Source organism: Pseudophryne corroboree (assembly GCF_028390025.1).
Source record: "Pseudophryne corroboree isolate aPseCor3 chromosome 3 unlocalized genomic scaffold, aPseCor3.hap2 SUPER_3_unloc_4, whole genome shotgun sequence".
NCBI lineage: Eukaryota > Metazoa > Chordata > Amphibia > Anura > Myobatrachidae > Pseudophryne > Pseudophryne corroboree.
The window spans coordinates 3247456-3391634 of NW_026967530.1; the positions used below are offsets into that span (position 1 = coordinate 3247456).

Consider the following 144179-nt stretch of genomic DNA (forward strand, 5'->3'; position numbering starts at 1 on the left):
TACCAGGACAGGGCGGAGACCGGGCCTAGCACAGCAGTAAGGCACAGTATCACCTCCTTATACTGGGACAGGGAGGAGACTGGGCCTAGTACAGCAGTATCACTTCCCTATACCAGGACAGGGCGGAGACCGGGCCAAACAATGCACAGTATCACCACCCTATACCGGGCCAGGGAGGAGACTGGGCCTAGTACAGCAGTATCACCACCCTATACCAGGACAGGGCGGAGACCGGGCCTAGCACAGCAGTAAGGCACAGTATCACCACCCTATACCGGGCCAGGGAGGAGACTGGGCCTAGTACAGCAGTATCACTTCCCTATACCGGGACAGGGAGGAGACCGGGCCTCGCACAGCAGTAACGCGCAGTATCACCTCCTTATACCAGGACAGGGCGGAGACCGGGCCTAGCAGCAGGGATGAGGCGGGGTTGATGCCCGGGCAGGGCGGGAGGGTGCCGAGACATGGGGGAGGCCCCGGTGTGAGGGCAGGGTGAGGAAGGGGAGTCGGGGTGCAGGTAGGGGGGGTGACGCTTGCCTGGTAGGTGCGGGTGAGGAGACGCCGGAGATCAGGTATGATGCTGCAGCCGCTGCGGGAGGAATGAGAGACTCCGCCCCCGGCCAGCGCGCCCTATATACCCACCCCGCCCTGCGTGCGTCCGGCGCTAGAGCCCCGTGCGTGTGACGTCACCGCGTAGTCCGGGAACAGGGCGTCGCCTCTCCCTCGCTCGGGGCTGAGAGGAATGTGGCGGGAAGGTCCCGTGCCGTGTGACGTCATTCCCTCCACCTCAGGCCGCCGCCCGTTGCTAGGGGTGACCCGCACACCTGCCCTGGTTACTAGTGATACAGGGCGTACACCCGTATACCGCATATATATCACCCCACCCCCCTCATGTGCTATGTATGTATCTGTCTATACCATATACTCTATATATACACGGTGCTGTGCAGAAGTCTTAGGCAGGGGTGGTATAGGTTTAGGGCTGAGGAAGATGGGGGTTTTAGGGCTGAGGAAGATGGGGTTTAGGGCTGAGGAAGATGGGGGGTTAGGGCTGAGGAAGATGGGGGTAAGGTTTAGGGCTGAGGAAGATGGGGGTTAGGTTTAGGGTTGAGGAAGATGGGGGTTAGGTCAGAGGAAGATGGGGGTTAGGGCTGAGGAAGATGGGGGTTAGGGCTGAGGGAGATGAGGGGTTTAGGGCTGAGGAAGATGGGGGGTTAGGTTTAGGGCTGAGGAAGATGGGGGGTTAGGGCTGAGTAAGATGGGGGTTAGGTCTGAGGAAGATGGGGGTTAGGGCTGAGGAAGATGGGGGTAAGGTCTGAGGAAGATGGGGGTTAGGTCTGAGGAAGATAAGGGTTAGGTCTGAGGAAGATGGGGGTTAGGTCTGAGGAAGATAGGGGGTTAGGTTTAGGGCTGAGGAAGATGGGGGGTTAGGGCTGAGGAAGATGGGGGTTAGGTCTGAGGAAGATGGGGTTAGGGCTGAGGAAGATGGGGGTAAGGTCTGAGGAAGATGGGGGTTAGGTCTGAGGAAGATAAGGGTTAGGTCTGAGGAAGATGGGGGTTAGGTCTGAGGAAGATGGGGGTTAGGTCTGAGGAAGATGGGGGTTAGGGCTGAGGGAGATGGGGGGTTTAGGGCTGAGGAAGATGGGGGTTAGGTATGAGGAAGATGGGGGGTTAGGTTTAGGGCTGAGGAAGATGGGGGGTTAGGGCTGAGGAAGATGGGGGTTAGGTCTGAGGAAGATGGGGGTTAGGTCTGAGGAAGATAGGGGTTAGGGCTGAGGGAGATGGGGGTTAGGGCTGAGGGAGATGGGGGTTAGGTTTAGGGCTGAGGAAGATGGGGGGTTAGGGCTGAGGAAGATGGGGGTTAGGTCTGAGGAAGATGGGGGTTAGGGCTGAGGAAGATGGGGGTAAGGTCTGAGGAAGATGGGGGTTAGGTCTGAGGAAGATAAGGGTTAGGTCTGAGGAAGATGGGGGTTAGGGCTGAGGGAGATGAGGGGTTTAGGGCTGAGGAAGATGGGGGGTTTAGGGCTGAGGAAGATGGGGGTTAGGTCTGAGGAAGATGGGGGGTTAGGTTTAGGGCTGAGGAAGATGGGGGGTTAGGGCTGAGGAAGATGGGGGTTAGGTCTGAGGAAGATGGGGGTTAGGGCTGAGGAAGATGGGGGTAAGGTCTGAGGAAGATGGGGGTTAGGTCTGAGGAAGATAAGGGTTAGGTCTGAGGAAGATGGGGGTTAGGGCTGAGGAAGATGGGGGTTAGGTCTGAGGAAGATGGGGGTTAGGTCTGAGGAAGATGGGGGTTAGGGCTGAGGGAGATGGGGGGTTTAGGGCTGAGCAAGATGGGGGGTTAGGTTTAGGGCTGAGGAAGATGGGGGGTTAGGGCTGAGGAAGATGGGGGTTAGGTCTGAGGAAGATGGGGGTTAGGTCTGAGGAAGATAGGGGTTAGGGCTGAGGGAGATGGGGGTTAGGGCTGAGGGAGATGGGGGTTAGGTTTAGGGCTGAGGAAGATGGGGGGTTAGGGCTGAGGAAGATGGGGGTTAGGTCTGAGGAAGATGGGGGTTAGGGCTGAGGAAGATGGGGGTAAGGTCTGAGGAAGATGGGGGGTTAGGTCTGAGGAAGATAAGGGTTAGGTCTGAGGAAGATGGGGGTTAGGGCTGAGGGAGATGAGGGGTTTAGGGCTGAGGAAGATGGGGGGTTTAGGGCTGAGGAAGATGGGGGTTAGGTCTGAGGAAGATGGGGGGTTAGGTTTAGGGCTGAGGAAGATGGGGGTTAGGGCTGAGGAAGATGGGGGTTAGGTCTGAGGAAGATGGGGGTTAGGGCTGAGGAAGATGGGGGTAAGGTCTGAGGAAGATGGGGGTTAGGTCTGAGGAAGATGGGGGTTAGGTCTGAGGAAGATGGGGGTTAGGGCTGAGGAAGATGGGGGTTAGGTCTGAGGAAGATGGGGGTTAGGTCTGAGGAAGATGGGGGTTAGGGCTGAGGGAGATGGGGGGTTTAGGGCTGAGGAAGATGGGGGTTAGGTATGAGGAAGATGGGGGGTTAGGTTTAGGGCTGAGGAAGATGGGGGGTTAGGGCTGAGGAAGATGGGGGTTAGGTCTGAGGAAGATGGGGGTTAGGTCTGAGGAAGATAGGGGTTAGGGCTGAGGGAGATGGGGGTTAGGGCTGAGGGAGATGGGGGTTAGGGCTGAGGAAGATGGGGGTTAGGTCTGAGGAAGATGGGGGTTAGGGCTGAGGAAGATGGGGGTTAGGGCTGAGGGAGATGAGGGGTTTAGGGCTGAGGAAGATGGGGGTTAGGGCTGAGGAAGATGGGGGTTAGGGCTGAGGAAGATGGGGGTTAGGGCTGAGGGAGATGAGGGGTTTAGGTCTGAGGAAGATGGGGGTTAGGTCTGAGGAAGATGGGGGTTAGGGCTGAGGGAGATGGGGGGTTTAGGTCTGAGGAAGATGGGGGTTAGGGCTGAGGAAGATGGGGGTTAGGGCTGAGGAAGATGGGGGGTTAGGGCTGAGGAAGATGGGGGTTAGGTTTAGGGCTGAGGAAGATGGGGGTTAGGGCTGAGGAAGATGGGGGTTAGGTTTATGGCTGAGGAAGATGGGGGTTAGGGCTGAGGAAGATGGGGTTTGGTCTGAGGAAGATGGGGTTAGGGCTGAGGAAGATGGGGGTTAGGTTTAGGGCTGAGGAAGATGAGGGTTAGGGCTGAGGAAGATGGGGGTTAGGTCTGAGGAAGATGGGGGTTAGGGCTGAGGAAGATGGGGGTTAGGGCTGAGGAAGATGGGGGTTTGGTCTGAGGAAGATGGGGGTTAGGGCTGAGGAAGATGGGGGTTAGGTTTAGGGCTGAGGAAGATGAGGGTTAGGTTTAGGGCTGAGGAAGATGGGGGGTTAGGGCTGAGGAAGATGGGGGTTAGGTTTAGGGCTGAGGAAGATGGGGGTTAGGGCTGAGGAAGATGGGGGGTTAGGGCTGAGGAAGATGGGGGTTAGGTCTGAGGAAGATGAGGGTTAGGTCTGAGGAAGATGGGGGTTAGGGCTGAGGAAGATGGGGGGTTAGGTCTGAGGAAGATGGGGGTTAGGTTTAGGGCTGAGGAAGATGAGGGTTAGGGCTGAGGAAGATGGGGGTTAGGTCTGAGGAAGATGGGGGTTAGGGCTGAGGAAGATGGGGGTAAGGTCTGAGGAAGATGGGGGTTAGGTCTGAGGAAGATAAGGGTTAGGTCTGAGGAAGATGGGGGTTAGGGCTGAGGGAGATGAGGGGTTTAGGGCTGAGGAAGATGGGGGGTTTAGGGCTGAGGAAGATGGGGGTTAGGTCTGAGGAAGATGGGGGGTTAGGTTTAGGGCTGAGGAAGATGGGGGGTTAGGGCTGAGGAAGATGGGGGTTAGGTCTGAGGAAGATGGGGGTTAGGGCTGAGGAAGATGGGGGTAAGGTCTGAGGAAGATGGGGGTTAGGTCTGAGGAAGATAAGGGTTAGGTCTGAGGAAGATGGGGGTTAGGTCTGAGGAAGATGGGGGTTAGGGCTGAGGGAGATGGGGGGTTTAGGGCTGAGGAAGATGGGGGTTAGGTATGAGGAAGATGGGGGGTTAGGGCTGAGGAAGATGGGGGTTAGGTCTGAGGAAGATGGGGGTTAGGTCTGAGGAAGATAGGGGTTAGGGCTGAGGGAGATGGGGGTTAGGGCTGAGGGAGATGGGGGTTAGGGCTGAGGAAGATGGGGGTTAGGTCTGAGGAAGATGGGGGTTAGGGCTGAGGAAGATGGGGGTTAGGGCTGAGGGAGATGAGGGGTTTAGGGCTGAGGAAGATGGGGGTTAGGGCTGAGGAAGATGGGGGTTAGGGCTGAGGAAGATGGGGGTTAGGGCTGAGGAAGATGGGGGTTAGGTCTGAGGAAGATGGGGGTAAGGTCTGAGGAAGATGGGGGTTAGGTCTGAGGAAGATAAGGGTTAGGTCTGAGGAAGATGGGGGTTAGGTCTGAGGAAGATGGGGGTTAGGGCTGAGGGAGATGGGGGGTTTAGGGCTGAGGAAGATGGGGGTTAGGTATGAGGAAGATGGGGGGTTAGGGCTGAGGAAGATGGGGGTTAGGTCTGAGGAAGATGGGGGTTAGGTCTGAGGAAGATAGGGGTTAGGGCTGAGGGAGATGGGGGTTAGGGCTGAGGAAGATGGGGGTTAGGGCTGAGGAAGATGGGGGTAAGGTCTGAGGAAGATGGGGGTTAGGTCTGAGGAAGATGGGGGTTAGGTCTGAGGAAGATGGGGGTTAGGGCTGAGGAAGATGGGGGTTAGGTCTGAGGAAGATGGGGGTTAGGTCTGAGGAAGATGGGGGTTAGGGCTGAGGGAGATGGGGGGTTTAGGGCTGAGGAAGATGGGGGTTAGGTATGAGGAAGATGGGGGGTTAGGTTTAGGGCTGAGGAAGATGGGGGGTTAGGGCTGAGGAAGATGGGGGTTAGGTCTGAGGAAGATGGGGGTTAGGTCTGAGGAAGATAGGGGTTAGGGCTGAGGGAGATGGGGGTTAGGGCTGAGGGAGATGGGGGTTAGGGCTGAGGAAGATGGGGGTTAGGTCTGAGGAAGATGGGGGTTAGGGCTGAGGAAGATGGGGGTTAGGGCTGAGGGAGATGAGGGGTTTAGGGCTGAGGAAGATGGGGGTTAGGGCTGAGGAAGATGGGGGTTAGGGCTGAGGAAGATGGGGGTTAGGGCTGAGGGAGATGAGGGGTTTAGGTCTGAGGAAGATGGGGGTTAGGTCTGAGGAAGATGGGGGTTAGGGCTGAGGGAGATGGGGGGTTTAGGTCTGAGGAAGATGGGGGTTAGGTCTGAGGAAGATGGGGGTTAGGGCTGAGGAAGATGGGGGTTAGGTCTGAGGAAGATGGGGGTTAGGTCTGAGGAAGATGGGGGTTAGGGCTGAGGGAGATGGGGGGTTTAGGGCTGAGCAAGATGGGGGGTTAGGTTTAGGGCTGAGGAAGATGGGGGGTTAGGGCTGAGGAAGATGGGGGTTAGGTCTGAGGAAGATGGGGGTTAGGTCTGAGGAAGATAGGGGTTAGGGCTGAGGGAGATGGGGGTTAGGGCTGAGGGAGATGGGGGTTAGGTTTAGGGCTGAGGAAGATGGGGGGTTAGGGCTGAGGAAGATGGGGGTTAGGTCTGAGGAAGATGGGGGTTAGGGCTGAGGAAGATGGGGGTAAGGTCTGAGGAAGATGGGGGGTTAGGTCTGAGGAAGATAAGGGTTAGGTCTGAGGAAGATGGGGGTTAGGGCTGAGGGAGATGAGGGGTTTAGGGCTGAGGAAGATGGGGGGTTTAGGGCTGAGGAAGATGGGGGTTAGGTCTGAGGAAGATGGGGGGTTAGGTTTAGGGCTGAGGAAGATGGGGGTTAGGGCTGAGGAAGATGGGGGTTAGGTCTGAGGAAGATGGGGGTTAGGGCTGAGGAAGATGGGGGTAAGGTCTGAGGAAGATGGGGGTTAGGTCTGAGGAAGATGGGGGTTAGGTCTGAGGAAGATGGGGGTTAGGGCTGAGGAAGATGGGGGTTAGGTCTGAGGAAGATGGGGGTTAGGTCTGAGGAAGATGGGGGTTAGGGCTGAGGGAGATGGGGGGTTTAGGGCTGAGGAAGATGGGGGTTAGGTATGAGGAAGATGGGGGGTTAGGTTTAGGGCTGAGGAAGATGGGGGGTTAGGGCTGAGGAAGATGGGGGTTAGGTCTGAGGAAGATGGGGGTTAGGTCTGAGGAAGATAGGGGTTAGGGCTGAGGGAGATGGGGGTTAGGGCTGAGGGAGATGGGGGTTAGGGCTGAGGAAGATGGGGGTTAGGTCTGAGGAAGATGGGGGTTAGGGCTGAGGAAGATGGGGGTTAGGGCTGAGGGAGATGAGGGGTTTAGGGCTGAGGAAGATGGGGGTTAGGGCTGAGGAAGATGGGGGTTAGGGCTGAGGAAGATGGGGGTTAGGGCTGAGGGAGATGAGGGGTTTAGGTCTGAGGAAGATGGGGGTTAGGTCTGAGGAAGATGGGGGTTAGGGCTGAGGGAGATGGGGGGTTTAGGTCTGAGGAAGATGGGGGTTAGGGCTGAGGAAGATGGGGGTTAGGGCTGAGGAAGATGGGGGGTTAGGGCTGAGGAAGATGGGGGTTAGGTTTAGGGCTGAGGAAGATGGGGGTTAGGGCTGAGGAAGATGGGGGTTAGGTTTATGGCTGAGGAAGATGGGGGTTAGGGCTGAGGAAGATGGGGTTTGGTCTGAGGAAGATGGGGTTAGGGCTGAGGAAGATGGGGGTTAGGTTTAGGGCTGAGGAAGATGAGGGTTAGGGCTGAGGAAGATGGGGGTTAGGTCTGAGGAAGATGGGGGTTAGGGCTGAGGAAGATGGGGGTTAGGGCTGAGGAAGATGGGGGTTTGGTCTGAGGAAGATGGGGGTTAGGGCTGAGGAAGATGGGGGTTAGGTTTAGGGCTGAGGAAGATGAGGGTTAGGTTTAGGGCTGAGGAAGATGGGGGGTTAGGGCTGAGGAAGATGGGGGTTAGGTTTAGGGCTGAGGAAGATGGGGGTTAGGGCTGAGGAAGATGGGGGGTTAGGGCTGAGGAAGATGGGGGTTAGGTCTGAGGAAGATGAGGGTTAGGTCTGAGGAAGATGGGGGTTAGGGCTGAGGAAGATGGGGGGTTAGGTCTGAGGAAGATGGGGGTTAGGTTTAGGGCTGAGGAAGATGAGGGTTAGGGCTGAGGAAGATGGGGGTTAGGTCTGAGGAAGATGGGGGTTAGGGCTGAGGAAGATGGGGGTAAGGTCTGAGGAAGATGGGGGTTAGGTCTGAGGAAGATAAGGGTTAGGTCTGAGGAAGATGGGGGTTAGGGCTGAGGGAGATGAGGGGTTTAGGGCTGAGGAAGATGGGGGGTTTAGGGCTGAGGAAGATGGGGGTTAGGTCTGAGGAAGATGGGGGGTTAGGTTTAGGGCTGAGGAAGATGGGGGGTTAGGGCTGAGGAAGATGGGGGTTAGGTCTGAGGAAGATGGGGGTTAGGGCTGAGGAAGATGGGGGTAAGGTCTGAGGAAGATGGGGGTTAGGTCTGAGGAAGATAAGGGTTAGGTCTGAGGAAGATGGGGGTTAGGTCTGAGGAAGATGGGGGTTAGGGCTGAGGGAGATGGGGGGTTTAGGGCTGAGGAAGATGGGGGTTAGGTATGAGGAAGATGGGGGGTTAGGGCTGAGGAAGATGGGGGTTAGGTCTGAGGAAGATGGGGGTTAGGTCTGAGGAAGATAGGGGTTAGGGCTGAGGGAGATGGGGGTTAGGGCTGAGGGAGATGGGGGTTAGGGCTGAGGAAGATGGGGGTTAGGTCTGAGGAAGATGGGGGTTAGGGCTGAGGAAGATGGGGGTTAGGGCTGAGGGAGATGAGGGGTTTAGGGCTGAGGAAGATGGGGGTTAGGGCTGAGGAAGATGGGGGTTAGGGCTGAGGAAGATGGGGGTTAGGGCTGAGGAAGATGGGGGTTAGGTCTGAGGAAGATGGGGGTTAGGGCTGAGGAAGATGGGGGTAAGGTCTGAGGAAGATGGGGGTTAGGTCTGAGGAAGATAAGGGTTAGGTCTGAGGAAGATGGGGGTTAGGTCTGAGGAAGATGGGGGTTAGGGCTGAGGGAGATGGGGGGTTTAGGGCTGAGGAAGATGGGGGTTAGGTATGAGGAAGATGGGGGGTTAGGGCTGAGGAAGATGGGGGTTAGGTCTGAGGAAGATGGGGGTTAGGTCTGAGGAAGATAGGGGTTAGGGCTGAGGGAGATGGGGGTTAGGGCTGAGGAAGATGGGGGTTAGGGCTGAGGAAGATGGGGGTAAGGTCTGAGGAAGATGGGGGTTAGGTCTGAGGAAGATGGGGGTTAGGTCTGAGGAAGATGGGGGTTAGGGCTGAGGAAGATGGGGGTTAGGTCTGAGGAAGATGGGGGTTAGGTCTGAGGAAGATGGGGGTTAGGGCTGAGGGAGATGGGGGGTTTAGGGCTGAGGAAGATGGGGGTTAGGTATGAGGAAGATGGGGGGTTAGGTTTAGGGCTGAGGAAGATGGGGGGTTAGGGCTGAGGAAGATGGGGGTTAGGTCTGAGGAAGATGGGGGTTAGGTCTGAGGAAGATAGGGGTTAGGGCTGAGGGAGATGGGGGTTAGGGCTGAGGGAGATGGGGGTTAGGGCTGAGGAAGATGGGGGTTAGGTCTGAGGAAGATGGGGGTTAGGGCTGAGGAAGATGGGGGTTAGGGCTGAGGGAGATGAGGGGTTTAGGGCTGAGGAAGATGGGGGTTAGGGCTGAGGAAGATGGGGGTTAGGGCTGAGGAAGATGGGGGTTAGGGCTGAGGGAGATGAGGGGTTTAGGTCTGAGGAAGATGGGGGTTAGGTCTGAGGAAGATGGGGGTTAGGGCTGAGGGAGATGGGGGGTTTAGGTCTGAGGAAGATGGGGGTTAGGGCTGAGGAAGATGGGGGTTAGGGCTGAGGAAGATGGGGGGTTAGGGCTGAGGAAGATGGGGGTTAGGTTTAGGGCTGAGGAAGATGGGGGTTAGGGCTGAGGAAGATGGGGGTTAGGTTTATGGCTGAGGAAGATGGGGGTTAGGGCTGAGGAAGATGGGGGTTTGGTCTGAGGAAGATGGGGGTTAGGGCTGAGGAAGATGGGGGTTAGGTTTAGGGCTGAGGAAGATGAGGGTTAGGGCTGAGGAAGATGGGGGTTAGGTCTGAGGAAGATGGGGGTTAGGGCTGAGGAAGATGGGGGTTAGGGCTGAGGAAGATGGGGGTTTGGTCTGAGGAAGATGGGGGTTAGGGCTGAGGAAGATGGGGGTTAGGTTTAGGGCTGAGGAAGATGAGGGTTAGGTTTAGGGCTGAGGAAGATGGGGGGTTAGGGCTGAGGAAGATGGGGGTTAGGTTTAGGGCTGAGGAAGATGGGGGTTAGGGCTGAGGAAGATGGGGGGTTAGGGCTGAGGAAGATGGGGGTTAGGTCTGAGGAAGATGAGGGTTAGGTCTGAGGAAGATGGGGGTTAGGGCTGAGGAAGATGGGGGGTTAGGTCTGAGGAAGATGGGGGTTAGGTTTAGGGCTGAGGAAGATGAGGGTTAGGGCTGAGGAAGATGGGGGTTAGGTCTGAGGAAGATGGGGGTTAGGGCTGAGGAAGATGGGGGTAAGGTCTGAGGAAGATGGGGGTTAGGTCTGAGGAAGATAAGGGTTAGGTCTGAGGAAGATGGGGGTTAGGGCTGAGGGAGATGAGGGGTTTAGGGCTGAGGAAGATGGGGGGTTTAGGGCTGAGGAAGATGGGGGTTAGGTCTGAGGAAGATGGGGGGTTAGGTTTAGGGCTGAGGAAGATGGGGGGTTAGGGCTGAGGAAGATGGGGGTTAGGTCTGAGGAAGATGGGGGTTAGGGCTGAGGAAGATGGGGGTAAGGTCTGAGGAAGATGGGGGTTAGGTCTGAGGAAGATAAGGGTTAGGTCTGAGGAAGATGGGGGTTAGGTCTGAGGAAGATGGGGGTTAGGGCTGAGGGAGATGGGGGGTTTAGGGCTGAGGAAGATGGGGGTTAGGTATGAGGAAGATGGGGGGTTAGGGCTGAGGAAGATGGGGGTTAGGTCTGAGGAAGATGGGGGTTAGGTCTGAGGAAGATAGGGGTTAGGGCTGAGGGAGATGGGGGTTAGGGCTGAGGGAGATGGGGGTTAGGGCTGAGGAAGATGGGGGTTAGGTCTGAGGAAGATGGGGGTTAGGGCTGAGGAAGATGGGGGTTAGGGCTGAGGGAGATGAGGGGTTTAGGGCTGAGGAAGATGGGGGTTAGGGCTGAGGAAGATGGGGGTTAGGGCTGAGGAAGATGGGGGTTAGGGCTGAGGGAGATGAGGGGTTTAGGTCTGAGGAAGATGGGGGTTAGGTCTGAGGAAGATGGGGGTTAGGGCTGAGGGAGATGGGGGGTTTAGGTCTGAGGAAGATGGGGGTTAGGGCTGAGGAAGATGGGGGTTAGGGCTGAGGAAGATGGGGGGTTAGGGCTGAGGAAGATGGGGGTTAGGTTTAGGGCTGAGGAAGATGGGGGTTAGGGCTGAGGAAGATGGGGGGTTAGGGCTGAGGAAGATGGGGGTTAGGTTTAGGGCTGAGGAAGATGGGGGTTAGGGCTGAGGAAGATGGGGGTTTGGTCTGAGGAAGATGGGGGTTAGGGCTGAGGAAGATGGGGGTTAGGTTTAGGGCTGAGGAAGATGAGGGTTAGGTTTAGGGCTGAGGAAGATGGGGGGTTAGGTTTAGGGCTGAGGAAGATGGGGGTTAGGTTTAGGGCTGAGGAAGATGGGGGTTAGGGCTGAGGAAGATGGGGGGTTAGGGCTGAGGAAGATGGGGGTTAGGTCTGAGGAAGATGGGGGTTAGGTCTGAGGAAGATGGGGGTTAGGGCTGAGGAAGATGGGGGGTTAGGTCTGAGGAAGATGGGGGTTAGGTTTAGGGCTGAGGAAGATGGGGGGTTAGGGCTGAGGAAGATGGGGGGTTAGGGCTGAGGAAGATGGGGGTTAGGTCATACTTGCCTACTTTTGAAAACTAGTTTGAGGGAGATTTTAGCTGGTAGTAGAATGCACCGCGCTGATGAGAGGGCATGCAGTGCTCTGCCCAAAGGGTGTATCTAGCTCCACCTATGGGCGTATCTAGTGCCATTAATGGGAGCGCATTGTGTGCCGTGTTCCCGATTGGCCGTCCTGGTTGTGACAGTTCATGTGGAGATGACAGCAGGCAGCGCTGGCTACTAGTATGTGAGCCGAGATCCACGCTGCTGCTCCCGGTCATCAAATCCCCATCTTTAACTTGCTCCGATCTGCGTGTCCTGCCGGGGGAGAGGCGGCACAGATGGAGGTGTGTGTGTGAGCGCCCTGCAGAGCCTGGTAAGAAAGCGCTGGGTCCTGCTGCCGGGTGAGATCGCAGGTGACCGGGGAAGGGGCAGAACAGATGGAGATATGAGCGCCCTGCATTGCCGGGTAAGCGCTGGGTCCTGCTGCCGGGTGAGATCGCGGGTGGCTGGGGGAGAGGCGGAACAGATGGAGATATGAGCGCCCTGCATTGCCGGGTAAGCGCTGGGTCCTGCTGCCGGGTGAGATCGCGGGTGGCTGGGGGAGAGGCGGAACAGATGGAGATATGAGCGCCCTGCATTGCCGGGTAAGCACTGGGTCCTGCTGCCGGGTGAGATTGCGGGTGGCCGGGGGAGAGGCGGAACAGATGGAGATATGAGCGCCCTGAATTGCCGGGTAAGCGCTGGGTCCTGCTGCCGGGTGAGATCGCGGGTGGCCGGGGGAGAGGCGGAACAGATGGAGGTATGAGCGCCCCACAGTGCCGGGTAAGCACTGGGTCCTGCTGCCGGGTGAGATCGCGGGTGGCCAGGGAAGAGGTGCGCAGATGGGAGGTATAAGTGTCCTGCAGACAGTGGCGGGTAAGAAAGCGGCTTTGGCCGGGGGAGTGTGTGTAAAACTCACAAAAACTAATTTAATCAATAAAAAAAGTAACTTCTCATTTTAGAGACCGGATCCCCTACATAATATTGTCTTATAACAAGTTATACTTAAAAAAAATCCAGTATATTTCCTTTTTTTTCCTGGCCACTTTTCATGGTGTACTGCAGAGAGAGGACATTGTATATACTGTGTATAAGGAGTGGTACTATATGGCATAAAAATAGACTGTATGGTGTGGTAAAACCTGTATATGGGGTATTGCTGTTAGACGTAATGTGAATTAGGGTCATTATTGTGGGCGCAACGTCAAAAAGTGGCACTACTGGAGACATAGGGGGTCATTCTGACCCGATCGCACGATGCACTTCTTCGCAACTGTGCGATTGGGTCGGAACTGCGCATGTACGGCGGCCGCATTGCGCAGGCGCGTCGTTGCCTGGTGATGGCCGTCGCCAGGCAGCAAGGCCACCAGCGAAGAAAGTGGTCACAGCGGTGACTGCAAAAAGATTGATAGGAGGAAGGCGGATCCGGGCGTCAACTCACCGTTTTCGGGGCGTGGAGATCTGAACGCAGGTGTGTCCAGGCGTTTGGAGGGCGGATGTCTGACGTCAATTCCGGGACCTGCATTGCTTAAGTGATCACACAGGGTAAGTAACTTTTACCCTAGTTTAGTTCTGCACGAAACGTTTTAGCATAGCAGGACTGCACAAGCGATCGTAGCCTTGCTATGCTAAAATACACTCCCCCATAAGCGGCGTCAGGTTGATCGCATGAGCTGCAAAAAGTGGCAGCGTGCGATCAACTCGGAATGAGGGCCATAATGTGAATAAGCTACAGTATTGTGTGGCCACATCCCTTCCCTGCAAGACAACACCCCACCCCATGTTTTTTGGGCACTAGCTGTCTTTATTTAACAGATGGGGCGGACGCCAATTTTGGTTTTGGCACAGGGAACCAAAATGTTTTGTTACGGCATGGAAAGGGGTATTTCTTAGCAAGAGGTCCAGAGCCCCACATTTACCTTTCTTTGTAGCAGTACACATTTCAGAGATTATTGCTGCCCATTCTCCTGTGACTGTGTCCTGCTGCTGCTGCTGCCAGGGGATGGGGGCAGACTCACAGAAAGGGGCACCCAGGAATATAGACAGCTGCTGCACTGACCAATAACCAGGGCAGGTGACTTGTGCTGCTGTGCATATGGGGATTCTGCCTACAATACATTTTTTAGAACTAAGTAAAAAGTATAGAAGGTACCGGCAGAATGTAGCAGCGATGGGAGGAGGGAGAGCACCTCTCAGAGAGGGGGCACCACGGAACATGCCATGAGCTCCCCTCCTCAAGCCAGCCCAGCCTGTATTACAAGTGCTAATTTGTGAGCTGCAGCCTCCTATTGGTTACTGACAGCTGTGCAGTGACGGGAGGTGGGGCTTCAGGTGGGCAAGTCCGAACAGCAAGGACTCGAAGTTGGAGGACGTCCTGCAGGAGTTTGACAGCAGCAGCAGCAAAGTATGAGGGGACTCAGGGAGGAGGAGGGAAGTTCACAGCTCTGCTGGGTCCCGACTCCCTGCACTTACTTACCCATGCGTCCACATAAATCAGGTGGTTGCCCATAGCTCTCCTCACTCCAGTGCACACCCGGACCACCACACACACACACCTCTAACCTTCTTTCCTGCCCGGGTGTCTCTGCTCCTCAGGTCACAGCTGGTGTCCATTGCTGCTGTGACCGATCCACTTGAGGCACCCCACTGACAGTCACCCCAGCCACAGCTCTGTCACCCGATGAGCTGCTGCTGCTGGTGTCGGCTCCTGTTGCCCTCCTCTCGCTGTACAGATGCGGGGAGAAGCATGCGGAGCTGGTACAGGCACACAGTGATAGGGCCAGAGGATGCAATGTTCGGGTAAAGCCGCCAGTACCCATAACTCCGCGGTCTTCTGATGTTAGGAAAATGTAAACTGCACATGCCGGGGGCGGGACCTACATGGGCGGCATCATGGTGTGGGTGTCATGAAATTTAAATGAGTGCGGCTGCATGGTTGTGGGTATCGGCGGCTGGCATTTAAATAATTTGACATCCACTTCATGATGTTCCCGTGCAGGCCTCGCCCCCTGGCAATCCGAACTTGCGCATGCGAAGTTTGCATTTTCAACTTGTCGAGTGATAAACCGGGAGGACCAGGAGCTTTTGCGGGGCAGCGGGAGGCTTCTGTAAAAAACGGGAGCCTCCCGCTGAATGCGGGAGGGTAGGCAACCCTGGGTTAGGTGTAGGGCTGAGGAAGATGGGGGGTTAGGTTTAGGGCTGAGGAAGATGGGGTTAGGTTTAGGGCTGAGGAAGATGGGGGTTAGGGCTGAGGAAGATGGGGGGTTAGGTTTAGGGCTGAGGAAGATGGGGTTAGGTTTAGGGCTGAGGAAGATGGGGGGTTAGGTTTAGGGCTGAGGAAGATGGGGGGTTAGGTTTAGGGCTGAGGAAGATGGGGGGTTAGGTTTAGGGCTGAGGAAGATGGGGGTTAGGTTTAGGGCTGAGGAAGATGGGGGGGTTAGGTTTAGGGCTGAGGAAGATGGGGGGTTAGGTTTAGGGCTGAGGAAGATGGGGGGGTTAGGGCTGAGGAAGATGGGGGTTAGGGCTGAGGAAGATGGGTTAGGTTTAGGGCTGAGGAAGATGGGGGGCTAGGGCTGAGGAAGATGGGGGGTTAGGGCTGAGGAAGATGGGGGGTTAGGGCTGAGGAAGATGGGGGTTAGGGCTGAGGAAGATGGGGGTTAGGTTTAGGGCTGAGGAAGATGGGGGGTTAGGTTTAGGGCTGAGGAAGATGGGGGTTAGGGCTGCGGAAGATGGGTGTTAGGTTTAGGGCTGAGGAAGATGGGGTGTTAGGTTTAGGGCCGAGGAAGATGGGTGTTAGGTTTAGGGCTGAGGAAGATGGGGGGTTAGGTTTAGGGCTGAGGAAGATGGGGGTTAGGTTTAGGGCTGAGGGTTAGGTTTAGGGCTGAGGAAGATGGGGGGTTAGGTTTAGGGCTGAGGAAGCTGAGGGTTAGGTTTAGGGCTGAGGAAGCTGAGGGTTAGGTTTACGGCTGAGGAAGCTGAGGGTTAGGTTTAGGGCTGAGGAAGATGGGGGTTAGGGCTGAGGAAGATGGGGGTTAGGTTTAGGGCTGAGGAAGATGGGGGTTAGGGCTGAGGAAGATGGGTGTTAGGTTTAGGGCTGAGGAAGATAGGGTGTTAGGTTTAGGGCCGAGGAAGATGGGTGTTAGGTTTAGGGCTGAGGAAGATGGGGGGTTAGGTTTAGGGCTGAGGAAGATGGGGGTTAGGTTTAGGGCTGAGGGTTAGGTTTCGGGCTGAGGAAGATGGGGGGTTAGGTTTAGGGCTGAGGAAGCTGAGGGTTAGGTTTAGGGCTGAGGAAGCTGAGGGTTAGGTTTAGGGCTGAGGAAGCTGAGGGTTAGGTTTAGGGCTGAGGAAGATGGGGGTTAGGGCTGGGGAAGATGGGGGTTAGGTTAAGGGCTGAGGAAGATGGGGGTTAGGGCTGAGGAAGATGGGTGTTAGGTTTAGGGCTGAGGAAGATGGGGTGTTAGGTTTAGGGCCGAGGAAGATGGGTGTTAGGTTTAGGGCTGAGGAAGATGGGGGGTTAGGTTTAGGGCTGAGGAAGATGGGGGTTAGGTTTAGGGCTGAGGGTTAGGTTTAGGGCTGAGGAAGATGGGGGGTTAGGTTTAGGGCTGAGGAAGCTGAGGGTTAGGTTTAGGGCTGAAGAAGCTGAGGGTTAGGTTTAGGGCTGAGGAAGCTGAGGGTTAGGTTTAGGGCTGAGGAAGATGGGGGGTTAGGTTTAGGGCTGAGGAAGCTGGGGGTTAGGTTTAGGGCTGAGGAAGATGGGGGTTAGGTTTAGGGCTGAGGAAGATGGGGGTTAGGTTTAGGGCTGAGGAAGATGGGGGGTTAGGGCTGAGGAAGATGGGTGTTAGGTTTAGGGCTAAGGAAGATGGGTGTTAGGTTTAGGGCTGAGGAAGATGGGGGTTAGGTTTAGGGCTGAGGAAGATGGGGGTTAGGTTTAGGGCTGAGGAAGATGGGGGTTAGGTTTAGGGCTGAGGAAGATGGGGGTTAGGTTTAGGACTGAGGAAGATGGGGGTTAGGTTTAGGGCTGAGGAAGCTGGGGGTTAGGGTTAGGGCTGAGGAAGATGGGGGGGTTAGGGTTAGGGCTGAGGAAGATGGGGGGTTAGGGCTGAGGAAGATGGGTGTTAGGTTTAGGGCTAAGGAAGATGGGTGTTAGGTTTAGGGCTGAGGAAGATGGGGGTTAGGTTTAGGGCTGAGGAAGATGGGGGTTAGGTTTAGGGCTGAGGAAGATGGGGGTTAGGTTTAGGGCTGAGGAAGATGGGGGGTTAGGGCTGAGGAAGATGGGTGTTAGGTTTAGGGCTGAGGAAGATGAGGGTTAGGTTTAGGGCTGAGGAAGATGGGGGTTAGGTTTAGGGCTGAGGAAGATGAAGGGTTAGGTTTAGGGCTGAGGAAGATGGGGATTAGGTTTAGGGCTGAGGAAGATGGGGGTTAGGTTTAGGGCTGAGGAAGATGGGGGTTAGGTTTAGGGCTGAGGAAGCTGGGGGTTAGGTTTAGGGCTGAGGAAGATGGGGGTTAGGTTTAGGGCTGAGGAAGATGGGGGTTAGGTTTAGGGCTGAGGAAGATGGGGGGGTTAGGTTTAGGGCTGAGGAAGATGGGGGGTTAGGGCTGAGGAAGATGGGTGTTAGGTTTAGGGCTAAGGAAGATGGGTGTTAGGTTTAGGGCTGAGGAAGATGGGGGTTAGGTTTAGGGCTGAGGAAGATGGGGGTTAGGTTTAGGGCTGAGGAAGATGGGGGTTAGGTTTAGGGCTGAGGAAGATGGGGGGTTAGGGCTGAGGAAGATGGGTGTTAGGTTTAGGGCTGAGGAAGATGAGGGTTAGGTTTAGGGCTGAGGAAGATGGGGGGTTAGGTTTAGGGCTGAGGAAGATGAAGGGTTAGGTTTAGGGCTGATGAAGATGGGGGTTAGGTTTAGGGCTGAGGAAGATGGGGGTTAGGTTTAGGGCTGAGGAAGATGGGGGTTAGGTTTAGGGCTGAGGAAGCTGGGGGTTAGGTTTAGGGCTGTGGAAGATGGGGGTTAGGTTTAGGGCTGAGGAACATGGGGGTTTGGTTTAGGGCTGAGGAAGATGGGGGTTAGGTTTAGGGCTGAGGAAGATGGGGGGTTAGGGCTGAGGAAGATGGGTGTTAGGTTTAGGGCTGAGGAAGATGAGGGTTAGGTTTAGGGCTGAGGAAGATGGGGGGTTAGGTTTAGGGCTGATGAAGATGGGGGTTAGGTTTAGGGCTGAGGAAGATGAAGGGTTAGGTTTAGGGCTGAGGAAGATGGGGGGTTAGGTTCAGGCTTCAGACGGGGTTATACTGCAGGGGGAGGTTAGGGTTATGGCTAAAACCAAGTGTGACAGGACGGTCCCGTACGAAAGCACTCGCCGCTTTCGCGTCCCGTCTCCTGCACACAGAATGGAAGGTCAAGTCACACGAGGCCTGACCACATAGGGGATTCCCGCTTACCGTCAGTTACCGCCTGTTACTGACTCCACCCACTGCGTTGTGGGCGGGTTTATGCTGCCACCACCAAACTCCTAACCTGCCGTGGCGTTTGGTACCACGGTTCTGCTCTGTATGTGCCGACGCACTGCCTTACCACACCTGTGTGGTGCTGACGAATCCCCACTAACCACTTGCTAGGCCTCTACCAGTAGCTGGCGGAAGGCGGAACTTGGAGACGTTAGGTGCTTCCCTGGACAGCCGGAGGACGGGGCTATGGATGGCATAACCCTGTAGGTCACAAGATGAAGCAATCTTCTTGAGGCATTGATGTTTATTTGCTCAAATATAGTTCTAAAGAGAACTCTTCCCTATTGCTAGGGGCAACAGCATACAGCAAGATGTTCCAGCAGAATAAGATGGTACAACTACAATACTGGAGGCAGGCAGGTCTCCTTTTTATGTCAATTTTCCACACAGTATCACAGGGGGGTAAGCCCTCCCTGTCTTCTCCAACCAATCAGGTTATTTTACAAAATACCAATAAATCACATTTTACAAGGATATAAGTGCAATAAAACAATATCCTCCTTCCTGTGACACAGACGTTTGGTATCAGATTAACATTCACTATTGATAAATTTATCACATATCTTCAAAATACAAATGATTCTGTCTCATTCACATCTCCAGGCAAACCCAGATCCCCCGTGATTAGCACCTCTCCCTAAGGGACTTACACATCAAAAGGTATTGTCATTCACACCTCTCTGCTTGGACAGGGCCATTAGCATGCCACTTCCTACTGACAGGAGATGATTATTCAGACATCTATAGTAAGTGCATTTTCCCCCTTAAGATACAGCTGACCATATCTTGAATATAAAATAGATACAGTTAAACATGCATTCCTGCAATTGTGCACAGAGCACTATATATGACATGTTAAAACACATCATTAAACAACTTTTAAACAGTCCGCGCCCAGCGCCGTAAGTACGTTTAACAGTGACGCCAAGCGCCCATTGTCCCGATAATGGCGCCGGGCACTAGGGGTTAACCCCTTCAGTGCTGCGGCGGCCATTTTCCACGTGGGCTGGAGCCTCTCCGGCCACACCAAGTTGGAGAAAGGACCTCTGATGTCACCAAGGGAGGAGCCACGTCACTAGGGGGAGGAGCCACGGCTGATCTTGGTAACCGAAATGTACCCTCGTGGGGGCTCACTTCACTCGCCACCAGATTACTAAAGGGAGTAGTTGGTGGCGTGAATAGTAGAAGAACTATCCCACTGGAATATCCCCTCCCTCTGGTGTCGTGGCTCCTCCCTCTGACATCAGAGGTTCTTTCGCCAACTTAGTTCTAGCATCTACCTTAGTGTTAGGTACCCCTCAAGGAGGTTACAGTCAGGCTGTGGGGGAAGAAGGGTTAGCTTTTGCTAGCGGGGAGGGGGACTTAGATTTAGGCACTTTCAGGAGGTGATTAGGGTTAGGCACCAAGGGGGGAGATTAGGGTCAGGCTGTGGGAACAGAGGGGGAGGAGGAAGATCACCCCAAACTCATCAAAGTCGGCATTTCCACGCTCGGGATCCCAGCCACGGTATGATGACTGTCAGGATCCCAAGTCTCGGCATTACATACTCAGTTCTTGCCGGACATGAATGTGGTGTATACACATTGCTGCATCATCTGTAATAATGGTGGTCATTCCGAGTTGTTAGCTCGTTGCCGATTTTCGCAAAGGAGCGATTAAGGCAAAAATGTGCATGGTACGCAGTGCGCATGCGCTAAGTATTTTAGCACAAAACTTAGTAGATTTACTCACGTCCGAACGAAGAATTTCCATAGTTGAAGTGATCGTAGTGTGATTGACAGGAAGTGGGTGTTTCTGGGCGGAAAATGGCCGTTTTCTGGGAGTGTGCGGAAAGAAGCAGGCGTGCCAGGATAAAACGGGGGAGTGGCTGGCCGAACGCAGGGCGTGTTTGTGACGTCAAACCAGGAACCTAACGGGCTGAGCTGATCGCAGTGTAGGAGTAAGTCTCGAGCTACTCAGAAACTGCTAAGAATTTTCTATTCGCAATTCTGCTAATCTTTCATTCGCAATTCTGCTAAGCTAAGATTCACTCCCAGAGGGCGGCGGCCTAGCGTGTGCAATGCTGCTAAAATCTGCTAGCGAGCGAACAACTCGGAATAAGGGCCAATACCCAAATAAGCCCCAGAAGGGCAAAACACAAGGGTTCGGTTCCATTGTTGGCAATGGAGAGGAGATAGTGGAATAAGTGAGGGAAAGAAAAGCACATGAGGGAAGAGGACCCTGCTCATGAGACCTTACACTCTATAGGGGAGAGACAGTGAGTGAGGAGCATAGGGTGTCATTCCGAGTCGATCGCTCGCTAACAGTTTTTAGCAGCCGTGCAAACACATTGTGACCGCCCACTGGGGAGTCTATTTTCGCTTTGCAGAAGTGCGAACGCCTGTGCAGCAGACCGCCTTCAAACACATTTTGTGCAGAACAAGACCAGCCCTGTACTTACCCTTCGTGTGCGTTGATTCTAACGACGGAGGGACGGCTTTTGACGTCACACTCCCGCCCAGCCACACCTGCATTTTTCCAAACACTCCCTGAAAACATTCAGTTGACACCCACAAACGCCCTCTTCCTGTCACTCTCCTTGCAAACGGCCATGCAAATGGATTATTCGCCCAACCCATCGCTGAGCGGCGATCCGCTTTGTACCCGTACGACGTGCCTGCGCATTTTGGTGCATACACATGCGCAGTTTAGACCTTATCACAGGCTGTACGAAAACACAGCCTAGCGGCGCCAGCGCATGCCAGACAGCCGACGGCTGTCGTAGCCCTGCGATCGCCTCTGCCTGATTGACAGGCAGAGGCGGCCGCTGGGCGAGAGGGGGCGGGCCGGCGGTGTTTGGCTGCTGTTTAGGGGGCACGGTCCGGGCAACGTAGGCATGCCCGGACCATTGGGGGGGGCGGGCCGCGACGGTTGCGTGACATCACACTCAGCCGCTGCGACCCGGGCAGTGACGAGTATCTCCCAGCCAGCGTGTAGGAGCTGCGCTGGCTGGGAGCTACTCCTGAAGTACAAAAGCATCGCCGCTGTGCAGGGACTGACATGCGGGGCGGACTAGCCCTGTGCTGGGCGTCCCCCCACATGTCTGTGTGACTGATCGTAGCCCTGCTAGATTTATCACATCTACGATCAGGTCTGAATTAGCCCCATAGAGCGGTGGGTTAGGACAGAGGTTTCCAAACACAGTCCTCAAGGCACCACACCAGTCCATGATTTAGGTATAGCCCTGGCTCAGCACTGGTGGTTAAATCAAATTGACTTAGGTGCTAATTAAGTCACCTGTGGCCAAGCATGGGTACATATAAAACCTGGACTGTTGGGGTGCTTTGAGGACCGCGTTTGGGAACCTCTCGGTTAGGATATTGTGGGCCTAATTCAGACCTGATCGCAGCAGCAAAATCTTTCTCTAATGGGCAAAACCATGTGCACTGCAAGTGGGGCAGATGTAACATGTGCAGAGAGAGTTAGATTTGGGTGGGTTATATTGTTTCTGTGCAGGGTAAATACTGGCTGCTTTTTTTCAGATTTCGGGTTGAACACACCTCACCCAAATCTGACTCTCTCTGCACATGTTACATCTGCCCCCCCTGCAGTGCACATGGTTTTGCCCATTAGAGAAAAAATGTGCTGTGGCGATCATGTCTGGATTAGGCCCTTCGTCGGTGTATGGTCAGACGAAGGGTCAACCCCCTGGTTTTATTTGCCCCTGGTTGGCGAGTTGGAGAGGTCCCATGATATAAAGTACAGCATTAGGCTATGCTCCTTGCTAAGTGTGAAAGTCTGAGCCGCCCTTTGGTGCACGGACTGCCTCGCTGCTCTGCTAGATGTTCTGTCCTGCCTAAGTCATAAGAGTAAGGAGGGTTCAGTCTCCTCCATGCTGCCGCAACGTCGTCTGAGCCACCACATGGGATAGCGGCATTAGGAACCCAGGGAATGCAGATGAGAATTATTAATGGGTCAAAACAGCTGGAAAATGAATGCTGTGTGTCTGCGGATTGGAAGAACCCCGGCCTTTGCTTTTATACTGTACACACTAATCACATAATGTCTTTGTTAACAAAAATTAGCAGTTATTCCTTCAGGGAGTAACAGAAATAGATACTTGGGGCTACTAACGAATAAGCAAGCCACGTAACACTGCCCATGGGAGAAGCAGCTGGTCCTGAGATCTACGTCTGCAGCCCTGAGCGTTTGCCCCTGCGACTTGTTGATCGTCATAGCGAAGCTTACAGGAAACTGCAGGCACTTGAATTGAAAAAGAAAATTGTTGGGGATAAGGGGTGTACATGGTATAAACACGGTCTCACCTGCGCCACATCCCGTTAGAACCACTGCCTCAATTAGGTACCTCAGCAGAGCAGTCACTTTAAGTTGGGTTCCGTTGCATAACTTGGTAAATCAAGAGCACATAGGCCCTCATTCCGAGTTGATCGCTCGCTAGCTGCTTTTAGCAGCATTGCACACGCTAGGCCGCCGCCCTCTGGTAGTGTATCTTGGCTTAGCAGAATAGCGAACGAAAGGTTAGCAGAACTGCTCGTAAAAATTTTTGTGCAGTTTCTGAGCAGCTCCAGACCTACTCCTACCTTGCGATCACTGCAGACAGTTTAGTTCCTGCTTTGACATCAAAACACGCCCTGCGTTTGGCCAGCCACTCCCCCGTTTCTCCAGGCACGCCTGCGTTTTTTTAGCACACTCCCGGAAAACGGTCAGTTACCATCCAGAAACACCCACTTCCTGTCAATCACTCACCGATCAACAGAGCGACAGAAAAGCGTCGCTCGCCCTTGTGTAAAACTGCTTAGTTTAGTGTGAAAGTACTTCGCGCGTGCGTACTGCGGCCCATACGCATGCGCAGAAGTGCCGCTTTTTAAACTAATCGCCGCGCTGCGACCGAAAGCAGCTAGCGATCAACTCGGAATGAGGGTCATAATTATATCGGGCGGGTGTCACCAGTGACGAGTTGGTACCTCCAGGAAACCACCCAGCTCCACATAAAGTATGTGTATGAACCTCCACCTATGTGGTGCAACTAGGGATCACTCCCAAATGTCGTTCCAAAATTCATTCTAATTCCCCGCCAGGACAGAGCAGGTAGACCGCTGCTTCCCCTCGAGGCCATTACACTGCACCTCAATCCAGTCATACTGCCCAAGCATCAGGTGTAAGATGGCGGAGGTGGTGGAGACACGGTCATACACTGAGGTGTGTAGTGTGATCAGATATCACACTGTCCCAGCATCAGGTGTAAGATGGCGGGGGTGGAGGAGACAGGGTCACACACTGAGGTGTGTAGTGTGATCAGATGTCAGTCACACTGTCCCAGCATCAGGTGTAAGATGGCGGGGGTGGAGGAGACAGGGTCACACACTGAGGTGTGTAGTGTGATCAGATGTCAGTCACACTGTCCCAGCATCAGGTGTAAGATGGCGGGGGTGGAGGAGACACGGTCATACACTGAGGTGTGTAGTGTGATCAGATGTCAGTCACACTGTCCCAGCATCAGGTGTAAGATGGCGGGGGTGGAGGAGACAGGGTCACACACTGAGGTGTGTAGTGTGATCAGATGTCACACTGTCCCAGCATCAGGTGTAAGATGGCGGGGGTGGAGGAGACAGGGTCACACACTGAGGTGTGTAGTGTGATCAGATATCAGTCACACTGTCCCAGCATCAGGTGTAAGATGGCGGGGGTGGAGGAGACAGGGTCACACACTGAGGTGTGTAGTGTGATCAGATATCAGTCACAGTGTCCCAGCATCAGGTGTAAGATGGCGGGGGTGGAGGAGACAGGGTCACACACTGAGGTGTGTAGTGTGATCAGATATCAGTCACACTGTCCCAGCATCAGGTGTAAGATGGTGGGGGTGGAGGAGACAGGGTCATACACTGAGGTGTGTAGTGTGATCAGATGTCAGTCACACTGTCCCAGCATCAGGTGTAAGATGGCGGGGGTGGAGGAGACAGGGTCACACACTGAGGTGTGTAGTGTGATCAGATATCAGTCACACTGTCCCAGCATCAGGTGTAAGATGGCGGGGGTGGTGGAGACAGGGTCACACACTGAGGTGTGTAGTGTGATCAGATGTCAGTCACACTGTCCCAGCATCAGGTGTAAGATGGCGGGGGTGGAGGAGACAGGGTCACACACTGAGGTGTGTAGTGTGATCAGATATCAGTCATACTGTCCCAGCATCAGGTGTAAGATGGCGGGGGTGGAGGAGACAGGGTCACACACTGAGGTGTGTAGTGTGATCAGATATCAGTCACACTGTCCCAGCATCAGGTGTAAGATGGCGGGGGTGGTGGAGACAGGGTCACACACTGAGGTGTGTAGTGTGATCAGATATCAGTCACACTGTCCCAGCATCAGGTGTAAGATGGCGGGGGTGGAGGAGACAGGGTCACACACTGAGGTGTGTAGTGTGATCAGATGTCACACTGTCCCAGCATCAGGTGTAAGATGGCGGGGGTGGTGGAGACAGGGTCACACACTGAGGTGTGTAGTGTGATCAGATATCAGTCATACTGTCCCAGCATCAGGTGTAAGATGGCGGGGGTGAGGAGACAGGGTCACACACTGAGGTGTGTAGTGTGATCAGATGTCAGTCATACTGTCCCAGCATCAGGTGTAAGATGGCGGGGGTGGAGGAGACAGGGTCACACACTGAGGTGTGTAGTGTGATCAGATGTCAGTCATACTGTCCCAGCATCAGGTGTAAGATGGCGGGGGTGGAGGAGACAGGGTCACACACTGAGGTGTGTAGTGTGATCAGATGTCAGTCACACTGTCCCAGCATCAGGTGTAAGATGGTGGGGGTGGAGGAGACAGGGTCACACACTGAGGTGTGTAGTGTGATCAGATATCAGTCATACTGTCCCAGCATCAGGTGTAAGATGGCGGGGGTGGAGGAGACAGGTCACACACTGAGGTGTGTAGTGTGATCAGATGTCAGTCATACTGTCCCAGCATCAGGTGTAAGATGGCGGGGGTGGAGGAGACAGGGTCACACACTGAGGTGTGTAGTGTGATCAGATATCAGTCATACTGTCCCAGCATCAGGTGTAAGATGGCGGGGGTGGAGGAGACAGGGTCACACACTGAGGTGTGTAGTGTGATCAGATATCAGTCACACTGTCCCAGCATCAGGTGTAAGATGGCGGGGGTGGAGGAGACAGGGTCACACACTGAGGTGTGTAGTGTGATCAGATGTCAGTCACACTGTCCCAGCATCAGGTGTAAGATGGCGGGGGTGGAGGAGACAGGGTCACACACTGAGGTGTGTAGTGTGATCAGATGTCAGTCACACTGTCCCAGCATCAGCTGTAAGATGGCGGGGGTGGAGGAGACAGGGTCACACACTGACGTGTGTAGTGTGATCAGATGTCAGTCACACTGTCCCAGCATCAGGTGTAAGATGGCGGGGGTGGAGGAGACAGGGTCACACACTGAGGTGTGTAGTGTGATCAGATGTGACACTGTCCCAGCATCAGGTGTAAGATGGCGGGGGTGGAGGAGACAGGGTCACACACTGAGGTGTGTAGTGTGATCAGATGTCAGTCATACTGTCCCAGCATCAGGTGTAAGATGGCGGGGGTGGAGGAGACAGGGTCACACACTGAGGTGTGTAGTGTGATCAGATATCAGTCACACTGTCCCAGCATCAGGTGTAAGATGGTGGGGGTGGAGGAGACAGGGTCATACACTGAGGTGTGTAGTGTGATCAGATGTCAGTCACACTGTCCCAGCATCAGGTGTAAGATGGCGGGGGTGGAGGAGACAGGGTCACACACTGAGGTGTGTAGTGTGATCAGATATCAGTCACACTGTCCCAGCATCAGGTGTAAGATGGCGGGGGTGGTGGAGACAGGGTCACACACTGAGGTGTGTAGTGTGATCAGATGTCAGTCACACTGTCCCAGCATCAGGTGTAAGATGGCGGGGGTGGAGGAGACAGGGTCACACACTGAGGTGTGTAGTGTGATCAGATATCAGTCATACTGTCCCAGCATCAGGTGTAAGATGGCGGGGGTGGAGGAGACAGGGTCACACACTGAGGTGTGTAGTGTGATCAGATATCAGTCACACTGTCCCAGCATCAGGTGTAAGATGGCGGGGGTGGTGGAGACAGGGTCACACACTGAGGTGTGTAGTGTGATCAGATATCAGTCACACTGTCCCAGCATCAGGTGTAAGATGGCGGGGGTGGAGGAGACAGGGTCACACACTGAGGTGTGTAGTGTGATCAGATGTCACACTGTCCCAGCATCAGGTGTAAGATGGCGGGGGTGGTGGAGACAGGGTCACACACTGAGGTGTGTAGTGTGATCAGATATCAGTCATACTGTCCCAGCATCAGGTGTAAGATGGCGGGGGTGAGGAGACAGGGTCACACACTGAGGTGTGTAGTGTGATCAGATGTCAGTCATACTGTCCCAGCATCAGGTGTAAGATGGCGGGGGTGGAGGAGACAGGGTCACACACTGAGGTGTGTAGTGTGATCAGATGTCAGTCATACTGTCCCAGCATCAGGTGTAAGATGGCGGGGGTGGAGGAGACAGGGTCACACACTGAGGTGTGTAGTGTGATCAGATATCACACTGTCCCAGCATCAGGTGTAAGATGGCGGGGGTGGAGGAGACAGGGTCATACACTGAGGTGTGTAGTGTGATCAGATGTCAGTCACACTGTCCCAGCATCAGGTGTAAGATGGCGGGGGTGGAGGAGACAGGGTCACACACTGAGGTGTGTAGTGTGATCAGATGTCACACTGTCCCAGCATCAGGTGTAAGATGGCGGGGGTGGTGGAGACAGGGTCACACACTGAGGTGTGTAGTGTGATCAGATGTCAGTCACACTGTCCCAGCATCAGGTGTAAGATGGCGGGGGTGGAGGAGACAGGGTCACACACTGAGGTGTGTAGTGTGATCAGATGTCACACTGTCCCAGCATCAGGTGTAAGATGGCGGGGGTGGAGGAGACAGGGTCACACACTGAGGTGTGTAGTGTGATCAGATATCAGTCACACTGTCCCAGCATCAGGTGTAAGATGGCGGGGGTGGAGGAGACACGGTCATACACTGAGGTGTGTAGTGTGATCAGATATCAGTCACACTGTCCCAGCATCAGGTGTAAGATGGCGGGGGTGGTGGAGACAGGGTCACACACTGAGGTGTGTAGTGTGATCAGATGTCAGTCATACTGTCCCAGCATCAGGTGTAAGATGGCGGGGGTGGTGGAGACAGGGTCACACACTGAGGTGTGTAGTGTGATCAGATATCAGTCACACTGTCCCAGCATCAGGTGTAAGATGGCGGGGGTGGAGGAGACAGGGTCACACACTGAGGTGTGTAGTGTAATCAGATGTCACACTGTCCCAGCATCAGGTGTAAGATGGCGGGGGTGGTGGAGACAGGGTCACACACTGAGGTGTGTAGTGTGATCAGATATCAGTCATACTGTCCCAGCATCAGGTGTAAGATGGCGGGGGTGGAGGAGACAGGGTCACACACTGAGGTGTGTAGTGTGATCAGATATCACACTGTCCCAGCATCAGGTGTAAGATGGCGGGGGTGGAGGAGACAGGGTCACACACTGAGGTGTGTAGTGTGATCAGATATCAGTCACACTGTCCCAGCATCAGGTGTAAGATGGGGGTGGTGGAGACAGGTCACACACTGAGGTGTGTAGTGTGATCAGATATCAGTCACACTGTCCCAGCATCAGGTGTAAGATGGCGGGGGTGGTGGAGACAGGGTCACACACTGAGGTGTGTAGTGTGATCAGATGTCACACTGTCCCAGCATCAGGTGTAAGATGGCGGGGGTGGAGGAGACAGGGTCACACACTGAGGTGTGTAGTGTGATCAGATGTCACACTGTCCCAGCATCAGGTGTAAGATGGCGGGGGTGGAGGAGACAGGGTCACACACTGAGGTGTGTAGTGTGATCAGATGTCACACTGTCCCAGCATCAGGTGTAAGATGGCGGGGGTGGAGGAGACAGGGTCACACACTGAGGTGTGTAGTGTGATCAGATGTCAGTCACACTGTCCCAGCATCAGGTGTAAGATGGCGGGGGTGGTGAGGAGACAGGGTCACACACTGAGGTGTGTAGTGTGATCAGATGTCAGTCACACTGTCCCAGCATCAGGTGTAAGATGGCGGGGGTGGAGGAGACAGGGTCACACACTGAGGTGTGTAGTGTGATCAGATGTCAGTCATACTGTCCCAGCATCAGGTGTAAGATGGCGGGGGTGGAAGAGACAGGGTCACACACTGAGGTGTGTAGTATGATCAGATATCAGTCACACTGTCCCAGCATCAGGTGTAAGATGGCGGGGGTGGTGGAGACAGGTCACACACTGAGGTGTGTAGTGTGATCAGATATCAGTCACACTGTCTCAGCATCAGGTGTAAGATGGCGGGGGTGGAGGAGACAGGGTCACACACTGAGGTGTGTAGTGTGATCAGATGTCAGTCATACTGTCCCAGCATCAGGTGTAAGATGGCGGGGGTGGAGGAGACAGGGTCACACACTGAGGTGTGTAGTGTGATCAGATATCAGTCACACTGTCCCAGCATCAGGTGTAAGATGGCGGGGGTGGAGGAGACAGGGTCACACACTGAGGTGTGTAGTGTGATCAGATGTGACACTGTCCCAGCATCAGGTGTAAGATGGCGGGGGTGGAGGAGACAGGGTCACACACTGAGGTGTGTAGTGTGATCAGATGTCAGTCATACTGTCCCAGCATCAGGTGTAAGATGGCGGGGGTGGAGGAGACAGGGTCACACACTGAGGTGTGTAGTGTGATCAGATATCAGTCATACTGTCCCAGCATCAGGTGTAAGATGGCGGGGGTGGAGGAGACAGGGTCACACACTGAGGTGTGTAGTGTGATCAGATGTCAGTCACACTGTCCCAGCATCAGGTGTAAGATGGCGGGGGTGGTGGAGACAGGGTCACACACTGAGGTGTGTAGTGTGATCAGATGTCACACTGTCCCAGCATCAGGTGTAAGATGGCGGGGGGGGTGAGGAGACAGGGTCACACACTGAGGTGTGTAGTGTGATCAGATGTCACACTGTCCCAGCATCAGGTGTAAGATGGCGGGGGTGGAGGAGACAGGGTCACACACTGAGGTGTGTAGTGTGATCAGATATCAGTCATACTGTCCCAGCATCAGGTGTAAGATGGCGGGGGTGGAGGAGACAGGGTCATACACTGAGGTGTGTAGTGTGATCAGATATCAGTCACACTGTCCCAGCATCAGGTGTAAGATGGCGGGGGTGGAGGAGACAGGGTCACACACTGAGGTGTGTAGTGTGATCAGATGTCAGTCACACTGTCCCAGCATCAGGTGTAAGATGGCGGGGGTGGAGGAGACAGGGTCACACACTGAGGTGTGTAGTGTGATCAGATATCAGTCATACTGTCCCAGCATCAGGTGTAAGATGGCGGGGGTGGAGGAGACAGGGTCACACACTGAGGTGTGTAGTGTGATCAGATGTCAGTCACACTGTCCCAGCATCAGGTGTAAGATGGCGGGGGTGGAGGAGACAGGGTCACACACTGAGGTGTGTAGTGTGATCAGATATCAGTCATACTGTCCCAGCATCAGGTGTAAGATGGCGGGGGTGGAGGAGACAGGGTCACACACTGAGGTGTGTAGTGTGATCAGATATCAGTCACACTGTCCCAGCATCAGGTGTAAGATGGCGGGGGTGGAGGAGACAGGGTCACACACTGAGGTGTGTAGTGTGATCAGATGTCAGTCACACTGTCCCAGCATCAGGTGTAAGATGGCGGGGGTGGAGGAGACAGGGTCACACACTGAGGTGTGTAGTGTGATCAGATGTCAGTCACACTGTCCCAGCATCAGGTGTAAGATGGCGGGGGTGGAGGAGACAGGGTCACACACTGACGTGTGTAGTGTGATCAGATGTCAGTCACACTGTCCCAGCATCAGGTGTAAGATGGCGGGGGTGGAGGAGACAGGGTCACACACTGAGGTGTGTAGTGTGATCAGATGTGACACTGTCCCAGCATCAGGTGTAAGATGGCGGGGGTGGAGGAGACAGGGTCACACACTGAGGTGTGTAGTGTGATCAGATGTCAGTCATACTGTCCCAGCATCAGGTGTAAGATGGCGGGGGTGGAGGAGACAGGGTCACACACTGAGGTGTGTAGTGTGATCAGATATCAGTCATACTGTCCCAGCATCAGGTGTAAGATGGCGGGGGTGGAGGAGACAGGGTCACACACTGAGGTGTGTAGTGTGATCAGATATCAGTCATACTGTCCCAGCATCAGGTGTAAGATGGCGGGGGTGGAGGAGACAGGGTCACACACTGAGGTGTGTAGTGTGATCAGATATCAGTCACACTGTCCCAGCATCAGGTGTAAGATGGCGGGGGTGGAGGAGACAGGGTCACACACTGAGGTGTGTAGTGTGATCAGATGTCACACTGTCCCAGCATCAGGTGTAAGATGGCGGGGGTGGAGGAGACAGGGTCACACACTGAGGTGTGTAGTGTGATCAGATGTCACACTGTCCCAGCATCAGGTGTAAGATGGCGGGGGTGGAGGAGACAGGTCACACACTGAGGTGTGTAGTGTGATCAGATGTCAGTCACACTGTCCCAGCATCAGGTGTAAGATGGCGGGGGTGGAGGAGACAGGGTCACACACTGAGGTGTGTAGTGTGATCAGATGTCAGTCACACTGTCCCAGCATCAGGTGTAAGATGGCGGGGGGGGTGAGGAGACAGGGTCACACACTGAGGTGTGTAGTGTGATCAGATATCAGTCACACTGTCCCAGCATCAGGTGTAAGATGGCGGGGGTGGAGGAGACAGGGTCACACACTGAGGTGTGTAGTGTGATCAGATGTCACACTGTCCCAGCATCAGGTGTAAGATGGCGGGGGTGGAGGAGACAGGGTCACACACTGAGGTGTGTAGTGTGATCAGATGTCAGTCATACTGTCCCAGCATCAGGTGTAAGATGGCGGGGGTGGAGGAGACAGGGTCACACACTGAGGTGTGTAGTGTGATCAGATATCAGTCATACTGTCCCAGCATCAGGTGTAAGATGGCGGGGGTGGAGGAGACAGGGTCACACACTGAGGTGTGTAGTGTGATCAGATGTCAGTCACACTGTCCCAGCATCAGGTGTAAGATGGCGGGGGTGGAGGAGACAGGGTCACACACTGAGGTGTGTAGTGTGATCAGATGTCACACTGTCCCAGCATCAGGTGTAAGATGGCGGGGGGGGTGAGGAGACAGGGTCACACACTGAGGTGTGTAGTGTGATCAGATGTCACACTGTCCCAGCATCAGGTGTAAGATGGCGGGGGTGGAGGAGACAGGGTCACACACTGAGGTGTGTAGTGTGATCAGATATCAGTCATACTGTCCCAGCATCAGGTGTAAGATGGCGGGGGTGGAGGAGACAGGTCACACACTGAGGTGTGTAGTGTGATCAGATGTCAGTCATACTGTCCCAGCATCAGGTGTAAGATGGCGGGGGTGGAGGAGACAGGGTCACACACTGAGGTGTGTAGTGTGATCAGATATCAGTCATACTGTCCCAGCATCAGGTGTAAGATGGCGGGGGTGGAGGAGACAGGGTCACACACTGAGGTGTGTAGTGTGATCAGATATCAGTCACACTGTCCCAGCATCAGGTGTAAGATGGCGGGGGTGGAGGAGACAGGGTCACACACTGAGGTGTGTAGTGTGATCAGATGTCAGTCACACTGTCCCAGCATCAGGTGTAAGATGGCGGGGGTGGAGGAGACAGGGTCACACACTGAGGTGTGTAGTGTGATCAGATGTCAGTCACACTGTCCCAGCATCAGCTGTAAGATGGCGGGGGTGGAGGAGACAGGGTCACACACTGACGTGTGTAGTGTGATCAGATGTCAGTCACACTGTCCCAGCATCAGGTGTAAGATGGCGGGGGTGGAGGAGACAGGGTCACACACTGAGGTGTGTAGTGTGATCAGATGTGACACTGTCCCAGCATCAGGTGTAAGATGGCGGGGGTGGAGGAGACAGGGTCACACACTGAGGTGTGTAGTGTGATCAGATGTCAGTCATACTGTCCCAGCATCAGGTGTAAGATGGCGGGGGTGGAGGAGACAGGGTCACACACTGAGGTGTGTAGTGTGATCACATCAGTCACACTGTCCCAGCATCAGGTGTAAGATGGCGGGGGTGGAGGAGACAGGGTCACACACTGAGGTGTGTAGTGTGATCAGATATCAGTCACACTGTCCCAGCATCAGGTGTAAGATGGCGGGGGTGGAGGAGACAGGGTCACACACTGAGGTGTGTAGTGTGATCAGATGTCAGTCACACTGTCCCAGCATCAGGTGTAAGATGGCGGGGGTGGAGGAGACAGGGTCACACACTGAGGTGTGTAGTGTGATCAGATATCAGTCATACTGTCCCAGCATCAGGTGTAAGATGGCGGGGGTGGAGGAGACAGGGTCACACACTGAGGTGTGTAGTGTGATCAGATATCAGTCATACTGTCCCAGCATCAGGTGTAAGATGGCGGGGGTGGAGGAGACAGGGTCACACACTGAGGTGTGTAGTGTGATCAGATATCAGTCACACTGTCCCAGCATCAGGTGTAAGATGGCGGGGGTGGAGGAGACAGGGTCACACACTGAGGTGTGTAGTGTGATCAGATGTCAGTCATACTGTCCCAGCATCAGGTGTAAGATGGCGGGGGTGGAGGAGACAGGGTCACACACTGAGGTGTGTAGTGTGATCAGATGTCAGTCACACTGTCCCAGCATCAGGTGTAAGATGGCGGGGGTGGAGGAGACAGGTCACACACTGAGGTGTGTAGTGTGATCAGATATCAGTCATACTGTCCCAGCATCAGGTGTAAGATGGCGGGGGTGGAGGAGACAGGGTCACACACTGAGGTGTGTAGTGTGATCAGATGTCAGTCACACTGTCCCAGCATCAGGTGTAAGATGGCGGGGGTGGAGGAGACAGGGTCACACACTGAGGTGTGTAGTGTGATCAGATGTCAGTCATACTGTCCCAGCATCAGGTGTAAGATGGCGGGGGTGGAGGAGACAGGTCACACACTGAGGTGTGTAGTGTGATCAGATGTCAGTCACACTGTCCCAGCATCAGGTGTAAGATGGTGGGGGTGGAGGAGACAGGTCACACACTGAGGTGTGTAGTGTGATCAGATGTCAGTCACACTGTCCCAGCATCAGGTGTAAGATGGCGGGGGTGGAGGAGACAGGGTCACACACTGAGGTGTGTAGTGTGATCAGATATCAGTCATACTGCCCAAGCATCAGGTGTAAGATGGCGGAGGTGGTGGAGACACGGTCATACACTGAGGTGTGTAGTGTGATCAGATATCACACTGTCCCAGCATCAGGTGTAAGATGGCGGGGGTGGAGGAGACAGGGTCACACACTGAGGTGTGTAGTGTGATCAGATGTCACACTGTCCCAGCATCAGGTGTAAGATGGCGGGGGTGGAGGAGACAGGTCACACACTGAGGTGTGTAGTGTGATCAGATGTCAGTCACACTGTCCCAGCATCAGGTGTAAGATGGCGGGGGTGGAGGAGACAGGGTCACACACTGAGGTGTGTAGTGTGATCAGATGTCAGTCACACTGTCCCAGCATCAGGTGTAAGATGGCGGGGGGGGTGAGGAGACAGGGTCACACACTGAGGTGTGTAGTGTGATCAGATATCAGTCACACTGTCCCAGCATCAGGTGTAAGATGGCGGGGGTGGAGGAGACAGGGTCACACACTGAGGTGTGTAGTGTGATCAGATGTCACACTGTCCCAGCATCAGGTGTAAGATGGCGGGGGTGGAGGAGACAGGGTCACACACTGAGGTGTGTAGTGTGATCAGATGTCACACTGTCCCAGCATCAGGTGTAAGATGGCGGGGGTGGAGGAGACAGGTCACACACTGAGGTGTGTAGTGTGATCAGATGTCAGTCACACTGTCCCAGCATCAGGTGTAAGATGGCGGGGGTGGAGGAGACAGGGTCACACACTGAGGTGTGTAGTGTGATCAGATGTCAGTCACACTGTCCCAGCATCAGGTGTAAGATGGCGGGGGTGGAGGAGACAGGGTCACACACTGAGGTGTGTAGTGTGATCAGATATCAGTCATACTGTCCCAGCATCAGGTGTAAGATGGCGGGGGTGGAGGAGACAGGGTCACACACTGAGGTGTGTAGTGTGATCAGATGTCAGTCACACTGTCCCAGCATCAGGTGTAAGATGGCGGGGGTGGAGGAGACAGGGTCACACACTGAGGTGTGTAGTGTGATCAGATGTCAGTCATACTGTCCCAGCATCAGGTGTAAGATGGCGGGGGTGGAGGAGACAGGTCACACACTGAGGTGTGTAGTGTGATCAGATGTCAGTCACACTGTCCCAGCATCAGGTGTAAGATGGTGGGGGTGGAGGAGACAGGGTCATACACTGAGGTGTGTAGTGTGATCAGATGTCAGTCACACTGTCCCAGCATCAGGTGTAAGATGGCGGGGGTGGAGGAGACAGGGTCACACACTGAGGTGTGTAGTGTGATCAGATGTCAGTCACACTGTCCCAGCATCAGGTGTAAGATGGCGGGGGTGGAGGAGACAGGGTCACACACTGAGGTGTGTAGTGTGATCAGATATCAGTCATACTGTCCCAGCATCAGGTGTAAGATGGCGGGGGTGGAGGAGACAGGGTCACACACTGAGGTGTGTAGTGTGATCAGATATCAGTCACACTGTCCCAGCATCAGGTGTAAGATGGCGGGGGTGGTGGAGACAGGGTCACACACTGAGGTGTGTAGTGTGATCAGATGTCAGTCATACTGTCCCAGCATCAGGTGTAAGACGGCGGGGTGGTGGAGACACGGTCATACACTGAGGTGCGTAGTGTGATCAGATTCCTGCATCTAAAGGGCGCATCAGCAGCTGGAATTCATAGCCAGCTTGCCGAGGTGTACGGCGATAGCGTCATGCCACTGAAACAGGTTTGGTGCGCTGCCTTTGATAACGGGCAGGACAGACGTTCAAGATGAGCAGCGATCGGGTCGGCCAAGCACGTGCACCACAGATGACAATTTATGCCGCATTGAAGGCCTGATTCAGGAGGACTGACACATTTGAGTTAGTGATTTTACTGATGAACTGAACATCTCAGTGGGTGCTGTGCACATCATCCTTCATGAGCTCTTGACCTGATTTTGTCTATGCTTAGAGAAATATGGGGACGATGTGGTAAAATAATCTTTACTAAGGGCCCCCCATTCATACCTGATTGTAGATGTGCCCCTCCCCCCCCCCCCCCCCCCACGGCGGCAATGGATTCATACCCGCCAAGTAGCTCCCTACTTATGCTGGCGTGCGGCTACCCACCGCGTTCTGGGTCGCAGCGGCTGCGTGTGACGTCACACACAGCCGCCGCGGTCCGGACACGCCTGCAACCGCCTCTGCCTGTCAGTCAGGCAGAGGCGATCGCAGCCCCGAGATGCTTTCGCATCTCACGGGGTGCACAGGTGCACTCCAGCAAGGGCTTCAGGAAGCGATCGCTATTGTACCAGCGATCAGGTCTGAATTAGGCCCTAAGACCATACTATTGATTATACGTATATGTACAAGTTGAATACATTTACACAATGAGAGGTCTTGTTACTTTATTTATTGAACCACCCTTGTATATATGGGTCTGGGACTCAGGGTCGACAGTGTCTAGGTGTAATCTTTCGCGACACTGCTGTCATCACGGGGTTAATGGGAGCCTCTCAGATTAAGCAGATCTATTTCACCCAGGCTCAGCATTCAGATTTATATACCAGCGTACGGGATGCCGGCAGTCAGAATATCGACCAAAGCATCCCGATGTTGAGATTCCCAACGGGAAGGTAAGTATACTTACCTTCCCCCAATGGACCCCTAAACCTCCCTTCTAGCAGCCTAAACCTAAACCCCCCTCCCCCCCTTCCCACAGCCTAACCCTCCACCTTGCAGCCTAAACCTAAGTCCTACCCTCACCACCACCATCCCTGCAGCTTTCTCCTGCAGATTGACACACGCTTGGGATTCCCTAAGCGGATCCCCAGTATTCAACCATTTGGTGGGTGATTTTCATGTGGGTACAAAAGGTGTTCATTCCCATAATAAATACTATTTAACTGAAGCTTCATTGTACAACCACAAACATTAAAATAAATGATAAAACAACTTGGTTCTTGCATTCAGTGAGATGAAGAAAGTGCTGGTGCAGTGCAATTTACCCTCAACACGTTTCGTCTCTTAAGCCTCCAGCTAGAGGCTGGACTTCATCAGGAGGTTTTTATATATATATGTATAGTGCATGGATCGAAATACAGTATGCTGGATTCTCAAGGAGACGGTAAGTTTGCCAAGAGACATTATAGATAGAGAAGTGCAGAGGACCTAGAACTAAGCCTTGTGGTCTCCATCTGTTAGAGGAAGTGGAGAGGTGGTGGATCCAGAGAAACGAACACTGAAAGAGCGATGAGATGAGTAGGATGAGTACCAGGATAGTGTCCTGCAGACCTAAGGATTGTTATGTTTGTATGTATGAGGGTAGAGTGGTCACAGGCCTGATTCAGAGGTGGACTGTATGCTAATGCCCTGGCCGATGGTCTTCCTACTGAGATGCCCCACCCATGGTGTTACTCCATCCTTGTGCATATTAAGACATACCATTGGCCGCACCAGCCCTATTGTGGTGCAGATTCTTCATCTGAACATGGCCACGTGTGTCTTGAGACGCAGTCGCCGGTCGCCACCTCCGTTACCACCCAGAAATGTACACCGAAGCCCCATCACTCTGCGTGCAATTTTGTTATGCGTCGTAAAGCGGTAACCATTGGTTTGCGTCTGGAGCGTGACCGATATGCGTGTGCAGACTGGAAACATTGGCAACGACACTTGGTGCAGGGCTGAATGAGTGCCGCAGTGGAGTGACGTACCTATAATAGGCATGTATTAAGTGAGCATACTTGGGGAAAGCCAAATCATGAATAATAAAAAAAGAATAAATAACATTTATATATAAATATAAAACAGTGCAGACTATGTCGCAGTTGGATGCAGGATCTGGATCAGGAGGCCAGAAGGTGCACACCTATACTCAGACCTAATAGCCCACAAAGGAACGTAGCTGTTCCCACAGTGTGGTCCTATTCGTTCTACGGAGAGTGTGCCCGCTTGTGAACTCACTAGTGGGCAGGGCCTGGAAAAGGACATGTCACATCTTAGGGTTATTGGGCTTATTTGCAAAGTACCTGGGATGTCTACGTGGATAGAGGAGTACCTTTCCCATCGGATCAGGCAAGTAATACATATATTATCAGGGGTGTGTGGAGGAGTCTTTATTTAATCAAATATTGTTTCTACAATGTGTGTTGTCCTGTTCTTATTTTAATATTTTTGTTTTACAGGTGTACTAGAGGCACCAGTGGGCCTTGATACCCAGGCATTCTGTCACTTGTGGTTCTCCATATACCGTTATTTCCTGTCAGCCTTGCAGGGATCAGTAGCTCACCTCTAACACAAATACTATTACCTTTGTACCCAAAGCACTGGTGGGTACGAGAAGAACCCTACTGCTATTGGCACTAGAGCAGGTTGGACCCACGAGGGGATGCCAGCATTTGTCTTTGTTGGGCCTTACTTCCCTGGGGAAACCAACCCTGGTGCCCACTGACCTGGTAGTGGTGGAATCAGGGTGAAGTGACTTCACACTGTGCATCTTCCTTATATGGTCCTACCTGGTGAAGCCTAGGGCTGGTAAATGTAAAATTGTGGGACTCCTGTGCTCTTTGGCCCCCAGTATGTCCAATACAAGCCCAGGCCCAAATGCTAGTGATAGTTTCACAACCGTGAAACCCATAAGACAGCTATCTCAGTACGTCTAAATAGCCACCACCCAGTACATTTCCAATACACTTCTGCAACCGTGTATCTTAATTGGTTCTGCGATTCCATACAAAATCAATCAGGATGCATGCAAGGTGTGACTTAGCTGCATGTGCAGTTAAGACAGAAAATCAGCACTATGGTCCAAAACATCTGTGCGGATCTCTAACCATTGACATTGGAAGGGCTTTGTAAGTCTTAACTATGGCTCAATCAGTTTACACTGTTTGGAGATCTTTACGTTGTGTTTTATGCGAAGTACGTGAAATTTCTATATCCTGTTGCACCAAATTCCGCCACATCTCTGGAATACATTCGTTTATTAGAGTATACTACTGAGCATTATATCCACTGCTCTAGTCAAGGACACCTTAAAAGGGCAGCACACGTAGGAAACATTGGTGAAAAGGACAGTCGAGAGGCTCCACCACTGTGGTATAAGCAGCTGAACAACCGAGTCACTTGAAAGTGAGATCACTGAGAAGCTTCCTGAGAAACTCTGGGTATACATGGCTGAAATCCCGGACCTCCTTGTCGCTGGTCTTCGGAGTGGCAGATTCTGTAGATGTGCTCTGTCCTTTGCATGTAATGATTTAACTGGATTCCTGACCATGTTACCATTGTGAAACCTGGCTCACCTTAACATAAACATCAATGTGCCCTTAGCTACCCGTAGAAGCTACAGAGCTATTGGATCACAACAGAGGAATTGAGAGATTAGTGGAAAAACAGAAACGTCTGACAATAGGAAACAAACTTTGTTTATTGCAGAGCACATGGACATTAAAGTAGATCATTAACTCTGCCCAACACACTCCCGAAATTCACCCAGCTCCCCTTCACACTCAGCTGAAATAACAATCCTACTTTTTACAACACAGGACAATAACTACATAAAGGTTCACAAAGGGTAAATGTAAATGCAGAAAAATGTAGCAGAACTCTTATCGGGGAGAGTTGGAAGTAGACTACCTTAATCCCAGACGTGGCAGTCCTCATCTATTGCAGAAGTGCAGCAAGAAATCCATATGCGGGACCTCAAGTCATCAACTGTGACTTCTACGAACATCGTGTGACCATATTAACGTTTGTTTTTTATTTTTTCAAAATTCTGAATTTCAGAATGTATTCATTATATATGAGAAGCAGAAGCCTACAGAGAACTAGCCTGGAAGTATAAAGTTGAAGGAGTCAAACCAAAATATGACCAAGAAGCGGATAACGTGCCAATCAATACAAGGACTATATGGATTCCAAAGACTGAGGTAGAGAGAATGGCATATGAAGACAATGGCCCTCATTCCGAGTTGTTCGCTCGTTGTTATTTTTTTTCGCCGCGGAGCGATTAGTCGCAAACTGCACATGCGCAATGTTCGCAGTGCGCCTGCGCCAAGTAAATTAGCACAAAAGTTTGGTATTTTACTCACGGCCTAACGAGGATTTTTCATCGTTCTGGTGATCGTAGTGTGATTGGCAGGAAGTGGGTGTTTCTGGGCGGAAACTGGACGTTTTCTGGGAGTGTGCGAAAAAACGCTGGCGTTTCTGGTAAAAACGCGGGAGTGTCTGAAGAAACGGGGGAGTGTCTGGGCGAACGCTGGGTGTGTTTGTGACGTCAAACCAGGAACGAAACTGACTGAACTGATCGCAGTGTAGGAGTAAGTCTGGAGCTACTCAGAAACTGCTAAGAATTTTCTGTTTGCAATTCTGCTAATCTTTCGTTCGCAATTCTGCTATGCTAAGATACACTCCCAGTAGGCGGCGGCTTAGCGTGTGCAATGCTGCTAGAAGCAGCTAGCGAGTGAACAACTCGGAATGAGGGCCCATGTTCCTGTAGACTGTGGTTGGTGACAAACTGAGGGGATGTCGAGTTTAAGGAACACAACAAAGGACATAACGACATCCCAACTCCAATTCTGCTGCTCTGAAGTTCTGATTTCATATCTGTTATTGGCTGGGACAAACATCTATCAACTGGATATTTGAAAGCAATAAATAAATCTTTCAACCATTGTAATATATAATCAGATTTTTGAAACACAAAGAATTCAGATAGCATGCATGAGAAATCCGTGGTAACCGACATCGATATAAGACTAAGACCTGCTGCTGCAATAATACTTATTGGGGCTCGTGTAGCATTGGAAAAGTGCATGAACATTACTTCAAATACTTGTGCATGGAAAAGATGTGTATGATCAGACATGTACACACCAGTATACTTCTCGTGTTGTGCCCGCTTCTGTGTATGTAGCATATCTGACTGTCTTACTAAAAGTCAACATCATCAGAGACTTCTCTCGCTTGCCCTATTCTCGACACAAAAGTATTTTAACTTGTATCTAAATCTGAGTAAGACGTCCTTCCTGAACTCTGCCTACGTTAGAAAACACCCACCTTCGTCACACCCACCTTCTGCCTCTCCGTCACAAGAGTAGATGCATATGGCGAAATGCGTAGGTTCTGCATAGGCTGGATTTGTATGCACCACATTTTTAAGCATGCAAAGCACGAAAGGACGCAAGAAACACTCGGCAAACAGCCACGTATTCAATTCTGCATTATCTCCATGGTCTCATTATTAGAGCTAACATTGGTGGTCATTCCGAGTTGTTCGCTCGGTAATTTTCTTCGCATCGCAGCGATTTTCTGCTAACTGCGCATGCGCAATGTTCGCACTGCGACTGCGCCAAGTAAATTTGCTATGCAGTTAGGTATTTTACTCAATGCATTACGAGTTTTTTTCTTCGTTCTGGTGATCGTAATGTGATTGACAGGAAGTGGGTGTTTCTGGGCGGAAACAGGCCGTTTTATGGGAGTGTTTGAAAAAACGCTACCATTTCTGGGAAAAACGCGGGAGTGGCTGGAGAAACGGGGGAGTGTCTGGGCGAACGCTGGGTGTGTTTGTGACGTCAAACCAGGAACGACAAGCACTGAACTGATCGCACTGGAAGAGTAAGTCTCGAGCTACTCAGAAACTGCACAGAGAAGTCTTTCGCAATATTGCGAATCTTTCGTTCGCAATTTTGATAAGCTAAGATTCACTCCCAGTAGGCGGCGGCTTAGTGTGTGCAAAGCTGCTAAAAGCAGCTTGCGAGCGAACAACTCGGAATGAGGGCCATTGTGTTAAATGGTCAGAGTGTCAAAACTGTCAGATAATAAAATTTTCATGGGTTCAACAACTTTTAAGTACCTCCATAAAAACAGGCTAGTGTGCGATTGCGCAAGTTTATGTTTTTACTAAGCTTTACAAATCTACAAAATTGATCCTGATGTTTAGACCACATGGGCCCATTTTTCATCCTAAACACAGGTTTAAGCCAGTAGGAAAACATTTCCTTTGTTACATTTTCAACATTGAACATTTTTAGTAAATTAAAATCTAGGAACTTCTGAAAATTAAACTTGGTTATGTAGAACAATCGAACAGATCAGGTCTAGCGCACCACAACATGAATCTTCCATCATTTCTGATTGAGTTCCGCCGGATGGTGCATCAGCAGATGCTTCTTAAGAAGAGCTCGGACAGTAAAACGTTTACTGCACACATGGCATCCAAATGGACGGTCTCCCGTGTGCTTCCTTTCGTGCATCTCTAACTCCGACTTCATGAAAAAACATTTCCCACATGTTGAACAAATCAATGGTAAGGAGTGAGTTTTCTGATGCTTAGCGAGTGAAGTCTCACTATAGAAACAGTCTCCACACACTTTGCAAACGCAGAGCTTTAAGTCGGTGTGAATTACCTGATGTTTAACAAGGAAGGACATCTCTGTGAAACTTTTCCCACATAGGTTACATATGAACAGTTTATCTACAGTATGAATAACTTGATGTCGAGCAAGGTCCAAGTTACTCGAGAACCCCTTGTGACAACTTGGACAGTTGTACAAGATCTCCATTGTGTTTGCTCGTTGATGGACTGTGTATACTGATGATTTTTTTCCAGCCTTTTTGCCATTCCGTTTTTTTAGGTGTTTCTGGTTCCCAACAGCTGTTTCCACATGTCCTACAACAGTTAACTTTAATGCTGGCTCTGACGTAATAACCTCGTTGTTTTTGCGCTTTCCTCCTTCACGTGAGACAGATTCCTTAGCAACATCAGTAGAAGGACTTGGTCTCTGATTTGTGGTTGGACAAATCTCAGTGTCAGTGAGCTCCTCTTCTTCATCAGAGATGGGTTCCTCCTTAATACGAGTAACTGTGTACTGTGAATTATCTTTAGTATAAATGTCACGGTCTGTGAGGGTTCCTCCATCACATGAGACTGGTTCTTCCTTAAAATGAGTAGGTGTATCCTGTGTATGATCTGTAGGTGTATAATTATCACTATCTAGGATGTTTCCTTCATCACATGAGACTGGTTCCTCCTTAATACGAGTAGCTGTATACTGTGTATAATCTGTGGGTGTATAAATGTCACTGTCTATGAGGGTTCCTCCATCAGAGGAGACTGGTTCCTCCTTAATATGAGTAGCTGTATACTGTATATGATCTGTGGGTGTATAAATGTCACTGTCTGTGAGGTGTCCACCATCAGAGGAGACTGGTTCCTTCTTAATATGAGTAGATGTACACTGTGTATGATCTGTGGGTATATAAATGTCACTGTCTGTGAGGTGTCCACCATCAGAGGAGACTGGTTCCTTCTTAATATGAGTAGATGTACACTGTGTATGATCTGTGGGTGTATAAATGTCAGTGTCTGTGAGGGTTCCTCCATCACATGAGACTGGTTCCTCCTTAATATGAGTAGATGTACACTGTGTATGATCTGTAGGTGTATAGACGTCAGTGTGTGTAAAATCCTCATATGTAGTTTGTTCTTTATTGATGTTTTTCGGTAAACGATCTACAGTCGCTACTGGTTTATCGTGGTGGACACTTCCTAGAGATTTTTTGCAAATGGATCCATCTGTTGAAAACAAAAAATTTGCAATTAAATTATTATTATATGTATGAAGCTTATTTTAGTTGTACATTTTCCAAAACTATTTACACTGCAATTATTTTGAATTGTTCAGGAAAGGACATTCTTTTTAGCAAATGAACATATGGGGCAGCAGAGAATTAAATGTATATCAGTACAAAATACTGGGGCAGGGACAGCATGATTCCACATGAGGTTAATGTGGTACGGCAGGCTTTTGCAGGATTGGAACTGCAGCAACAGGTCTGATGGAATCCAGTCCCGGTTTTCACCAAGTCAGTGATTAACCACAGCTGGGCTAATCACTTCACCTTGTTAGCGGTCTTTAAAAATGTGTTTTGTTCAGTAGGTCATTGCTCCTGATGCCAGTAAGTGGCCAGGCAAAATGTGGGAGTCTGGGGTTACTTTAGGAGCCATTTGGAATATGCACTGTTTTTGATTACCTGAACTTGGAATGTTATACTGCTGTTTTAAGAACTGCCTGTAAACCTGACCTGCAAAACCTATATGTGAAGCGGTTTCCTGCTGGAGGTGGAAATAAAGCTTGTTGGGAGTATACTCTGCCTAGGTGATTCCTGTCACATTTGGTACCTGAACATGGACACAATTGCTGGATGATAATCGCAGCAAACCCTAAAAGGATCCACCCACTGCGGCAGTAGGACGCATTGCTACCCAATGCACATTGGCTTGAGTTTGAATCTTTAAACAGCAGCGGATACGTGTGTGTGTGTGTGTGTGTGTGTGTGTGTGTCTTCTTGCAAGCTGTGACACTATAAAGTGGTTATTAATTCCTGTGTATGGGTCAGGAACCCAGGGAATGGTATGCAGTGTTAAGGGTAACCAGCTGAGGTAGTGTACTGGGAAACTGACTTACCCTAGCTATTTAATTAAGACTGCTAAATTTGTATATGAAAAGCGGGGAAATATGGAGGAAGTTTTGAAGATGTTTGCGGAATTGGATACAGGCCAGCAAACCCAAATACAATTGTTGCATGCTGAATTAATGGAGATGTGGAAAGGTGGGCAGGAGCCTGAAGTGTTACAAAATCTCACACCCTCAGATGAGACTGAGGCACTTTTAAATGCACTGCGTGCAGCAGTGGCCGGAGGAGGAATGGCTTCCAGGTTAGCTCCCTGTCTCACAGGGGAATCACAGTGAGCCTATACTGACCTGATGGTAGCGGAAGTTAGCCCATACCCTCACTTGAAGGAGGCCTTACTCAGCAGAGTTGGGGTGACGGCCTCTAGTAAAGCCTAGGGGTTTCATAATTGGTGGCTGAACCTGAGCCTCTAAGAGTTCAGCTAGCCAGACTGAGTAAAGCGTGGCTACAGCTAGAGAAACATACGGCTCCACATGTAGTAGAGATTGTTGCTTTGGGCCATGCTATACAGGTATTAGACTGTGGGGTAAAACACTGGGCCCTGCAGGCTGACCCCCAGACATTTGAGGAGTTAGCAGTGGTTATTGAGATGTACCTGATCCTGGGAATACGGAATAACGCCAAGCAAGGGTTACAGCCAGTACCGAATGTTAAATCTCTTTCTGCAAGGTACACTGGGCTCCACAAGGATAGACATTGAGGTTTAGAGTATGATCTTGATCCGATGCACCAACAGGCTCAAAGCTTTGACTGTTCCCAGAATGCACAGCGCTGCCTCCTCTATCACCCCGCCTCCCTGCACAGGAGCTCAGTTTTGTAGTTGGTGCTGCAGATAGCAGGCACATAACAGAGGGGCTGCTCCAGGCAGCCCTGAGAAAAGTTTTTTATGAGGTAAAAAGTGAAGACTACAAGGGCAGCAGCGGTGGTAAATGTCTTGTGACATTCTCTGCTGCAGCTCCGGCTCTCCCCAGCGGCGCTGTACACTCCCGAGCCCTGATTGCCGGGTACCTACAGCGGAGGCTCCGGTTTTCTTCATGTTAGACACACACGGCTGGGGCTCTCCAGGATCGCGTGGCTGCGCTTCGGGAGGTGGTAAGTGGGTCCCGCTTGCGGGACCCAGTCTTTATCGCAATCCAGCGCGGTCAGTGGGAGGCGGGCCGCGCGCTCTGGCGGTGCACATTGTGGCAGTGCAGGCGATCCCACTAGATCACCAAGGCATGGGCGCAGGTCAGGTTTTCACTCTAAACCATTTTCAGTAGCCCGCAGTACCCGGTGGTTTTGCCAGCAAGGGGGATAAGGCTTAAACCTGAAGCCCCTCCCCCAGCCCCAGGGCGCCATTTCCAGCAAGTGTTCCCGCCCTGGAGCTGCATCTCTGTCTTTTCCTCACTCCCTGTCAGTGTCTGCGGCGCCATTACTCCTCAGCTCACTGTTCCTGGGACTGCTTGGGCAAATCCTCCTATGTAAAGCCGCCTGGTTGTCAGCGCTGTGACTTTACATGACACTTAAGTATTCTACCTGCCTTTTTAGTCAGTGTTAGTAAGAAAGAGTGCACTTAGTCAGGGTTTATAGTACAATTACCCTGTGATATACATCCAGTTCTTACTGTGTAGTGTTATATCTATTGTTATATAGCTGTGTAAGCTAGTCCAGTGCAGTATTATTGTCTGTAATAACCTCTGCATTGTACAGACTGTGACTTTCTGTGTGTGCATTGATAGCTGAGTGGTGTCCATCTCGTGTCTTTCACTCAACCTGCTATCCCTATACTTGGTGCGTCAGGTGTTATTTAATATAGGATTTTCACAAAGATATACTGTATTACGTATTTTTCTCTGTGATTTAGTCACCATATCTCTCCTGTATCTCTGCTTGTGCTGACTACACGGCGCGGGGGGTTGGGTTTAGGGATATAGTGCTGCTAATAATTGTACTGTGTGCTAGCTGTATCCTGGAGCAGACGTGCTGCGGAGGAGCTCCCAAGGATAAATCCAAATATACCCCTTATCCACAGCCAAACCTGGAGTGAAACACACCCAGGTGGGGTATTTGCCGCAGGAGAGTGCCCTGCTGTGCGTCCCTGGACAGCGCTGTCATACAGCGGACGAATCCGGCATTGCGGCCTATGCCAACCACTGAAGCCGGGGCCTCGAGTTTAGAGGAGGCCCGGCGGGAAGCTCCAGACCGGCGCGCGGCCGCAGCGGGACCCGGGACGCGCCCTACGGACACCCCTTGGACCCCACAGCAGTCTGGAGACCTCCCCAAGACCCTCAGGTACCTGGTTATAGGGAGGGAATCATCCAGGGACCCACGGGCTCCACACACAAGGAGACATCCTCCAGCCTGTCACAGCTGCGGCGGCCATCTTGGATTCAAAGTTACAGTGCACACAGGCTGCCCACATAGAGAGCCCTTTCTGAGCTATCTGGCTCACAACTCCACACCTCACCAAATTGATATCACACCCAGGACTGTTATATTAACTAAAGCACACTCACTCCCCACTGCCTGTGGGGGTGTCTGGAGCTGTGGGGTGATACCAAACGGATTCCTGCCTGCCGAACCCCACTGAGGTCACCGGCCATCATCACTGCCTGCTGACAGACAAAGCGGCTCCTAGACACCACCGGACCCGACGGTTGAGCCCTCTCGCGGCCCGCTGCTTATTGCGGGACCCGCGACTTCTCTATTTTACCCCCACGAGTAATAGCCTGTCTGAAGCCAACGACACAGGACCCCTGGACCTCCTGCGACACGGCATCCTAACCTGGATTCCTGGGGAGTGCCCGCGCCCTGGAGGCACGGAACCACCGACCCTCCACCCTCCCCTCGCTAACTACGAGGAAAGCTGCGGTCCCACAGTGCAGGTGCTTGGATAGCCCTCACCCCACCTACCCACCGCAAGAGCGACCTGCAAGTGTGACCTGCACTCCATTACCAAACCAGATTTCTCTCCCCGCTCGCTGAGCCTCATAGAGCTCATGGCTCCTTAAGCATAACGACCACGAAGTGACAGGGGGCTCTGCCATACATATTGCATTATTCTATTACATTGGTACAAAGCGCCTTATTTACAATGTCGCAAAAAAACCGCAAGAACTCTCAGATACCTAAAGCTAGTATCCTGCGTGCTTGGGAGAAGTCCGGCTCCTCCACCCGGAGCTCCCCATCAACTGAACAATCCTTTGACCCAGCTGACATCGCCACCTCCAGCAACCCATTGACCACTCAGGATGTGGTGGCTATCGTTACAAAAACGATTCAGTCAGAAATGAGGTCGGTTTTAACTGAGTTCAGATCCGAAATAGCCGACTTGGGCTCCCGCACAGATACACTAGAGCGCAAAGTGGACGACGTCTGCCAATTTCAAACGGTGGTGGAACAGGAACTTTTGGATATTCGGGCAGATATGGAAGCGTACAAAGAACAACTAGAGGATATGGACAACCGCAATCGTCGGAATAACATCCGAGTCCGCAACATCCCTGAAACTGTGTCCCCCAGCTCTCTCCCTGAGTATCTGGAGAGCCTTTTTTTACAACTGACGCCGGATGTCCCCGAGGCCCTTCTCCAGCTAGATCGAGCCCACAGGGCCCTCCGCCCTAGACCGCCTCCGACACAACCGCCACGAGACGTCATTATACGTTTTCATTACTACGCCACCAAAGAGCGGGTCATGCTGGCGGCTAGAGGTCTACCGACGGTGTCTTATGCGGGCTCCCAGTTACAGCTGTTCCAGGACCTTGCCCCCTCTACACTCAAGAAGCGCAGAGACCTAGCACATATTACCAAGGTTCTCCGAGCCCACTCCATAAAATATAAGTGGGGCTTCCCCTTCTCACTGCAGGTAACGCAGAATGGGAAGACTTTCACAGTCAAGACACCAACGCAAGGAGCTGATCTACTTAAAACTTTTGGCATTTTTGAAGATCTTCCTGAATCAACCCAAGACCAGATGTCACCCTCAATCTCAAGCCCACGGGCCCCAGCCCCGGAATGGTCTTCTACTTGAAAGATTTCAGATACCCGTGTTAAATGTACACTCAATAATTACTGAAAGCTTACATACCTCGGTTCGCCACGTATGCATATACGTTTTTCAGGCTCTACGCGTGACCTGCTGGCTACGGCGCCATGGGCGGTGCTCTCCACTTGGTTACACGTGAGAGTCAAATAGTTCTCCATTTATATTTTTGTCTTATTTATTTATTTTTATTTTTTATTTCTATAGTATGAAGGCCTTCATACTTCGGTTTGCCATGTTTTCATATATGTTTTTCAGGCTCTCCGCGTGGCCGAGTCGCTGCGACGCCATGGGCGGTGCTGTCCACTTGATTACGCGTGAGAGTCAAATAGTTTTTCTTTTTTATTTATTTATTTTTACTTCTATAGTATGTTATCATGTCTGTTCATGTTGGTTTATGATTAACATGGTGCACACTTATTATTGTTATTATTCATAATCTCCTGGTTAGACTGATGTCGATTTTGACCCAAGACCAGATGCCACCCTTGATCTCAAGCCCAAGGGCCCCGGCCCCGGAGTAGTCCTCTACTTGATTGCTCGCAGGCACCCCATGATACAATCCTTGTTAAATGTGATACGTATAGTTGCTGAATAACCCAATCTGCATACTCTACTGCCTTGACGCGCTAAGTAATCACATGTGTTTGCTCAGGCCCTCTGCGTGGCCGACTGGCTGCGACGCCTCGGACGGCGCGGTCCACTTGGCTACGCGTGAGCGTCAAGCTGTTTTCTTTTTTCAAATTTTATTTATGTTTTTATTATTTCTATAGTCTGTTTTCATGTTTGTTCATGTTGGCCTATGATTAGCGTGGCGCTCATTTGTTACTGTTCATAGTCTCCTGGTAGGACCGATGTTGGTTTAGTATCCGACACCATTGCATGCTTTATCCTTCTCCCTCATCATATCTATACCGCTCACACTACTCCTATTTATCTCAATAATGCGATCCTCCTCGCTACCTTTATTCCCCCCTGTCACTTGGTCGTTCCTATTACAACCTCTCCCTTCCCTATGCCCCTCCTTACCCTACTTATCGTTCTGTCACAATGCCACGTCCCCCCCCGAAGGATACGCCAGGATGGCGTTTTTCCTTTTAGTGTTAAACCTTGCCCTTCTACAGGAAAAGGTTCTCCCCCTCTGTATTTTCATACAGTCCCTTTCCCCTTTTCTCTCTGTCTCTATTTCTCCTTTCCCCCTCTCCATCCCCATGGTCGGACCGCTCCCATCCCGCCCCTCTATTTGCGTCACCCACAGTTCTTCCCACCATGACCCTGAAAATTATATCGGTTAATGCTAATGGCCTTAACTCTCCCACCAAACGAGCCATGGCCATCCAATTCTTTAACAGACAAAAATCTGATGTGGTACTAATTCAGGAGACTCATCTTAAACCCCCACACCCCTCTATGTCCTGCAAACAATTTCCACATGTCTATTATTCAAACATGCCTACCAAACGAAGGGGAACCGCTATTATGATACGTCGAGGCCTCCCTATAACTGTTCATGATACTATCTTGGACCCCCAGGGCCGTTACGTTATCCTTTCATGTTCCTATAACCAAGCTCCCCTGATCTTGGCCTCCATATATGCCCCTAATGCGCAGCAGGGCTCTCTATTTACAGCCTTTTTTGACAGCCTATCCCGCCTTCCTACGGGCACGATTATAATTGGTGGAGACTGCAATGTCACGCTGGATCCACTCCATGACAGATCTCGCCCCGCCCCTACTACTTCTACTCCCGCCAAACTAGCCAAGCGTCTGCAGACACATTTAACACTATATAACCTGTATGACAGTTGGAGGACCTTGTACCCCTCAGCGAAGGGTTTCACTCACTACTCCCCGCCCCACGACCTCTATACCCGCATAGACTATATATTCGTCGACCGAGACACTACTCGTAAACTCCTCAGTGCCCAGACGCTCCCTATCTCCTGGTCGGACCACTCCGCTGTTTTGCTCGAGATCTCATCCTCTTCACCCCTCCCCACCAGATTCTGGCGGCTAAATGAATCCCTTCTGCTTAAAAAATGCACCGTAGCTGATATTGCCACCGCCTTAGCTAACTATTATGCGGAAAATGCGACTCCTGACGTCTCTCCCTCCCTAATATGGGAAGCACATAAGGCCACCATCCGAGGTTACCTTATAAGCCTTTCGGCTGCCCAAAAGAAAACTGAAGCCCAACGGATCCGAGTTTTAGAAACAGAACTTGCCGCCTTGACCCTTCTGCATCAGCGCCGCCCCAGAAAGAAAACATATTCCAAACTCCTAGCAGTTAAAGGTCAGCTATCCCAAATCCTCACCAAAAAGGCAGTCAAGGCACTATTATGGGCACGCCAAAGGTTCTATGAGAAATCTGATAAGGCTGACACCCTGCTAGCCCAAAAACTAAGAGCGAAACGCACTCAAAATCGCATTATATCCCTACGCTGTGCGGACGGGTCTGCCACATATGATCCATCGCGAATGGCCGCCCAATTCCGGGATTATTATACATCCTTGTACAATCTCCCTTCCACTCTTGATGCAGATCCTGATCACGTCTCTAAACTCAGAGACTATCTTTCCACTTGCAAACTCCCTAAACTTTCCGACTCGGATATATTGACACTCAATGCCCCCATCTCCACAGAGGAAATCTCAGTGGCCATTCAGCAATTACGCCGCACCGCAGCCCCTGGCCCTGATGGCTTCACCGCTCTATATTATAAAAAATTCACTACCTCTTTGCTCCCCATGCTCCAATCTCTGTTTAACGCAATCCTAGATGGGGACTCATTCGACACAGCCACCACCAGGGCCAACCTTATCCTCATTCCGAAACCTGACAGGGACCCGATGGAGATGAAGAACTATCGACCCATCTCGCTCTTGAATGTGGACCTAAAGCTTTTCGCCAAAATCTTGGCTAATAGACTTGCTCCATTCTTGCCCGCCCTCATTCACCCCGACCAGGTCGGTTTCATTCCCTCCAGACAAGCCGCAGATAATACCAGGCGCCTCATTGACCTTATCCAGTTGGCACAAGACAAGTCTCTCCCGACGCTGGTCGTGGCTCTCGACGCAGAAAAGGCCTTCGATAGGGTAGCTTGGCCATTCCTACAACAAACACTCCTAAATATGGGCCTGCATGGCGCCTTCTATAACGGCGTTACTTCGCTGTATCAGAACCCCTCAGCCTCTATCTTAATTAATGGCCTTTCCTCTGATCCTCTTCCCATACGCAACGGCACCCGACAGGGCTGTCCCCTTTCCCCCCTACTCTTCGCCCTTATTATGGAACCGTTGGCAGCTAGAATTAGACTAAACCGTAACATATCTGGTGTCACGTCGGGAGCTCACAATCACAAAATTGCTCTATATGCCGATGACGTCATTCTCACCCTGACTGACCCACCTGCCTCCCTCCCACATCTGATAGAGGAGATAGCTACGTATAGCAGATTTTCAAATTACAACATTAACTCAGACAAAACCGAAATATTAGCCCTACATGTCGCGGACCCAGATCTTCGACTCCTACAGGCCGCCTTCCCATGTGCTTGGCGAGCTGATAAACTCAAATACCTGGGCATCTATCTCACTAAGTCCTACTCTGGTCTCTATGCTGCCAACTTTCCCAGACTCTTAACCTCTATTAAACACGATATGACAAAGTGGAATAAATACATCCTGTCTTGGTTTGGACGAATGACGGCCGTTAAGATGACACTACTGCCCCGTCTGTTATATCTATGGCAAACTCTTCCCATCCACGTCCCCACCTCAATCCTTAAAAATCTTCAAGCAGACCTCACCAGATTTATCTGGGCAGGGCGAAAGCCCAGAGTAAAGATGCGAATCCTCCAAAAGCATCGTCTAGAAGGGGGTCTAGGAGTTCCTGACCTCCTTAAATACTATAGAGCTGCTCACTTAACCACATGTGTCCTTTGGCACGATAATCCTGGACACAGAATCTGGACGCAACTAGAGACTTCCACACTCCACAGATACTCCTCCTACAGCTTGCTCTGGTGTCGACCGAATAGCCGTCCCCCAGCTTCCTCGCTGTTGCCCACAGTGAAATTCACCCTTGCCATATGGGACCTTTGCTTACGTCTTTACCGGCTACGCTCCTTTCACCCTCTACTCACCCCTCTGTGGAACAACCCGGCATTCCCGCCAGGGGAGAACCACTTAGCTTTTGAGTCCTGGACCAGCCATAATTCACTTTTCCTTCTAGACATCGCCCCGCTACATACGTTCCCCACGTTTGACGTCTTACAATCCCGTTTCTCGCTCCCACGCTCAACCTTTTATCAATTCTTGCAGATACGCCACTTTTTTGCCTCTATCTCTGGAACACCGCCCGTGGGAGGTAAAACGAGCTTTGAATCCCTCTGCTGTACCTGCCGATCAACTAAAGGCTTACTCTCAACTATATATCAAATCTTATTAGCTCACAACTCGCCCCCGAAGGAACCCCACGAAGTAGCGTGGGAGCGGGAGGTAGGTGAAACCCTGACGACAGATGAGTGGTCTGAGATCAGGCAAGAAATTTCCACGAGCTCCATTTCGGTCCGAATTAAAGAAAATGCCTACAAACTATATTACCGTTGGTACCTGGTACCATCGCGTCTCCATTCAATTTACCCCTCCTGCTCGGATAACTGTTGGCGTCAATGCGGCCAGCGCGGAACCCTGCTGCATATTTGGTGGAACTGCCCGCAAATTAAGGGATATTGGACTAGGGTCCATAGACTTATCTTTAAGGTCCTCGGATTGACGATCCCGATGTCTCCTCTCTATTCCCTGCTCTCTCGCCCAATACCTCACACCCCTCGCCACCAACAAAAGCTAATTAAGCATATTTTAAATACGGCCAAATGCCAAATTGCGGCCAACTGGAAATCTCTGTCACCCCCCACGACCCCTGCTACCATTAATGCTATATGGCAAACCTATAGATTGGAACGTATTACAGCGGTTCTCCGGGACACCCCTGATAATTTTAGCAATACGTGGTCACCCTGGACGTCACACTTCGGTGCTGAACCTCCACTATCTACCATATAAGATAATGGGAACCATCACAATACCCTATCCAACTGAGGATAATCTGACGCACTGCCCAGGTGACTGGGACCGCCCGACCATTCCTCCCTTCCCAATCCTCCCTCCCTTCTTTTCTCTTCCCCCTCCTTACCTCTTTTCTCTTCTACTTCTAATCTTAAACTTACTCTTTGTTTTTCTTTTATAAGCTATAATGCTTCATTAAGAGATATTCCTTCGCCCTTAGCTACGGTACACACCAAATGTATTACACTATCTATTGACAGCTTTCGATACATTGGCATGCGTGCCTGTTTGATTCTTTACTCACTCGATATTGTACATAGATAGATACTCTGCCACTGCTCTTTGACAGTTGAATGCGATATGTACCAATGTGTGATACCTGTAATGTATATCTTATGAATATCTTGTTAAAAGTTCAAAATTCAATAAAAACTTTTTCTCAAAAAAAAAAAATAATAATTGTACTGTGTTACCTCATACTGCAAGTTATAACATGCCTGCTTCTGAGGGTAACGGTTCTGGGGCTGAACACACTGCTGGTGTTGCTGAAGCCACAGGCACATATGGGGAGAATATAGCAGCTGTGGGCTCTGGTTCCGGGGGCTCCTTGCCCCCCAGTGGGACTGTGGCAACGGAGGCACATACTGACCCTCCGTGGGCCGCTTTTTCCACGCTTCTGCATACGCTAGTTCATAAACTAACACCCCCTATGGAACCCCCAATGCCTGTACAAACGTATGTGGTCCCTGCAGCTAACCCGCCGTGGGCGGACGATTTATCTGCTCAATTAAAGAAGTTGAACCAGTCCCTGACTACTACAAAGTCTGACCATCGCTCGCCTAAGTCCAAGAGGTCCTCTAAGCGAGTGCTCGTCTCCTCACAATCCACTGCTGTCACTGACACCTCGTCTGATGAAGACAGCACATACACTGACCCCACAGGTTCTGACTCAGATACGGCTGATGGGGAGGGTAGTTCACATGTGGATGTTCCTGATCTTTTGGAGGCTATTAAGTTAATTCTGCAGATTACGGATGATCCCGACCCATCCGTTCCCCCCAAGAAACCTGATAGGTTCAAGCATCAGAAGGTGATTAAACAAGCTTTACCTCACTCTGACCACCTAGTGGATATATGTCAGGAACCCTGGCAAAGCCCAGGTATGAAGTTTGTGCCTCAAAAGAAGATGCTGGCTCACTATCCCCTCGCGCCAGAGCTGTCTAAGAATTGGGAAACGCCTCCTCCAGTAGACTCACATATGGCTAGGATGGTGGTTTCCTCAGCTCTACCTGTCACTACCGTCACATCTCTAAAAGAGCCTACGGATAAACGTGTGGAGGGTTGTCTAAAAGCGATTTACACCCTCACGGGTGCTGCACAAAGGCACACTATTGCAGCGACATGGGCGGCAGAGGCTATTGAAGCGTGGGCCTTGGAGTTAGAGGCTGAAATCTCCTCTGACCATGCTAGACAATGCTTGCCATATATTGTCACAGCTTCTCGCTATATTAAAGAGGCGGTTTCTGATGCCGGTATCCTAGCAGCCAAGGCCTCTACTACGTCAGTCCTGGTTCGCAGGATATTGTGGCTGAGATCCTGGTCTGTGGATCTGGACTCTAGAAAAACCCTGGAGGTACTCCCTTTCAAGGGAGATATTCTGTTTGGGGAGGACTTAAATAAGATAGTGGCTGACTTGGCTACTGCCAAAACTGCCTGTCTGCCTAATACAGCTCCTTCTGTGTCGAAGGCCAAAGGTACATCCTTTCGCCCCTTCCATCCTTCAGATAAAGCAAAAGATCAGGCGTACCATAAGCAGGCCCGCACTTCCAAACCTGGTAAGCCGAAGCCCAAAAGAGCCTGGGCTGCCCGTCAGCCAGCAGCAAAGACCGATAAGTCTGCCGCATGACGGGGTGGGCCTCCCCCTGGGGGATCCCAGGGTGGGGGGCCGGCTTCTAGGGTATACCCAGTAATGGTTGAAGACCACTTCAGATGCCTGGGTATGGGAAGTAGTCACTCGAGGTTACGCCATAGCCTTCAAAAACCGACCCTCTCATCGATTTTGCCAGACAGACGTCCCGTTGGACCAGACAAAGGCAAACACTCTGCATTCTTTAGTCTCACACCCTCCTGACACTTGGATAACTTTGTGGGGTATCATCATACAACCCATTAAGAACCTAGCAATCTGGTGGACCATTATGCAATAGGTAGCATCTATCCTTGTGTATCTATGCCTATTTCCCTATAGATTGTAAGCTTGCGAGCAGGGCCTTCCTACCTCTATGTCTGTCTGTTTTTACCCAGTTTTGTTCTATTACTGTTGTTCTAATTGTAAAGCGCAACGGAATATGCTGCGCTATATACGAAACTGTTAATAAATAAATAATAACTAAACAGACCCTCCTGGATACAAGAATCGTAGTACAGGTGCCTCTTGCTCAGAGGGGCCGGGGTTACTATTCTCCGCTGTTTCTAGTCCCGAAACCGAATGGGTCCTCCTGGCCCATTCTCAACCTCAAGGCACTGAACAAGTTTGTGAAGGTTTCCAAGTACCGTATGGAAGCCCTTCGCTCTATAGTTCTGGCCTTGGAACCTGGGGACTACATGGTCTCCCTGAACATACAGGATGCTTACCTGCATATTCCTATAGCAGTGTCACATCAACAATACATGAGGTTCGCTATTGGCAACCTCCATTACCAGTTTCAGGCATTACCTTTTGGTTTAACAACGGCTCCGCGAGTCTTCACCAAAGTTATGGCGGTGATGACGGTGGTACTCTGCCGTCAAGGGGTCAGGATACTGCCGTATGTGGATGACTTGTTAATCCTGGCAAATTCCCCAGATCTTCTCCTGCATCATCTGGATATGTTGGTCCGGTTTCTACAAGCCCACGGGTGGCTCATCAACTGGAAGAAATCCTCCCTGGTCCCTGCTCAGAGCATGGTTCACCTGGGAGCGCTGTTGGACACTCACAACCAGAGGTTGTTCTCGTCTCAGGAGAAAGTCCTGAAACTTCAAGACAGGATTCGTTGCTTCCTTTCTCGTCCGCAAGTGTCGATACATTCGGCAATGCAGGTGCTGGGCCTCATGGTATCAGCATTCGACGTGGTGGAGTATGCTCAAATCCATTCTCGCCCCCTCCAGAAGCTGGTTCTAGCCAGGTGGGACGGCCTGCCTCACTGGATCAGGTCTCAAATGATCTCTTTGACTCCGGAGGTCCGTCTGTCGCTGCTCTGGTGGCTCCAGGACCGACAATTGTGCAAAGGCCGTCCCTTCTGGATATCCAACTGGGTCCTGTTGACGACAGATGCCAGTCTAAGAGGTTGGGGCGCGGTGCTGGAGCAGCACTCCTTGCAGGGTTGGTGGACCAAAGAGGAATCTCTCCTCTTGATCAACATTCTGGAATTGCGGGCGGTCTTCAATGCGTTGAACCTAGCCCAGCATTTGATTCAGAACCGTCCTGTTCAAGTACAGTTGAACAACGCCACCACAGTGGCTTACATAAATAATCAAGGCAGCACTTGAAGCCGTTTGGCAATGAAGGAAGCCTCACGTATTCTACGTTGGGCAGAACGCCATCTACTGGCAATATCTGCAATATTCATTCCGGGAGTCCTGAATTGGGAATCGGACTTTCTCAGTCGTCAGGAGGTGCATGCCGGTGAGTGTGGCCTCCATCCAGAAGTGTTTCAACTTCTCGTGGAAAGGTGGGGTCTTCCAGATGTGGATCTGATGGCGTCTTGACACAATCACAAGGTTCCGGTCTTCGGAGCAAGGACAAGGGATCCTCAAGCAGCATTCGTGGATGCACTGGCATTGCCATGGAGGTTTCGGCTGCCGTACGTGTTCCCTCCGGTGTCACTCCTGCACAGGGTAATTCGGAAGTTCAAGCAAGAAAAAGGAAATCTGCTTCTCATAGCTCCGGTGTGGCCCAGACGGCACTGGTTCTCAGACCTGCAAGGCCTATCGTCAGAGCGTCCACTTCTACTTCCACAACGCCCAGACCTCCTCGTTCAGGGCCCCTGTGTCTACCAGGACCTAGCCCGGCTGTCTTTGACGGCGTGGCTCTTGAAGCTTCCGTCTTAAGAGCTAAGGGTTTTTCTGAAGAGGTCATTAAAACTATGTTGCGGGCCCGGAAACCGGCCTCTGCTCGGATTTACCATCGGGTCTGGCATTCCTACTTTGTTTGGTGCGCATCTAACTATTTTGACGCTTCTAAGTTTAGTACAGCCAAACTTTTGGCTTTTCTACAGCAGGGCCTAGATTTAGGCCTGCGTCTGGCCTCCCTCAAGGTTCCAAATTCTGCCTTGTCGGTATGGTTTCAGAGAAAAATTGCGACTTTACCTGATGTTCATACTTTCACTCAGGGTGGGTTGCGTATCCAATCTCCCTATGTCCCGCCTGTGGCTCCTTGGGACTTGTCGTGGTTTTGGAGGCGTTGCAGGAGCCTCCATTTGAACCTCTTGGTTCAGCTGACCTTAAGTGGCTTTCCCTTAAGGTGGTGTTCTTGCTGGCTATTGCCTCTGCTAGAAGAGTGTCGGATTTGGGTGCCTTGTCTTGTAGTTCTCCATATCTGATTTTTCACCGTGACCGGGCGGTTCTTAGGACTCGTCCCGGATATTTACCTAAGTGGTTTCTTCGTTCCACCTTAATCAGGAGATTGTGGTTCCAGCTTTTGTCTCTCCTGATTTGTCTCCCAAAGAGCGATCTTTGGATGTGGTACGGGCTCTCCGTATCTATGTGAAGAGAACTGCTTCTATTCTAAAGTCTGATTCTCTCTTTGTTTTGTTTGGATTTCACAAACGTGGCTGGCCTGCTCACAAGCAGACCCTGGGCAGATGGATTAGAATGGTGATTGCACATGCTTATGTGAAGGCTGGTCTCTCTGCTCCTGTTTATATTACGGACCATTCTACTCGGTCTGTTGGACCTTCTTGGGCGGCTACGTGGTCCTCCGGGAACATGTTCATAAGGTTCTATGCCTTCGATACTGCCGCTTCCCAGGATGCTTCCTTTGGACGCTGGGTTCTTGTGCCCCCTCCCATAAGGAACTGCTTTAGGACATCCCAATTGTCCAGACTTGTGCAGCCCAGTGTACCCCGCAGCAGAAAACGAGATTTATGGTAAGAACTTACCTTTGTTAAAACTCTTTCTGCGAGTTACACTGGGCTCCACAAGGCGCCCACCCTGACACACTTAGCTTCTTTGGGTTGGTATGGCATTAGCCGCTGACACTTCTCCTGACGTGAGTGTGGTGTATGTGGCTACTAACTGTTGTCGTCTCTTTTCCTGCTACTGCATTGGGCTGGTTAACTAAAAACTGAGCTCCTGTGCTGGGAGGCGGGGTGCTATAGGAGGCAGTGGCGGATCCAGGGGGGGTGGGGGGGGTACTCGGGCCCATGCCCCCCTCTGTCATTTGTGGCAGCATCCGCATCCACACTGACTAGCTGCCACCAGCTGCTGTGCTGCCCGCTGTAGTGTACAGTATATTAGTAGCGCTGCGCCCGGCTCCTTCCCCGCCGGAGGCAGTGCTGCTAATATAGATAGCAGGCAGCGCTGGGCAATCTGTGTCTGTGAGTCTCTCCTCCGTGTGCTGCTGGGCTCTGATCCGCCCCCCCTCCTCCTGCTCTCCTGCTCTGTACACTGACTTCCGGGTACAGGAGAGACGGCTGTTGCTGCTGCTTAACACAGCAAGTGAAGTCTCTTCCTTCGTCCCTCCCACCCCTCGAGCAAGTGCTGCTTATATTGTAGGTACAGTATGTGCTGCTAGTTACTACTTATTTCAGTAAAACAACGTTGAGAAATACTTTTCTTGTGTTTGGAAATTCTGGACTTTCTTTCTGTAACTTTTTAGATAAACTACTAGTGCAGAGATTTTGTAAAAAAACAAACCCCAAAACGGCATATACATTTATGTAATGTCCCCTGTAAATTGAATACATAAGATTGTGTGTAAATATTCTTCTGCTATGGTATAAAACTATATGTATATTTGGAGTATTACTGTCTGGTGTAATGTGACTAATGAACGCTACCATGCGGTGTAATGTAACTAATGGACGCTACCGTGCGGTGTAATGTGACTGGTGGACGCTACCGTGCAGTGTAATGTAACTGGCGGATGCTACCATGCGGTGTAATGTGACTGGTGGACGCTACCGTGCGGTGTAATGTAACTGGCGGATGCTACCGTGCGGTGTAATGTGACTGGTGGACGCTACCGTGCAGTGTAATGTAACTGGCGGATGCTACCGTGCTGTGTAATGTAACTGGCGGATGCTACCGTGCTGTGTAATGTAACTGGTGGACGCTACCGTGCTGTGTAATGTAACTGGTGGACGCTACCGTGCAGTGTAATGTAACTGGCGGACGCTACCGTGCGGTGTAATGTAACTGGTGGACGCTACCGTGCGGTGTAATGTGACTGGTGGACGCTACCGTGCGGTGTAATGTAACTGGCGGATGCTACCGTGCGGTGTAATGTGACTGGTGGACGCTACCGTGCGGTGTAATGTAACTGGTGGACACTACCGTGCGGTGTAATGTGACTGGTGGACGTTACCGTGTGGTGTAATGTAACTGGTGGACGCTACCGTGCTGTGTAATGTAACTGGTGGACGTTACCGTGCTGTGTAATGTAACTGGTGGACACTACCGTGCGGTGTAATGTAACTGGTGGACTTTACCGTGTGGTGTAATGTAACTGGTGGACGTTACCGTGTGGTGTAATGTAACTGGCGGACGCTACCGTGCGGTGTAATGTGACTGGTGGACGCTACCGTGCGGTGTAATGTAACTGGCGGATGCTACCGTGCGGTGTAATGTGACTGGTGGACGCTACCGTGCGGTGTAATGTAACTGGTGGACACTACCGTGCGGTGTAATGTGACTGGTGGACGTTACCGTGTGGTGTAATGTAACTGGTGGACGTTACCGTGTGGTGTAATGTAACTGGTGGACACTACCGTGCGGTGTAATGTGACTGGCGGATGCTACCGTGCGGTGTAATGTAACTGGTGGACGCTACCGTGCTGTGTAATGTAACTGGCGGACGCTACCGTGCTGTGTAATGTGACCATGCAGTGTAATGTGGCTAACGGAGGGGGGTAATTCTTTTTCTGGCAGAGGGCACCAAAATGTCTAGTTGCCGCTCTAGCAGTGGCGTAACTAGCAGTGTGTTTATTATGGGAGGGGGAGAGGCAGTATTCATTTCAAAACATGACAAGGGGGAGGGGGGGGGGTGCCGTTGCGGTTACTTGCACACAGCGCTAAAAAGTCTAGTTACGGCACTGATTTGCCCCCCCCCCCCCCCCGTCCCCGTCCCCCCCGCTTGTGTCACTGAGACTCAGTGACAGGAGGAGAGCGCAGCTATCAGGCGGTGTGTTGCGGACCTCAAACCAGTCGCCGGTTCGTGAGCCAATCAGAGCTCGCGGACCGGCAGCCAATCAGGAGCTGCCGGTGCGCGAGCTCTGATTGGCTCACGAACCGGCGGCTAGTTGAAGTCCTACACGCCGCCGCCACCGGCGTCAGACATAGCCGGGCTCTCCTCCTGACACCCTCAGAGCCGGGCAGATAAGCAGCAGCGGTAAGCAGCTGCAGCACTGCTGTGGGGGCATTTGTATACCTGCTGTGGGGGCATTTGTATACCTGGCACTATGGGGGCAATTGTTTACCTGGCACTGTGGGGGCAATTGTTTACCTGGCACTGTAGGGGCATTTCTGGATCTGGCACTGTAGGGGCATTTTTGGATCTGGCACTGTAGGGGCATTTTTGGATCTGGCACTGTGGGGCCATTTTTGGATCTGGCACTGTGGGTGCAATTGTGGATCTGGCACTGTGGGTGCAATTGTGGATCTGACACTGTGGGGGCAATTGTGGATCTGGCACTGTGGGGGCAATTGTGGATCTGGCACTGTAGGGGCAATTGTGGATCTGGCACTGTGGGGGCAATTGTGGATCTGGCACTGTGGGTGCAATTGTGGATTTGGCACTGCACTATTGGGGGCATATGTCTGTGTATCACGTCTCATTTTAATTGGCCACACTCACTAAATGACTGTGGGCATTACTACAGGCAACATTACTACTGGGGGCAATACGGGCATTGCATAAGGGGCACCACTACTATGGGGTCTATATAAGGGGCACTACCAGTACAGTGGACATTGCATAATGAGCGCTACAACTGTGGGCATTGTATAAGAAGCGCCACCTCACATGCACCGAAGCCGCACGCAAATGTACTTCCCCTTCCATGGTGCCCCCCCTATCATTTTCTTCTGGATCCGCCCCTGATAGGAGGTGGCGCTGTGCATTCTGGGAACAGTCAAAGCTTTCAGCCTGTTGGTACCTCGGATCAAGATCCTACTCTACACCCCATTGTCCAGACTTGTGGAGCCCAGTGTTTTCCCCCGCAGAAAGAGTTTTAACAAACGTAAGTTCCTACCATAAAACTCGTTTTCTCAGCTGTAACCACCCGGTTTTGTCTGATTGTACAGATTGAAGGCCATCTGGGCATTGGTTGACATTAGCAGTGCACAAACCTGCCTACTCCCGGGTCAGACCAGGTTTCACCCCCGGTACAGGTGTTGTGTATACATGAGGATTTAGAAGAATGCCCATGAGTGCACCTGCTTGTGACTAAAGGACACCCAATAAAAATAGTAGCAGCAGTAGCATTAAAGCCTCCGTATCCGCTGATTCTGGGACGTGACTTCCCACTGTTACAGGAGGTATAACATTGACAGACAGACAGAGGCCAAGTCTGTAGGACTGTAAAGCCCTCTCTTGTTGGTGAGCAGCAGGGAGAAGAGGAGATTGAGACACGCTGGTCCCTCATTGGTAAAAGTGTGTCTTTGCAGGACTTAGGGCGAGATCAACAGGAAAATGGCAATTTGTCCAATGCTTTTGAAAATGTGAAAGTGGTAAATGGTAAGGTAAATTCTACTTTACCACCCGAAGGTGTACCTTACTTGGTGGATAAAACTGGGATGCGGTCGAGATCCCGGCGGTCACCATGCCGACGCCGGGATCACGGACGATCCAAATGCCAGCATACAAAATGCCAACCCAAAGGGACTATTTCCACTCGTGGGTCCACGACACCCATAGTGAGGAAACAGAACCAGTGGTGAGCGCAGCGAGCCACCAAGCCTGCTACGTGGTAAGCGCGAGCGCACAAAGGTCTTTGTTGCGCTCACCCCCCTTCTGGCATTATGCTGCTGGGATCCCGCAGTCGGTAAGCTAACCACCAGGATCCCCAGCACATTTATGGCATTTATCTAGGAGGAGAAAACTCTCCAGGGTATCCAGCAAAGGTTCTTCTGTCCAGGCATTCATGCTACAGTAAAACAATATTGTCAGGAATGCCCAGTGTGCCAAAAGTCTGCTCCCAGATCAGACTTTAGGGCGCTCTTGGTTCCTCTGCCTATCATTTCTGTGCCTTCTTAAGAAGTATGTAGCATATAGGGCCAGTGGAAAAATCTGTGGGCATCAGTATATATTGGTGGTGGTGGTGGATTATGCCACCAGGTACCAAGAGGCCATTCAACTATAGAACATGAAGTCTGGCACTATTGCCCAGGAGTTGTTGATGCTGTATACCCATCTGGGAATACAAAAAGAGGTCCTGATGGACCAAGGTACCCCTTTTGTCTCTATGTTAAAGAAAGGCCTGTGTCGTCTGTTAAAGGTGGATACAATTACAGCATTGTTTTTCCACCCGTAGACAGGCGGCTTGGTTGAACGCTTTAACCAAACCCTTAAGCAAATGATAAAAATGGGCTGCGTCACAGGAGAAGCGGGATTGGGACCTACTCTTACCTTATCTAAGATTTGCAGTTTAAGAGATACCCCAAGCCTCTATGGTGTTTAGCCCAGTCTAGCTCCTCTATGGTAGAAAGACCAGAGGGATACTAGATCTGTTAAAGAAGGGTGGGAGCAGCAATCATCTCAAGAGCCTAACATCATTCAGTTTGTCCCCCAATCGTATGGCCGTCTAAGCGAATTGCGCCACTTCTGAAAGAACATATGGAAAGGGTTCAACAGCATCAAAAATGTTGTTATGAAATTACCACTGCCAACTGGACCTTTAATCCGGACGACAAGGTACTGGTACTCATGCCTACTACTGAAAGGAAACTGTAAGCCCAGTGGTGAGGCCCTTATGAGATCATAGAGCCAGTGAGTTCTGTGAACTATATGGTACGGTAGGAGGGCAGAAGGAAAGAGGTACAAGTCTACCGTGTGAATTTGTTGAAGCCTTGGAAAGAAAGTGTCTGTCAACCCTCGTTAGTGGCCATGAAAACCCCAGAATGTCAGGTGACCACTGAAGTCACATTGAGTCCTAGAAACAAGAAGTTGTAACTTAGTAGCATAGTACCAGGAAGTGTTCTCTGCCCTACCTGGGAAAAACCCAAATCATACAGTAGGATAATGTTACTCCACCTGGGGTGGTGGTAAAAATAAGAATTTACTCACCGGTAATTCTATTTCTCGTAGTCCGTAGTGGATGCTGGGTACTCCGTAAGGACCATGGGGAATAGTGGGCTCCGCAGGAGACTGGGCACTCTAAAGAAAGATTAGGTACTATCTGGTGTGCACTGGCTCCTCCCTCTATGCCCCTCCTCCAGACCTCAGTTAGGGAAACTGTGCCCGGAAGAGCTGACATTACTAGGAAAGGATTCGGAATCCAGGGTAAGACTCATACCAGCCAAACCAATCACACCGTACAACTTGTGATAACTATACCCAGTTAACAGTATGAAAACAATAATGAGCCTCATGAACAGATGGCTCATAACAAAATCCTTTAGTTACACAATAACTATATACATGTATTGCCGAGAGTCCGCACTTGGGACGGGCTCCCAGCATCCACTACGGACTACGAGAAATAGAATTACCGGTGAGTAAATTCTTATTTTCTCTGACGTCCTAGTGGATGCTGGGTACTCCATAAGGACCATGGGGATTATACCAAAGCTCCCAAACGGGCGGGAGAGTGCGGATGACTCTGCAGCACCGAATGAGCAAACTCAAGGTCCTCCTCAGCCAGGGTATCAAACTTGTAGAATTTTGCAAATGTGTTTGAACCCGACCAAGTAGCAGCTCGGCAAAGTTGTAAAGCCGAGACCCCTCGGGCAGCCGCCCAAGAAGAGCCCACCTTCCTCGTGGAATGGGCTTTTACAGATTAAGGATGCGGCAGTCCAGACACAGAATGTGCAAGTTGAATCGTGCTACAGATCCAGCGAGCAATAGTCTGCTTTGAAGCAGGAGCACCCAGCTTGTTGGCACCCAGGATAAATAGCGAGTCAGTTTTCCTGACTCCAGCCGTCCTGGAAACATAGATTTTCAGGGCCCTGACCACGTCCAGCAACTTGGAATCCTCCAAGTCCCGAGTAGCCACAGGCACCACAATAGGTTGGTTCAAATGAAACGCTGATACCACCTTAGGGAGAAATTGTGGACGAGTCCTCAATTCCGCCCTATCCATATGGAAAATCAGATGAGGGCTTTTACATGACAAAGCCACCAATTCTGACACACGCCTGGCCGAAGCCAAGGCCAACAGCATGACCACTTTCCACGTGAGATATTTTAGCTCCACGGTTTTAAGTGGCTCAAACCAATGCGACTTTAGGAAATCCAACACCACGTTGAGATCCCAAGGTGCCACTGGAGGCACAAAAGGGGGCTGAATATGCAGCACTCCCTTAACAAATGTCTGAACTTCAGGCAGTGAAGCCAGTTCTTTTTGGAAGAAAATCGACAGAGCCGAAATCTGGACCTTAATGGAACACAAAAAATGGTGAGCTGCTCAATCAGATAGTGATGTCACTCAGGTGCTAAAAGGGAGGGGTAATTCTGTGTAGGAAAAAACAAACAATGGCTCCCTAATGCACACCGAGTGAAAATTATTACTACATAATAGTCACCCCTGACTGTAGGAAGTGCAGAAATCGACCCAGCTGAAATTCCTCCGTTGGGGCCTTCCTGGCCTCACACCAAGCAACATATTTCCGCCATATGCGGTGATAATGTTTGCGGTCACATCCTTCCTAGCTTTAATCAGCGTAGGAATGACTTCCTCCGGAATGCCCTTTTCCTTTAGGATCCGGTGTTCAACCGCCATGCCGTCAAACGCAGCCGCGGTAAGTCTTGGAACAGACAGGGCCCCTGCTGCAGCAGGTCCTGTCTGAGCGGCAGAGGCCATGGGTCCTCTGACATCATTTCTTGAAGTTCTGGGTACCAAGCTCTTCTTAGCCAATCCGGAACAATGAGTATAGTTCTTACTCCTCTCCTTCTTATTATTCTCAGTACCTTGGGTATGAGAGGAAGAGGAGGGAACACATAAACCGACTGGTACACCCACGGTGTCACTAGAGCGTCCACAGCTATTGCCTGGGGGTCCCTTGACCTGGCGCAATATCTTTTTAGGTTTTTGTTGAGGCGGGACGCCATCATGTCCACCTGTGGCCGTTCCCAACGGTTTACAATCAGCTGGAAAACTTCTGGATGAAGTCCCCACTCTCCCGGGTGGAGGTCGTGCCTGCTGAGGAAGTCTGCTTCCCAGTTGTCCACTCCCGGAATGAACACTGCTGACAGTGCTAACACCTGATTTTCCGCCCATCGGAAAATCCTTGTGGCTTTTGCCATCGCCATCCTGCTTCTTGTGCCGCCCTATCGGTTTACATGGGCGACCGCTGTGATGTTGTCTGACTGGATCAGAACCGGTTGGTTTTGAAGCAGGGGTTCTGCTTGACTTAGGGCGTTGTAAATGGCCCTTAGTTCCAGAATATTTATGTGTAGGGAAGTTTCCTGACTCGACCATTGTCCCTGGAAGTTTCTTCCCTGGGTGACTGCCCCCCCAACCTCGGAGGCTTGCATCCGTGGTCACCAGGACCCAGGCCTGTATGCCGAATCTGCGGCCTTCGAGCAGATGAGCACTCTGCAGCCACCACAGCAGAGACGCCCTGGCCCTCGGGGACAGGGTGATTAACCGATGCATCTGGAGATGCGATCCGGACCACTTGTCCAACAGATCCCACTGGAAGATCCTTGCATGGAACCTGCCGAAGGGAATTGCTTCGTAAGAAGCTACCATCTTTCCCAGGACTCGCGTGCAGTGATGCACCGACACCTGCTTTGGTTTCAGGAGATCCCTGACCAGAGATGATAATTCCTGGGCCTTCTCCTCCGGGAGAAAGATTTTCTTCTGTTCTGTGTCCAGAATCATGCCCAAGAACAGCAGACACGTCGCAGGAATCAGCTGTGACTTTGGGATATTCAGAATCCAGCCGTGCTGATGCAGCACTTCCTGAGATAGTGCTATGCTGACTAGCAACTGCTCTTTGGACCTCGCCTTTATAAGGAGATCGTCCAAGTACGGAATAATCATGACTCCATTCTTTCGGAGGAGCATCATCATTTCGGCCATTACCTTGGTAAATACCCGCGGTGCCGTGGTCAGACCAAACGGCAACGTCTGGAATTAGTAATGACAGTCCTGTACCACGAACCTGAGGTACTCCTGGTGGGGTGGATTAATGGGGACATGCAGGTACGCATCCTTGATGTCCAATGACACCATAAAATCCCCCTCTTCCAGGCTTGCAATAACCGCCCTGAGTGATTCCATCTTGAACTTGAACTTTTTTATATAAATGTTCAAGGATTTTAAATTTAGAATGGGTCTCACCGAACCGTCTGGTTTCGGTACCACAAACATTGTGGAATAGTAACCCCGTCCCTGTTGAAGGAGGGATACCTTGATTATCACCTGCTGAAGATACAGCTTGTGAATCGCCGCCAGTACTACCTCCCTTTCTCTGAGGGTAGCAGGCAAGGCTGATTTGAGGTAACGGCGAGGGGGAGTCGCCTCGAACTCCAGCTTGTATCCCTGTGATACTACTTGCAGAACCCAGGGATCCACCAGTGAGCGAGCCCACTGGTCGCTGAAGTTCCGGAGATGCGCCCCCACCGCACCTGGCTCCGCCTGTGGAGCCCCAGCGTCATGCAGTGGACTTAGAGGAAACGGGGGAAGATTTTTGATCCTGGGAACTGGCTGTCTGGTGCAGCTTTTTCCCTCTTCCCCTGCCTCTGGGCAGAAAGGAAGCGCCTTTGACCCGCTTGCTTTTCTGAGGCCGAAAGGACTGTACCTGATAATACCGTGCTTTCTTAGGCTGTGAGGGAACCTAAGGTAGAAATGTCGACTTCCCAGCTGTTGCTGTGGATACGTGGTCCGAGAGACCATCCCCAAACAATTCCTCACCCTTATAAGGCAGAACCTCCATGTGCCTTTTAGAATCAGTATCACCTGTCCACTGCCGAGTCCATAATACTCTCCTGGCAGAAATGGACATTGCATTATTTCTGGATGCCAGCCGGCAAATATCCCTCTGTGCATCCCTCATATATAAGACGACGTCTTTAATATGCTCTATGGTTAGCAAAATAGTATCCCTGTCGAGGGTATCAATATTATCTTACAGGGTATCAGACCACGCTGCAGCAGCACTACACATCCATGCTGAGGCAATTGCAGGTCTCAGTATAGTACCTGAGTGTGTATATACAGACTTCAGGATCGCCTCCTGATTTCTATCAATAGGCTCCTTTAAGGCGACCGTATCCTGAGACGGTAGTGCCACCTTTTTTGACAAGCGTGTGAGCGCCTTATCCACCCTCGGGGATGTCTCCCAATGTAACCTATCCTCTGGCGGGAAAGGGTACGCCATCAGTAACTTTTTAGAAATTACCAGTTTCTTATCGGGGAAGCCCACGCTTCTTCACACACTTCATTCAACTCATCTGATGGGGGAAAGAACACTGGCTGCTTTTTCTCCCCAAACATAATACCCTTTTTAGTGGTACCTGGGTTAATGTCAGAAATGTGTAACACATTTTTCATTGCCGTAATCATGCAACGGATGCCCCTAGTGGATTGTGTATATGTCTCATCCTCGTCGACACTGGAGTCAGACTCCGTGTTGACATCTGTGTCTGCCATCTGAGGTAGCGGGCGTTTTTGAGCCCCTGATGGCCTTTGAGACGCCTGGGCAGGAGCGGGCTGAGAAGCCGGCTGTCCCACGGCTGTTACGTCATCCAGTCTTTTATGTATGGAGTTGACACTGTCGGTTAATACCTTCCACATATCCACCCACTCTGGTGTCGGCCCCGCAGGGGGTAACATCACATTTATCGGCACCTGCTCCGCCTCCACATAAGCCTCCTCATCAAACATGTCGACACAGCCGTACCGACACACCGCACACACACAGGGAATGCTCTGACTGAGGACAGGACCCCACAAAGTCCTTTGGGGAGACAGAGAGAGAGTATGCCAGCACACACCAGAGCGCTATATAATGTGGGGATTAACACTATAACTGAGTGAAGTTTCCCCAATAGCTGCTTGTATATACAATATTGCGCCTAAATTTAGTGCCCCCCCTCTCTTTTTTACCCTTTGAGCCTGGAAACTGCAGGGGAGAGCCTGGGGAGCTGTCTTCCAGCGGAGCTGTGAAGAGGAAATGGCGCCAGTGTGCTGAGGGAGATAGCCCCACCCCTTTTTCGGCTGACTTCTCCCGCTCTTATATTTATATTATGGCAGGGGATGTTTGCACATATATAGCTTATTAGGCTATATTATCTGCCATTTGCCAATGTAAGGTACTCTAATTGCAGCCCAGGGCGCCCCCTTCCCCCAGCGCCCTGCACCCATCAGTGACCGGAGTGTGTGGTGTGCATGGGGAGCAATGGCGCACAGCTGCAGTGCTGTGCGCTACCTTAATGAAGACCGAAGTCTTCAGCCGCCGATTTCCAGGATGCTCTTCTTGCTTCTGGCTCTGTAAGGGGGACGGCGGCGCGGCTCCGGGACCAGACGGCCGAAGCTGGGCCTGTGTGCGATCCCTCTGGAGCTAATGGTGTCCAGTAGCCTAGAAGCCCAAGCTAGCTGCAAGCAGGTAGGTTCGCTTCTCTCCCCTAAGTCCCTCGTAGCAGTGAGTCTGTTGCCAGCAGATCTCACTGAAAATAAAAAAACTAACAAATACTTTCTTTACTAGAAGCTCAGGAGAGCCCACTAGGAGCACCCAGCTCTGGCCGGGCACAGATTCTAACAGGTCTGGAGTAGGGGCATAGAGGGAGGAGCCAGTGCACACCAGATAGTACCTAATCTTTCTTTTAGAGTGCCCAGTCTCCTGCGGAGCCCGCTATTCCCCATGGTCCTTACGGAGTACCCAGCATCCACTAGGACGTAAGAGAAACAAAGGCTACATCGCATACCTGAGGCCAAACGGTCAACAGTTCCACGGGAAGTGGAAGAGATGCTTCGCTTGGGGGGTTATAGAGGAATAAAACAATAAAATAATCCTATTGTTTTAATGCCTAAGCTTTCAGGAGCTTTGAGGTTCTGAATGACTTCAGAAGGTTAAATCAAGTTCCTCAGTTTGATTCCTATCCTATGCCCCGGGTTGATGAACTGGTAGGAAATTTAGCAACAAGTCAGTATCTCAACACGCTAGATTTAACAAACGGGTACTTGCAAATTCCTCTGATAGAAGCTGCCAAAGCAAAGACAGCCTTCTCTACCCCAGGGTGTTTGTTCCAGTATAAAGTGCTGCCCTTTGGTTTGCATGGCTGAGGGCAAGTTAAACCTCTACCCAGCAAACGGGAAGCAGTCCTCACATGGCCTAAGCCAAAATGTAGGTAGCAACTAGGGACATTCCTGGATCTGGTGGACTATTATCTTAGCTTCATATGCGATTTTGCCACCAGAGCAGAAACCTTAACTGAATGTCTGAGGAGACAGTCCCCAGACAAGATAGTGTGGTCTAGGCCCGCAGAGACTGTTGCAGTATATAATGCAGGCTTTACGTACAGAGCCTGTATTGCAAGCTCCTGATTTTAGAAAGCGGTTTGTGTTGCAGACTAATCCATCTGGGACAGGGTTGGGGGCAGTCCTTTCCCAAAAGTTAGAAGAGGAAGAGAAACCCATCCTCTACTTCAGCTGTAAATTGCTGCCCAAAAAAATGCAAGTGGAGTCACTGAGATTCTATTTGTTGGGGTAAGAATTCCAGCTAATCACTGACCATGCACCCTTACGGTGGATGCCCACTAACAAGGAGGTGAATGCTCATGTAACTTGCTGGTTTCTGGCCTTACATCCTTTTATATTTGAGGTGTAGCTTCATCCAAGGAAGCAGAACCTCAATGCAGATGCCTTTTCTAGAACGTTGATGGGTCCAGATCCTATTAGCACCACTGTGGAGCAACTAGGGGAGGAGGAGGGAGAAGAAGGAGATCTGTGGAAGCTAGTTGAGGGTTGTGTTATAGATCCACTTGATGTGTTATATGGGTAACCAAAACATCATCAACTAAACACCCCTTTTTATACAAACTATTTGTATACATGCAAACCACCCAACTATCTGGCAGGTCAGTCCAAATTCATTATATCTGGCAGAGTGTGGCTGATCTAAGGGTGGGGATCAAAATGTTAGGCAATATTGATAAAGACATACCTTGAGAATGACAATCCTCCATCATCAAATCTTTGTAGAGATCCTGGTGTCCTTCTAAGTACTCCCACTCCTCCATGGAGAAATAGACAGAGACATCCTCACACCTTATAGGAACCTGACACACACAATGATACAGTCATCACCCAAACACATCCCCTGGTGTTACTGTATAATGTCCCATTACCGACAGTCACCTCTCCAGTCTTCACCCAAAAACATTCCCTGGTGTTACTGTATAATGTCCCACTCCCAGCAGTCACCTCTTCAGTCATCACCCAGACACGTCCCCTGGTGTTACTGTATAATGTCCCATTCCCGGCAGTCACCTCTCCAGTCATCACCCAGACACATCCCCTGGTGTTACTGTATAATGTCCCATTCCCAGCAGTCACCTCTCCAGTCATCACCCAGACACGTCCCCTGGTGTTACTGTATAATGCCCCATTCCCAGCGGTCACCTCTACAGTCATCACCCAGACACGTCCCCTGGTGTTACTGTATATTTCCCCATTCCCAGCAGTCACCTCTCCAGTCATCACCCAGACACATCCCCTGGTGTTACTGTATAATGTCCCATTCCCAGCAGTCACCTCTCCAGTCATCACCCAGACACGTCCCCTGGTGTTACTGTATAATGCCCCATTCCCAGCGGTCACCTCTCCAGTCATCACCCAGACACGTCCCCTGGTGTTACTGTATAATGTCCCATTCCCAGCAGTCACCTCTCCAGTCATCACCCAGACACGTCCTTTGGTGTTACTGTATAATGTCCCATTCCCAGCAGTCACCTCTCTAGTCATCACCCAGACACATCCCCTGGTGTTACTGTATAATGTCCCATTCCCAGCAGTCACCTCTCCAGTCATCACCCAGACACATCCCCTGGTGTTACTGTATAATGCCCCATTCCCGGCGCTCACTTCTCCAGTCCTCACCCAGACACGTCCCCTGGTGTTACTGTATAATGTCCCATTTCCAGCAGTCACCTCTCCAGTCATCACCCAGACACGTCCCCTGGTGTTACTGTATATTTCCCCATTCCCAGCAGTCACCTCTCCAGTCATCACCCAGACACGTCCTTTGGTGTTACTGTATAATGTCCCATTCCCAGCAGTCACCTCTCTAGTCATCACCCAGACACATCCCCTGGTGTTACTGTATAATGTCCCATTCCCAGCAGTCACCTCTCCAGTCATCACCCAGACACGTCCCCTGGTGTTACTGTATAATGCCCCATTCCCAGCGGTCACCTCTACAGTCATCACCCAGACACGTCCCCTGGTGTTACTGTATATTTCCTCATTCCCAGCAGTCACCTCTCCAGTCATCACACAGACACATCCCCTGGTGTTACTGTATAATGTCCCATTCCCAGCAGTCACCTCTCCAGTCATCACCCAGACACATCCCCTGGTGTTACTGTATAATGTCCCATTCCCAGCAGTCACCTCTCCAGTCATCACCCAGACACGTCCCCTGGTGTTACTGTATAATGCCCCATTCCCAGCAGTCACCTCTCCAGTCATCACCCAGACACGTCCCCCTGTGTTACTGTATAATGTTCCATTCCCGGCAGTCACCTCTCCAGTCATCACCCAGACACATCCCCTGGTGTTACTGTATAATGTCCCATTCCCGGCAGTCACCTCTCCAGTCATCACCCAGACACGTCCCCTGGTGTTACTGTATAATGCCCCATTCCCAGCAGTCACCTCTCCAGTCATCACCCAGACACGTCCCCCGGTGTTACTGTATAATGTTCCATTCCCAGCAGTCACCTCTCCAGTCATCACCCAGACACATCCCCTGGTGTTACTGTATAATGTCCCATTCCCAGCAGTCACCTCTCCAGTCATCACCCAGACACGTCCCCTGGTGTTACTGTATATTTCCCCATTCCCAGCAGTCACCTCTCCAGTCATCACCCAGACACATCCCCTGGTGTTACTGTATAATGCCCCATTCCCGGCGCTCACTTCTCCAGTCCTCACCCAGACACATCCCCTGGTGTTACTGTATAATGTCCCATTTCCAGCAGTCACCTCTCCAGTCATCACCCAGACACGTCCCCTGGTGTTACTGTATATTTCCCCATTCCCAGCAGTCACCTCTCCAGTCATCACCCAGACACATCCCCTGGTGTTACTGTATAATGTCCCATTCCCAGCAGTCACCTCTCCAGTCATCACCCAGACACGTCCCCTGGTGTTACTGTATAATGCCCCATTCCCAGCGGTCACCTCTACAGTCATCACCCAGACACGTCCCCTGGTGTTACTGTATATTTCCCCATTCCCAGCAGTCACCTCTCCAGTCATCACACAGACACATCCCCTGGTGTTACTGTATAATGTCCCATTCCCAGCAGTCACCTCTCCAGTCATCACCCAGACACGTCCCCTGGTGTTACTGTATAATGTCCCATTCCCGGCAGTCACCTCTCCAGTCATCACCCAGACACGTCCCCTGGTGTTACTGTATAATGCCCCATTCCCAGCAGTCACCTCTCCAGTCATCACCCAGACACGTCCCCCGGTGTTACTGTATAATGTCCCATTCCCGGCAGTCACCTCTCCAGTCATCACCCAGACACGTCCCCTGGTGTTACTGTATAATGCCCCATTCCCAGCAGTCACCTCTCCAGTCATCACCCAGACACGTCCCCCGGTGTTACTGTATAATGTTCCATTCCCAGCAGTCACCTCTCCAGTCATCACCCAGACACATCCCCCGGTGTTACTGTATAATGCCCCATTCCCAGCAGTCACCTCTCCAGTCATCACCCAGACACGTACCCTGGTGTTACTGTATTATGTCCCATTCCCAGCAGTCACCTCTCCAGTCATCACCCAGACACATCCCCTGGTGTTACTGTATAATGTCCCATTCCCGGCAGTCACCTCTCCAGTCATCACCCAGACACGTCCCCTGGTGTTACTGTATAATGCCCCATTCCCAGCAGTCACCTCTCCAGTCATCATCCAGACACATCCCCTGGTGTTACTGTATAATGTCCCATTCCCGGCAGTCACCTCTCCAGTCATCACCCAGACACGTCCCCTGGTGTTACTGTATAATGTTCCATTCCCAGCAGTCACCTCTCCAGTCATCACCCAGACACATCCCCTGGTGTTACTGTATAATGTCCTATTCCCAGCAGTCACCTCTCCAGTCATCACCCAGACACATACCCCGGTGTTACTGTATAATGCCCAAATCCAAGCAGTCACCTCTCCAGTCATCACCCAGACACATCCCCTGGTGTTACTGTATAATGCCCCATTCCCAGCAGTCACCTCTACAGTCATCACCCAGACACGTCCCCTGGTGTTACTGTATATTTCCCCATTCCCAGCAGTCACCTCTCCAGTCAGCAGCTGAATGATCTTGTTGGTGAGGTCCAGGATCTTCTGGTTGTTGAGTTGCTCATCTATTCGAGACTCATCTGGAGGCACCAGTATACAACTTTGTGTCCTACAAAACCCTTCTACGACCTGAAGTTTATTACTGCGTTCTGATCGCCCACCTGGCTTCTTTACAATGATGTAATCCTACAATGTATAAATAGGACACATTATTCTATACAAGTAACACTGGATTACTTCCAACAATATTTTGAATTTTTAATATAGATATATGATGTCACGGTGATACTCCCAGACCCCCTCACCTCCCCAGTCATGTCCCTGTATTATTACTATAGATATTAGTGATGTCACTGTGACGCTCCCAGATCCCCTCACCCCCCCAGTCATGTCCCTGTATTATTACTATAGATATAAGTGATGTCACTGTGATACTTTCTGATCTCCTCAGCTCCCCAGTCATGTCCCTGTATTATTACTATAGATATAAGTGATGTCACTGTGACACTCCCAGATCCCTTCACCCCCCCAGTCATGTCCATGTATTATTACTATAGATATATGATGTCACTGTGATATTCCCAGATGCCCTCACCTCCCCAGTCATGTCCCTGTTTTATTTCTATAGATATGTGACATCACTGTGACACTCCCAGATACCCTCACCCCCCCCAGTCATGTCCATGTATTATTACTATAGATATGTGATGTCACTGTGACACTCCCAGATCCCCTCACCTCCCCAGTCATGTCCCTGTATTATTACTATAGATATAAGTGACATCACTGTGACGCTCCCAGATCCCCTCACCCCCCGTCATGTCCATGTATTACTATAGATATAAGTGATGTCACTGTGATGCTCCCAGATCCCCTCACCCCCCCAGTCATGTCCCTGTATTATTACTATAGATATAAGTGACGTCACTGTGACACTCCCAGATCCCCTCACCTCCCCAGTCATGTCCCTGTATTACTACTATAGATATAAGTGATGTCACTGTGACGTTCCCATTGTCTCTCACCTCTCCAGTCAGAAGGTAGAGTATCTCCAGGGTGAGATTTAATATCTTTTCTGTCATTCCATTTTTATCCTTGTCCATCTTCAGAATATCAGTAACTGGTCTTATATTTTCTTTTGATTAATCCTGAAGGTATATTTCTATTCTTCAAAGTCTATTAGCCTGTAAAACATGGATTTTTTATTTTATTTACATATTCTACTTTTTGCCCCCCACATCTGCCCCCTCAATGCTACATCGGTCCCTGACCCAGATGGTAACCCGACCCAGCATATTGCCGGATCGGGAAGCCAGTCTGAAAGGGTCCAATGCAGGGTTGCACCCGGGAAGGACCCATTTCCATTTCCCGGGTGAGACCTGGTATTGCGATTTGAAAACTGTATTAGTGACATTTAGTAATCACAGTAAGGTCATAAGAGTCCAGCAATCTGACTTCAGAAGCTAAGCAGTGACTACATTGCTGTGTGTGTGTATATTAAAGCTTATTGCTGGGTCGTCGATCCTATGCTTCACGGAGACGTGGCTGGATGATCTCATTACCGACCCCCCGGTGTCCCTGCCAGGCTTTGGTCTCTACAGAGCCTACCACTCCAAGGAACTCTCGGGTAAATCGAAAGGTGGTGGCATCCGTTTCTAAATCAACGAAAGGTGGTGCACCAATGTCACGATTCTAGGCAAATCGTGCAGTTCCCACCTGGAGACGCCATGTATCAACTGCAACCCCTTCGACTCCCCCTGGGAATTTGCCTCAATAGTCCTCGTGGGAGTGTACATCCCCCCGCAAGCCTGCGCTAATGAAGCCCTGGATCACCTGGCCGCCTGCATATCGAACATAGAGCAAAAACACCCGGACTCTCTGCTTCTCGTGCTGGGCGACTTCAACAGGACCAACCTAAGTCAGGAACTACCTAAGTTCAAACAACAAGTGATGTAACCCACCAGGGAAGGGCGCATCCTGGACCACTGCTACACCACCCTCAAGTCTGCCTTCCAGTCAATCCCTCATGCCGCTCTTGGTCTATCTGACCTTGTCCACCTTCTCCCCACATATACACAGAAGCTGAAGGCGGCTAATCCTGTAGTCAGAACGGTCAAGAAATGGACCAATGAGGCTAAGCTGAAGCTCCAGGCCTGCTTTGACTGCATGGACTGGGGGGTCTTTGAAGCTTCAGCAACCGATCTGAACGACCTGACTGATACCATAACATCCTGCATCAGATTCTGTGAGGACACGTATATACCTACCAAGACCTATCGCATCTACAAACCATGGTTCAACGCCCAGCTCAGGCATCTTTGCCGGGCCAAAGAGATGGCATACAGCAGCGGTGACAGAGCACTATTCAACCGCGCTAGGAACTCTCTAACGAAAGTAATCAGGCTGGCTAAAACGTAGTTCTCGGACAAGCTGGCAAACAATCTCTCAACCAATGTCCCCGTATCCATTTGGAAAGGATTGCAGGCCATCACCAACTACAAGAAACCACCTAAGCACTCTGTAATGCACCAGAAGCTAACAGACGAGCTGAACCTCTTCTATTGCAGGTTTGACAAAAATGACCCCTGCGAACCAATCTACCTCCCCTCTACTGACCTCCCCTCCAGTTGCTGACCCCAGGTATTGCAGATTGCCAGCGAGGAGGTGGAGGAGATGCTCAAGAGGGTCAATCCCAGGAAGGCTCCGGGTCATGATGGAGTGTCACCATCCGCCCTGAGAGCATGCGCTGGTCAGCTTGCCCCCATATTATCCAGGATATTCAACAAATCGCTAGAACTGCGCAAAGTTCCCTCCTGCCTGAAATGCTCCACTATTGTTCCGGTCCCAAAGAAACCTACCATCACAAGCCTAAACGACTACAGACCGATAACACTGACGTCTGTGGTCATGAAAGTGTTCGAGCGCCTGGTACTGAATCACCTAAAAGATGTGACCGGCCCCCAATTAGACCCCTTCAGTTCACCTATCGAGCGAATCGGTGCATTGAGGATGCGGTCTACCTGGGCCTGCACTGAATTCTGCAGCATCTGGATGCGTCCGGTACCTATGCAACGGTCCTGTTTGTCGAGTTCAGCTCAGCCTTCAATACAATCGTCCCCAGCATTCTCTACCCCAAACTTCTCCGCCAAGGGGTCGCAGAAGCTACCTGTTCCTGGATTGTAGACTTTCTGACAGATAGAAAATAGATGGTCAAAGTGGGACAGTTCTCCTCCCAAGCACTGTCCATCAGTACTGGGGGCCCTCAGGGCTGTGTCCCTGCTCTTCTCTCTGTATACCAACGACTGCTCCTCCGAGTCGCAGTCAGTTAAGATCATAAAATTCGCAGATGACACCACCGTCATCAGGCTCATAAAAGATGGGGACGAATCGGCATACAGACGGGAAGTGGACCGGCTGGCCCGGTAGTGTTGTTGCAACAACCTCGAGCTCAACCCACTCAAAACTGTTGAGATGGTAGTGGTCTTTAGGAAGAAGCCAGATGGAGTTCCCCCACTAATCATAGCCGACAGCGTGGTGTCACTAGTGGACTCCTGTGGACCAAGTTCCTGTGGACCACTATCTCCCGAAATCTCAAATAGGGGCTCAATGCAAAGGCCATCATCGGAAAGGCGCAGCAGAGGCTGTTCTTCCTAAGGCAACTTAAGAAGTTCAACATCCCACATAAGCTCCTGCTCCTCTTCTACTCTGCAATCGTAGAATCTGTGCTGTGCTCCTCGATAATCGTCTGGAATAGTTCCACCAGCGAGAGAGATAAACGCAGGCTCCAAAGAGTGGTAAGGTCAGCTGAGAAGATCATCGGAGCGGACCTTCCCCCTGTCCATGATCTGTATCTGTCCAGAGCCAAAAAATGGGCAACTAGAATAGTTAAGGACCCTTTTCACCCTAGCCACAGCACACTCAACCTGCTGCCATCTGGCAGACGATACAGCGCCATCCCCACCAGTTCCAACAGAAGCATCAAAAGCTTCTTTCCTCAAGCAGTGCACCAGCTGAACTCCTGACCAACCGACCTCCTGGTAGACCGCCCAGTCGCTCTACTCTATTTCTCTGCACGTAATGATCACTCTGTTCCCTATGGTTCTTTTATCCAAAGACTGCACATGTTCCCCCCTTCCTTGGGGTATATGTACTAAAATTCGTATTTGTGTCGAATTGGAGGGAGATTAAACACGAATGACATTGAATGTGTGAATTTGCAACTTTTTGAATTTTTTACGCCACATTTTCTAAGCTGTCGTATTCTGCATTTTCGTTTTTTCCGATGTCGATGTCATTCGTAATTTCGGCCAGTGTTTTACGGGAGTGAATAGTAAAACACTGCCGACATTAACACAATGAATCTCGGCCGGATCTGTGAGATCCGTGCAGGGCTTCATTGTGCACCTTTAAAAAAAATTTTAAAGTGTTAAAAATCTAGAAAAAAATTGCGTGGGGTCCCCCCTCCTAAGCATAACCAGCCTCGGGCTCTTTCAGCCGGTCCTGGTTGAAAAAATATGGGGAAAAAATTGACAGGGGTTCCCCCATATTTGATCAACCAGCACCGGGCTCTGCGCCTGGTGCCAAAAATATGGGGGACAAAAAGCGTAGGGGTCCCCCGTATTTTTAACACCAGCACCGGGCTCCACTAGTCAGAGAGATAATGCCACAGCCGGGGGACATTTTTATATAGGTCCCTGCGGCCCTGGCATTAAATCACTAACTAGTCACCCCTGGCCGGGGTACCCTGGAGGAGTGGGGCCCCTTACATCAATGGGTCCCCCCCTCCAGCCAGCCAAGGGCCAGGGGTGAAGCCCGAGGCTGTCCCCCCCCATCCAAGGGCAGCGGATGGGGGGCTGATAGCCAAGTGTAAAAAAAAAGAATATTGTTTTTTGTAGCAGTACTACAAGTCCCAGCCAGCCTCCCCTGCAAGCTAGTACTTGGAGAACCACAAGTACCAGCATGCGGTGAAAAAAAAACGGGCCCGCTGGTACCTGTAGTGCTACTACAAAAAAATACTCAACAAAACACAGAACACACACACCGTGATATTAAAACTTTACATACATGCACACCTACATACATACATACATACATACTTACCTATGTTCACACGAGGGTCGGTCCACTTCTCCATGTAGAATCCACGGGGTACCTGTGAATAAAATTATACTCACATAATCCAGTGTAGATCGGTCCTCTTCTACTTGTAATCCACGTACTTGGCAAAAAAACAAACCGAAAAACCCGAACCACGCACTGAAAGGGGTCCCATGTTTACACATGGGACCCCTTTCCCCGACTGCTGGGACCCCCCCTGACTCCTGTCAAAGAGGGTCCCTTCAGCCAATCAGGGAGCGCCACGTCGTGGCACTCTCCTAATTGGCTGTGCGCTCCTGAGCTGCCAGTCAGGCTGTGCACGGTAGATATACAATGTAGCGCATAGGCGCTCCATTGTATCCAATGGTGGGAACTTTGCAGTCATTGTATATTACTGTGTGTGTATATTACAGTGTATGAGGTATAACAGGGATATAATATACAGTATAATACAGATCAGTGATGACATTGCTGTGTGTGTGTGTATATTACAGTGTATGAGGTATAACAGGGATATAATATACAGTATAATACAGATCAGTGATGACATTGCTGTGTGTGTGTATATTACAGTGTATGAGGTATAACAGGGATATAATATACAGTATAATACAGATCAGTGATGACATTGCTGTGTGTGTGTATTACAGTGTATGAGGTATACCAGGGATATAATATACAGTATAATACAGATCAGTGATGACATTGCTGTGTGTGTGTGTATATATTACAGTGTATGAGGTATAACAGGGATATAATATACAGTATAATACAGATCAGTGATGACATTGCTGTGTGTGTATATATTACAGTGTATGAGGTATAACAGGGATATAGTATACAGTATAATACAGATCAGTGATGACATTGCTGTGTGTGTGTATATTACAGTGTATGAGGTATAACAGGGATATAATATACAGTATAATACAGATCAGTGATGACATTGCTGTGTGTGTGTATATATTACAGTGTATGAGGTATAACAGGGATATAATATACAGTATAATACAGATCAGTGATGACATTGCTGTGTGTGTGTATATTACAGTGTATGAGGTATAACAGGGATATAATATACAGTATAATACAGATCAGTGATGACATTGCTGTGTGTGTGTATATTACAGTGTATGAGGTATAACAGGGATATAATATACAGTATAATACAGATCAGTGATGACATTGCTGTGTGTGTGTATATTACAGTGTATGAGGTATAACAGGGATATAATATACAGTATAATACAGATCAGTGATGACATTGCTGTGTGTGTGTATATTACAGTGTATGAGGTATAACAGGGATATAATATACAGTATAATACAGATCAGTGATGACATTGCTGTGTGTATATTACAGTGTATGAGGTATAACAGGGATATAATATACAGTATAATACAGATCAGTGATGACATTGCTGTGTGTATATTACAGTGTATGAGGTATAACAGGGATATAATATACAGTATAATACAGATCAGTGATGACATTGCTGTGTGTGTGTGTATATTACAGTGTATGAGGTATAACAGGGATATAATATACAGTATAATACAGATCAGTGATGACATTGCTGTGTGTGTATATTACAGTGTATGAGGTATAACAGGGATATAATATACAGTATAATACAGATCAGTGATGACATTGCTGTGTGTGTGTATATTACAGTGTATGAGGTATAACAGGGATATAATATACAGTATAATACAGATCAGTGATGACATTGCTGTGTGTGTGTGTGTGTGTGTGTGTGTGTGTGTGTGTGTGTGTGTGTGTGTGTGTATATTACAGTGTATGAGGTATAACAGGGATATGATATACAGTATAATACAGATCAGTGATGACATTGCTGTGTGTATATATTACAGTGTATGAGGTATAACAGGGATATAATATACAGTATAATACAGATCAGTGATGACATTGCTGTGTGTGTGTGTGTGTGTGTGTGTGTGTGTGTGTATATTACAGTGTATGAGGTATAACAGGGATATAATATACAGTATAATACAGATCAGTGATGACATTGCTGTGTGTGTGTATATTACAGTGTATGAGGTATAACAGGGATATAATATACAGTATAATACAGATCAGTGATGACATTGCTGTGTGTGTGTATATTACAGTGTATGAGGTATAACAGGGATATAATATACAGTATAATACAGATCAGTGATGACATTGCTGTGTGTGTGTGTGTGTGTGTGTGTGTGTGTGTATATTACAGTGTATGAGGTATAACAGGGATATGATATACAGTATAATACAGATCAGTGATGACATTGCTGTGTGTATATATTACAGTGTATGAGGTATAACAGGGATATAATATACAGTATAATACAGATCAGTGATGACATTGCTGTGTGTGTATATTACAGTGTATGAGGTATAACAGGGATATAATATACAGTATAATATAGATCAGTGATGACATTGCTGTGTGTGTATATTACAGTGTATGAGGTATAACAGGGATATAATATACAGTATAATACAGATCAGTGATGACATTGCTGTGTGTGTGTATATATTACAGTGTATGAGGTATAACAGGGATATAATATACAGTATAATACAGATCAGTGATGACATTGCTGTGTGTGTGTATATTACAGTGTATGAGGTATAACAGGGATATAATATACAGTATAATACAGATCAGTGATGACATTGCTGTGTGTGTGTGTATATTACAGTGTATGAGGTATAACAGGGATATAATATACAGTATAATACAGATCAGTGATGACATTGCTGTGTGTGTATATTACAGTGTATGAGGTATAACAGGGATATAATATACAGTATAATACAGATCAGTGATGACATTGCTGTGTGTGTGTATATTACAGTGTATGAGGTATAACAGGGATATAATATACAGTATAATACAGATCAGTGATGACATTGCTGTGTGTGTGTATATTACAGTGTATGAGGTATAACAGGGATATGATATACAGTATAATACAGATCAGTGATGACATTGCTGTGTGTATATATTACAGTGTATGAGGTATAACAGGGATATAATATACAGTATAATACAGATCAGTGATGACATTGCTGTGTGTGTATATTACAGTGTATGAGGTATAACAGGGATATAATATACAGTATAATATAGATCAGTGATGACATTGCTGTGTGTGTATATTACAGTGTATGAGGTATAACAGGGATATAATATACAGTATAATACAGATCAGTGATGACATTGCTGTGTGTGTGTATATATTACAGTGTATGAGGTATAACAGGGATATAATATACAGTATAATACAGATCAGTGATGACATTGCTGTGTGTGTGTGTATATTACAGTGTATGAGGTATAACAGGGATATAATATACAGTATAATACAGATCAGTGATGACATTGCTGTGTGTGTATATTACAGTGTATGAGGTATAACAGGGATATAATATACAGTATAATACAGATCAGTGATGACATTGCTGTGTGTGTGTATATTACAGTGTATGAGGTATAACAGGGATATAATATACAGTATAATACAGATCAGTGATGACATTGCTGTGTGTGTGTGTGTGTATATTACAGTGTATGAGGTATAACAGGGATATGATATACAGTATAATACAGATCAGTGATGACATTGCTGTGTGTATATATTACAGTGTATGAGGTATAACAGGGATATAATATACAGTATAATACAGATCAGTGATGACATTGCTGTGTGTATATATTACAGTGTATGAGGTATAACAGGGATATAATATACAGTATAATACAGATCAGTGATGACATTGCTGTGTGTGTATATTACAGTGTATGAGGTATAACAGGGATATAATATACAGTATAATACAGATCAGTGATGACATTGCTGTGTGTGTATATTACAGTGTATGAGGTATAACAGGGATATAATATACAGTATAATACAGATCAGTGATGACATTGCTGTGTGTGTGTGTGTGTGTGTGTGTGTGTGTGTGTGTGTGTGTATATATTACAGTGTATGAGGTATAACAGGGATATAATATACAGTATAATACAGATCAGTGATGACATTGCTGTGTGTGTATATATTACAGTGTATGAGGTATAACAGGGATATAATATACAGTATAATACAGATCAGTGATGACATTGCTGTGTGTGTGTATATTACAGTGTATGAGGTATAACAGGGATATAATATACAGTATAATACAGATCAGTGATGACATTGCTGTGTGTGTGTGTGTATATATTACAGTGTATGAGGTATAACAGGGATATAATATACAGTATAATACAGATCAGTGATGACATTGCTGTGTGTGTGTGTGTGTGTGTGTGTGTGTATATTACAGTGTATGAGGTATAACAGGGATATAATATACAGTATAATACAGATCAGTGATGACATTGCTGTGTGTGTGTGTATATTACAGTGTATGAGGTATAACAGGGATATAATATACAGTATAATACAGATCAGTGATGACATTGCTGTGTGTGTGTGTGTGTGTGTGTGTGTGTGTGTGTGTGTGTGTATATTACAGTGTATGAGGTATAACAGGGATATAATATACAGTATAATACAGATCAGTGATGACATTGCTGTGTGTGTATATATTACAGTGTATGAGATATAACAGGGATATAATATACAGTATAATACAGATCAGTGATGACATTGCTGTGTGTGTGTGTATATTACAGTGTATGAGGTATAACATGGATATAATATACAGTATAATACAGATCAGTGATGACATTGCTGTGTGTGTGTATATTACAGTGTATGAGGTATAACAGGGATATAATATACAGTATAATACAGATCAGTGATGACATTGCTGTGTGTGTGTATATTACAGTGTATGAGGTATAACAGGGATATAATATACAGTATAATACAGATCAGTGATGACATTGCTGTGTGTGTGTATATTACAGTGTATGAGGTATAACAGGGATATAATATACAGTATAATACAGATCAGTGATGACATTGCTGTGTGTGTGTATATTACAGTGTATGAGGTATAACAGGGATATAATATACAGTATAATACAGATCAGTGATGACATTGCTGTGTGTGTGTATATTACAGTGTATGAGGTATAACAGGGATATAATATACAGTATAATACAGATCAGTGATGACATTGCTGTGTGTGTGTGTGTGTGTGTGTATATTACAGTGTATGAGGTATAACAGGGATATAATATACAGTATAATACAGATCAGTGATGACATTGCTGTGTGTGTGTGTGTGTGTATATTACAGTGTATGAGGTATAACAGGGATATAATATACAGTATAATACAGATCAGTGATGACATTGCTGTGTGTGTGTATATTACAGTGTATGAGATATAACAGGGATATAATATACAGTATAATACAGATCAGTGATGACATTGCTGTGTGTGTGTGTGTATATTACAGTGTATGAGGTATAACAGGGATATAATATACAGTATAATACAGATCAGTGATGACATTGCTGTGTGTGTGTGTATATTACAGTGTATGAGGTATAACAGGGATATAATATACAGTATAATACAGATCAGTGATGACATTGCTGTGTGTGTGTGTGTGTGTGTATATTACAGTGTATGAGGTATAACAGGGATATAATATACAGTATAATACAGATCAGTGATGACATTGCTGTGTGTGTGTATATTACAGTGTATGAGGTATAACAGGGATATAATATACAGTATAATACAGATCAGTGATGACATTGCTGTGTGTGTATATTACAGTGTATGAGGTATAACAGGGATATAATATACAGTATAATACAGATCAGTGATGACATTGCTGTGTGTGTGTATATTACAGTGTATGAGGTATAACAGGGATATAATATACAGTATAATACAGATCAGTGATGACATTGCTGTGTGTATATATTACAGTGTATGAGGTATAACAGGGATATAATATACAGTATAATACAGATCAGTGATGACATTGCTGTGTGTGTGTATATTACAGTGTATGAGGTATAACAGGGATATAATATACAGTATAATACAGATCAGTGATGATATTGCTGTGTGTATATTACAGTGTATGAGGTATAACAGGGATATAATATACAGTATAATACAGATCAGTGATGACATTGCTGTGTGTGTGTGTATTACAGTGTATGAGGTATAACAGGGATATAATATACAGTATAATACAGATCAGTGATGACATTGCTGTGTGTGTGTATATTACAGTGTATGAGATATAACAGGGATATAACATACAGTATAATACAGATCAGTGATGACATTGCTGTGTGTGTGTGTATTACAGTGTATGAGGTATAACAGGGATATAATATACAGTATAATACAGATCAGTGATGACATTGCTGTGTGTATATTACAGTGTATGAGGTATAACAGGGATATAATATACAGTATAATACAGATCAGTGATGACATTGCTGTGTGTGTGTATATTACAGTGTATGATGTATAACAAGGATATAATATACAGTATAATACAGATCAGTGATGACATTGCTGTGTGTGTGTATATTACAGTGTATGAGGTATAACAGGGATATAATATACAGTATAATACAGATCAGTGATGACATTGCTGTGTGTGTGTATATTACAGTGTATGAGGTATAACAGGGATATAATATTACAGTATAATACAGATCAGTGATGACATTGCTGTGTGTGTGTATATTACAGTGTATGAGGTATAACAGGGATATAATATACAGTATAATACAGATCAGTGATGACATTGCTGTGTGTGTGTATATTACAGTGTATGAGGTATAACAGGGATATAATATACAGTATAATACAGATCAGTGATGACATTGCTGTGTGTGTATATTACAGTGTATGAGGTATAACAGGGATATAATATACAGTATAATACAGATCAGTGATGACATTGCTGTGTGTGTGTATATATTACAGTGTATGAGGTATAACAGGGATATAATATACAGTATAATACAGATCAGTGATGACATTGCTGTGTGTGTGTATATTACAGTGTATGAGGTATAACAGGGATATAATATACAGTATAATACAGATCAGTGATGACATTGCTGTGTGTGTATATTACAGTGTATGAGGTATAACAGGGATATAATATACAGTATAATACAGATCAGTGATGACATTGCTGTGTGTGTGTGTATATTACAGTGTATGAGGTATAACAGGGATATAATATACAGTATAATACAGATCAGTGATGACATTGCTGTGTGTGTATATTACAGTGTATGAGATATAACAGGGATATAATATACAGTATAATACAGATCAGTGATGACATTGCTGTGTGTGTGTATATATTACAGTGTATGAGGTATAACAGGGATATAATATACAGTATAATACAGATCAGTGATGACATTGCTGTGTGTATATTACAGTGTATGAGGTATAACAGGGATATAATATACAGTATAATACAGATCAGTGATGACATTGCTGTGTGTGTGTATATTACAGTGTATGAGGTATAACAGGGATATAATATACAGTATAATACAGATCAGTGATGACATTGCTGTGTGTGTGTGTATATTACAGTGTATGAGGTATAACAGGGATATAATATACAGTATAATACAGATCAGTGATGACATTGCTGTGTGTGTATATTACAGTGTATGAGGTATAACAGGGATATAATATACAGTATAATACAGATCAGTGATGACATTGCTGTGTGTGTGTGTATATTACAGTGTATGAGGTATAACAGGGATATAATATACAGTATAATACAGATCAGTGATGACATTGCTGTGTGTGTATATTACAGTGTATGAGGTATAACAGGGCTATAATATACAGTATAATACAGATCAGTGATGACATTGCTGTGTGTGTGTGTATATTACAGTGTATGAGGTATAACAGGGATATAATATACAGTATAATACAGATCAGTGATGACATTGCTGTGTGTGTATATTACAGTGTATGAGGTATAACAGGGCTATAATATACAGTATAATACAGATCAGTGATGACATTGCTGTGTGTGTGTATATATTACAGTGTATGAGGTATAACAGGGATATAATATACAGTATAATATAGATCAGTGATGACATTGCTGTGTGTGTATATTACAGTGTATGAGGTATAACAGGGATATAATATACAGTATAATACAGATCAGTGATGACATTGCTGTGTGTGTGTATATATTACAGTGTATGAGGTATAACAGGGATATAATATACAGTATAATACAGATCAGTGATGACATTGCTGTGTGTGTGTATATTACAGTGTATGAGGTATAACAGGGATATAATATACAGTATAATACAGATCAGTGATGACATTGCTGTGTGTGTGTGTATTACAGTGTATGAGGTATAACAGGGATATAATATACAGTATAATACAGATCAGTGATGACATTGCTGTGTGTGTGTATATTACAGTGTATGAGATATAACAGGGATATAACATACAGTATAATACAGATCAGTGATGACATTGCTGTGTGTGTGTGTATTACAGTGTATGAGGTATAACAGGGATATAATATACAGTATAATACAGATCAGTGATGACATTGCTGTGTGTATATTACAGTGTATGAGGTATAACAGGGATATAATATACAGTATAATACAGATCAGTGATGACATTGCTGTGTGTGTGTATATTACAGTGTATGATGTATAACAAGGATATAATATACAGTATAATACAGATCAGTGATGACATTGCTGTGTGTGTGTATATTACAGTGTATGAGGTATAACAGGGATATAATATACAGTATAATACAGATCAGTGATGACATTGCTGTGTGTGTGTATATTACAGTGTATGAGGTATAACAGGGATATAATATTACAGTATAATACAGATCAGTGATGACATTGCTGTGTGTGTGTATATTACAGTGTATGAGGTATAACAGGGATATAATATACAGTATAATACAGATCAGTGATGACATTGCTGTGTGTGTGTATATTACAGTGTATGAGGTATAACAGGGATATAATATACAGTATAATACAGATCAGTGATGACATTGCTGTGTGTGTATATTACAGTGTATGAGGTATAACAGGGATATAATATACAGTATAATACAGATCAGTGATGACATTGCTGTGTGTGTGTATATATTACAGTGTATGAGGTATAACAGGGATATAATATACAGTATAATACAGATCAGTGATGACATTGCTGTGTGTGTGTATATTACAGTGTATGAGGTATAACAGGGATATAATATACAGTATAATACAGATCAGTGATGACATTGCTGTGTGTGTATATTACAGTGTATGAGGTATAACAGGGATATAATATACAGTATAATACAGATCAGTGATGACATTGCTGTGTGTGTGTGTATATTACAGTGTATGAGGTATAACAGGGATATAATATACAGTATAATACAGATCAGTGATGACATTGCTGTGTGTGTATATTACAGTGTATGAGATATAACAGGGATATAATATACAGTATAATACAGATCAGTGATGACATTGCTGTGTGTGTGTATATATTACAGTGTATGAGGTATAACAGGGATATAATATACAGTATAATACAGATCAGTGATGACATTGCTGTGTGTATATTACAGTGTATGAGGTATAACAGGGATATAATATACAGTATAATACAGATCAGTGATGACATTGCTGTGTGTGTGTATATTACAGTGTATGAGGTATAACAGGGATATAATATACAGTATAATACAGATCAGTGATGACATTGCTGTGTGTGTGTGTATATTACAGTGTATGAGGTATAACAGGGATATAATATACAGTATAATACAGATCAGTGATGACATTGCTGTGTGTGTATATTACAGTGTATGAGGTATAACAGGGATATAATATACAGTATAATACAGATCAGTGATGACATTGCTGTGTGTGTGTGTATATTACAGTGTATGAGGTATAACAGGGATATAATATACAGTATAATACAGATCAGTGATGACATTGCTGTGTGTGTGTATATTACAGTGTATGAGGTATAACAGGGATATAATATACAGTATAATACAGATCAGTGATGACATTGCTGTGTGTGTGTATATTACAGTGTATGAGGTATAACAGGGATATAATATACAGTATAATACAGATCAGTGATGACATTGCTGTGTGTGTATATTACAGTGTATGAGGTATAACAGGGCTATAATATACAGTATAATACAGATCAGTGATGACATTGCTGTGTGTGTGTATATATTACAGTGTATGAGGTATAACAGGGATATAATATACAGTATAATATAGATCAGTGATGACATTGCTGTGTGTGTATATTACAGTGTATGAGGTATAACAGGGATATAATATACAGTATAATACAGATCAGTGATGACATTGCTGTGTGTGTGTATATATTACAGTGTATGAGGTATAACAGGGATATAATATACAGTATAATACAGATCAGTGATGACATTGCTGTGTGTGTGTATATTACAGTGTATGAGGTATAACAGGGATATAATATACAGTATAATACAGATCAGTGATGACATTGCTGTGTGTGTGTGTATTACAGTGTATGAGGTATAACAGGGATATAATATACAGTATAATACAGATCAGTGATGACATTGCTGTGTGTGTGTGTGTATATTACAGTGTATGAGGTATAACAGGGATATAATATACAGTATAATACAGATCAGTGATGACATTGCTGTGTGTATATTACAGTGTATGAGATATAACAGGGATATAATATACAGTATAATACAGATCAGTGATGACATTGCTGTGTGTGTGTATATTACAGTGTATGAGGTATAACAGGGATATAATATACAGTATAATACAGATCAGTGATGACATTGCTGTGTGTGTGTATATTACAGTGTATGAGGTATAACAGGGATATAATATACAGTATAATACAGATCAGTGATGACATTGCTGTGTGTGTGTATATTACAGTGTATGAGGTATAACAGGGATATAATATACAGTATAATACAGATCAGTGATGACATTGCTGTGTGTGTGTATATTACAGTGTATGAGGTATAACAGGGATATAATATACAGTATAATACAGATCAGTGATGACATTGCTGTGTGTGTGTATATTACAGTGTATGAGGTATAACAGGGATATAATATACAGTATAATACAGATCAGTGATGACATTGCTGTGTGTGTATATTACAGTGTATGAGGTATAACAGGGATATAATATACAGTATAATACAGATCAGTGATGTCATTGCTGTGTGTGTGTGTGTATATTACAGTGTATGAGGTATAACAGGGATATAATATACAGTATAATACAGATCAGTGATGACATTGCTGTGTGTGTATATTACAGTGTATGAGGTATAACAGGGATATAATATACAGTATAATACAGATCAGTGATGATATTGCTGTGTGTGTGTATATTACAGTGTATGAGGTATAACAGGGATATAATATACAGTATAATACAGATCAGTGATGACATTGCTGTGTGTGTGTATATTACAGTGTATGAGGTATAACAGGGATATAATATACAGTATAATACAGATCAGTGATGACATTGCTGTGTGTGTGTATATTACAGTGTATGAGGTATAACAGGGATATAATATACAGTATAATACAGATCAGTGATGACATTGCTGTGTGTGTGTATATTACAGTGTATGAGGTATAACAGGGATATAATATACAGTATAATACAGATCAGTGATGACATTGCTGTGTGTGTGTGTATATTACAGTGTATGAGGTATAATAAGAATTTACTTACCGATAATTCTATTTCTCGGAGTCCGTAGTGGATGCTGGGGTTCCTTAAAGGACCATGGGGGATAGCGGCTCCGCAGGAGACAGGGCACAAAAGTAAAGCTTTCCGATCAGGTGGTGTGCACTGGCTCCTCCCCCTATGACCCTCCTCCAAGCCAGTTAGGTACTGTGCCCGGACGAGCGTACACAATAAGGGAGGAATTTTGAATCCGGGGTAAGACTCATACCAGCCACACCAATCACACCGTACAACTTGTGATCTAAACCCAGTTAACAGTATGATAACAGCGGAGCCTCTGAAAAGATGGCTCACAACAATAATAACCCGATTTTTGTAACTATGTACAAGTATTGCAGATAATCCGCACTTGGGATGGGCGCCCAGCATCCACTACGGACTCCGAGAAATAGAATTATCGGTAAGTAAATTCTTATTTTCTCTATCGTCCTAGTGGATGCTGGGGTTCCTGAAAGGACCATGGGGATTATACCAAAGCTCCCAAACGGGCGGGAGAGTGCGGATGACTCTGCAGCACCGAATGAGAGAACTCCAGGTCCTCCTTAGCCAGGGTATCAAATTTGTAGAATTTAGCAAACGTGTTTGCCCCTGACCAAGTAGCTGCTCGGCAAAGTTGTAACGCCGAGACCCCTCGGGCAGCCGCCCAAGATGAGCCCACCTTCCTTGTGGAATGGGCATTTACATATTTTGGCTGTGGCAGGCCTGCCACAGAATGTGCAAGCTGAATTGTATTACACATCCAACTAGCAATAGTCTGCTTAGAAGCAAGAGCACCCAGTTTGTTGGGTGCATACAGGATAACAGCAAGTCAGTTTTCCTGACTCCAGCCGTCCTGGAACATATTTTCAGGGCCCTGACAACATCTAGCAACTTGGAGTCCTCCAAGTCCCTAGTAGGTGCAAGGCACCACAATAAGCTGGTTCAGGTGAAACACTGACACCACCTTAGGGAGAGAACTGGGGACGAGTCCGCAGCTCTGCCCTGTCCGAATGGACAAACAGATATGGGCTTTTTTGAGAAAAAACCACCAATTTGACACTCGCCTGGTCCAGGCCAGGGCCAAAAGCATGGTCACTTTTCATGTGAGATGCTTCAAATCCACAGATTTGACTGGTTTTAAACCAATGTGATTTGAGGAATCCCAGAACTACGTTGAGATCCCACAGTGCCACTGGAGGCACAAAAGGGGGTTGTATATGCAATACTCCCTTGACAAACTTCTGGACTTCAGGAACTGAAGCCAATTCTTTCTGGAAGAAAATCGACAGGGCCGAAATTTGAACCTTAATGGACCCCAATTTGAGGCCCATAGACACTCCTGTTTGCAGGAAATGCAGGAAACGACCGAGTTGAAATTTCTTTGTGGGGCCTTCCTGGCCTCACACCACGCAACATATTTTCGCCACATGTGGTGATAATGTTGTGCGGTCACCTCCTTTCTGGCTTTGACCAGGGTAGGAATGACCTCTTCCGGAATGCCTTTTTCCCTTAGGATTTGGCTTTCCACCGCCATGCCGACAAACGCAGCTGCGGTAAGTCTTGGAACAGACATGGTACTTGCTGAAGCAAGTCCCTTCTTAGCGGCAGAGGCCATAAGACCTCTGTAAGCATCTCTTGAAGTTCCGGGTACCAAGTCCTTCTTGGCCAATCCGGAGCCATGAGTATAGTTCTTACTCCTCTACGTCTTATAATTCTCAGCACCTTAGGTATGAGAAGCAGAGGAGGGAACACATACACCGACTGGTACACCCACGGTGTTACCAGAACGTCCACAGCTATTGCCTGAGGGTCTCTTGACCTGGCGCAATACCTGTCCCGTTTTTTGTTCAGACGGGACGCCATCATGTCCACCTTTGGTATTTCCCAACGGTTTACAATCATGTGGAAAAAACTTCCCGATGAAGTTTCCACTCTCCCGGGTGGAGGTCGTGCCTGCTGAGGAAGTCTGCTTCCCAGTTTCCATTCCCGGGATGAAACACTGCTGACAGTGCTATCACATGATTTTCCGCCCAGCGAAAAGTCCTTGCAGTTTTTGCCATTGCCCTCCTGCTTCTTGTGTCGCCCTGTCTGTTTACGTGGGCGACTGCCGTGATGTTTTTCCCACTGGATCAATACCGGCTGACCTTGAAGCAGAGGTCTTGCTAAGCTTAGAGCATTATAAATTTACCCTTAGCTCCAGTATATTTATGTGGAGAAAAGTCTCCAGACTTGATCACACTCCCTGGAAATTTTTTCCTTGTGTGACTGCTCCCCAGCCTCTCGGGCTGGGCTCCGTGGTCACCAGCATCCAATCCTGAATGCCGAATCTGCGGCCCTCTAGAAGATGAGCACTCTATAACCACCACAGGAGAGACACCCTTGTCCTTGGATATAGGGTTATCCGCTGATGCATCTGAAGATGCGATCCGGACCATTTGTCCAGCAGATCCCACTGAAAAGTTCTTGCGTGAAATCTGCCGAATGGAATTGCTTCGTAGGAAGCCATTTTTACCAGGACCCTTGTGCAATGATGCACTGTTTTTAGTAGGTTCCTGACTAGCTCGGATAACTCCCTGGCTTTCTCTTCCGGGAGAAACACCTTTTTCTGGACTGTGTCCAGAATCATCCCTAGGCACAGCAGACGTGTCGTCGGGATCAGCTGCGATTTTGGAATATTTAGAATCCACCCGTGCTGTTGTAGCAGTATCCGAGATAGTGCTACTCCGACCTCCAACTGTTCCCTGGACTATGCCCTTATCAGGAGATCGTCCAAGTAAGGGATAATTAAGACGCCTTTTCTTCGAAGAAGAATCATCATTTCGGCCATTACCTTGGTAAAGACCCGGGGTGCCGTGGACAATCCAAACGGCAGCGTCTGAAACTGATAGTGACAGTTCTGCACCACGAACCTGAGGTACCCTTAGTGAGAAGGGCAAATTTGGGACATAGAGGTAAGCATCCCTGATGTCCCGGGACACTATATAGTCCCCTTCTTCCTGGTTCGTTATCACTGCTCTGAGTGACTCCATCTTGATTTGAACCTTTATAAGTGTTCAAAAAATTTTTTAGAATAAGTCTCACCTAGCCTTCTGGCTTCAGTACCACAATATAGTGTGGAATAATACCCCTTTCTTGTAGTAGGAGGGGTAATTTAATTAACACCTGCTGGGAATACAGCTTGTGAATTTTTTCCCATACTGCCTCCTTGTCGGAGGGAGACCTTGGTAAAGCAGACTTCAGGAGCCTGCGAAGGGGAAACGTCTCGACATTCCAATCTGTACCCCTGGGATACTACTTGTAGGATCCAGGGGTCCTGTACGGTCTCAGCGCCATGCTGAGAACTTGTCAGAAGCGGTGGAACGCTTCTGTTCCTGGGAATGGGCTGCCTGCTGCAGTCTTCTTCCCTTTCCTCTATCCCTGGGCAGATATGATCTTATAGGGACGAAAGGATTGAGGCTGAAAAGACGGTGTCTTTTTCTGCAGAGATGTGACTTAGGGTAAAAACGGTGGATTTTCCAGCAGTTGCCGTGGCCACCAGGTCCGATGGACCGACCCCAAATAACTCCTTTATACGGCAATACACCTTTGTGCCGTTTGGAATCTGCATCACCTGACCACTGTCGTGTCCATAAACATCTTCTGGCAGATATGGACATCGCACTTACTCTTGATGCCAGAGTGCAAATATCCCTCTGTGCATCTCGCATATATAGAAATGCATCCTTTAAATGCTCTATAGTCAATAAAATACTGTCCCTGTCAAGGGTATCAATATTTTTAGTCAGGGAATCCGACCAAGCCACCCCAGCTCTGCACATCCAGGCTGAGGCGATCGCTGGTCGCAGTATAACACCAGTATGTGTGTATATACTTTTTATGATATTTTCCAGCCTCCCGTCAGCTGGTCCTTGAGGACGGCCGTATCTATAGACGGTACCGCCACTTGTTTTGATAAGCGTGTGAGCGCCTTATCCACCCTAAGGGGTGTTTTCCAACGCGCCCTAACTTCTGGCGGGAAAGGGTATACCGCCCATAATTTTCTATCGGGGGGAACCCACGCATCATCACACACTTTATTTAATTTATCTGATTCAGGAAAAACTATGGTAGTTTTTTCACATCCCACATAATACCCTCTTTTGTGGTACTTGTAGTATCAGAAATATGTAACACCTCCTTCATTGCCCTTAACGTGTGGCCCTAATAAGGAATACGTTTGTTTATTCACCGTCGACACTGGATTCAGTGTCCCTGTCTGTGTCTGTGTCGACCGACTAAAGTAAACGGGCGTTTTAAAACCCCTGACGGTGTTTTTGAGACGTCTGGACCGGTACTAATTGTTTGTCGGCCGTCTCATGTCGTCAACCGACCTTGCAGCGTGTTGACATTATCACGTAATTCCCTAAATAAGCCATCCATTCCGGTGTCGACTCCCTAGAGAGTGACATCACCATTACAGGCAATTGCTCCGCCTCCTCACCAACATCGTCCTCCTACATGTCGACACACACGTACCGACACACAGCACACACACAGGGAATGCTCTGATAGAGGACAGGACCCACTAGCCCTTTGGAGAGACAGAGGGAGAGTTTGCCAGCACACACCAAAAAACGCTATAATTTTATATAGGGACAACCTTATATAAGTGTTTCTCCCTAATAGCATCTTTATATAGATATTTATATCGCCAATTAGTGCCCCCCCTCTCTGTTTAAACCCTGTTTCTGTAGTGCAGTGCAGGGGAGAGCCTGGGAGCCTTCTCTCCAGCCTTTCTGTGAGAGAAAATGGCGCTGTGTGCTGAGGAGATAGGCCCCGCCCCTTTTCCGGCGGCCTCGTCTCCCGCTCTTTAGTGAAGTTTGGCAGGGGTTAAATATCTCCATATAGCCTCTGGGGGCTATATGTGAGGTATTTTTAGCCAGTATATAGGTTTACATTTGCCTCCCAGGGCGCCCCCCCCAGCGCCCTGCACCCTCAGTGACTGCGTGTGAAGTGTGCTGAGAGGAAAATGGCGCACAGCTGCAGTGCTGTGCGCTACCTTTAGAAGACTGCAAGGGTCTTCAGCCGCCGATTCTGGACCTCTTCTTACTTCAGCATCTGCAAGGGGGCCGGCGGCGCGGCTCCGGTGACCATCCAGGCTGTACCTGTGATCGTCCCTCTGGAGCTGATGTCCAGTAGCCAAGAAGCCAATCCATCCTGCACGCAGGTGAGTTCACTTCTTCTCCCCTCTGTCCCTCGTTGCAGTGATCCTGTTGCCAGCAGGACTCACTGTAAAATAAAAAACCTAAGCTAAACTTTCTCTAAGCAGCTCTTTAGGAGAGCCACCTAGAATTGCACCCTTCTCGGCCGGGCACAAAAATCTAACTGGCTTGGAGGAGGGTCATAGGGGGAGGAGCCAGTACACACCACCTGATCGGAAAGCTTTACTTTTGTGCCCTGTCTCCTGCGGAGCCGCTATCCCCCATGGTCCTTTAAGGAACCCCAGCATCCACTAGGACGATAGAGAAAACAGGGATATAATATACAGTATAATACAGATCAGTGATGACATTGCTGTGTGTGTGTATATTACAGTGTATGAGGTATAACAGGGATATAATATACAGTATAATACAGATCAGTGATGACATTGCTGTGTGTGTGTGTATATTACAGTGTATGAGGTATAACAGGGATATAATATACAGTATAATACAGATCAGTGATGACATTGCTGTGTGTGTGTATATTACAGTGTATGAGGTATAACAGGGATATAATATACAGTATAATACAGATCAGTGATGACATTGCTGTGTGTGTGTGTGTGTATATTACAGTGTATGAGGTATAACAGGGATATAATATACAGTATAATACAGATCAGTGATGACATTGCTGTGTGTGTGTATATTACAGTGTATGAGGTATAACAGGGATATAATATACAGTATAATACAGATCAGTGATGACATTGCTGTGTGTGTATATTACAGTGTATGAGGTATAACGGATATAATATACAGTATAATACAGATCAGTGATGACATTGCTGTGTGTATATATTACAGTGTATGAGGTATAACAGGGATATAATATACAGTATAATACAGATCAGTGATGGCATTGCTGTGTGTGTATATTACAGTGTATGAGGTATAACAGGGATATAATATACAGTATAATACAGATCAGTGATGACATTGCTGTGTGTGTGTGTGTGTGTGTGTGTATATTACAGTGTATGAGGTATAACAGGGATATAATATACAGTATAATACAGATCAGTGATGACATTGCTGTGTGTGTGTGTGTGTGTGTGTATATTACAGTGTATGAGGTATAACAGGGATATAATATACAGTATAATACAGATCAGTGATGACATTGCTGTGTATGTGTATATTACAGTGTATGAGGTATAACAGGGATATAATATACAGTATAATACAGATCAGTGATGACATTGCTGTGTGTGTGTATATTACAGTGTATGAGGTATAACAGGGATATAATATACAGTATAATACAGATCAGTGATGACATTGCTGTGTGTGTGTGTATATTACTGTGTATGAGGTATAACAGGGATATAATATACAGTATAATACAGATCAGTGATGACATTGCTGTGTGTGTGTATATTACAGTGTATGAGGTATAACAGGGATATAATATACAGTATAATACAGATCAGTGATGACATTGCTGTGTGTGTGTGTGTGTGTGTGTGTGTGTGTGTGTGTGTGTGTGTGTGTGTGTGTGTGTGTATATTACAGTGTATGAGGTATAACGGGGATATAATATACAGTATAATACAGATCAGTGATGACATTGCTGTGTGTATATTACAGTGTATGAGGTATAACAGGGATATAATATACAGTATAATACAGATCAGTGATGACATTGCTGTGTATGTGTATATTACAGTGTATGAGGTATAACAGGGATATAATATACAGTATAATACAGATCAGTGATGACATTGCTGTGTGTGTATATTACAGTGTATGAGGTATAACAGGGATATAATATACAGTATAATACAGATCAGTGATGACATTGCTGTGTATGTGTATATTACAGTGTATGAGGTATAACAGGGATATAATATACAGTATAATACAGATCAGTGATGACATTGCTGTGTGTGTGTATATTACAGTGTATGAGGTATAACAGGGATATAATATACAGTATAATACAGATCAGTGATGACATTGCTGTGTGTGTGTGTATATTACAGTGTATGAGGTATAACAGGGATATAATATACAGTATAATACAGATCAGTGATGACATTGCTGTGTGTGTATATTACAGTGTATGAGGTATAACAGGGATATAATATACAGTATAATACAGATCAGTGATGACATTGCTGTGTGTGTGTATATTACAGTGTATGAGGTATAACAGGGATATAATATACAGTATAATACAGATCAGTGATGACATTGCTGTGTGTGTGTATATTACAGTGTATGAGGTATAACAGGGATATAATATACAGTATAATACAGATCAGTGATGACATTGCTGTGTGTGTGTATATTACAGTGTATGAGGTATAACAGGGATATAATATACAGTATAATACAGATCAGTGATGACATTGCTGTGTGTGTGTATATTACAGTGTATGAGATATAACAGGGATATAATATACAGTATAATACAGATCAGTGATGACATTGCTGTGTGTGTGTATATATTACAGTGTATGAGGTATAACAGGGATATAATATACAGTATAATACAGATCAGTGATGACATTGCTGTGTGTGTGTATATTACAGTGTATGAGGTATAACAGGGATATAATATACAGTATAATACAGATCAGTGATGACATTGCTGTGTGTGTGTGTATATTACAGTGTATGAGGTATAACAGGGATATAATATACAGTATAATACAGATCAGTGATGACATTGCTGTGTGTATATATTACAGTGTATGAGGTATAACAGGGATATAATATACAGTATAATACAGATCAGTGATGACATTGCTGTGTGTGTATATTACAGTGTATGAGGTATAACAGGGATATAATATACAGTATAATACAGATCAGTGATGACATTGCTGTGTGTGTGTATATTACAGTGTATGAGGTATAACAGGGATATAATATACAGTATAATACAGATCAGTGATGACATTGCTGTGTGTGTGTATATTACAGTGTATGAGGTATAACAGGGATATAATATACAGTATAATACAGATCAGTGATGACATTGCTGTGTGTGTGTATATTACAGTGTATGAGATATAACAGGGATATAATATACAGTATAATACAGATCAGTGATGACATTGCTGTGTGTGTGTATATATTACAGTGTATGAGGTATAACAGGGATATAATATACAGTATAATACAGATCAGTGATGACATTGCTGTGTGTGTGTATATTACAGTGTATGAGGTATAACAGGGATATAATATACAGTATAATACAGATCAGTGATGACATTGCTGTGTGTGTGTGTATATTACAGTGTATGAGGTATAACAGGGATATAATATACAGTATAATACAGATCAGTGATGACATTGCTGTGTGTATATATTACAGTGTATGAGGTATAACAGGGATATAATATACAGTATAATACAGATCAGTGATGACATTGCTGTGTGTGTATATTACAGTGTATGAGGTATAACAGGGATATAATATACAGTATAATACAGATCAGTGATGACATTGCTGTGTGTGTGTGTGTATATTACAGTGTATGAGGTATAACAGGGATATAATATACAGTATAATACAGAGCAGTGATGACATTGCTGTGTGTGTATATTACAGTGTATGAGGTATAACAGGGATATAATATACAGTATAATACAGATCAGTGATGACATTGCTGTGTGTGTATATTACAGTGTATGAGGTATAACATGGATATAATATACAGTATAATACAGATCAGTGATGACATTGCTGTGTGTGTGTATATTATAGTGTATGAGGTATAACAGGGATATAATATACAGTATAATACAGATCAGTGATGACATTGCTGTGTGTATATATTACAGTGTATGAGGTATAACAGGGATATAATATACAGTATAATACAGATCAGTGATGACATTGCTGTGTGTGTGTATATTACAGTGTATGAGGTATAACAGGGATATAATATACAGTATAATACAGATCAGTGATGACATTGCTGTGTGTGTATATTACAGTGTATGAGGTATAACAGGGATATAATATACAGTATAATACAGATCAGTGATGACATTGCTGTGTGTGTGTATATATTACAGTGTATGAGGTATAACAGGGATATAATATACAGTATAATACAGATCAGTGATGACATTGCTGTGTGTGTGTATTACAGTGTATGAGGTATAACAGGGATATAATATACAGTATAATACAGATCAGTGATGACATTGCTGTGTGTGTATATATTACAGTGTATGAGGTATAACAGGGATATAATATACAGTATAATACAGATCAGTGATGACATTGCTGTGTGTGTGTGTGTATATTACAGTGTATGAGGTATAACAGGGATATAATATACAGTATAATACAGATCAGTGATGACATTGCTGTGTGTGTATATTACAGTGTATGAGGTATAACAGGGATATAATATACAGTATAATACAGATCAGTGATGACATTGCTGTGTGTGTATATATTACAGTGTATGAGGTATAACAGGGATATCATATACAGTATAATACAGATCAGTGATGACATTGCTGTGTGTGTGTATATTACAGTGTATGAGGTATAACAGGGATATAATATACAGTATAATACAGATCAGTGATGACATTGCTGTGTGTGTGTATATTACAGTGTATGAGGTATAACAGGGATATAATATACAGTATAATACAGATCAGTGATGACATTGCTGTGTGTGTGTATATTACAGTGTATGAGGTATAACAGGGATATAATATACAGTATAATACAGATCAGTGATGACATTGCTGTGTGTGTATATTACAGTGTATGAGATATAACAGGGATATAATATACAGTATAATATAAAATAACATCAGGGATTATGCTGCAGGACATACTCACCGTGTGATATCAGGAAGTTAGAATGATCTGAGAAAACAAAGCATTCTGGGTTCTGTAGTCTTTTTGTGGTGAAAACTAGAGCTTCACTGTCATGTGACACATTTGTCTTTTCTATGTCAGCCATTTTGTGTTGGCTTTATACCTTTGTTTTGGTTTTTCGTTTTTCTGTGTATTTGTCTACTGTCACACACAATCTATCTGTATTCAAGCCTGCATTTCACCTGGTTTTAATCAACCACAGAACCTGTGTTAGCTATGAGGGTCTTGGTTTAATCATTTATTGGATATACATTTATTATACACAGATAGTGCCCGGCTCCCCCTGTATTATACACAGATAGTGCCCGGCTCCCCCTGTATTATACACAGATGTTGCCCGGCTCCCCCCTGTATTATACACAGATAGTGCCCGGCTCCCCCTGTATTATACACAGATAGTGCCCGGCTCCCCCTGTATTATACACAGATAGTACCCGGTGCTCTGTATTATACACAGATAGTGCCCGGCTCCCCCAGTATTATACACAGATAGTGCCCGGTGCTCTGTATTATACACAGATAGTGCCCGGCTCCTCCTGTATTATACACAGATAGTGCCCGGCTCCCCATGTATTATACACAGATAGTATGCGGCTCCCCCTGTATTATACACAGATAGTGCCCGGCTCCCCCTGTATTATACACAGATAATCTCTGCTGCACTCTCTGGCATCTAAGGTAAGGCCTGGATTATCTCTGCTGCACATTCTGTATCATCCAAGGCATACCTCACAACTTTTCCCTTCTGTAAAGAGGGACACACGCGCTGTGAAGGGGGCGTGGCCTATGGAAAGGGGCGTGGCTTCGCGGGAGGACCCACAATTGCGAGCCACGCCCCGTTTTCATAACTGAAGGGGCATGCCCAGCGCTCTGTGAGCTGCTGGCATGCCCCATCTCCCTCTGTCTCCAATGAATAGAGGCTCTGCGCATGCGCACAGCGTCTATTCACCGCTGCTCTGCTAAGCAGGGCAGCGAGAGACAGAGCCTCCCAACTGCCCCCCCACCACGGGACACTGCGGCCCGCGGGTGGGACAGCGGGACAGTCCCCAAAAAAACGGGACTGTCCTGCGAAATTCGGGACAGTTGGGAGGTATGCCCAAGGTAAGGCCTGGACTATCTCTGCTGCACATTCTGTATCATCCAAGCTAAGGCCTGGACTATCTCTGCTGCACACTCTCTATCATCCAAAGTAAATCCCGGACTATCTCTGCTGCACACTCTATCATCCAAGGTAAGGCCTGGACTATGTCTGCTGCACATTCTCTATCATCCAAGGTAAGGCCTGGACTATCTCTGCTGCACACTCTCTATCATCCAAGGTAAGGCCCGGACTATCTCTGCTGCACACACTCGATCATCCAAGGTAAGGCCCGGACTATCTCTGCTGCACTCTCTATCATCCAAGGTAAGGCCTGGACTATCTCTGCTGCTCATTTTCTATCATCCAAGGTAAGGCCTGGACTGTGTCTGCTGCACACTCTCTATCATCCAAGGTAAGTCCTGGACTATCTCTGCTGCACACTCTCTATCATCCAAGGTAAGACCCAGACTATCTCTGCTGCATACTCCCTATCGTCCAAGGTAAGGCCTGGACTATCTCTGCTGCTCATTCTCTATCATCCAAGGTAAGGCCCGGACTATCTCTGCTGCACACTCTCTATCATCCTAGGTAAGGCCTGGACTATCTCTGCTGCACTCTCTGTCATCCTAGGTAAGGCCTGGACTATCTCTGCTGCTCATTCTCTATCATCCAAGGTAAGGCCTGGACTATGTCTGCTGCACTCTATCATCCAAGGTAAGGCCTGGTCTGTCTGTGCCCTATGTCTCCATATCCGTGCTACACATTTTGGATGTTCTTAAGAGGTTATTTCTGGGTTATGCATTCCACTTTGTTGGCAAATCCAGAAGTCCCTCATGTTTGTGTTACAGTCGGTGGAGTTAATGTTACATAGAAAATTGAAAAGATTTTTGTCTACATTAAAAATAATAAAAAAACAAAAAACAAAAAAACTTTTAACTGTACATTTGGAATTCCGACCATTTATTGTCAGTGTTAGTAAATGGTGGATGTACTATCTATATTATTATATACCCATTGGGGAGGCACATGATCTATAGCACGAACACTTGTTATATGTTCTGAGTGTTCTTTAAAAGGCAGTGGGTCCCTAACCCCTTTTTATGTCACATACGTGTTCTGTAAGGTGGACTCTTTTGGGGGTATGCCAGTCGTCTAAGCTGCGAACCTCTACCCACCAGAGGTAGGAATTGACTGTTTACCAAGTGAATAAATTGAGGAGAGATAATATTGGGCGTTATAGGTGGTGGGATCAGGTCCAGGCCACCAAACAGTTAAGCCTTTTCAGTCTGTCAGACTCCAGCACGCCGGGCTCCATCTTTCTCCGCCGGCACCGAACGAAACTCTCGCATGACCTCTGCCAAGATGGATACTTGCCGCCAGGCCCGCGCGGAGTGACTAGTACTGCTGCTGCCTCAAGCCCTGGATTCCATGGCCAGCAATTGGGGAGCAGGTAATGGGTCCCGGTCTCTGAGACCTGCACTTAAATCACAGTCTGCCACCCGTCCAGGGAAACAGATGCCGGTACTGACGTTGACCAGGGACTCCACTAGACCATCAGGGCATACGGGGGAAGAGGCGCCTAAGTACTAGTGGTGGAAATGGCAGCACAGGGGAGGGAGTTCCCACCTGTAGCCCCTTCTTTAGCTTTGGGCGCCAGTCCACCGCTGACTTCTTGCCATTTAGCTGTAGCTCCACACTTTCCCTTTAGAGATTCCTGCAGCCATATCAGGCCAGGTCTCCGGGAATGCTGGGTTCAGTCTCCCTGTAAAAACGTCTCCAAGGAGCCAGGTTTTGACGTCACTTATATCCTACCTGCTGCCAAACACAGCTGAGTGGTTGATAAAGCATACAGTACCTCCCAACTTTTGCCTTCAGCGAAGCGGGACCTCCGCGGGCGACCCGAAAAGGGGGGCATGGCCAAGTATGTGAGTGGGCATGGCCTAAGTCGAGTGGGCGTGACCTCGCGGCAAGTACCATTTTTCGACATTTTGGGGGCAGCCCGGCGCTCCCGCAGCAGCTGGACAGCCCCCCGGCTCACTTCCCCTCACTGAATAGATGCTTGATTTGCTTAGCAGAGCAGCGGGTGATCAAAGCCTCTCCCAACTGCCCCCCGCAAGTGGGACAATGCTGCCCTGCGGGAGAGATAGCCGGACAGTGTCCGAATAGCGGGAATCAGGATAGGAGTTCATTGCAGTTATACATTGTATTATTATAGAGAGAGTTAGATTTGGGTGTGGTGTGTTCAAACTGAAATCTAAATTGCAGTGTAAAAATAAAGCAGCCAGTATTTACCCTGCACAGAAACAATATAACCCACTAAAATCTAACTCTCTCTGCACATGTTATATCTGCCCCACCTGCAGTGCAGCATGGTGTTGCCCATTAGAGGAAAATTTTGTTTCGCAATCAACCTTGAATTAGGCTCTAGAGATCTACACTGAAAAGGTCTACAGTCAATAGGTCTACCACTAATGGTAGACATGCTTTAGGTCGACAGGGTTAAAAGGTCAACGGGGTCAAAAGGTCAACATGACAATGGTGGACACACATATGGTAGACACATGGTTTCATCCTTTACCATCCACGTGGACATCGATAGGGAATAGTAACCTTGTCTGAAGCACGGCGAGCGAAGGGAACCATGCGAGGAGATGTGGTACGCTAATGGGGTTTGTTTGTGGCAGAAAAGTGACAAAACACCCCCAAAAATTGTCTACCTTTTTTGTGTCGACCATTTACATGTCCACCTTTTGACCCTGGCCACCATTAGTGGTAGACCTATTGACTGTAGACCTTTTTAGTGCAGATCTCATAATCCACCCCCATTACTGTCATGTACTGTAGATTGTGCTCTGCAGGGTTATCTGCACAGGATGTGGTACAGGATGGGCTCTGTGTAACCCGCCATAAACCTCCTGCCCAGTCCACATCTCCAGCACCTACTCAAGAGCCTCCTTGGGCTTCTTTCTCAGTTACTGGGTACCTTAGTGGATTGGTGAAATCCCCCTGTGGAACCTCCTTTGTTAGCACCACCTAATATGGTCTTAGGATCCGCAGGTAGTGGATCATTTTGCTGGCAGGTCCCGGTTATTTGTTGCCACGGGTTATGGCTTCAAAAAATTTTCTGTTTCCCTACAGTTTAGCTGGTCTTTCCTGCCTCCCTGTGTGTTCACATCATGTGTTCACTAAGTAATTAGCTGTCTGTCTGCAGGGCAAGTACACACATGCCTTTGATGTAGAATTACTCTCCAGGAGCTGTCTGATTGGGCCCTGCCTTCTTTAAGTTACTGCCAGCCCTGTACTCAGTGCTGGTTATAGTGTCTCTAAGGTCAGACTTTTCCGAAGCTTTTCGCTAGCATTCATACGGGATACTGGGGTCTTAGGGGGTCATTCCGACCTGATCGCTTGCTACTGTTTTTCTCAGCGCAGCGATCAAGTCATTACTGCGCATGCGTATGCACTGCAATGCGCAGGTGCATCGTACGGGTACAAAGCGGATCGTTGCTGGGCGATGGATTTAACGAAGAATCCATTTGCATGGGCGATCGCAAGGAGATTGACAGGAAGACGGCGTTTATGGGTGTCAACTGACTGTTTTCTGGGAGTGTCCAAGCGTTTGCAGGGCGAGTGTCTGACGTCAATTCCGGTCCCGGACAGGCTGAAGTGATCGCAGTGGCTGAGTAAGTTTTGGGCTACTCAGAAACTGCACAATTTTTTTTTGCAGAGCTCGGCTGCACAGGCGATCGCACACTTGCAAAGCGAAAATACACCCCCCTATGGGCAGCGACTATGCGTTTACACGGCTGCTAAAAACAGCTAGCGAGCGATCAACTCGGAATGATCCCCTTAGTACGATGGGGTATAGATGGGGTCAAAAGGAACCGGTGCACTTTAAATTTCTTCCACTGAGTGTGCTGGCGCCTCCCCTCTATGCCCCCTACCGCAGCCAGTTTAGAAAAATGTGCCCTCAGGAGAGGATGCCACTCTGAAGCTCCAGAGGATTTTCTTCAGTTTATTTTAAACTTACTGTTTGGGCAACAACTTATCTGCCCTGTGGGAGTTAGGGGGGAAGGGTCACCGGCCTCTGCAAGGTGTCAGAGCCGCTTCCCTGCTGCAGGACCACCGTCCTGAGAGGTTGTTGTACCGTGGGCACAGCGCCTTAGCGCACACAAACACAGCACGCCGCACACCCCTAACATATGCCTGAAGGTGAGAAGAGTGTGAGTACAAACCGGGGGTCCCTCTAGTGGGGTCCCCTGGTTCTTGGTGCAGCACAACCACAGGGTCGGCACCCTGGGGAGATCCCATAGCCCCCCAGCATTAACTGACCAGCGGTTTGGTGGAAACAGGTATTCATACTGTGTTTGGCACCATAGGAGACAGTTTCCAGTATAACTAAAATACGTAGCTCCGGCACCATTACAGGGGGCGGAGCTAACTCAGAGCTGGACCAGCGGCTTCTTGGCACCTACCTCTGCTTCCAGCAGCACCAGCACAGCACACGGCTCCTCCAGGGACACTCAGGATACACAGGAAACTGGTACAGGGGTGTAAATAAGGGGGAGAGCCGCTATTATACATGAAATAGTGTCCTCACAGTATAAAATACAGCCTGCAGTTTTACTGAGTCTGCTAGGCTTGGGTATACTGGTCTCTGCTCTCTGGGTCTCCTACTCACATACAGTCTGGGCAGGCTTGCTTGTATCGTGTCTGTGTGTTGTGTGTTGTGTGTGAGTGCTTTGACTTATATAAACATGGTAAAACACCAATTATGCAGGGTATGTAATACCAGATTCTCCCCCTCCGTGGCTGGTTCCCTCTCATATGAACAATGCAGCCAGTCCTCTCAAGTCAGTGAGAAAGCTGAGGGGGCGGTTCAAGAGCCATCCTGGTTAGTTTCTATAAAATCCATGATGGCGGACATGTTCTCTCAGCTCTCTGCCATTAGTCAGAAAATGCAGCAACTGCAGCAGGCTGTAGCAGACCTGGCTGCAAGGGCAGATGACAGACGGACCCCTCTCCCTAGCTCAGGGCCACATAAGAGTGGGCTCCCTCAAACCAGAGACCGCCCTCATAGTGATGTTTTCATGGAGACTGTTGAGGCTTATCAAGATAAGTAAGTAAATTTGTCAATGTTTTTTTTTTAAAATGCAGTGTGCCTTTTATTGTTCTAAAAATTGTTCAAAACTTTCTTTTAGCTTCGCTGATTGATATATTGGCTGTCATTTGCGAGCACATGACGCTCGTGTTCTTGCCAACTCCGATTTGTACAAGATTGCGAAGGACAAGCAGGGTGGATGGCTTTTTCCCAGAGAGGTAAAAATAGATAGCTAGATATATATTGTGGCAGGAGAGGTACTTTGCCACCTGTAAGCTACACACAGGGTCCTGGGGGTGGATGGAAGTGTGGATGGACTGGGTTCCCATCCATTTGGCCCAGACCAGGTCTTATAGGCTTCTTAGCCCAAGTAGCTGCTTCATCAGCCAGCACCTGAGTGCTGGGTATAAAGCAGAGTCTCTCCCATGAGTCAGGGCTCCTGAAGGCAGTTAGTGTCCAGGTGATAGACCTGATAGGGACAGTGAGATCCGGAGGGCTGCGGCACTAGTGTCAGGATGCCGGGACCTGAAGGGTTCCTTATTAGGTAAGAGGGAGTGAGGCAGGGCCTAACCTCCTTGGTTGTTTATAATAAAGACAGTGATCTTTGTTGTATGTGTATCTTTGTTTTTGAGCTACCTGAATAAAAGGTATTTGTTGTTTTTGCACAAGCCTGGAGTCGGTCGCTGGTGGAATTTTTGTAGCAGAGCACATTCTAGCAAGTCTACTGTTACAAAATATATATATTTTTTATTCTCCCCTACAATGTTTCTTTAAATGGTTTGCCAGATTTCACTTTTGGTTGTAAATTGTGATGGAATATGTGTGGCCTATAGTGTTCCTCTTTTTAAAAGGTTTATTGAAATCGGAGTCACTGTGTCAGGTCTCTGGTGTTGTCTGTCCCTGGCGGGGTCACTAGTGGGTCAGGGTTGGTGCGATGTACAAAGCGTGGAGACAATATAAAAGTCCTGCGCATATGCGCTGATGTTTATTAGCACAGAGGTCACAGAGCAGATGGTATAACAATGAATAATAACTGAAGACCGGCAATATAGAAAACAATGATTAATAAATGAATCCAAAAGCAACTGAAAGTCTCTTGCAACGAAATATGAAATAACTTGATACTGAATGCAAATGATATAAACAGAACTCCGGTAATACTTGAAAGCACACAGTCTCTATATAGCAAATAAACTACCAAGGTAGAGATGGCGCTGACAGGTGTTGTAAGTCCTCAAGCTGCTGAATGAAAGGGCTAGTTAAACCCTTAATAAGAACAAAGAGGTTGAAAACAATTCAGCGCTACTAACTAGTTAGATAATAAGAAGAAGATATTTTATTAAGAACATATGATATCAATTTCATGTGTATTGACAAATAGTAACTGTTGCAACAGATAATTAATATTAAAGAAATAATGGTACCAAAATTCAAAAATTAAAAAATATAAAAAAATATGTAGAGCAAGATCAACACTGCTTAATTTTGAAGAATAAATTCATGAAATGCTGGGTATAATGCAAGAGGCCTTATCCTGGGGGAATAGACGGTGTTACCAGTTCACTTATGGCGAGTCCTCCAATCGGTTAGCACTCCTGGTGATAAAGACTGGGACTCCTAAACTACAAGACGTGCCACTAATCCGCTTATTGGGAACGGTGATCATTATGGACTAAGTACTGGGAAGATAATCACATCAGGACCTTGCTACGGCCCAATTCCCACACCACTACCAGCAAAAGATAATCACAACAAGTGAGAGGATCTCCACTTCCACGGAGTGCTAACCGATTGGAGGACTCGCCATAAGTGAACTGGTAACACCGTAATTATCTGTTGCAACAGTTACTATTTGTCAATACACATGAAATTGATATCATATGTTCTTAATAAAATATCTTCTTATTATTATCTAACTAGTTAGTAGCGCTGAATTGTTTTCAACCTCTTTAGTCTCTATATAGCACAAGTTTTTATGGCCACACCAACCAGTAAATCTATTTCTCCTAGTCCGTAAATGATGCTGGGGACTTCATAAGGACCATGGGGTATAGACGGGCTCCGCAGGAGATAGGGCACCTAAAAAGAACTTTGACTATGGGTGTGCACTGGCTCCTCCCTCTATGCCCCTCCTCCAGACTTCAGTTAGAGAACTGTGCCCAGAGGAGATGGACAATACAAGGCAGGATTTAGCAATCCAAGGGCAAGATTCATACCAGCCCACACCAATCATACCATGTAACCTGGAACATAAATAACCAGTTAACAGTATGAACAAAACAACAGTAGCGGTCCAAGACCTATTCCAACTGTAACATAACCCTTATGTAAGCAACAACTATATACAAGTTTTGCAGAGTTTCCGCACTGGGACGGGCGCCCAGCATCCTCTACGGACTAGGAGAAATAGATTTACCGGTAGGTTTAAAATCTTATTTTCTCTTACGTCCTAGAGGATGCTGGGGACTCCGTAAGGACCATGAGGTTTATACCAAAGCATCCAATCGGGCGGGAGAGTGCGGACGACTCTGCAGCACCGACTGAGCAAACGGTAGGTCCTCATCAGCCAGGGTATCAAACTTGTAGAATTTAGCAAAAGTGTTTGACCCCGACCACGTCGCCGCTCTGCAAAGTTGTAAAGCCGAGACGCCTCGGGCAGCCGCCAAAGAAGAGCCCACCTTCCTAGTGGAATGGGCCTTAACCGAATTTGGTACCGGCAATCCAGCCGTAGAGTGAGCCTGCTGAATCGTATTACAGATCCAGCGAGCAATAGTCTGCTTTGAAGCAGGAGCGCCAATCTTATTGGCCGCATACAGGACAAACAGAGCCTCTGTTTTCCTAATTCTAGCCGTCCTGGCTACATACATTTTTAAGGCCCTGACTGCGTCCAGGGATCTGGAATCCTCCAGGTCACCGGTAGCCACAGGCACCACTATAGGTTGATTCATATGGAACGACGAAACCACTTTAGGCAAAAATTGCAGACGTGTCCTCAATTCAGCTCGATCCACATGAAAAATCAAGTAGGGGCTCTTGTGTGATAGAGCCGCCAATTCTGACACTCGCCTTGCTGATGCTAAGGCCAACAACATTACTACCTTCCAGGTAAGAAATTTCAACTTCACCTTGTTAAGCGGTTCAAACCAGTGTGATTTTAGGAACTGCAACACCACGTTCAGGTCCCATGGTGCCACTGGAGGCACAAAAGGGGGCTGGATGTGCAGCACTCCCTTTACAAACGTCTGGACTTCTGGAAGAGAAGCCAATTCATTCTGAAAGAAAATCGAGAGGGACGAAATCTGCACCTTAACCGAGCCTAATTTCAGGCCCATATCCACTCCTGTCTGTGGGAAGTGGAGAAAACGACCCAGATGAAAATCTTCCGTAGGTGCATTCTTGGTCTCACACCAAGACACATACTTTCGCCAGATACGGTGATAGTGCTTTACCATCACCTCCTTCCTAGCCTTTATTAAAGTAGGGATGACCTCTTCCGGAATCCCCTTTTTTGCTAGGATTCGGCGTTCAACCGCCATGCCGTCAAACGTAACCGCGGTAAGTCTTGAAATACACAGGGCCCCTGCTGCAACAGGTCTTCCCTCAGAGGAAGAGGCCAGGGGTCTCCTGTGAGCATCTCTTGTAGTTCCGAGTACCAAGCCCTTCGAGGCCAGTCCGGGACAACGAGTATCATCTGTACTCTTCTTCGTCTTATGATCCTCAACACTTTCGTGATGAGAGGAAGAGGAGGGAACACGTAGACTGATTCGAACACCCACGGTGTTACCAGTGCGTCTACTGCTACTGCCTGAGCGTCCCGAGACCTGGCGCAATACCTCCGAAGTTTTTTGTTGAGGCGTGACGCCATCATGTCTATTTGAGGAGTTCCCCAAAGACGTGTTACGTCTGCAAAGACTTCTTGATGAAGTCCCCACTCTCCTGGATGGAGATCGTGTCTGTTGAGAAAGTCTGCTTCCCAGTTGTCCACTCCCGGGATATAGACAGCCGACAGAGCGCTTACATGATTTTCCGCCCAGCGAAAGATCCTTGTGGCTTCCGCCATCGCGACTCTGCTTCTTGTCCCGCCTTGGCGGTTCACATGAGCCACTGCTGTGACATTGTCTGATTTGAATCAGAACCGGAAGGTTTCAAAGAAAACTCTCCGCTTGTCGAAGGCCGTTGTAAATGGGCCTGAGTTCCAACACATTGATGTGTAGACAGGACTCCTGGTCTGACCAAAGACCCTGAAAAGTCTTTCCCTGTGTGACCGCTCCCCAACCTCGGAGGCTGGCTTCCGTGGTAACCAGGATCCAGTCCTGAATCCCGAACCGGCGACCCTCCAGCAGGTGAGCACTTTGCAACCACCACAGGAGAGCCACTCTGTTCCTGGGGACAGAGTTATATTCCGATGTAAATGCAGATGGGACCCGGGCCACTTGTCCAGAAGGTCCCATTGAAAAGTCCTTGCATGGAACCTTCCGAAGGGAATAGCCTCGTAGGCCGCCACCATTTTCCCCAGAACTCGAGTGCATTGGTGAACTGACACCCTTTTCGGTTTTAGCAGGTCTCTGACCATGTTCTGGATGTCTTGGGCTTTCTCTATTGGAAGGAAGACCTTCATTTGTTCCGTATTCAGTATCATACCTAGGAACGGTAGTCGAGTTGTCGGAATCAACTGTGACTTCGGTAGATTTTGAATCCAACCGTGTTGCTGGAGCACTCTCAGAGAGAGCGCCACACTGCTCAGCAATTTCTCTCTTGATCTCGCTTTTATCAGGAAATCGTCCAAGTATGAGATAATTGTGACTCCATGCTTGCGCAGGACCACCATCATTTCCGCCATTATCTTGGTGAAAATCCTCGGGGCCGTGGAAAGTCCAAATGGCAACGTCTGAAATTGGTAATTACAATCCTGTACAGCGAATCTCAGGTATTCCTGATGGGGGGCATATATGGGGACATGAAGGTACGCATCCTTTATGTCCAGAGACACCATAAACTCCCCCTCCTCCATGTTGGCTATTATTGCTCTGAGAGATTCCATTTTGAATTTGAATCTTTTTATGTACAGGTTTAGGGATTTCAGATTCAAAATCGGTCTGACCGAACCGTCCGGTTTCGGGACCACAAATAGGGTTGAATAGTAACCTCTTCCCTGCTGGTGCAGGGGAACCTTGATTATCACTTGCTGTATACACAGTGTTTGAATTGCAGCTAACACTACATCCCTTTCCGATGTGGAAGCTGGTAGGGCCGATTTGAAAAATCGGCGCAGGGGCACCTCCTCGAATTCCAATTTGTAACCCTGTGAAACTATTTCCAACACCCAGGGATTCAGGTCCGAACTGACCCAGGCCTGACTGAAAAGTCGAAGACGTGCCCCCACCGGTGCGGACTCCCTCAGGGGAGCCCCAGCGTCATGCTGGGGGTTTTGGAGCAGCCGGGTAGGACTTTTGTTCCTGGGCACCTGACGAAGCAGGTGCTCTCTTGCTTCTGCCCTTACCTCTGGCGAGGAAAGAGGATCCCGACCTCTTTTGGACTTGTGCGACCGAAAGGACTGCATCTGATAGGGTGTTACTTTCTTTTGCTGTTGGGGAATATATGGTAAAAAAATTGATTTACCTGCTCTAGCTGTGGAAACCAGGTCCGTCACCCTTATAGGGTAGTACTTCCATATATTTTTGGAACCCGCATCACCCGTCCATTGGCGAATCCATAAGGATCTTCTCGCTGAGATAGACATGGCATTGGCCCTAGACGCTAGCAATCCAATGTCCCTTTGAGCATCCCTCATAAATAAGACTGCGTCTTTATTATGGGCTAGATTTAGGAATATAGTGTCCTTATCCATAGTATCAAATTGATCTGTCAGCTCATCTGTCCAAGCTGCAATTGCGCTACACACCCATGCCGACGCAATTGTCGGTCTTAGCACAGCACCCGTATGAGAATAAATACACTTTAAGGTAGTCTCTTGCCTGCGATCTGCAGGGTCCTTAAGGGCTGCTGTGTCAGGAGACGGTAGCGCCACTTTCTTGGACAAGCGCGTCAGGGCCTTGTCCACAGTGGGGGGTGATTCCCAAATCTCCCTGTCCTGCTTAGGGTAAGGGTATGCCATAAAAATTATTTTGGGTATCTGCGGTCTCTTATCCGTAGTCTCCCAAGCTTTTTCAAATAACTCATTTAATTCATGAGATGTGGGAAAATTAATAATCTGTTTCTTTCCCTTAAACATGTGTACCCTTGTGTCGGGGACCGAGGGTTCATCCTCAATATGCAACACATCCCTTATTGCCACAATCATACACTGAATGGTTTTAGTCACCCTAGGGTGCAATTTTACTTCGTCATAGTCGACACTGGAATCAGAATCCGTGTCGGTAGTAGTGTCTTGTGTTAAGGGACGCTTTTGAGACCCCGACGGGCCCTGTGAGTCGGTCCAATCTGAGGATTGACCGCCTGATGTCCCCCTAAACCAGCCTTATCGAGCCTTTTATGTAAAGATGCCACGCTTGCATTCAACATATGCCACAAGTCCATCCAATCTGGAGTCGGCACAACTGACAGAGACTCACCACTCATTTGCTCCACCTCCTCCTTGGAGAAGCCTTCCGCCTCAGACATGTGAGATAGAGAATGCCAGCACACACCCAGCGCTTAAAAAACTGGAATATATGACCAGATTGCGCTGTTATATGTATATAATTGTAATCTCCACTCACTGCGTCACCAAAGTGCCCCCCTCCCTCTTTTTTCCAACCTGTGAAGCTCAGCAGGGGAGAGAACAGGGAGCCAGCGTTTCCTCGTGTAGTCTCTGTGGAGAAAATGGCGCTGGTTAGTGCTGAGGATCAAGCCCCGCCCACCCGACGGCGGGCTTCGGTCCCATGAACTTTCTATAAAAAAATGGCGGGGGTTACCGGATTTACTGTGCCACAGCCTAATCCATGCTTATCAATGCCAAATATGAGGAATATTGCTGCCCAGGGCGCTTTCCCCCTGCGCTCTGCACCCTTCAGTGCCTGCTTGTGTGTGTGTGACTGGGAGCAATGGCGCGCAGCTTACCTCATGAAGATCTGATGTCTTCTGCCTTCTCATACTCACCCGGCTTCTATCTTCGGCATCTGTGAGGAGGACGGCGGCGCGGCTCCGGGACGAACCCCAGGTGAGACCTGTGTTCCGACTCCCTCTGGAGCTAATGGTGTCCAGTAGCCTTAGAAACAGTGCCCAACTTGACAAGCCAGCTCTGCTTCTCTCTCCTCGGTCCCACGATGCAGGGAGCCTGTTGCCAACAGGACTCCCTGAAAATAATAAACCTAACAGAATTATTTTTCCACAGAAAACTCTGGAGAGCTCTCTGCAGTGCACCCAGTCTCCTCTGGGCACAAGATCTAACTGAGGTCTGGAGGAGGGGCATAGAGGGAGGAGCCAGTGCACACCCATAGTCAAAGTTCTTTTTAGGTGCCCTATCTCATGCGGAGCCCGTCTATACCCCATGGTCCTTACGGAGTCCCCAGCATCCTCTAGGACGTAAGAGAAAAGCTGGTATAACTGCTGAGAAGCACAGATGGTATGCTGATAATGAAGTGCACAGGTAAGTAATGAAAAGAACACCTGAGGAGAGTCTCTTACTGCTGATGGGTTTGTGGCTGGAGTCTGGAGTAACAGGAGAGCTGTAGAAATGGTAACTGGAACAGTGAAGATAACCACGGGGGAACGCTGGAAACAGGAACACGGGAACCAGGAGAACTAGGCACACCGTATGTGACTTATTGTCCGAGGCAATGTGAGTAAGCCACGGACTGGAACTTATACCCCTTGCTCTGCGGTGATTGGTCACTGAACTCTGGCTGGAAGCACAGCGCTGGATTGGATGCCGGGATCAGCTGAGTGCAGATGTCATGGCAGCGTCCATACAGGCCGGATGCCGGCACACAGCAGAATACACACACAGGACCAGACTCAGGGGTACTCAGCGACACGGGACATAACCTCCGGAGGCCTGCACACCAGCGCGCTGGTAAGTGAGATGCAGCAGACCGCCGATTCCTGACACACTGTAGATTGCTGTCACCTGCTTCACCCCCATACCTGTTTCAGCAAACAAGTGATACTCATACTCTTGTATTTCTTTTCAGAAATCCAAGACAGTGGATGAGGTGGACATCCCAGTCCACACCATTGGGGATGCAGCCTACCCTTTGCGGCACTGGCTAATGAAGGGATACACCCAGCATTTGCAGCTGTCTCCCATCCAAGTGGCATACACCCACACTCTGAGTCCGACATGGATGGTGGTGGAGAATGCCTTTGGCCGCCTGGAAGGACGTTGGAGCTGCCTCATGAAGAGAAATGATGTTGACCTAAAGTTTATGCCCCATGTAGTAGCGGCCTGCTGTGTCCTTTCTCAACATATGTGAGCTGCAGAAGAAACAGTTTCCAGAGGAGTGGACTGTGCAGGACCCTGAAGTGACACCCTCTAGTGTACACTAGTGCCAAACTCATTAGGGAAACCATTTGTACCCACCTTAACGAGATGATAAATGATTAATGCACAGGCATATATAGAGTAAAACTTGGCATAAAATTATAACATGTAGGAAACACATAGCAAACATATTAATATAAAACACAAGAAACCCCAAACCCAACCCCCCCCCCCTCCCCTAAACATGAACATTGTAACCTTATAAGTTACTGACCAAAACGATCAAAGTTAAATACACAGGCCAAGGCAAAGACTTCCTATGATAATTACCTATATACTTTGTAATCTGGAGACGAGGGATTAGGGTTAGGAGGGTCATAGTAGGGACCTCTGGAATATGGGGGGTAACTGTGCTCGGGGACAGTAGAGTCCTGAATAGCTGGGTACATATGGGTACCCTGAATATGAGGTAAGATGCGTTCCAGGAACTGAAATTGCCGGTCTTGGTAGTCGCACAAGATGCGTTCTTGGTGTCCCATTATCTGCGTTATGAAGAATTGCTGCAGCTCTCTTTCCGCCTCTATAAAACGGACTTGGCGGGCATCTTCCTGTTGCTGCATATTGTTGTCCATGTCGCGCAGTTCTTCAAGCAGCTCCGTGGTCATTGCCCGTGCAGCCAGCTCCACTTTGGTGACTTTGTGTTTCCTCTTGGGAACTGTATATACTGCAAGGGGAGTAAAAGGGCATATAAGAAAAAGCAGTGGTGTGATCGTACGCATTTGTGGCCTGCTCCCACCTGCACTAGATACACTCTGCGACAGTAAACTTTATGGTGGGTGGTTTCGTGGTGTATAGTGCAAAATTCATGTTTATTGCAATGCGGGTGTTTAGAAAAAAATTATAATAATAAGGAGCGCTTGATTGTTTAAATTAAAATTAGAACGCCAAGGGGGCGTGGCCTGGCAGGAGAAGAGAAGACGTGCTTTCATTACACTCCTCTCTCCTGGTTTTATAATTATCAATAAAGCTCCCCCCTGGGCCGTCCCAACTCACCTCCGGAGGCTCCCCAGTACACCCACAGCCTACTGTGCCCGGCAGTGTCCGCCGCGGAGCCGGGGAGCTGTTTTTACGGCTCCCGCAGGTTGCGGCCTAGGACCTCCAGAAGCCGGGGACTCGCGTACTCCCGGCGCCCGCGTTTTGAGCTCCACGGCGGAGCCGCGGCGCCGGAAAGAGCTGCGGACCCCCCCGAAGCCCCTGGATCCCTCCAGATTACTCCACTGACCCCCAGGGAGGACACCCTATGAGGCAACGAGCTGTGGGGACCCCTGATAGTGCAGGAGAGCCGGGAGGCACACATGCTGAGAGAAGTGCGGCGGCCATCTTGGTTTTTTATAAAGGGAGCTGCTGCAGCTGTAGAAATCACTGAGATAAGCATCCCCAGCCGGCCTGCTCTCCTAGGTGACAACTGCTGATGTCCTAATTCTCTTCTACCTGCTGATCCCTGGACCCTGCGACAGAGAAGCCACTGGGGTGAAACATACCACTTTCATTCATCTCTATCTCACAGCATCTATTGAATAGAGCTGCTGGACCCGAAGTGTGTACCTGACCTCCCGATCCCCTCTCCCGGCTGGGAACCTTTAATCGGCCCCACAAGACGCAGGATGGAGATTACCCTCTGCCTCGCCATGTGTGTTATCGCTCTTCTGATGTAGCGCAGACCATCTGCCCGCCACCACCCGTGTCTTTTATGCTTACCTAAATCTTCGCTATATTCTGCGAGAGCCTGAGCTTCTTTATTTTTATCTTCATCCCGTCTGCGGAGCCTCACCCCTCTGGAATGCCTTCTAGAAAGGTCAAAGGGGCGCTGCCCCCGAGAGTATCTTTCCCGCCTCAGAAGTCGACATCTGCCGCCTCTTCTCTACGGAAGTCCCCGGCTGTCGCCTCTCCGCAAGCTGCCCCCAGCGGCCCTATCTCATCGCCGGGGTTTGACCCTGATTCTGATGCACCTCTCACAGTTAAAACGCTGTACCAGGCCCTCTCAACATTCAAATCTGAGTTGACGCAGGACCTCACCGCAGCCCTTCGGGAGGTTAAGACGGAGCTGCACGCTATAGGAGACCGTACGGACCATCTAGAGAGGAAAGTAGAGGAATTGGTCTCGTCTCATAACGACCTCATAACGGCTCACGACCAGCAGCAAAGTGACCTTGAGGCGTTTAAACTCAAGATTGCGGATATAGAGGACAGATCCCGGCGGAACAATATTAAGATCCGAGGCATCCCCGACTCCGTGCAGAACTCCGAGTTGGAAAACTATGCTACTGTCTTGTTCCAGAAGCTTCTACCTAAAGCTGACACTAGAGAGCTGCTTATTGATCGGATCCATAGACTGCCTAAACCACGCTCAGTTGCCCCCTCGCTCCCGAGAGATACACTCCTGAGAGTGCATTTCTTCACAATCAAAGAAAACATCCTGAGGGCAGCCAGAGAGGCGGGCGACTCCGACTCGGATGTCCTTGGCGGTCTACAACTGTTCCCGGACTTCTCCGCCCTAACCTTGGCCAAGCGACGAGCATTCCTTCCCGTCACGTTGGCACTTCGCGATCAAGACATCACGTACAGATGGGGTTTTCCAGTGAAGCTTATCATCTCGTACGAAAACAAGTCTTACACAGTGACTTCATTGGAGACGGGAGTCAAATTATTGGCGGAGTGGGATATCTCTGTTACACTACCTCCTGGATCCAAGAAACAGCCCACCGTTCGCTCAGAATGGGTCACCGCATGACATTGATACACCCAGCTTGGGTTTTCAAGTTGAACTGTTTCTGATACCGTTACTACAGAATTGACTTCGCCATTGTTCTTGATAAGGTCACGTGAGTTGTCCTATGTGCTCTTGTGATAATGGCGTACCAGCCTTTCATCTTATATCGTGTATCTGTTTTTTCTTTCTTATTTCTCATGTGCTCTCATGTGTATTGTAGGTATGCATATTTACCTCTGCTTACTCTTGTTTTTGTTTTTCTCTGTTCAGTTTCATGGGTGGTGGCGCTAGGCCACATGTTCCCCCCTGGTAATATACTACTGCACTTTTTTACCTCCCTTGCAGTGGTTATGCCGACCCGATATACTGGGTCGTTTTGGTTTTTTTCTTCCCCCCCACCTCCCCGTACCCCCCCTCCAATCCCCCACCCCCAGTTTTATGATGTAGGTACTCGCTGCTCGAGACAATTCTATCTAGCTAGGCGTCAAGACCCTTCGCCTTTCACAACGTACATTAGCTTGTTCCGATGGTTCGGGTATTATCAATGAATGTTAAGGGGCTGAATTCCCCTAATAAACGTAGGCTAGCTCTGGGTTATTTTACTAAGAATAAAGCTGATATTGTTGCCCTGCAGGAGACACACTTTTCATATGTTGCACCCCCTATTTTCAAAGATCGCAGATTCCCTCTAGGTTATTTCGCCAACGGCCCTTTTAAGAGGAACGGTGTGGCCATATTGTTTAGAGACTCCATCTCCTTCACTCTACACTCCCAGATAGCGGATAAAAACGGCCGGTATCTTATACTGAGCGGCCTTTTAAACGAAAAACCGGTAACTCTGGTCTCGGCATATGCCCCGAACTCACACCAAGTTGCCTTTATCCGAAAGTTATGTGTAATTATTCATAAGATTCGTAAGGGCTCCCTTTTGCTCATGGGGGATTTTAACTTAGTCCTCGACCCTAAGCTGGACAGGTCTCCCAGGACCTCTTCCCCCACTTCAGTCTCCCCCAACGCCCCTTCCTTAGCCTTTCGTAACCTCTTGGCTGAATTTGATCTCTACGACATATGGCGAGTGCAAAACCCCACAGGAAGGGAGTACACTTATTATTCCTCAGTCCACAACTCTTACTCCCGTATTGATTTTATATTTTCGGACAAATGGACCCTCCAGTTCGCCAAATCTTTAGATATTCTCCCTATAACTTGGTCAGACCACGCCCCGCTGATTCTTAAATGGAGTGTAGCTAACCAACACTGTCCCCCCTGTCCTTGGAGACTCTCTCCCCATTTGCTGTCTAACCCAGTTTCAAAAAAAATTATAGCCGACAGTATTTCATCCTATTTGGAGTTTAATTCTCCTTCAGACACGTCCACCCTGAACTTCTGGTGCGCACTTAAAGCTGTTACCCGGGGAGCAGCGATTCAGGCAGGAGCACAGCTCAAGAAACTGAATCTACAACGCCAGGCCGATTTGGAACTCAAACTGAAGGACTTAGAGGACAAAAATCAAGCTAGACCTACGAAATCTTTACAGAAGCAGCTAGTAGATATTAGGTCCCAACTTCAGACATTGCTAATGGCGCGCACCCAGGCTTCATTAAATAGGATACGTCAGAAGTTTTACCTAGCGGGGAACAGGCCGGGGAAAATGCTCGCCCGGAAGCTTAGGGCTCAGCAAGCTCGGAATAGAATCAAGCTCATTATATCCCCCACAGGCACCAACATTTCTAACCCGAGGGAGATAGCGAATCAGTTTGCCAACTTCTACTCCCATCTCTATAACCTCTCGGCAGATCCTGACACCCCACAACCTACTCCTTCCTCTATCAACTCCTTCTTAGCGGATTTAAACCTCCCAAATATTTCAGACGATCAATTAGCATTGCTGAATGCCCCATGGTCCTTATCAGAAACCCTCCAAGTGATCAAATCCCTCCCCCAGGGTAAGGCACCGGGCCCGGATGGCTTTATTAATGACTTTTATGTTTCGTTCCAGGACCTTCTAGCTCCCTCCTTAGTGGCGGTCTACACCAATATTACCTCGCAGGGCACCCTCCCTCAGGAGATGCTCGAGGCGCGTATTGTCACGATCCCTAAACCGGGCAAAGATGTGACCTCTTGCCAAAATTATCGTCCCATTGCGTTACTGAATGGGGATATTAAAATATACGCTAAATTAATAGCCTCTCGGCTGAACGCCCTCCTCCCCTCCCTGATACATCCGGACCAAGTTGGTTTTATCCCGGGAAGACAGGCGTCCGATAATACACGCCGGGTCTTTAATCTTGTTGATTCCCTAACCCCCGAGCAAGGTCTCCTTCTGCTATCTTTGGATGCAGAGAAGGCCTTTGATCGTTTAAACTGGCCTTATATGCGAGAAGTCCTAGTCAAATTCGGCCTGCGCGATCGCATCCTCTCCTCGATATTAGCCCTGTATAGCTCTCCGACGGCCCGGGTATTTAGTAATGGTTTTTTATCTCGCCCTTTTCCAATCTATAATGGCACCCGCCAGGGCTGCCCCCTCTCCCCTCTCATATTCGTACTAGCCATTGAACCGCTGGCAGCTAGGCTACGAGCGGACCCACAGTTCCCTGGACTGCGATTAGGCACCACGTCGCATAAACTATGTCTGTTCGCAGACGATGTTCTCCTATTCGTAACAGACCCAGCCACAACTCTCCCCCATCTGCATACTGTTTTAGATAGCTACTCTGCAGCATCGTATTATAAACGAAATGCCTCTAAGACGGGTGGTCTGCCCATTAACCTCTCTAACTCCTTGCCCCTATTACGCACTAAGTATCCGTATAACTGGAAAACATCCTCGATACGATACCTGGGTATTCTCATTCCCCCATCTGCCTCCTCTGTATTTGATGTCAATCTCCCTCCTCTGCTGTCCTCCCTCCAGATGTTCACCAAATCATGGCTCAACTATGAAGTTTCTTGGTTGGGCCGTCTGGCCGCCTTTAAAATGTCGCTGCTCCCTAAGTTAATGTTCTTGTTCCGAATATCCCTTTTATCTTCCCTAAAAAGTACCTAGATAAGGCCACTACAATCCTCACTAACTATATATGGTCTTCGCGCCCGCCTAAACTTGCTCGCGCAAGGATGTCTCTACCAAGGAGAGCCGGTGGCCTAGATATGCCCAATTTATCACTGTACCAAGAGGCCTCCCTTCTTGCCCAGATTAAAGAGTTTTACAAAGATGTATGTCCGGAGTGGACGTGTCTGGAGGAGGCAGCCTGCCCCCGTTTTCCCTTGAAGGATCTTTTTTGGATTCCTAGGCCCTTTCGCCCACAGTGCTTAAATATCCTCCCCTCTACCCGAGCCACACTCCAGATTTGGGACAAACTGACTGCGGCCATATCCCCTTCCTATCATAATCTCTCTCTGATTTCACTACGAACGGTAGCCGCTCTAGTCCCTAATCTTGGCCTGGCGGGCTGGAGGTCCAGAGGGGTGGAGGTCCTGGGAGACTTGTTTAATGGGTCCGTATTTGCCTCTTTTTCTGATATCCAGAGACGCTTCTCCCTACCAGACACTGAGAGGCTTCGATATTATCAAATACAGCACTGGTGGACTAGCCTCCACCTCTCCCCCTCCCTACCATCACATGATATCCTGCAAGTCACAGGCCGATTTTCTAACGCTACTTCCAGAGGGGAGATTTCCTTCTGGTATAAAACATTACTCTCACTACTCCCTGTTTCTAAATCTAGAGCCCAAGTTAGGTGGGAGGCGGATGTGGGATGTGTTCTCCAAGATTCTCAATGGCAACACATTTTTACGTCATCCTTCACTATGTCCAAATGCCTGAATCACTCCGAAATGCACGTTAAGCTACTCCACAGACTGTATCTCACACCGGAAAGGCTACATACGATATGGCCGGCATGTTCGAAGTTTTGTTGGCGCCTATGCGGAGAGGTTGGCCACCTCTTCCATATTTTTTGGTCTTGCCCCCATATCCAAGGGTACTGGACAGAAGTATTTAGCCTTATCAACAAAGTTCTGAACCTCGACCTCTCCCCCTCCCCGCTTATAGCTCTATTGAATATATACCCGCGAAGCACGGGGGTACACCTGCATTATGTCCTAGGCCACATTTGCCTCGCTGCACGTGCGGCTTTAGCCCAAAACTGGAAACAACCCACACCACCTCCAATGCTAAAGGTGATACACAAAATACAGCTGCACTTCTTGATGGAGACTGAACACATCCCATACTCCTTCACTGCCAAATCTCCATTTGTGCGCTGGATGCCTTGGCATCTATTTACCACGGAGGGTGAGGGTGCTGCATTGATACTACGTCCCCGAACCCCTACACAATCACCCCCCAGCACATCGGCTGATGTGGCCCCCTCCCCCCCCCTAAAACAGTAAGGACCTCCTATCTGTGTTATATTTACTTTGAGCCCATTGCCGCCCTGTCACCTCCATTAATTATTTTCTGTTTGCCTTACAATGTATTGATGTGATCGACTTTGAATTGTTTGCACATGTCTGTTAAAGCGCTTTCTTACGTGCGTGCGTATGTACCTACTTCCCCCCTCCCTTCCTTTTTCCTTTTTGTACCCCTGTTTTGCAATGCAAAAAAAAAAATTTCAATAAAAACTATTGATGATAAAAAAAATTAGAACGCCCATACCTGTAAAAAAAAGAATGGTTAATATAATGTTACAGCTCTTTTTGTGAATGATTGGTGAAACAGAGATATTGGTAGTGTTAGCTTCCCAATTTCAATCAAGTTGGACAGTCTTTGTATGTGGGTATTTGCTACCCCTGCTATCCCTGCTTGTACCTTTAGCAGCTTGATGTTACTGCACAAGCGTCTGCCGCAGATGTCACTGATGCCGTCTTTCCGTTGCTGCGGCCGCTTCGGCTTGATCTCTTCATGCGGCCACTTGTTTAAAAGCGTGTCAGCGTTTGCATGCACTGACCGAAGGTCCTCCGTTTTCTTCACCGTGATAGTCTCCAACGCGTTTCGGGTTCCAAAAACCCTTTAACTAGGATGTTATTCGAGGGTGAAAAGGAATGGTGAAGGGAATTGGCGCTGAGAGAGTGTATAGAGATCAATACTTATCATGGATAACGTGATGACTCGGATCTGCGGGTGTTTTTCTTATTCTTCTTTGGTTTTCCTCACTACAATGTTCTCCCAATGAGTTTATTAGTACGGAAAAAACATAAAAATGACTAGGGGTTAACCACTGATATGTGGGAATATTCTGAAGAAGCTTCTTAAGAGATGGGGTCTATTTTCTCCAAAAACAGTATATATAGTGGTAGATATACCTGGCTTACATTAGTAAATCTATTCACAATGCTCATCAAGGTTTCTTTCAAGATATTACATCATCGGGATATCTCTCTAAAACAAATGCATACCTCCACTTACACAGGACAAATGTGATGATAAGCCTATCAAGGTATCTTTTATATTGGGATCGCAATCCTGACGGTATGCATGTTGAGATAGTGGAATTAATTTCTTATTGTGCGTACCTCACTTACACTTATATAGTGTGCTATCCTCTCATCAAGGTATCTTTATAAAACATGGATGCGTACCAGTACTCACAGATGTTATCGATATGGTATGCTCATCAAGGTTTCTTTGTTTTTCCTCAATTCGAATGGAGACTCTTATAAAGGTATATAATTTTTTAATGGATTATAAACATGAAAATAAAATAATATAAAATGTTGGCTGCAGGTGGCGGCCACCCATGTGGGGGATTGGTTAGACCAACTTTATCCAGACGTGAGGGACCGGTATCCTGACTGACTGAATCGTAAACAAACAAAAGTGGTCGTACCTTTCCCACAGCACGGGTGGGGCAGTACCCAGCAGGCAATAGTCCTCATCCAACGCGTTTCGAGTAGGTTACTCTTTGTCAAGGCTGTTAACGATGTTATTCGTTTGTTTGGACTTCCTTTTTATAGTTAGAAAACTTTATTAATTTTATTTAAAACAGGAAATGTTAAACAGGAAATTATAAATAAACAGCGGCAACCATGTGCCCTTGTAATCCCTATGGGATTTTTTTTTTTTTAAAGTTTCTTTAATATTTGGTATGGCGTTCAATAAATTAATCTGGTGTAATTATAGATTATATTTGTAATAGTAGTGATGACCTAATGGAATTAATTATCTGAAAAAATGAAATTTGAAAATGATGAAATTATAAAGTATATTTATGATAATAATTTTTTATAATAATTTCATGGAATTAATTGTCTAACAGGAAGGCATTTACATCTATTTCCACATTTCATCCCTCTGGTTGTAAAGTTCTCATATGATATATCCATTTGGTTTCCTTCTTTCTCAGTTCGAGGCTTATGTCACCTCCTCTCCAGTTTATGAACATTTTTTGAATTCCTATGAATGGGTCGCTGTTGTGACAATCTTTATAGTGTTTGGAGACACTATGTGTGTCCAATCCTTTGCATATGTTATATATATGCTCAGAGATCCTAACTCGTAGTTTTCTCTTAGTTTGTCCAATATATTGGAGTCCACATGGGCAGTACAGAAGATAAATAACTCCTTCTGAGTCGCATGTGATCCTTTCTCTAATTTTGTATGTTTTCTTGGTTATACTTGACATAAACTCAGAGATTGGTTTCGTGGATTTGTTGCCTGTTATCTTACAAGGGCGGCAGCACAAACAGTGGTAATTGCCTTTTCTTTCTTCTTGATCTAATGTCTCCATCTGTGTATATGTTATGCACACCAGTGCCTGCAGGAATGTACTGGTGTCTGAATGGAGAGGGATGCAAAACAAATGAACTCACAGACAGACTGGGGAATATGACATTACATACACAGAAGGTGATAGGGTAACAAAATAAACACAAAGTGAACAGAGAAGCCCAGAGGCTAAGAAACTGGGTGTCTCCCTATTATTAGTAATGCTCAGATGGAAAGAAGCGAGATGTTGTGTTTTAATACGTAGAGAAACCGAAATGCTGTTGCTAAGGGCAACAGCAAAACCCTAAAGGGTTACCAACGGGTGTGGCAGTAAACTCCTTGGTCAGAGATGGAATAACAGACACAAGGAGAGTCTCCACAATCCTAGTCCTCACTTGCAGTGCACTGGTTCAGCTTACTGCCACTAAACTGACACCTGAACACCTTGCACAGTGAGAAAGGATTTTGGCAGGCAAGTCTGAGAATACAGCCGCAAACTTGCTAAGTTCACAGAGTAGCAAAAGAACCCCAGCAAGTTAAACGACTGACTCCATTCTTACTGCTAGGTCTGGATTGGCAGAGTGTAGTACCAAATCCCAAGGCCTAGTTGCAGTAAGCAACAAACAAATACAAAGCTACACAGTACTGGCTAACTTTCAGGAACTGACTAACCAACAAAGATTCAGCAGCATCTGCTTAACCTGAGAAGAGGCCTTATATAGCAGGTGCTGTCAACGCCCCACTCAGACCTCACAGACTGTGAGCACAAAAACCAGCACCGGATCCCCTGCCGTGCACAAAGCCTGTAACCACTGCACAGCAAAAGACCCGAACCAGAGTATCAGCTGCGCTCAGGCCACTCCGCTAGCACTTGTCTCCCGGTTGCCATGACGACGTGGCAGCACAGGGCAGGAGACCCTAACAGTACCCCCCTCTGACGAGGGGTCAAAGAACCCCTACCACCGGGTTTATCGGGGAACTGCGAGAAGAAAGAGCGTATCAGTCTGGGGGCATGAAGATCACAACTGCGCACCCACGACCGCTCCTCCGGGCCATACCCCTTCCAGTGCACCAAAAATGACAGCCGACCCCGAACCCTCTTGGAGTCAAGAATCCTTTCAACAACAAACTCCCTCTGGCCACGTATCAGAAGAGGAGAAGGTCTTCCACTGGAAGAAGGATTACTAATCGCCCGTTTTAAAAGGGAACAATGAAATGTTTTATTGATACCCAAAGAACGGGGCAGATCTAACTGAAATGCCACCGGATTGATAACCCTAGTGATCTTATAAGGGCCGATGAACCGGGGGCCTAACTTATGAGATGGCTGTCTCAACTTCAAATTCTTGGTAGACAACCAGACGAAGTCTCCTAATTTGAAGCTGCAGGGTCTTTCCCGCTTATCAAAAACCCTTTTGGTCACTAATGACACAGACACAAGGGCTTTCTTCACTTTCCTCCAAATACCCCTAAGGACCGAAACCACAGAGGAACCACCAGGCGTGGAGTCCAGGGGGTCAAAAGAATTGGCCTTAGGATGATGCCCATACACACAAAGGAAGGGAGAGATCCCTGTAGCAGAGTGAGCCGCGTTGTTATAGGCAAACTCCGCCATGAACAGATGAGCAACCCAGTCAGTCTGTCACTTGGAGACATAACACCTGAGGAACTGCTCCAAGGACTGGTTCACCCTTTCAGTCTGCCCATTAGACTGCGGATGGTAGCCTGACGACAAGCTGACAGAAATCTGGAGATCGGAACAAAATGCCCTCCAGAATTTGGCCACAAACTGGGATCCGCGGTCAGAGACCACATCAAGTGGCAACCCGTGGAGGCGCACAACATGCAGCATAAATAATTCAGACAGGCGTCTGGCCGATGGCAGCCCAACCAGTGGAACGAAGTGCGCCATCTTCGAAAACCTGTCAACGACAACCCAGATGGCTGTCATCCCCGAGGATTTGGGCAAGTCCACCACAAAATCCATTGAAATGTGGGTCCATGGCTTTGGATTGGAGCAAAACTCTGCGAGAGCGCATCAGCCTTGATGTTTTTTGACCCAGGGCGATATTTTATCAAAAAATTAAAGCGAGCAAAAAACAAAGCCCATCGTGCCTGCCTGGCATTGAGACGCTTCGCTGACTCTAAATATGCCAAATTCTTATGGTCGGTGAGAATTGAGACCACAAACTTAGCCCCCTCAAGCCAGTGTCTCCACTCCTCGAGTGCATCCTTATGTTAGGTTCCTGGTGCTCAGAACAAGGGAGATGTTATGAAGCGAGTCCAGAGCACCAGGACGGAATGCTGGGAAAGGGGAATGGAAAGGGAATAGCCCCTGGCGCCCTATCTCCGTTGTCTCACCCGTGCTGTCAGTACACTCTTGCGAGACTATGGTTGCTTGAGCCCATGGCAGCCGCGTTTGAAGGGCGGATTACGTCTGCCCAACTTCGATGCCCCCTCAGGTCTTAATGAGAGACAAAGAGTGAACCGAGACAGGGTGATAACAAGGGGCCCTCTGACTAAACAACAAGGCCAGGGGCTACTAACAAACCTAAAACCAAAGTATGTGCGGCTTGCCGCCAAAGGAAAAGAACAACAAAGGAAATGCTGACCACACACCGACACAATACTCGTGTACCGGCGGTGACAGCATAAGCAGAACCCTCTGCAAAACACCAGTGACAGAAATAATAAGGGAATACAGCGGCCTACGCCAACGGACGCGGCCGTGCCGCTACTCACGGAACCGCTACGAATACTGGCAAACGGACAGGAACTCCCAATGCTGCTGACACAGACTCTCAGAACTGGAGGACAGGCAGAATCCCAAACGACAGACCGGTGGACACCAAGAAGCCAGAAACTTGCACAGGCAAAGGTACTGGACCTCAGGACAGGAACGCCTCACGGCAGGACACGGGATCAGACATAGGAATCGACACAGGGACTGACACAGGAAGCTCAGGAACTAGCAGGAACCAAGCTCAGAACTCAAGCAGACTGAAAACCCAGGAATATCACCAGCATCTGTGAATTGCAAACAGCCAGCATATAACAGAGAGGCCTAATTAATAATCCCATGCAGCTGCCTTGTTGCATGATTTCAAACTGACCAGATGCAATTAGCAGCCAGGTGAGGCTGAACACAAGGGAACAAGCTGCAATTACACAGACTCACCAGCGGCAGCAGACAAGAGTATTCTAAAACAGAGCAACAGAAAATCCTGGCATGCAAGACAACTTTATAAACATAAAATAGGAATGAACCACTACCTGTGGTTCATAACACCTTAATAGCCAACAATTCCCGGTTACCCACGTCATAATTCATCTCGGCAGGCGAAAATTTACGGGAAAAGTAAGCACAAGGATGAAGGCGATTATCAGACACTCCCATCTGAGAGAGCACTGCCCCAATACCCATCTCAGAGGCATCCACCTCCACCACAAAAGGACGCTCTGGATCTGGGTGTCGCAGCACCTTGGCCGAGACAAATGCCCTTTTGAGACGGGCAAAAGCCGCTTTGGCCTCACAAGACCAGTGAGCAACATCCGCCCCTTTCTTAGTGAGTGCCACCAAGGGCGCCACTATAGACGAAAATCCAGCGATAAATCGTCTATAAAAATTTGCAAAGCCCAGGAAACGCTGAAGCGCCTTCAAACTAGTGGGCTGCACCCAATCCAGGACTGCCTGTACCTTGGAACCCTCCATTTGGAAACCTTCTGGGGAGATAATATATCCTAGAAATGCGATTTGCTGAACTTCAAATTCGCACTTCTCCAGCTTCGCCCCAAGCCGGTGGTCTCTGAGTTTCTGGAGGACTAAGCGTACATGCTTCCGATGTTCCTCCAGAGAATGGGAGAAGATTAGGATGTCATCTAAGTATATAACTAAGAATCTATCCAAATATTACCTGAGCACATCGTTCATGAAATCCTAGAAGACTGCCGGGGCATTACAGAGCCCAAAAGGCATCACCAAATATTCATAATGCCCTGAGTGGGTATTAAAGGCAGTCTTCCATTCATCCCCCTCTCTTATTCGGATTAGATTGTACGCACCGCGTAGGTCAATCTTAGAAAAAATGGTGGCAGTACAAAGCTGGTCACACAAGACCGAAATGAGAGGCAGTGGGTATGAGTTTTTAATCGTGATACGGTTCAATTCCCTGAAGTCGATGCAGGGTCGCAAAGAACCGTCCTTTTTACCCACGAAGAAGAACCCCGACCCAACTGGAGACTGTGAAGGTCTGATAAATCCCTTAGCCAAGTTCTCCTGAATGTACTCTGCCATAGCCTGAGTCTCAGGACGTGACAGGGAGTACAACCTGCTCTTGGGAAGCTTAGCATTCGGCAACAAATCAATGGCACAGTCATAGGGGCGATGGGGAGGTAGTACCTCTGCAACTTTTTTGGAGGACACGTCCGCAAAATCTGCATAACATCCTGGCAATCCTGGCAAACTTAGCTGCGAAAGTCTGACTGGAAGGCTCAAGCAACTCCTGAAACAATCAGTACCCCAACTAAGAATCTCCCCAGAGACCCAGTCAAATTGAGGATTGTGGGCCCTTAACCAGGGTAACCCCAACACCAATGGGGCAAAAGTACAGACAGTCACATAAAAGGACAATTTTTCAGAGTGTGTGGCTCCAATAAACAAAGAAATCTGGCTAGTGCAAGAGGTAATTTTACCCTGGGATAATGGTTCCCCGTTGAACCCACAGATCTCAATTTCCGATGCCAAGGGTACTAAGGGAACAGAGTGTTTCAGGGCGAATTGGCGGTCCATAAAAACCCCGTCGGCCCCACTGTCCACAAAGGCCTCAGTCTTGACAGTTTGACCGAGGATCTTCAAGGTCACCGGAATGATAAAAGTCTTCTTGGGAAATTCTGACTTCTGGCCTGACAGGATATTTCCCATCACCCTCAGGCCCTGAAGTTTTCCGGCTTTTCTGGGCATGATACTACCACATGACCTTTATTCCCACAGTACAAACACAACCCCTGCTGTCTCCTCCGCGTCTTCTCACGCGAGGAGAGGCGGGTAGCCCCAATCTGCATAGGCTCCTCGGAAAATTCCTCAGAGTCTGAGGTTCCCTTGGGAAAGAAGGAAACCTCGGTCTCCCTTTCAAGCCTACGCTCTCTCAGCCGTCTATCCACCCGGATGGATAACTGCATGAGCTGATCCAAGCTATCAGGCAAGGGATATTGTACCAGTTGGTCTTTTATCTGGTTAGAAAGACCTCTTCGGTACTGGTGTCTCAGGGCTGGGTCATTCCACTGGGTATCATGGGCCAACCTCCGAAACTCCGTACAGTAAACCTCAACTGGCCTTCGCCCTTGCTTAAGGATCGAAATCTGAGCCTCGGCTGAGGCCGTCTTGTCAGGGTCATCATACAACATGCCCAGTGCCGTAAAAAAAGCATCAACACTTTTAAGCGACGGACAGTCAGGCTGCAACCCATATGCCCAGACCTGTGGGTCTCCTTGTAGCAAGGAAATCACTATGCCCACCCGCTGAATCTCTGACCCAGAAGACTGAGGCCTAAGCTGGAAATATAGCTTGCAGCTCTCCTTGAAACAAAAGAACTGCGAGCGATCTCCAGAAAAACGATCCGGGAGATTTACTTTCGGCTCCTTAACCCCTGAAGGTGCTGCTGCTGCGGGAGCTCCGCCAGCGGCCTGGGAGGTGTGCATTTTAATGGACAAATCATTAAATTGTCGAGTCAAGACCTGCACCTGATCAACCACCTGTTGCAAAGTATTTTGAGGGGTATGCTCCATATTCACACAAAATTTCAACAGGAGTATTGGGCTGCTGAATATGTTATGCACACCAGTGCCTGCAGGAATGTACTGGTGTCTGAACGGAGAGGGATGCAAAACAAATGAACTCACAGACAGACTGGGGAATATGACATTACGTACACAGAAGGTGATAGGGTAACAAAATAAACACAAAGTGAACAGAGAAGCCCAGAGGCTAAGAAACTGGGTGTCTCCCTAGTATTAGGAGTGCTCAGATGAAAAGAAGCAAGATGTTGTGTTTTAATACGTAGAGAACCCGAAATGCTGTTGCTAAGGGCAACAGCAAAACCCTAAAGGGTTACCAACGGGTGTGGCAGTAAACTCCTTGGTCAGAGATGGAATGATAGACACAAGGAGAGTCTCCACAATCCTAGTCCTCACTTGCAGTGCACTGGTTCAGTTTACTGCCACTAAACTGACACCAGAACACCTTGCACAGTGAGAAAGGATTTTGGCAGGCAAGTCTGAGAATACAGCCGCAAACTTGCTAAGTTCACAGAGTAGCAAAAGAACCCCAGCAAGTTAAACGACTGACTCCATTCTTACTGCTAGGTCTGGATTGGCAGAGTGTAGTACCAAATCCCAAGGCCTATTTGCAGTAAGCAACAAACAAATACAAAGCTACACAGTACTGGCTAACTTTCAGGAACTGACTAACCAACAAAGATTCAGCAGCATCTGCTTAACCTGAGAAGAGGCCTTATATAGCAGGTGCTGTCCACGCCCCACTCAGACCTCACAGACTGTGAGCACAAAAACCAGCACCGGATCCCCTGCCGTGCACAAAGCCTGTAACCACTGCACAGCAAAAGACCCGAACCGGAGTATCAGCTGCGCTCAGGCCACTCCGCTAGCACTTGTCTCCCGGTTGCCATGACGACGTGGCAGCACAGGGCAGGAGACCCTAACAGTATAGCTTCTGACTAGGTTTTGCTTCAAATTTCTGGCCTTTCTGTACACAATCTGTGGTTTCTCTTTTATATATGGTTTCTCTAACGTCCTAAGTGGATGCTGGGGACTCCGTCAGGACCATGGGGTTTAGCGGCTCCGCAGGAGACAGGGCACAATAATAAAAGCTTTAGGATCAGGTGGTGTGCACTGGCTCCTCCCCCTATGACCCTCCTCCAAGCCTCAGTTAGATTTTTGTGCCCGGCCGAGAAGGGTGCAATCTAGGTGGCTCTCCTGAGCTGCTTAGAATAAAAGTTTAAGTTAGGTTTCTTATTTTCAGTGAGTCCTGCTGGCAACAGGCTCACTGCTATGAGGGACTTAGGGGAGAGAAGTAAACTCACCTGCGTGCAGGATGGATTTGCTTCTTAGGCTACTGGACACCATTAGCTCCAGAGGGAGTCGGAACACAGGTCTCACCCTGGGGTTCGTCCCGGAGCCGTGCCGCCGACCCCCCTTGCAGATGCCGAAGTTGAAGAGGTCCAGAGGTCCAGAAACAGGCGGCAGAAGACTTTCAGTCTTCATAAGGTAGCGCACAGCACTGCAGCTGTGCGCCATTGTTGTCAGCACACTTCATACCAGCGGTCACTGAGGGTGCAGGGCGCTGGGGGGGGCGCCCTGGGCAGCAATGTATTATACCTTTTTTTATGGCTAAAATACATCACATATAGCCCTTGAGGCTATATGGATGTATTTAACCCCTGCCAGATCTCACAAACTCCGGGAGAAGAGCCAGCCGTTTTAGGGGGCGGGGCCTATTCTCCTCAGCACACGGCGCCATTTTCCTGCTCAGCTCTGCTGTGAGGAAGGCTCCCAGGCTCTCCCCTGCACTGCACTACAGAAACAGGATTAAAACAGAGAGGGGGGGCACTTATTTGGCGATATGATTACATATGTGAAAATGCTATAAGGGAAAACACTTGTATAAGGGGTTGTCCCTGTATAATTATAGCGTTTTTGGTGTGTGCTGGCAAACTCTCCCTCTGTCTCCCCAAAGGGCTAGTGGGGTCCTGTCCTCTATCAGAGCATTCCCTGTGTGTGTGCTGTGTGTCGGTACGTGTGTGTCGACATGTAGGAGGACGATGTTGGTGAGGAGGCGGAGCAAATTGCCTGTATTGGTGATGTCACTCTCTAGGGAGTCGACACCGGAATGGATGGCTTATTTAGGAATTACGTGATAATGTCAACACGATGCAAGGTCGGTTGACGACATGAGACGGCCGGCAAACAAATTAGTACCTGTCCAGGCGTCTCAGACACCGTCAGGGGCTTGTAAAAACGCCCATTTACCTCAGTTGGTCGACACATACACAGACACGGACACTGACTTCAGTGTCGACGGTGAAGAAACAAACGTATTTTCCTTTAGGGCCACACGTTACATGTTAAGGGCAATGAAGGAGGTGTTACATATTTCTGATACTACAAGTACCACAAATAAGGGTATTATGTAGGGTGGGAATAATCTACTTGTAGTTTTTCCTGAATCAGATAAATTAAAGTGTGTGATGATACGTGGGTTTCCTCCGATAGAAAATTATTGGAGGTATACCCTTTCCCGCCAGAAGTGAGGGCGAGTTGGGAAACACACTTTAGGGTGGATAAGGCGCTCACACGCTTATAAAAACAAGTGGCGTTACCGTCTCCAGATACGGCCGCCCTCAAAGAGCCAGCTGATAGGAAGCTGAAAAATATCCTAAAAAGTATATACACACATACTGGTGTTATACTACGACCAGCAATCGCCTCAGCCTGGATGTGCAGCGCTGGGGGGGCTTGGTCGGATTTCCTGACTGAAAATATTGATACCCTTGACAGGAACAATATTTTATTGACTATAGAGCATTTTAAGGATGCATTTCTATATATGCGAGATGCGCAGAGGGATATTTGCATTCTGGCATCAAGAGTAGATGTGATGTCCATATCTGCCAGACGATGTTTATAGACACGACAGTGGTCAGGTGATGCAGATTCCAGACGGCACATGGAAGTATTGCCGTATAAAGGGGCGGTCCATCGGACCTGGTGGCCATGGCAACAGCTGGAAAATCCACTTTTGTTACCCCAAGTCACATCTCAGCAGAAAAGGACACAGTCTTTTCAGTCTCAGTCCTTTCGTACCCATAAAGGCAGGCGGGCAAAAGGCCAGTCATATCTGCCCAGGGTTAGAGGAAAGGGAAGAAGACTGCAGCAGGCTGCCCATTCCCAGGAACAGAAGTCCTCCACAGCTTCTGCCAAGTCCGCAGCATGACGCTGGGGCCATACAAGCGGACTCAGGTGCGGTGGGGGGTCATCTCAAGAGTTTCAGCACGCAGTGGGCTCACTCGCAAGTGGACTCCTGGATCCTACACGTAGTATCCCAGGTGTACATTGGAAATTCGAGACGTCTTCCCCTCACAAGTTCCTGAAGTCTGCTTTACCAACGTCTCCCTCCGACAGGGAGGCAGTATTGGGAAAAAATTCACAGGCTGTATTCCCAGCAGGTGATAATCAAAGTACCCCTCCTACAACAAGGGAAGGGGTATTATTCCACACTATATTGTGGTACTGAAGCCAAACGGCTCGGTGAGATCTAAAAGATTTGAACAATTACATACAAGGGTTCAAATCAAGATGGAGTCACTCAGAGCAGTGATAGCGAACCAGGACGATATGGTGTCACTGGATATCAGGGACGCTTACCTACATGTCCAAATTTTGCCCTTCTCACCAAGGGTATCTCAGGTTCGTGGTACAGAACTGTCACTATCAGTTCAGAAGCTGCCGTTTGGATTGTCCACGGCACCCCGGGTCTTTACCATGGTAATGGCCGAAATGATGATTCTTCCTAAAAAAAAAAAAAAAAATATGGACGCTTTCCTGATAAGGGCAAGGTCCAGAGAACAGTTGGCGGTCGGAGTAGCACTATCTCAAGTAGTTCTACGACAGCACGAGTGGATTCTAAATATTCCAAAATCGCAGCTTTTTCCGACGACACGTCTAATGTTCCTAGGAATGATTCTGGACACAGTCCAGAAAAGGATGTTTTCTCCCGGAGAAGAAGGCCAGGGAGTTATCCGAGCTAGTCAGGAGCCTCCTAAAACCAGGAAAAGTATCAGTGCATCATTGCACAAGGGTCCTGTGAAAAATGGTGGTTTCTTACAAAGCGATCCCATTCGGTAGATTTCACGCAAGAACCTTTCAGTGGAATCTGCTGGGAAAATGGTCCGGATCGCATCTTCAGATGCATCAGCGGATAACCCTGTCTCCAAGGACAAGGGTGTTTTCTTCTGCGGTGGCTGCAGAGTGCTCATCTATGAAAGGGCCGCAGATTCGACATTCAGGACTGGGTCCTGGTGACCACGGATGCCAGCCTGAGTGGCTGGGGAGCAGTCACACAAGAAAAAAAAAAAAAAAAATTTTCCAGGGAGTGTGATCAAGTCTGGAGACTTCTCTCCACATAAATATACTGGAGCTAAGGGCAATTTACAAGGCTCTAAGCTTAGCAAGACCTCTGCTTCAAGGTCAGCCGGTATTGATCCAGTGGGACAACATCACGGCAGTCGCCCACGTAAACAGACAGGGCGGCACATGAAGCAGGAGGGAAATGGCAGAAACTGCAAGAATTCTTCGCTGGGCGAAAAATCATGTGATAACACTCTCAGCAGTGTTAATTCCGGGAGTGGAAAACTGGGAAGCAGACTTCCTCAGCAGGCATAACCTCCACCCGGGAGAGTGGGGACTTCAGCGGGAAGTCTTCCACATGATTGTAAACCGTTGGGAAAAACCAAAGGTGGACATGATGGCGTCCCGCCTGAACAAAAAACTAGACAAATATTGCGCCAGGTCAAGGGACCCTCAGGCAATAGCGGTGGACGCTCTGGTAACACTGTGGGTGTACCAGTCAGGGTATGTGTTCCCTCCTATGCATCTCATACCAAAAGTACTGAGAATCATAAGAAGGAGATGAGTAAGAACGATACTCGTGGTTCCGGATGGGTCAAGAAGGACTTGGTACCCGGAACTTCAAGAGATGCTCACGGAAGAACCGTGGCCTCTACCTTTAAGAAAGGACCTGCTCCAGCAGGGGCCTTGTCTGTTCCAAGACTTACCGCGGCTGCGTTTGACGGCATGGCAGTTGAACGCCGGATCCTGAAAGGGCATTCCAGATGAAGTCATCCCTACCCTGGTCGAAGCCAGGAAGGATGTAACCGCAAAACATTTTCACCGCATTTGGCGAAAATATGTTGCGTGGTGTGAGGCCAAGAAGGTCCCTACAGAGGAATTCCAACTGGGTCGTTTCCTACATTTCCTGAAAACAGGACTGTCTATGGGCCTAAAATTAGGGTCCATTAAGGTTCAAATTTCGACCCTGTCGAATTTCTTCCAGAAAGAACTGGCTTCAGTGCCTGAAGTTCAGACGTTTGTAAAAGGGGTACTGCATATACAGCCTCCTTTTGTGCCCCCAGTGGCACCTTGGGATCTCAATGTTGTTTTGAGTTTCCTAAAGTCACATTGGTTTGATCCACTCACCACTGTGGAATTAAAATATTTCACATGGAAGGTGAAGATTCTATTAGCCCTGGTTTCAGCCAGGCGTGTGTCAGAATGGGCGGCTTTATCATATAAAAGCCCTTACTTAATTTTTCATTCTGACAGGGCAGAATTGAGGACTCGTCCTCAATTTCTCTTTAAGGTGTTTTCTGTTTTTCACATGAACCAACCTATTGTGGTACCTGCGGCTACTAGGGACTTGGAGGACTCCAAGTTACTTGACGTTGTCAGGGCCCTGAAAATATATGTTTCCAGGACGACTGGAGTCAGAAAATCTGACTTGCTGTTTAGCCTGTATGCACCCAACAAGATGGGTGTTCCTGCTTCTAAGCAGACGATTGCTCGCTGGATTTGTAGTACAATTCAGCTTGCACATTCTGTGGCAGGCTTGCCACAGCCAAAATCAGTAAAAGCCCATTCCACAAGGAAGTGGGCTCATCTTGGGCGGCTGCCCGAGGGGTCTCGGCTTTACAACTTTGCCGAGCTGCTGCTTGGTCAGGGGCACACCCTGACTGAGGAGGACCTGGAGTTCTCTCATTCGGTGCTGCAGAGTCATCCGCACTCTCCCGCCCGTTTGGGAGCTTTGGTATAATCCCCATGGTCCTGACGGAGTCCCCAGCATCCACTTAGGACGTTAGAGAAAATAAGAATTTACTTACCGATAATTCTATTTCTCGTAGTCCGTAGTGGATGCTGGGCGCCCATCCCAAGTGCGGATTGTCTGCAATACTTGTACATAGTTATTGTTACAAAAATCGGGTTATTCTTGTTGTGAGCCATCTTTTCAGAGGCTCCTTCGTTGTTATCATACTGTTAACTGGGTTCAGATCACAGGTTGTACGGTGTGATTGGTGTGGCTGGTATGAGTCTTACCCGGGATTCAATATCCTTCCTTATTATGCACGCTCGTCCGGGCACAGTATCCTAACTGAGGCTTGGAGGAGGGTCATAGGGGGAGGAGCCAGTGCACACCACCTGATCCTAAAGCTTTTATTATTGTGCCCTGTCTCCTGCGGAGCCGCTAAACCCCATGGTCCTGACGGAGTCCCCAGCATCCACTACGGACTACGAGAAATAGAATTATCGGTAAGTAAATTCTTATTTTTAATTGCTTGTCTAGTTGTAAAATGTGCCAATGTTTCTGCAGTATATATTCAAATTGGGTGTGGTTCGTTTTATCGACAGTGCCTAGGTCGACAATGTTTAGGTCGACCACTATAGGTCGACAGTCACTAGGTCGACATGGATGGAAGGTCGACAGGGTTTCTAGGTCGACATGTGCTAGGTCGACAGGTCTAAAGGTCGACATGAGTTTTTTTTTTGTGTGTCGTTTTCTTCGTAAAGTGACCGGGATCCCAAATTAGCGCACTTTACCGTTCCAATCGTAGTCCACATGGATCGTTAAGTATGAAAAAATTTATTTTTTAAAAAAAATCTCATGTCGACCTTTAGACCTGTCGACCTAGCACATGTCGACCCAGAGACCCTGTCGACCTTCCATCCATGTCGACCTAGTGACTGTCGACCTATAGTGGTCGACCTAAACATTGTCGACCTAGGCTCTGTCGATCTTCAGACCGGATCCCATTCAAATTGATGGTGCTGACTGTTGAATTGTGTTATGAATACTATCTTGTTGTCAATGTTGCTGGTTTCTTGTTTGTATTGATACATTGATTTTCTATCCATATTGGCAATTTGTTCAATTTCAGTTTGAAGATCTTCTTTATATCATTTATCTATAAATTTATTTTTCATGGTTTAACATTGTTGTTTGTATGTTTCTGAATGTGCACAATTCTTCCTGAGTCTTCTAAATTGTCCGTTTGGAATGTTTTTCAGCCAGTTGGTATGGTGGTTACTGGTTCGACTAAGTGTGTTGTTGCCACTGCATTCTTTTGTGTGGTTTCGTGTACAAATTTGATTTTCCTGGATAAAAATCTCCAAGTCTAGGTATACCACCATGTCTTGGCTTACAGTGGATGTGAACTCCAAGTTGTTATTCTCCATGTGCTTAAGGAATTCAGATAATATATCTCTAGGCCCACTCCATATGAACAATAAATCATCGATATATCTCTTCCAAATGACGATATGTTCCTTAAATGGGTTATTTTCCCAAATGGATTCCTCCTCCCACCTAGCCACGAATAAATTTGCGTAACTAGGTGCGAAGAAGGAACCCATTGCTGTTCCTTTCTTCTGATTGTAGAACACCCCTTGATTCCAAAAGTAATTTCTACTCAGTATGTATTGTATACAGCTGATGATTAAATTTATCTTTGAATTAGGGAGTTCTGTGCATTTGGATAAATAGCAAATACCCACATACAAAGACTGTCCAACTTGATTGAAATTGGGAAGCTAACACTACCAATATCTCCGTTTCACCAATCATTCACAAAAAGAGCTGTAACATTATATTAACCATTCTTTTTTTACAGGTATGGGCATTCTAATTTTAATTTAAACAATCAAGCGCTCCTTATTATTATCATTTTTTTTCCAATGCACCCGTTATATGGAGCTGCTGATATAACACACATAAGCGCTGCAATTATTTTACTATTTTAAATGCGGGTGTTTAGAACAGAAATGATGCTAAGCAAGGACAAATACTTACTATTGGTGCGCATCACAGGGGGATTTGCCTGGAGTGCCGCGCCCACATCTGTTTCCTGGCCAATCACAGCATTCGCACTGTTGCCGGGTAAACTGTAATCAATCGGGTTGGCGGATGAGTCCAGATTGGGGTGGAAACGGTCATCTGGGAATAGTATGGGGATGATGTTGTTCGTCCACATTAGGTACTTTCTATGCTGGGCTCTCTTCAGCAACCACAAATGGTGAGGGAGTGGCAGAGCTGGACGGTGACAGGCTGATGGGGTCACTGAGCGCAGTGATGACAAAAATTGATGCACATTGCCCATAAACCATCCAGTCGCACCTTGCAGCCCCACTTTTGTTCCGGTTGTGGTCATGGATGCGGTTACACTGTTTTTTGAGCCCTTTCATCTTATTCACTACTTATTGTTGGCTACGGGTGATGCCCCGCGAGGCCAGGATCTTCGCTATGTTGTGGTATATGTGGGCATCCTTTACAGTGTCTGTGATCTGGTGCCGGATCTCCTCTTCTCCTGTAATGCTTAAAAGCTCCCTCAACTCCTCATTTGTCCAAGACATTGCAGGGCTGCTGGGGTTAAAAAGCGCTGCGGGGTCTGTTGTACCACAGAGCTTACAAGTACCTGCCCTCCATGCTGTGTGATGCCCCTGCGCGGCTATGTAAAATCACAACACCAGGAAGCTGCCCTGCATAGCCAATCAGCATCAGCAGAGGCAACCCCGGAAAGGCGGGACATGTCCCGGCACCATTCACTCTGGCCAAGATCCCGGGAACAACCCTGGTACATAGCAGGGTTGAAATGCCAGAGAATGGTTCCTGGGATTTTGTCCCAGGACCCTTTCACACCAGCGCTACACCCGATGTGGTGCCGGGGTCAACCAGGGAAAATAGGCTGGTTTGAAACGCAGGGGATTGAACCCCTCATACGTGCTATCAGGGATGTGTTAAAAATCCCAGCGGAAGACGATGCCGCACAGCAGCCGATCTCCTTCCAGAAAAAGGGTTAGCGTCACCTTCCCTGATTCTAAGGAATTAGATGACTGGAAAAATCCCGATAGGAAATACCAGGTGACAAGGCGCTTTCTCAGCACTTTCCCATTTACTCCAGATGGCAGGAAAAATTGGGAAGATCCCCCGGCTGTGGACGTGTCAGTCTCACGCCTATCAAAAAAGGTGGTATTCCCAGTCCCTGGCACCTCTGCCCTAAAGGACCCTGGGGATATGAAAATTAAAATCTATTTACAGAGCGGCTGGTGTATCACAAAGACCTTTGATAGCGGGTTACTGGATGACTCGTGCAATTCACACCTGGGTGGGCCAGATAGAAGAGGGCCATACGGGGGATAGGTCTCTGGTGAATACTAATAAAACACCTTCAGGATACTGCATGCGTCCTGTGTGATTCTCTCAAGGAAGTAGGAACTATTAATGCAAGGACTACTGTCATGGCAGTGCCTGCGCGCAGAGCTTTGTGGCTGCGTCAGTGGATAGCGGACGCAGATTCCAAGTGCAGTGTGGAGTCTCATCCTTTCTCAGGAGAGTGGCTACTCGGGGTTGAGTTTGATATGTAGATTTCGAAAGCTAGTGTGGGGCAATCCATATTTCTCCCCTCTGGGGCCCCACCGGCCAGACGCTCCTACCCTGGGCCATCTACACAGTCCTTTTGGACCACTAGGTTTAGGTCAAGAGCCAGAGGCCCCTCAAACGCTGCAAAAGGCACCAGGGGCAAGACAAGAAAACAAGCTGCCACAGGTTCTCAGGAACAAAGGAAAAACTCTGCTTCCACCAAGGCCTCAGCATGACAGGGAATCTCGAGGTGGAAGCTCGATTGCGTCACTTCAGCCGCATCTGGCAAATCTCCTGCCGGTATACCTGGGTAAAGGACCTCATTTCTCAGGGCTACAAGCTGGAGTTCGACGGTGCTGCTCCCCAACGATTTTTTCAAATCGAGCTTACCAGTTTTGGAGGATACGCAAGTTGCACTGCAACAGGCCATCCTAAAGTTGGTCCAGTCCCAAGTCATTGACCCAGTGCCACTACACCAACATGAAAAGGGTTACTACTCCAACCTGTTTGTAGTACCAAAACCGGATGGTTCGGTAAGGCCCATTTTGAATCTAAAATCCTTGAACCCTTACCTTAAGGTCTTCAAGTTCAAGATGGAATCCTTGCGAGCAGTGATTGCAGGTCTGGAAGAACAGGAGTTCATGGTTTCGCTGGATATAAGGACGCTTAGCTCCACATCCCGATTTGGCTGCCTCACCATGCTTACCTATGGTTTGCCCTGTTGAACGACCACTATCAGTTCCAGGCACTGCCCTTCGGCCTGGTCACGGCTCCGAGGGTCTTCACGAAGGTGATGGCAGAGATGATGTTCCAGCTCCGAGTCCAGGGTGTCAATATTGTCCCTTACCTAGACAATGTCTTGATAAAGGCAAAATCCAAGGAGCTTCTATTGCTCAATACAGACCGCACTATTCAGCTTCTGTCACATCACGGGTGGATTCTCAATTTAAAGAAGTCCCACCTGGAGCCTACTCAGCGGCTCCTGTTCCTGGGAATGTTTCTGGATACAGTGGCTCAGAAAGTGTCCCTCCCAGAAGACAAGGCAAGGACACTGCAGGAGATGGTCCGAACGGTTCTACGGATGAATCGGATCTCCATCTTTGCATAAGATTGTTGGGAAAGATGGTATCCTCATAAGAGGCGATCCAGTATGGAAGGTTCCATGCCAGAACATTTCAATTGAATCTCCTGAGCAAGTGGTCCGGATTACATCTTCAGATGCATCGGATCACACATCTATCACCTCAGGCCAGAATTTCCCTCCTGTGGTGGCTACAGTCCTCAAACCTGCTGGAAGTTCGAAGTTTCGGGATTCAGGATTGGATCCTCCTCACAATGGATGCGAGTCTGAGAGGATGGGGAGCTGTCACCCGAGGGGCTCAGTTCCAGGGCAGGTGGTTAGCCCATGAAGCCCTACTTCCGATCAACATTTTGGAACTTCGGGCGATCTACAATGCTCTGCTTCAGGCCTCTCCTCTGCTCCGGGATCAGGCCATTAAAGTTCAGTCAGACAATGCCACTGCGGTGGCATATATCAATCGACAAGGAGGAACAAAGAGCAGAGCTAGCATGCAGGAAGTGTCAAGTATTCTCCTCTGGGCAGAAAGAAACGCAAGAGCAATGTCGGCCATCTTTATTCCGGGGGTGGACAACTGGGAATCGGATTTCCTAAGTCGTCACGACCTACACCCGGGGTAGTGGAACCTCCTCCCACAGGTATTTCAGCAGGTCACTGAACTGTGGGGCTGCCCGCAGATCGACTTGATGGCATCTCGGCTCAACAAGAAACTTCACTGGATATAAAGGACGCTTATCTCCATATCCCGATTTGGCTGCCTCACCATGCTCACCTATGGTTTGCCCTATTGAACGATCACTATCAGTTCCAGGCACTGCCCTTCATCATGTCCACAGCTCAGAGGGTCTTCACGAAGGTGATGGCGGAGATGATGTTCCAGCTCCGAGTCCAGGGGGTCAATATTTGTTATGCACACCAGTGCCTGCAGGAATGTACTGGTGTCTGAACTGTTATGCACACCAGTGCCTGCAGGAATGTACTGGTGTCTGAACTGTTATGCACACCAGTGCCTGCAGGAATGTACTGGTGTCTGAACGAATAGGGATGCAAAACAAATGAACTCACAGACAGACTGGGGAATATGACATTACGTACACAGAAGGTGATAGGGTAACAAAATAAACACAAAGTGAACAGAGAAGCCCAGAGGCTAAGAAACTGCGTGTCTCCCTATTATTAGGAATGCTCAGATGAAAAAAGCAAGATGTTGTGTTTTAATACGTAGAGAACCCGAAATGCTGTTGCTAAGGGCAACAGCAAAACCCTAAAGGGTTACCAACGGGTGTGGCAGTAAACTCCTTGGTCAGAGATGGAATAATAGACACAAGGAGAGTCTCCACAATCCTAATCCTCACTTGCAGTGCAGAGGTTCAGCTTACTGCCACTAAACTGAATACCTGAACACCTTGCACAGTGAGACAGGATTTAGGCAGGCAGTCTGAGAATACAGCCACAAACCTGCTAAGCTCACAGAGTAGCAAAAGAACCCCAGCAGGTTAAATGACTGACTCCAGTCTTACTGCTAGGTCTGGATTGGCAGAGTGTAGTACCAAATCCCCAGGCCTATTTGCAGTAAGCAACAACAAATACAAAGCTACACAGTACTGGCTAACTTTCAGGAACTGACTAACCAACAAAGATTCAGCAGCATCTGCTTAACCTGAGAAGAGGCCTTATAAAGCAGGTGCTGTCCACGCCCCACTCAGACCTCACAGACTGTGAGCACAAAAACCAGCACCGGATCCCCTGCCGTGCACAGAGCCTGTAACCACTGCACAGCAAAAGACCCGAACCGGAGTATCAGCTGCGCTCAGGTTACTCCGCTAGCACTTGTCTTCCGGTTGCCATAACGACGTGGCAGCACAGGGCAGGAGACCCTAACAGTACCCCCCTCTGACGAGGGGTCAAAGAACCCCTACCACCGGGTTTATCGGGGAACTGCGAGAAGAAAGAGCGTATCAGTCTGGGGGCATGAAGATCACAACTGCGCACCCACGACCGCTCCTCCGGGCCATACCCCTTCCAGTGCACCAAAAATGACAGCCGACCCCGAACCCTCTTGGAGTCAAGAATCCTTTCAACAACAAACTCCCTCTGGCCACGTATCAGAAGAGGAGAAGGTCTTCCACTGGAAGAAGGATTACTAATCGCCCGTTTTAAAAGGGAACATTGAAATGTTTTATTGATACCCAAAGAACGGGGCAGATCTAACTGAAATGCCACCGGATTGATAACCCTAGTGATCTTATAAGGGCCGATGAACCGGGGGCCTAACTTATGAGATGGCTGTCTCAACTTCAAATTCTTGGTAGACAACCAGACGAAGTCTCCTAATTTGAAGCTGCAGGGTCTTTCCCGCTTATCAAAAACCCTTTTGGTCACTAATGACACAGACACAAGGGCTTTCTTCACTTTCCTCCAAATACCCCTAAGGACCGAAACCACAGAGGAACCACCAGGCGTGGAGTCCAGGGGGTCAAAAGAATTGGCCTTAGGATGATGCCCATACACACAAAGGAAGGGAGAGATCCCTGTAGCAGAGTGAGCCGCGTTGTTATAGGCAAACTCCGCCATGAACAGATGAGCAACCCAGTCAGTCTGTCACTTGGAGACATAACACCTGAGGAACTGCTCCAAGGACTGGTTCACCCTTTCAGTCTGCCCATTAGACTGCGGATGGTAGCCTGACGACAAGCTGACAGAAATCTGGAGATCGGAACAAAATGCCCTCCAGAATTTGGCCACAAACTGGGATCCGCGGTCAGAGACCACATCAAGTGGCAACCCGTGGAGGCGCACAACATGCAGCATAAATAATTCAGACAGGCGTCTGGCCGATGGCAGCCCAACCAGTGGAACGAAGTGCGCCATCTTCGAAAACCTGTCAACGACAACCCAGATGGCTGTCATCCCCGAGGATTTGGGCAAGTCCAC

At 48.2% G+C, this 144179-nt stretch overlaps 2 protein-coding genes across 2 annotated transcripts in view; both read right to left on the reverse strand.

Annotated features, from left to right (window-relative positions):
* Positions 1 to 645, reverse strand: part of LOC134984171 (actin, cytoplasmic type 5-like) — an 8322-nt gene extending 7677 nt beyond the window's left edge. The window contains exon 1 of the mRNA XM_063949795.1: positions 538 to 645. The gene's annotated coding sequence lies outside the window, so the exon portion shown is untranslated. The remainder of the gene's footprint in view (positions 1 to 537) is intronic.
* Positions 646 to 38592: 37947 nt separating this feature from the next.
* On the reverse strand, positions 38593 to 100663 carry LOC134984170 (oocyte zinc finger protein XlCOF7.1-like). The gene is made up of 5 exons (XM_063949794.1): positions 100574 to 100663; positions 74672 to 74830; positions 73644 to 73832; positions 70282 to 70396; positions 38593 to 42765 (listed from the first exon to the last, which is right to left on the reverse strand). The coding sequence occupies exons 2-5, from the start codon at positions 74747 to 74749 to the stop codon at positions 41315 to 41317; spliced, it is 1833 nt and encodes a 610-aa protein (XP_063805864.1). The 5' UTR covers positions 74750 to 74830; positions 100574 to 100663; the 3' UTR covers positions 38593 to 41314.
* Positions 100664 to 144179: the final 43516 nt, after the last annotated feature.

Coding starts and splice junctions, on each gene's coding strand:
- LOC134984170 (XM_063949794.1), bottom strand. CDS start 74,749: ATGGACAAGGATAAAAATGGAATGACAGAAAAGATATTAAATCTCACC. Junction 70,397..73,643: donor TTCAGCTGCTGACTGGAGAG/GTGACTGCTGGG, acceptor TGTGTGTGTCAG/GTTCCTATAAGGTGTGAGGA. Junction 42,766..70,281: donor GGAGGATTGTCATTCTCAAG/GTATGTCTTTAT, acceptor TGTTTTCAACAG/ATGGATCCATTTGCAAAAAA.